The sequence below is a fragment of the Eleginops maclovinus genome, chromosome 23 (assembly GCF_036324505.1).
Source record: "Eleginops maclovinus isolate JMC-PN-2008 ecotype Puerto Natales chromosome 23, JC_Emac_rtc_rv5, whole genome shotgun sequence".
NCBI lineage: Eukaryota > Metazoa > Chordata > Actinopteri > Perciformes > Eleginopidae > Eleginops > Eleginops maclovinus.
Window position 1 is genome coordinate 18,249,147 of NC_086371.1, and position 119,717 is coordinate 18,368,863.

Below are 119,717 nucleotides of genomic sequence, written 5' to 3' on the forward strand. Positions count from 1 at the left end.
AATAAAATTAGCCTTGTTTGGAGACAAGCTGTTTTCATCTCCCAGTCTTGCATGAAGTGAACTGTCACGCTCATATAAGGCTCACACGTCCTGCTTGACCGCATATCGCTGGTCAACGCAAAATGGGTGACGTTAGCGAGCCGGCCTGCAACGTTCTGTCTGACTTCACTATACATTTGCGTCAGTGCTTCTCGTGCAAAATAGTTTCGACTGGGAAGCTCGTATCTCGGGTCCAGCTTTTTAATTAGCTCTTTGAACCCGACCTGTTCCACTGTTGCAACAGGGACCATGTCTTTGGCAATGTGAAAGGACACCGCCTTTGTTATTGCACGCCACTTGTCGCTTTTCTTCTCATACGGCACACAGCGGGAAAATGAAGCTTGCAGTGAGCTTTGTTTTGGGGCTGGAGCTTTGTCGGGTTGGGGACGGCTTGTGCCTGTGGCTTCTGCAGCGCGCAGTTTCACACACTCTTCATATTGCACTTTGTGCCACGTTTTTAAGTGATGAAAAATATTCGTAGTGCTTCCACCACTGGCTGCAATGTGCTTATGGCACTCCCTACATATAGCTTGGTTTTGTTGCTCGTCTGACAATTTGTATCCGAACCATCTCCAAATGATTGAGCTACTGCTTTTTCTTTTACCAACCAAGGGGCTCTCCACCGTACGCTCTGCAGACGTTGTTGCCTTCTCCATGTTTGTTGTAGAGTGCCGGAGTGTCCCTCCCCCTCCCCCCTCTGTGCATGAAAGAGGAGGGGCGGAGCCGGGCCGCGTGAAGCAGTGCAGAGAGTTCCGATCAACGGCTTGCCTGATATAAAAATATATCGATATATCTTAAATATCGATATATCGCCCAGCCCTAGCCTGGACATGTACTGGCTTAAGCAGGGGGACACGTCTGGAACTGCAGGATTTAAGTCCCTGGCGGCGTAGTGTGCTACTGATGGTAGCCTCTGTTACTTTGGTCCCAGCTCTCTGCAGGTCATTCACTAGGTCCCCCCGTGTGGTTCTGGGATTTTTGCTCACCGTTCTTGTGATCATTTTGACCCCACGGGGTGAGATCTTGCGTGGAGCCCCAGATCGAGGGAGATTAGCAGTGGTCTTGTATGTCTTCCATTTTCTAATAATTGCTCCCACAGTTGATTTCTTCACACCAAGCTGCTTACCTATTGCAGATTCAGTTTCCCCAGCCTGGTGCAGGTCTACAATTTTGTCTCTGGCCTCCTTTGACAGCTCTTTGGTCTTGGCCATAGTGGAGTTTGGAGTATGACTGTTTGAGGTTGTGGACAGGTGTCTTTTATACTGATAACGAGTTCAAAAAGGTGCCATTAATACAGGTAACGAGTGGAGGACAGAGGAGCCTCTTAAAGAAGAAGTTACAGGTCTGTGAGAGCCAGAAATCTTGCTTGTTTGTAGGTGACCAAATACTTATTTTACCGAGAAATTTACCAATTAATTCATTAAAAATCCTACAATGTGATTTCCTGGATTGTTTCCCCCATTCTGTCTCTCATAGTTGAAGTGTACCTATGATGAAAATGACAGGCATCTCTCATCTTTTTAAATGGGAGAACTTGCACAATTGGTGGGGGACTAAATACTTTTTTGCCCCACTGTAGTCTGAGCCACAGTTTTCTTTCAAAAAGTACCAGGGAGGGAAAACACTTTGTTCTGTTTTTGTGCAATATGACTTTTTTCTCAGATATTTTAATCGTGGCAGTGATGAATATACATACAGGGTGTGAGCATGTGAAAACTTTGGTTCTGATAGTTTAAATCCCCTGGCACTTTGGTGAATACAGTGACCAAGGCACCACAAGTTTGCAGTCCCCACGCTCCCAAGGGCCTCAGTAGCATGTGCGTGTGTGTCTGTGTGTATTCGATGTCTGCGTGCAAAGGCACATCTCAAAACATTACTTGTCCACATCTGAAAAACAAGCTCAACCTGACCTGAGGTTATGAAAGCAAATATGAGCTAAAAAAATGTGCTTCATTCTGTTTTTAAGGCCAAAGAAAATGCAATAGAACACAACTTCAAAATATTTAACTTCTCAAACCTCAGCTTCTACCAACATTTTTGCTACTAATGTCACTGAGTACATTCATTCTGTTAATGTCCTAATTTGTCAGAGTATCAAACCAAATGTGTCTTTCCTTTCTGCAACCATACAGTATGTAAGTTGGAAATACAAGATCAAATAATTTATTTGACAGTTGATTGATGCTGACTTGTGTAAGAGTCAAACCATGAAGACCGAGAGTCTGTATAGTGCAGTGTCAGCTACTTTTCCAGAGTCCCTTAACAAAATAATGGAGCTTTTGGCATTGAAATAGATCACACTTATGCAAAAAAAAAACTTTTCTTACAAGATGAAGTGCAAATCAATTGGCAAAAGGCCAAGCTGTCAAAAAGATGGATGCAACATTAATGATGTAAAGGCAATATAGGACGTAGGGGTCAAGGGTTAATTGCATAATGAATGATGCCTCAAAAGTGCTTTGGGAAAAACAAATGTAGTAGAAAAACAGCTGATGTGTTCTTCTTCTTGTTCTTGTTCTTGTTCTTGTTCTTCTTCTTCTTCTTCTTCTTCTTCTTCTTCTTGTTCTTGACACTGTCATCAAGAAGTCGAAAGGAAAATATTCCACGTCATTCTGACATAGAAGGTTAATGGGCTAGAAGTTTAATGATGCAGAGACAAGGCTGTTTAGCCAGGATCTCGCTAACGCTAAGGCTAGTCAATATCGACAGCTTTCTTAGCTTCTCTCGTTTTCCCCTGTACATCAATGAATTTCATAAAGAATTGTTAACGACAATATGTTCCAGAAATCTATTAAAAAAAAACACATGTCGACCATCTTGCTATTGGTCAATGACATTTTTTAAAGGAAAGCATTCTTTAAATGAAGTGGTTTCATTTCGTTTGCAACATTTAAAATGCTTGCTTGGTGCCTTGTATCTCTTGCATTTCCTCACCCTCTTAAAATAATTGCCTAAGTAATTTCATTACAAAAATGATTTTTTTTGCCTAAATCATCTCCTCATGATGCTGGCCACCTCTGGTAAAATTGCCTACATCCTCAGTTAAACAGATCATGCCCTTCTATCCCTTTAGTATAATTGCCTATGTCAAGAGTGTGACTTAGGCACAAGACAATGTGACTTAGGCAATTTTACAAGCTTTTCCAGATGGCGGCTGATACAAGAAGAAGACAATTCTACACAGATGCTGAAGTTATTTCCATGATTCAGGGCTCTTCCCATATTGGTAGGTGAAGATGTTTACTATAATATACACTAAGCTATAAATATTGCATAATATTTCATGTGTTTATTCAGTCTTTTTAGTTAAAATCAGTTAAGCTAGGAACTAGCTAAAAAGCTGGGAATCCAAGCAGAAACGTCTCAAAGGAATGTCATACAAGAGCAAAGGTGGCAAAGAAATAAGTGCAAAGGCTATGGGTCCTCCCTGCAACTGCAAGTTCTGTCGGCGAGTCTCAACTCGAGACTGCCATGTCCTTACAGAAGAGCAGCGGCAGTGGGTATTTGACAAGATTTGGGCAATAAACACCTGGGAAGAACGTCAGTTATACGTCACCACTTTGGTCACAAAGGTTAACATAGTTGCCGAGGCATCCCGACGCAATTCATCATTGTCCTACCAACTGAAGCTTGAAGATGGAACAAGTGTTAAAGTGTGCAAGGCACTTTTTTCCTCTACATTTGGTCTCCCTGAAAGAACCATTACAAAATGGCTGAACGACTCCATCGACTCTGAAAAGCAAGCAGCAGCGCCGTCTAAATCTGGACCTAAGAGTGGCAAGCAGACAAAGGTTGAACCTGATGTCAAGGATTTCACTAAGAACTGGTTGAGGGACCTGCCCAGTGTTGATTCACACTACTCCAGAAGCACAGCTACCTACAAAGACAAGAAGTTCCTTTACCCAGGCACAACCATCTCCCAACTACATCATGAATATCAACAGGCAGCTGCAACTGCTGGAGTGAGGGCTGTTGGAGTCCAATATTTCACAGCTGTGTTCCATGAGGAGAAATATTCCGTATTTATTCCAAGAAAAGATCAGTGTGATGTTTGTGTTTCATTCAAACATGGGAATATCAGTAAGGCTGAATATGACGCACATGTCACCAAGAAGGATGAAGCGAGGCAAGAGAAATCCTGCGACAAGGATTGTGCTAATGAAGAGAAGTCCGTTTGGACAATGGACTTGCAAGCTGTGCTACTGTGTCCAAAAACCCAAGCCAGCAGCCTGTATTACAGAACAAAACTGCAGGTCCATAACTTTACCCTTTTCAACTTGAGATCAAAGGAAGGCTACTGCTATGTTTGGGACGAATCAGAAGGTGACCTGTGTAGCGGGGTATTTGCACATCTTCAGTATCATCATTTTGAAGGTGTGATCAAAGGCCATCCAGAACTCAAGGAGATCATAGTGTGGAGCGACGGTTGTGGTTATCAGAATCGCAATGCATGTGTGGCGAATGCATACTCTGAGCTTGCAAGGAAATATGGGGTACTAATAACACAGAAATACCTTGTTGCAGGTCATACACAAATGGAGTGTGACAGCATGCATAGTACTATTGAACGCAAAATAGTTGCAGATATCTTCACCCCAAGAGACTATGTCATTATATTCCAGACTGCAAGAATCAGGCCTTCACCTTACCATGTGAAAGTGCTCAAGCACGATGAGTTCCTGAAACTGAATGGATCCTACTTCTGTAGCATCAGACCAGGCAAAAAAGCTGGAGACCCGACTGTGCATGACTTGCGGGCTCTTCAGTTTAGCAGTGAAGGCAAGGTCCATTTCAAACTGTCCTTCTCAGAAGCCTCTGTGTGGGAAGAACTGCCACAAAGGGTACAGGTGCCAAATGGGCCAATGGCATGGATATGATTGTTTCCATGTGCTCTGCCAATCAAGAAGAGAAAATTCCAGGACCTCCAGTCAATGAAACCCATCATGCCTGTCGAGTGTCATCACTTCTTTGACAATTTGCCACACTAATAGGCATCAGTCAAGAACCCAGCAAAGAAGAGCTGGAAGGAGAAGTGAAGAAATGCACATGCCTCCTCAGCATTATGTTTAGTTAGTTTGTTAGTTATGCTTTATTCCTGACAGAGTAGAAGGTTTAAAATTGCCTAAGTCACAAAGGTATGTTCGAAAATTTGCCTAAGTCATTTAATTCTGTCATGTTCCATGTTTGACTGACCTTGTTGTTTGTATGTCAATAGACATCTGTTGTTATAACTGTTTTGATTAAAATTGTTGGTAAATATCATATATTCAACAAATGGTTCAGTTTTTTGTGTTTCCTGAACAATCTGAAAATTGACTTAGGCGATTATTTTAAGAAGGTGACGATTTGTGATTTGCTGATTTCTCTTCTTCTCTCTTCCTTTTTTGTGTCTGCTGCTTTACTCTGTAAGTTAATATGTATAGGGTTTGTTTTTCTCACCGAGAACAATTGAGGATAATGCTGCCCAGTGCACATCTGAACAGATCTGCTCCTCTGAACCCACTGGCCACCATCTGAATAAATCTGTGTGTGGTTTCTATGATGAAAAATGCATTCTGGCTTTCGTTTAAACCGGGTCAAGAACATTTTCTAACTGGGTGGTCACACACAATAACTTAACCATTAGCAGGAAGTGTTGTACTACTTAATTTAAAAGTGTCAGATTCAACAAAAAATAACTTTTACTAATCTTTTTCTTCATCTTGCTGCTGATGGAATTTGACATTTGGTGTAAATCTGAATAAATAGACACATTGACACAGGCCAAGGAGCATGCAGTTTAAAATACCAATTGAAATATGCAATTATTTCTCCTAATGGCTCAAATATCTGACAAAATAACAGTCATAATTTGCTTCCAAGTAATCAATTTGCCTCTGAGGGACCTATAGTATATTATATTCTTAATGGTAAGCAAATACATTTGTTGATAACTTTGTTAAGTATCACCTTTAGCACCTTTCTAAAGCCATAGTGCCTCCTGCATGCTGTAGAATAGTTATTCTAGGTGTTAATGGATGAACATGAGAAGTGTTTTATGCTACAGTGTGTTCTCACTGGTCGATGTGCGTAAATGGGTGGTCTTCATTTCCGCTTGGAAGTTTCATTCAGGAAAAGTTCCTCTGGAAAAGTAACTGGAAACCTCACAGGTTTTAAATCATCTAGCAGAAACACAAACACAGGAAGGAATGATTGTCACATTATTGTAGCGTCCTAACAAGAGTGGACATTCCTTTTTTCGAGCTTTCGCAGCCAGGCTTGTCAGACCTCGTAACTGTGATTGCTTTTGATCCCTTTGACATCAGAACAATGTCCCCCATCGTACCCTGACATGCTCCCAGAATTGACTAAATGACAGACAAAGATGCTTGTCAGTGAGTAAACAGATGCCTAATAGGGTACTACGGATAATAACATGCCTGAGTACAAAGGAAACCATCAAGTGTGTCTAAGTGGGTGTGTGTTTGTGTGGTTTTATGGGTTTATGGTTATTGTCCAGTGGCAGAGGAGTTTACAAGACTAGACTTTGAATCAACAAAGGAGCACTGCATGAGAAATGAAAGCTTTAAAACCCATCTTAGGCCAATTGTAAATACCTAGGATGGGTTGTGTGTTTCATTAGATCTACTCTGTGTCATTTGTTGCTGCTTTGTCAAACTGAACTGTCAATTGTCCTAATATCAATGAAACATTTTTTTTAAAGTATTATATTGTCTGAACAACTCTGAATCTTGCAAGTCCCTATGTATTTAATGCGGTTTTAAAAAGGTTAAGTATGGTTAGCTGGGAAAGTCAATGTAACATGCACTGTATATGAAAGGAAAGGGACTAAATGTCATTGTGCAGATGACAAACCTTCAGACAAAGGAATCTATGTTCAACAAGTGCAACAAACTTCAAAGACCTGTTTTCATAACAATATATCATCCCAGGCTTTAACAACTTCATATTTAGGTCATGACCAGAGAAAAGAGACAGTTCCCGTCGACACGGACCTCCTCTAATGAAAATCTGTATGGACAGAAGTAATCATACAGGACAATCTTTCATTATGAACTGCTGTACTCACCTTGACCTTATTGGGGTTACAATAAGAAGACACTGACAGCATGGAGAATGTTTCAGTGTGTGTGCATGTGTGTGATAACCTATTCTTTTGCAAGCTTTTGAAACCTGGTATTTTTGGGTACCTGAGGATTAACGTTCACAAAATGATCTGTTTCTTAAGAAGATGTTAAACATAAAAATGGCAACCAAATCTATACAAGGTTTAAGAGTTTCTAAAATGTTAATTCACTTTCTTTTATGACAAATTCAGTCGATTTTTGTTCAGTCCTTTAAGACGCACAATGGATTAAATCTAAGTCTAACAAACCTTAACACTCAGTGAACATGACTTGGATGTAAGTGGGCCAAAGTGTGTTCTATGTCTATTGTTTCCGACTTTGAATTCGGTTTGGCTGTGTTACTAACTGTGTTCTCAAAAAAGAAATCCTGGACATGTTGACTGTGTGGTGAGAACATCTCTCTTATAGAAACAGGGCCAGGTCCGTAGAAGGGCAACATCTTGGTGGTCCTGAAGGCCTGGTAAGCATCAAGTGATCACTCTCTATTTGATATATTTTCTGGTCATGCAGAAATACCACAAAAATAATTCATAAATGGTTACTTTTCCAAGAGATTATAAATAAGTCCAAGAGTCTGACATGCACTTACCTCGGAGCAGCTCACCGACAGGGACATACAGTATGATTTATATGTATGTAATCATAGTATATGTCAAGATCTGTATGACTTTTCACTGTTTTATTTTGTAATGTCTAGAGCTGCCTTTAATTTCCTGTTTTATTTTGAAAAGTGTTCACCCCCTGTGTTACGTCTGTTGTTACTTCCTGTCTCTGTGTTTCCCTCCTGTTTGATTACCTTGATTGTGTTCCCCTGGTGCCCCTGTGTTTCATCTCTCCTCCCCAGCTGTATCTTGTCTTGTGATTAGTCTTGTGTCTATAGTCCTCTCTTCCCTTGTGTTTCTTTATCGGTTTGTCATCCCAATGATCCTGTCTGTTTTCCCTGTGATTCTACCTCGTGCTCCCCGGTTTGTACGTGTTTAGTTTTTTTTTCGTTTTTCTTATCAGCTTTTTGTAAACTGTCTGGGTTAAGACTTCTTAATATCTGGTTTTTACAGCTCTTGATTCCGCCTTCCTGCCTAACGTGACAGTATATTACTGTATTATAGGTTTTAAAAATGATTTTACCAAGAAGCAAACACTTAAAAGCCTACATGCTCCCTGTTGACTGATGTATACTGAACAGGAGACGAGAGGGGTTGTGTGCCACAGCAGCATAAACCGTATAGGTTATATATATATATATATATATATATATATATATATATATAACCTATACGGTTTATGCTGCTGTGGCATATATATATATATATATATATATATATATATATATATATATATATAGTAGTTTAAAGGGACAGTGTGTACTATTTTGCTGCATTTAGCATTGCAGATGAACCAACTGAATCACCCAACGTTCACCCTTCCCTGTTTCGTGGTTTCAGGTTTTTATACACTGAGTAAAATATACTTATCTGCTCAAATCTATCCCAACATACTACACACTGGCGCTTTAAATATTAAAACATATTCTTAGATGTTCTTGGGACTATAGGCACCCTTCAGCTTCCAGGTAGCGCTGTTTTTCCAAAGTTATATCCCTTAATCGGAGAATGTCCTCTAGGAAAAAGGTGCGTTGACACGACTCTTGTTTCAGAAGGAAGTCATTAGAGATGGTGATTCATGAAAGGAACAATTCAGTGTCCCTTGCCTCATGAGCTGTAATAATATTTTTAAACTACCTTTAAAAAACCCGGTAAAAACTGATTACTTATTTATTGTTTTAAAAGCTTCACTCTCTCATGTATGTCAAATCAAACTGTACAAAATGTATGTTCTATTGATTTAGGTTTAAAAACGACTTTAGTAGAACGTTTTTGGGTCACAAATAACAAATGTTATGTGCGCTGTTGGTATTAATCCACTTCTGTATGATCATTCAATGCAGTGAAGAGCAGAAAACGTGTTAGGCAAATGTCCTGAGAGATCATTTGAAAGTAACCATGGGAATGCTTAAAAAGGAAGAACAATTCAGTGCTTGTCTTGGCACAATGGGAAGTGTTTTGAACTTGGGCTAAACTCATGCCTGTGGGGGGAAGGAAGAAGCCCTGCAACTGTATTCAGCATGCAGGCCATGCATGCAAACATTCCTTCCGTTAGCTCGCTGCTTTACAACAACCTAATCCTTAGCTGTTTCTCTTTTCTGGCCTTGCCTAAACCCTCACTTCGCTTTCTTTATTTTGTCTGACATTTTCTATTGTGCCAGTCCCATCAAATCTAGGCTCATTAATATCCACTTACTGCAATTGGAAGAAAATAAGAATAGGCACGGCATCATTTCATCCAGTGTTCTTACCAGATCTAAATATATTAGTCTTTTTCTAAACATTTCTTCTAATCTTGTCAAATGTATTTTTAAAATAAATCCACACCGCTGTCGTCCAACTGGAACCTTTTTGCATATATTGACGTTGTGATTCCAAAAATTGACATCATAATTTTAGCTGGACTTAAGCCCAAAGTGTGACGCAGAGGACAATTTCCATTATGCTCAGTTTGGATTGCTCCCATTGTCAGCTAAACTACAGAATCTATCCCTCCTGTGTCTCACCTGTTGAAAGTGTTAGCAGCAGTTTTTGCAACAGTCTGCAGCTACTGTAGGAATTGTCTTTCACTGCCCACCTCTGGCCAAACTGAGGAAGAACAACTTCCCGGTGGCTTTTTACAGCAAAGCACAAAATCAACATGATAGCTCTCTCTTGTGGTGCTATTTTGACATGGCATTATTTTAAAAAATAATTAACAGCTGCTGCTCTGAATCATGGTCAAGTTGGTCAACATTAGTTGTGGCTCCAGTGGCACATTGCTGTTGATACAGTAGTGTAATTCTGTGTAATTTGTACTGGAAAATAATGTAGTACCTTCAGAATTTGTGTGATGTATGTGACAATTCAGTACTGTACTGACGCTGCAAACAGCTCCATTGTACGATGGCCGACAGGTGCAAACGCAATACAACGGCCCAAAACCTTTAAATGAGCAGAAACATGTTGCCGTTTAAAAAACAATGCAAAACCTCAAACTTTAAATTTTCGATAGATTTTTAAAAATATGCTTGGAAAAAGTAACAATTTTCTCAGTGGTGAAAAATAAATGTATACTGTGGAAGTATTTAAAGTTCCCCAGTTATAGAGTATGTCATTTTGTTTTCAAAGACTGTCGTTTTGGAATAGTTAACAAGTTCCTTAAATGAAAAAGCGACTAATTATTCAGAAACCTTTCAGTAAACAATTGTTTCCCCCACATACTGTGTAGAAAAGGTTTCCCCAAATCCCATTCCGTTTTTCTGAAGAGTATTTATTTTCTGTTCTGATTTATTAATGGGTTTTTCCTAATGTTGTTGAGCTTTGCCCCTCAAAACCACCACGTGTCTCCCATATTTGATTGAAAAAAAGCACAGATAAACACTCAACAAACAAAATAACACTCTTTATGTGTATCTTCCAGAGATACAAAATCATACATTTAGAAAACATATATTACAAGCACAATAATAACTACAGAATATATTTTACAAAAGGCACATGCTTTATAGTCACTGAATGTCTGAAAACTCACTAGTAATCACATCTTCTTTCCTACAATAAGTGCCATGTGATTGGAACGTTGAAGTCATGCTGGTTAACAGAAATGTGACCAGACGAAGGAAATATCAGTAAAGAACAGTGTGTAGACATCAGCTCAGTCAATGTCTGTCAGCAGACCCACACTTATCTCTCTGAGCAGTCGTACATGTTTACAGTTTTATCAGTACGCACTAAACAGTCTTTGTTGAGTCAGTATCACAGAGATTTTCCTCAACACTGACATCTTTTTCTGCATGCACATCTGTTTCCGTAGTGGTTGTGTTTAGTTCATCCTGAATATCAGAATCTGTGTTTTGTGCGTTGATGTGTTTTGTGACGTCACTTGTTGGAAGTTCAGGTGTTTGGCTAGGCATGTTGTGGTCAGTATCAAAGTCCTTCCCATCTGTTTGATTCTGGTTAGTTTGTAAAGTGTCAGTGGAGCTGCTGGAGTCTGAGATCTGCTCCTTTGCTGTATCAAAGGACTCTGTAAGAATACTGTCACTGTACGACTGACTGCCGATGGTTTCTGTCTCAGACCCGAAGGCGTTCATTAAAGGGCTTCCCAAATCAATGCTGTGTTCTATTTCCCATTAGTGTCTGGAAATCCTGCTGTGTCTTCTGGGATTGTACAAGTTCTTGGAAAGGAGTCATCTTCACATTTTTCCGGTGTAGACGTGATAATGCTGTTTCTCGTCACAGAATGTTCTGCATGTTCTTTATCAGCATCAGCGTCGTTTTCCTTCTGTTTACCAGACTGTGTTTCTGCATCCTCCATGTTTTTCTCTCCACCAGTAGCGCCATCCTCTCCTGCCAGAACACTCTTCAGACTCTGTGCTCTGTCTCTGTAAACCTGGCACAGCTGAGCATCAGGCATGTGGTTACAGTGGATCTCGGCCAGTTTCATGTACACCACATACAGAGCCTCAGGGTTAGCTTGTTCCTCCAGTGCCGCCGCCAGAGCCAAATGGAAGTAGCCCACCGCGTCAAAAGAGTCCTTGAGAGATGCACAGGTCAGAACAGGTTTCATCAAAATGTACATCTTCTGTTTAAGGCTTGTTTTAGTTAAGGTTAGTGAAAGTCTTATCAGAATTTGATTGTTGATCTGACCATTATAGATTATTTTGTCTGGAAAGTACACCAAACATTAACAAGTACAGGGAAAAAGTCTTAAAACATTTTGAAATGGTATGTATTTTTTATTGTTATTTATCCAATAAATAATACGATTTCAGACATTCAAAATTCAACGTGTTTGTTAATGGTGTCATATTAATGTTCTGGATCATTCAATAACTTTAACTTAAGTAAGTTTATTTTAGTTTTATTTTCAGTAGAAGAAAGGAAATAAGAAATAAGCATCTAAACATTTTTGTTAACTCCTCTTGCTATGCCTGTACTTTTTTGAGTAATGCAGATTTAAATTGTTCTGTTTGTATCTATAAATCTCAGCAGATTGTTTATTTCAGAAACATGATGTACATATTTGCCCAATGCAACACAAACACCATAATATACCAGTCTCCTGTACCTTCAGTTTGTGTAGAGTGAGATTGCCGAGTCTGCAGTAAATCTTGGTAAAGTAGCGAGCCTCCTTAGGCTCCTGCAGGACGGGCGGACAGAAGGACAGGGACTTGAGGTAGTAGTTTTCTGCCATCTCATACTGCTGCAGGCTGTAGAAGATTGTGGCCAGCCGGTGGTAGGCTGTCCTCTCATGCACAGGCACACCTGTGGAAAAACATATATACCTCTTTTAGGAAAGTAGTTCAAAAGCTACATCGTGTTTAATAAAGAAGGCTTTAGAATCTGTCCTTCCGACAATATTCATGAGGACAGGTTCTACTAGGCCATACTCTGTACCTGTTTTGCTGGCGACTTGAACCGCCAGCGTTGCGTACTGCAGAGCCTCCTCCTGCTCGCCCTGGTTCATTAACAGCTCTGTGAGTTTACTCAACAAACGGAACTCTGAGTGGATGTCCTTAATGCTGCGTGCAAAGGGCAGACTGCCATCCTGAAAGCAAACAATTTGTTAAATGAGATCAGTGGTGGCCAAGAGTTTAAATATAATTTAGTGGAATAGAAATAAACTAAAATGAATCACAGAAAGACTGCATTATGACATTGCAGTTTTTTTTTTGTTCCTACCCTGTAGAAAGGCAGTGAAGCCATTCGGTTCCTGATGCCTTTAAAGTAGACGTCTCCTGCCTCCTCGTAAATGCTCATGGCAAAGTGATGATCATTCATCCTCAGGGCTGTCTTCACTGCTGCCTATATATGAAGGTAGAAGGTGAAATTAAGCTGTGTGTATTGTAAAGATTGTTAAGGAAGTAAAAACATTTCTTTACAGAAGCCGTGATAAGCAAGTGGTAACAATAAATGTCTGGTGATGCATTTTCTAAGTCTGGATCTAAACTGTTTTCTCTTAATTTTTTCCAAATGCGTTACAACAACAAACACTTCCAAGATCATCCTGATAAAAAAAATTCAACAACTTAAATCAGACTTAGAAAATCACCAGAATTTTCTCATTTGCCTCTCAGATCTTTCATAAAGGGTAAAAATGATCTCCATCACATGTCACATTTCCTCCTCCTCACCTGCAGGTACATATCAGCAAGCTCGTCCTCGTGGATGAGATAATAGATCCGTCCCACCTGCAGCCAGGTCTCTGACTCTTCTTCTCTCTTGCCCAAATCGATAGAAATCCTCAGGCTCTGCTTGGTGTAGTCCAGGGATTTACGAGATGATCTGCCAACCAGAAATGAGACGGTTTTAGCCAAAAACCAAACATACTATGGGAAAGATGGATTTAGAAAAAGATTGTATGGTAAATGGAGGCACAAACTCACTTTTCAGTGTTGAGGGAGAGGTAGAGGCTGCTAAGGATCTCAAGATACTCCCCCTCTAGTCTCTTTTCCTTCAGCTCTCTGGAGACTGACACACAGTGCTCATAATAGACTATACTCTGGCCATACAGCAGCATGTCAGCGTACAGCCGACTCAGCACCTTGGCCACCACCATTTGACCTATGAGAGAAAACAACAAAAATGTTTCATGTTGCTCCTGACACTAAATGATACATTTGTGTGATACATGTGTGATATTGAATGAAAACGTGGTCATGTCTGATATGAATAGCCTACTTTCCTTATCCCAAAAATGTGCAATACGTTGTAGACAGTGTTGCCATTACATCATTTGTCCACCACGGGGACAGAAACGTTACGTTTCAATTGTAAAATGTCTTGCTCAGCACATACAACATTTCAAATGTGTTAATGTTAAAAAATATATAAGCTATATTCCTCTGTTTATCATCAGCCTCAGTAATACAGTATTGCTCATACTTTAACTTAATCAGATTAAAATGTGTAGAAATCTACAATACACATACATGTGCATACAGATTTCTCTCTATATACAGTATATACTGTATCTTTATGCACTTTCTTTTTTTAACCACGGTCACATTTAATAGCTCTGTCATGAACAATCAACTTCCTAACTTAGCTTTGAAATATTTCTTGAAACAAGGAAATAATAAATCATTGGGTTTTTGAGCTTCGAGAATGTCACCGTTCCCGTATTTGGAGTATTTAAATTAGGTGAAGTCACTGTAGGTGTAGATGAAAGTAAATATTACAGTCTCCTGTACAATCAGCTTGCAAAGGCAGGGCTGAGTGGAGGGGTATTCTGTTAGTTGCCATATGTAACCTCACCACTAGATGCCACTAAGTCCTCAAACTCTGCCTTTAGGTTTTTTTTATTTTGTTTGAAAATCCCAAATATAACATATACATTGATCTTTAGAGGGGCTGGTTAGCGGACATGCGAGTGGTTACATTTTCTTGTCCAACTTTTGTCAAGAATGCGCAATGAGGCCAAAATGTCATATTTCTTATGTGTTAACTTGTACTCACTGTGTAAGTTTCTTGCATGAAGTGCAATAAGTAGCCCCATTTCATAACATGCTCTGCTGTCCTGACTCTTCTTCCTATCTCTGTAGCTCCGTCCCAGCCAAAGGTAGGTCTGAACATGCTCCTCGTCTGTTGGGCTTTCCCAAAGCTCCAGAAAAAGACGCAGTGATCTGGAAATACAATCACCATAACAATAAATTACTTGAAAACTCTTTTCACTTTAGTTGAGTTCCCGGGGGAAATGATTAACAATGATATCTGACCTGACCAAGAAGCGTTCCGCAACCAAAGATGCCCCCACATCCAGTGCCAGGCAGCCCAGGTTGGCCAGTGCAAGCGCCTGGTTCCTCTGGTTTCCACTTTCTCTTGAAATGACCAACGCAGAGTGGAGATGCCAGCCGGCCTCTGGGATGCGATTCTGCTGCCTAAGACACAAAGCCAAGAGGTTGTGGATCACCCCTCGCTGCGTGGGACTGTCTGTACCCTGCAAAGATAATACAAAATGAAGAAGTTAAACCTTAATGCTTCTACAAAAGCTGATGCACATTAATCCATGTGAATAGTTTCCTGTACCTGGAGGGATGTGAGCAGTGGCTGTAGCACACTCTGGGCCCTCTCAGCCTGGCCTGTCAACACCAACAACCACCCAAGCATCACAGAGGCTTCAAAGCCCTCCTCCTCATTGATGTGACCTCCTGTCTCCACAGCTTGTTGAGCACAGCGCACCGCCTTTTCAAGAGCATCATACTGCTGGTAGACTGTGGCCAAGCCTTGACACAGGTCCCTCTGGGTCTTCAGGTCCTTCCCTTGCTCAGCAATGATCAGGGCCTGCTGAAGGTAAATCACAATCTGTGCAGGTAGAAGGGAGGTTCCCTCCTTCCAGCAAGGGTTCAGGCGAACAGAATTTCTTATAAACAACTCAATCTTCTGGAAAGCATCGCCGAGGGAGTGGTCTGGTCTTGAGTCCAGGCTCAGAGAAGCCAATGCTAGGTAAGGCATGTATTTACGATTATAGAGCCAGCTCAAGAGCCAGTTGAGGTCCAAAGGTGCAATAGGACGCCCCTCCGCAGCGGAGAGAGTCACAGAGAGAAACTGGAGTCGCTCTACGAAGGGAAGGGCATCTTCAGTCTTCCTGAGAAGGAGGAAGAGGCTGGAGACGAGGTAGCAAACGCGAGCCTCTAGTTGTTTGTCCCCCATAACCACTGATCTCCTCAGGAGCAGGTGCAGCAGCTCTGCTTCGTCCGTGGAGGTGAAGGTGTGACAGGGGAGACAGAGGAGCAGGGCACTGGCCTTCTCCAGAGTCTGGGGCAGTTTGTCAGTCATACGCTGCTTCAGGTAGACAGAGGTGAGGTTTGTGAAAAGTGCGATGAGGAGCGGTGTGTCAGAGAAGCTATCCACTCGAACACTGAGAGCCTCTTCGTAGTACACACGGGCCTGAAGAGAGGAGCAAACGTGTATGTAGGAGTTCATTAAAACAGATTAATTAAGGTTTGAGAAGGACTTTAAAATGTAGACTTTTAACCCTTCAGTAAAACTAGATCAAAGAACCAACCTGGGAGAACTTCAGCTTCCTTGCACAGAGTCTTCCCAGGAGGAAGCACGCCCGTCGATGTGCCCAGTGCAAGCCCATCCTCTTGGCACACTCCCTGACACTCTCTAGGTAAGCCGGTAGCTCATCCTCAGTTTTACCACTAAAAGTCACCCAAAGGAAGGAATACTGCAGGTCGTACAGAGGCAGGAAGTCCTCCTGCAAGAAATAAAAAACAAGGAATTTCTCTTGTCATGCCATATGTGTTTGGTAAATGAGTTAAAGGGAAAGACACAAATGACACAAGCAACTCATAGCATAAAATACTATAACAGATCAGCTGATTCTGGAGAAACGTTGCAATACCCAGCAGATCATGGTTTTTATTGTTAGAACAACTGCAAAGTCATTAGGTGCGCAGAATCAACAAGTGTCTCATAATGTCTCAAATCCAGATTCAACTAAAAGCTCAGACATGTTGGTTTCCATGAAATCAAGATTTCAAGAAAATGAGAGCCTCTGTTGGGATTGTGATTTTGAGATAACCAAAGCAGTAATTAAGTCAATGAGTGTATTTAGACTCTGCAAACCTGGAAGTGTTCGTGGTTGAGCAGGGTCAATGTTGGGTCACTGAACTCAGAGTCCTCCCCCTCCCAGCTGTTCTCCTCCATGAAGAGAGGCGGGTCTTCCCTGTACTCGTCCAGTTCTCTGAATGTGTCACCCAGAGTGAAAGATAGGCACTCCCCGTCTCTTGGCAGAGGATTGTGTGACTGATAAATGGACAGACGAGGGGATGAGTTTGAGAGAGAGGCGCGAGGAGAGGAATGGTGCGGGGGTGTCCCTCCACTTTTGTCTGACATTACGCTCAGATGCGCACTTGCAGAAACCTTATGATCTTTGAAGAACACAAGACAACAAATAAAGACGTTATTTGTAAGTGCATTAGGCTTTAAACCAGTCGTTTTCTCATCAGCACTTTAAGACATTACCATGTTTTGGTCGGTTCCTAATGTACGTGAAGTCTGTTTCATCCAGTCTGTCTGAAAACATACAAGGTAAATCAATTCAAGCATACATGTTTTACCCAGAATTAATCACTGACAGTTTTTCTTCAGAAAGGAAACAAGAGCTTCACATCAAACCAAACATGACCAATGGCAAATTCAGGTCTCTTACTTTAGTAGAAGTATAATACCTGACTGTAAAAATACTTACATACAAAACAAGTAAAAGTCCTGCATTGAAAATGTTACTTTATTACAAATAAGCTTGATTAGGAAAATGTAGGTAAAGAACTCAAATTAATATTACTTAGGCATTTGTATAAAACCATGGTGTTACCGTTGTAGTTGGTTGAGGTGGAGCTCATTATGAATTATTCATTCATTACCATTTTCATCATTAATCAGGTGAATGTGAAAACATTCCTAAAATTATGAGAAAGGAGATCACACCTACCAAGAAAGAAACCTTCAATATATTTTTGTTCTCCAAACAAAAGTTAAAACAATTTTTTCAGTAAAATTATATATTTTTTAAAGCAACAAATGCTTTTCATTAAATGTTTTCGCATGAAAAACAACACTTACTTATCATAAGCTTTTCAACAAGTTATAAATATTGATTTGTAAAGTAATTTAAGCTGTCGGATAAATGAAGTCGAGAAGTAGAATGGACATAACTTCAAATTTGAATTTTTGAGGTGCCAGACTTGAGTAACTCCACTATCTGACTTTTCTAAACGTAAGATGACTTTTATTTCAGCCGTGGCTCGGTGGAATAACGCCTCCCTTTACCCTCGTTGCTGCTTTACCTAGCCTGTACACAGAGCTGATGTCAGTGGAGAAGAGTCTTTCCAGCAGGCCGCTGTCCCCTGCCTCAGAGCTGCATGGCTTAACCTGAGCCAGACTGGCCCTCTCCTCCTCCGTCAGAAAGACCAGTTGTCTGTCTCTATGTGAGGGAAACAAAGGCAGCATTATCACTTAGCTGTCTCCTCCGCCGACTCACCCCATCCACCCCATCTGACTGCAGATACACTTAATAGGATTTCATAAAAGATCAGCACAAGGCTGTAAACAACAGGCAACTAATATGGAATGCAGATAACAGGGCTTTGAAGTTGTAACCACAACATCATCAGATTAATAAGGTCAAGCCATGCATTATACAACTACAAAATATCCTTACAGGGGTTTGGTGTCCAGAGGCTTGACATGGGCCTTGTGTACGAAACCGGTCTGACCTGTGGACGTGTGTGTCGCTATGAACACGGCCAGGCCTCGGACTAGCACACCCTGGATCTCCACAATGTCACCCTGACTCAGCTGTAGCTCTTCCATGCCATCCGGACTGTAGTCGAGTATTGCTACACAGGAGCCTGTCACTGAGGTATTTGATGAGGAGCAAAGGATAGCAGTTAATTATGAGAGTTTCAGGGTCAATATGTCAGAACATTGCAACATGACAATACAGTATGTCATTTGTAGTATTTTCTTTTTGGTTTTATATCCTGCTAAAGACTTGACGGGATATAAAACAATACATATGTAAAAATGCATACAGGTTGAAGCTACCGGTATGCACATAAGCATATTAATATTGATTCACTGTAACCGTGCACTCCCCTGTTTTCCAGTAAATAGAAAGTAAAATGTGATATTATCCTTCGTATTTGTATACAGTGCAATAGCTGACTTCCAAAACACAATAATTTTGAAAGGTTACATATTCCTTTCAGAGCAGTCACATAGTATTCCATTATACCACCATAATTCATGCAGACAATTAAAGGTGTCCATGAATGTGTCTGACTGTGGGTAAGTACTGTGATCCTTCAAATACAATCACTACTACAGCCCCCACTGGTCACTTGGGGACAAGTTGCGACCTTTACATTTCATTGTCTGGCCAAGTATGGCCAACATGATCCCAAATAGTTGTCTATTGACACAACCAGCAGACATTGAGCTACATCAGCATTCATTTAGAGTCATGATTCTATATGTTCATTTAATGTCAAATATTGATCCCTGTTCTGCTCTGATTTTGTCTCCAAAAACTACTGATGGAAAAACATATGTCCCCAAATGCTCCTCTATGTTCATCAGCTTGTCCCTATCTTTGTTTCTCTTGCTGTTTTGGTACTGAGAAAGTAGTATACTGCAAGTTTCAAAGAAAAAGCTACATCTAACATTATGAAAGTGTTTTTTAGCAAATTAATCTGAGCTTCCCGTGATCAGAAGAAGTGTTGATTTTAGCTATATGTGAGTATTGCACATTCTGTAGTCTGTGTGAACATTTCATAAGCTAAATATTTGTACCTATAGAATGTTCAAATAGTTCCTTTTCTGCTGGCGAGCATCCAGCGTTGCCAGGGTACTTCCTCAGGAACCACCTGACAAAACAGGAAGTATAGTTTAACAAAACTATGCCAACTCATGGGAACATATGCTCAACATCTTTTGCTGCTCTGTTCATTCAGCCCATATGGTATACAACAGAACGTGTTAAAGGAATACTTCACCCACAAAATGACCATTTGTAAGTTATTATTTTTGAATTATTGTTGAAAATCAAAGTCTCTTTTGTCAATGTAAGCTAACTACTTCCCTAACATATGCATTTATGCCAACATTTTACCATTTTAAACAAATGACTTACTCTACAACTGTTAAATGCGTGTTTTGTAGTTTTACTGTAGTTAACTGCATCTACTTTAATTTTATTTTCTTTGTTTGATTTTTGCCTTTGAGGAAAAAGAGAAGTATGTTTTATTCACAGGGTGAATAATTGATCTACAAATGGTCATTTTGTGGATGAAGTCACTCTTTTAATCACACAATTGCTTTCAGTGTAAATCAAGCAATTAGTAACTGACGGGGCACATTTCAGGAACGCAGAGAGACTCACTGATAGAAGGGGTAAGGCAGCGGTTGCATGGAGTTGACCGGCACCAGACCGTGGTTTCCTGTGGATAGCATGGTGCCCTCCCACATGTTGTCCTGCCCCGTGTCCCTCACCATCAGCAGGTCATTCTTTTTGAACGACAGCTGCTCTTCATCATCCTCATCCTGATCAGTTCTTGTAAAAAGCGCCTTTGCAAAGAAGGAACCTGCACAGAGTAGACTGAATCAGCCTCCCACATTAACATAGACAAATAGGCATGTGTGAATCATATCAAGTGTCAGTGTTTTTGATAGTAACCACAACACACTTAAGTGAAACATCAGCAAAATTGCTACAGCATGTGCACCCTCATTCAGTCACTGGCAAATGATGGATGTTTTATATACTCCTTCTATTAAGTTAATGTAATCCTCATCATTTTTTGCAAGCTCTGCAGTTTTATTCCATGAAGCTTTTTGCCCCGAGGAAATGTTCGGGAGAAAGCAGTGACATTGACAAGCCCGGAGGAAATCGATACACATTCTTAAAGGTAAGTATTAAAATGGTTATGCATTTGCAGAACACTTACTTTATAATTGCATAAGCAAATTGCCAAAATTCAATGAAGTTTTCATTTAATTAAGTTGTACAACACGATACATAAAATACAAGTATAATCAGTATCATTTTGACTGTATGAAACAGTGGCTTTTTTAATGAAAAAAGGCTGTCCATTGCCATAATTAGTCCAAAGTCATTTTTGACAGTATACTCCTGAATTGTTCGTGGTGTTAATTGCGGTCAGTGAAGATGGATTAAAAGCAATGGGATCAAATGGCAGATAGAATGAATCACTATATAATTACAGTGACAATAGTTGAGACACTTCAGAAAATGAGAGTTTTTAGATGGAAGATATCTATCTGGTATTTTAAATTGTTCTCTGATGTCGACAAAGAAGGTATATAACTTTGGTTGAACAGGCCCATTTATAACTCTATGATTTGGTCCTAGAATGAAACAAGCTGAATTGCCTTATTTGGGGGCTCATTTAAATAATTATGACGAGCTCTGCTCTGATTGGCTGGTTTACAAGAATCAATCCATCGCTGCCTCAGAGCACACAGAAGTAAGTGAAGTTCACGAAAGTGTGAGGAAACCGATGAATTTGAAGAACAGCCAGTTGGTCAAAGATTGGAGAGCAACGTTATGGAGTGGTAAGTGTTAGCGTTAGTGTTTCCAGCAGCTGGTGTATGCAAATGTTGGGGCTGGACTACCGTGTGCTACGTCAAACACAGGGATTGATGTAATTACCCCGTTTTACCGCTGTGATATGCATATTCATGATTTGCACGTGAATGGTGTTTGAGGTTCACGGTATGTCAGTTCAATGTACCAAACTCTCCTTATTCAACTATGCCAAGGTAAATACAGTCTTACATTCTATGGCACCTTTAAAAGCAAAACTTCTCAGAGCTTCCATAAAATGAAATAGCACAAGATGACTGACCCTCCTGGAGTAACAGTCCCAGGTAGAGTGTGGCCAGATGTTCCTCGTCCACAGTCACGTTGATCTGCAGGTCACTGAGCAGCTCTGGGTCCAGCCAGAAGGACTGATCACACAGGAAGTTCTCCAAGCAGCGAGCCACATAACCTAGGAGAGAGCCTGTGTAAATCAGATACAAACTAATAATCCCCTCACTGTATCCTCAACAACAAAAACGTATTTAAGGGTGATAACAAGATTAACAATGTGTAGGTGATGTTACATTCAATGAATCACTTGAAAACTGTGTAATTTCAAAGTTGTACGTTTTTTACCTAAGGCTAGGTATGTTGAAAACTTCCAGATTTCTTCCACAGTCTTGAATGTGAGTACGAAGCTATCCTTCTCAGCATGGACAGACACCAGCCGTGCAGACAAGTCCTGCAGGAACAGAGCCATCAATATCCATTGAAAGCACAATACATAAACATATCAAATTGCATGTTATGGGTTCTTATCATATCATAATGCACCTTTGTATCCATTATGATTTCAGGATTAAGTAGTACAGTAATGCCTGCATTGTCAGCTCAGACTCACTTTAAAGAGCTGGATTACATCCTGGCTGTTGCTCTCCACCACTCGGAGTCGGGTGCGAAGCGCCTCCTGTAGGGCACGGTCTGGATCCACGCTGGAGCGCCGCCGCCCAGTGAACAGCAGCTCAATTTCTAGGCCAAACACAAGAAGAGTCCTGTGATAAATCACTCTTACATTCAATTATTTTTTTCTACTTGAAACATACGGAATACAAACAAATCCAATGCAAATAGGCTGAGATGTAAAATTAGCTCAGCGGCAGGATTTATCATCCATTGTCCACCAGAAATAAACAGATAATGTGTGTGTAATCCTTTTTGCTAATTCATCCCTCAAGTCAGTTGTATTTCTATGTCTAGAGTCACTGAGTAAAAGGGAAATAGCTCTAGAGAGCGACAAAACTTACAGGACTTCATTAAAGATTTTATGCAAGTGCTCGTATTTCAGCAAGATGCTCAGTGAGCATGTTTATCCCTGGAGGAATAAAAAAGCTATTAGGCTTCATACTGGACTCTCAGTGTTGCCATTTAAATCCATTTGAGAGGAGGAACCAAGGGAAATGTGATGGATGGAGCCAAACTGCTGATGGGGAAAAACATTAGTATGGAGATGTGCCTTGTCTGTTTAATGCATGGGAAATGCTTCTGTGCATGTAAGATAATTACTTTAGTCTGGCTAATGTAAAAGCTAGGTTTTCAATACAAACACATAATGCAGGCTTTGGACTATGGTGAAATGCATCTATGAATTTACCTGAGGAGAATTTCTCTCCGAGTGACACAGTACTTCCTCTACAGAAGGCCTCTTTCTTCTTCCAGTAGCTGTCAGGCTCCCCCCCCCCTTCACCTGACTCCACCATTGGACCGTCTTCCTCTTCACCTGCGAAGGTAAAAACAAACAAAAAAATGCAAGGAGAAAAGCTTAGATTGCAATTATTTTTATTCAACCACCAAAGGAGAGAATCCATGACTCCAGTGTTGGTTAAGCCTGTGTATCCCAAACAGCACTTTGTATTTACGTATGTGGAATGTAGAAACAATTTTATCAAAAGGGTCATCAAAAGTGCTAGTCAAAGTAACGGCTTATACAATGCAATTCTTAGAATGTCATGGAGATTTAAATGGAAATATAACCTGGTGACACATGCAAGTATACTTAAGTAAGGTACAGAACATACTTCGCTGATGTACATAACAATAATGTTAATTTTAACCCAAACCATTTTATTAAATGCAAACAAACTGTTTTGTTTACCACTTCAACCTTTTTAAAACGTGCGTGTATGTGCAGTTTGCCCCATCGAAAGCATTATAATGGTAGTGATAATAACTGATAATGGCCAGTTAATGTTTAGTTTCTAAACAGGCAGCAGCCTGATAATCTGAGAAGCCTTTGAACTTTGGTCATACATTCAACTAATTAACAGATGATAAAGTACATACTACAGCAGAGGAGGGGGAAGTACTCAGGTTGTGTACTTAAGTAAAAGTACAGTAACAGAGTGTTGGAATACTCTGTTACAAGTAACAGACCTGCATTCAAAATGTTACTCAAGAAAAAGTACAAACACTTTTGCATCAAAATATACTTAAAGGACCAAAAGTAAAAGTAGTCATTCTGCAGATTGTCCCATTTCAGAATAATATATATGATATGTTTACTGATTATAATTATTGATGCATTAAAGTGTTATCAAAGCTGGTAAAGGTGCATCTATTTTTATTGACTTTGTATACTGCAGGGTAGTTTGTGAATTTACTCCAGGTGTAACCAAAGTCTTATTTGAGTGTTGATTATATTTTACATTATTAATCCAAATCTGCAAAGTAACTTAAGGTACAAAATAAATGCTGTGGAATAAAAGTACACGATTTAAGTCTGAGTTGTAGTGGGGTAGCAGTACGAAGTAGCCTAAAATGGGAATGCTTATAAATAAATGATATGTACTTACTTCCCACCTCTGTACTACAGTACCCAAAGTAGCAGAACTACACGTGCTTGTGAGTTCAACTGTTTATCTATTGGCTTCTTCAATCACTATCCACTCCTTTTTTCGCTGTATGTCTTAACATATCAACAGGATCTAATAGTTTTTAACCTATAAATATCAGCCAGATGGATGCGTATAATAGCTGGGCATTGCATATTAGTGCTGACGAGCTTCCCCTGGTTTGTTCCATTGTGCGGGAGGAAGTCCCAAACACTTCCTCAGTTTGTGACTGCAGACAGCAGCTTTAATGAACTTCATGCCAATAGTGGACTTTGTAGTAATAGTGTTTCAGATTTGATTGAGATGTTTGTTTTACAATAATTTACCTTGAGTCATGATGTCATTTCCTGAGAAGTGTACATGTGCTTCCCCAAGAGTATATGGTGGTTCCCTCCAAAGAGCATCCAGCTCAGCAGGAGAGATGTCTGTAAAAATGGAAACAAATCAGTACATGAACCTGTGGAAAAACACATTTAGTGCCCTCTACTTCCTTTTACCATCAAATACTTCAAAAGAGTTTAAATAATATATAAAGGCATCTTAAAGTAAGAGTTTGCAATTTTGTATAATAAACGTTTTCCCTTTCTGGCAAAAAAATAGATGACAAAATCAATATCGGTCTAAGTAACAGTACAAGTAGCTGGACTCAGCAGTTGGTTAGCTCAGCTTAGTTAAGCATAAATACTGAAACGAAAGGGATAGCTAACCAAGCTCTTTCCAGAAGCAGAACGTCTTCAGCTGACAACATGTTAAACTATGAATACAACATTTCCCTTTTTATCCAGGGGCATGTGCCAGACTATTTATTGTCTAGAAGCAACTTAGACTCCAAGAAAATAACTGCACCCCATAAATGAGCTGTAGATATGCTTGTATTGCTTATTTGTAAGTATTTTAAATCGAAAACTTCAAGATCAAGCCAGTGGTTAGTGTGAGGAGTTATCAGGGTTTTGGGGGATTGGGGTACAGCTGTACAGCTGTGTGCCATCACAGACACACAGCTGTACTTATATACAAAAAACCTCCAGGCTCAGTCGGCTGCACTGCTCCTGACTCCTCCAGCCATCACATGTTCTCAGACATACAGTCACACAGCATAGTAAGGAACATATTGTTAACCAAAGGGTAACAGGATAAATAATTATTTAGATTAAGATGACATTTGTCTCCATGCTTTGTCAGTGCACAAAACACAGCAGAACAGTGTTATATTGATACAAAGCATTCACAACTGGACAATGGGGTGTACAACTTAGCAACACAATGCAACATGACATTAAGTCCAAAGAGGACAACAGCCTATTCTTTACCATCCTACGACACAGAGCACAGTTAGCACCCACAGGACTGCTTGAGGCGACACAAGCACAGTCATGCTGCTACAGGACAGAAACACACACCATGCCCTTGTTACCTTCTTGGCTAGGTGTGTTACCCATGTTGTGTCTAAGAGCTATGCTCCTGGCTATCTGAATGTAGAAGTCATGACCGTACAGTGGTAGCGCAGACAGAGAGCGGGCTGGGACAGACCTGTGAAGGAGGAGAGGCAGACTTTGATGAAGGGTCCACAGCAAGAGGAGTGGAGCAGCGGTCTGCAGCAACAAGACGCCATCTGGCCCAGGAGCCGGCAGCAGTTCCCAGAGATCAATGCCATGCCATCAGTCCCCCCCAGTCTCTTTAACAACAACTCGCTCTCTTCCTCTCTGTTGGACAAGCCCCGTTTCCCTTCCTATTCCAGTATTTCCTTTCCTGTGCTGCTCACTCTGTCTTTCCACAAGTTTACTGGATGTCCCACTGCAACTCTTATCTCCTCTTCTTCTCTATCTGTCTGCTTTCTCTTTCTAATCCCTCTGTCTCTTGCTGTCTCCATCTCCCTCCTCCCACAGCCTCCCTCTCTCTCTCTCTCTTCAGTAGCTGCCCAGTCAGTCAGTGAATGCACAAAGCACTCTCTACGATTGGTATGAGTGTGTGTGTGGGGTGGTGGGGACAGGCCTTAGTGAGAGTTTGTTGTGTGTTCCCTATGTGAAAATATGCACAGAATGTGTTACACAAAGACAGTGTGTGTGGGAGAGTGTATCGCTGAGCCACTGTAAGGCAATGCCACACAGGGACAGGCAGCAAGGTCACAGCGAGGAGGAGGAGGGGTGAAAGTAGCCCGGTGGCATAGATCAAGGATCAGTTTATCCACAGTTCAACACAACTCAGCTCTCTGCCATCAGATGGGTAACATATGATATGACACCAGGGCAACCTACACTGTAAGGTCACCATGAGAAAGAGGATGGAGATTTATGATTGGATGGTGAGCGATTCCATGAAAGTTTAAAGTGTTCAATGCTTCATTATGATGTCAAAAACTACAAAATGTGGTGCCATGGGAAGTTCACAATAGTTGAATTCATGTTGCCTTTTACTATCGTAGAAGGAAATAGCCTATACTGCAGCAATGGTTCCCTTCAAAGTGTGAATTTCTTAAACTGATTAAATTCTCCAGGGCACACATTGTGTGGAAAGGGGCCTCCAGTTTGATGAAAGTAAACTGGCAGAATTGGTCAATAGTGCTCACCACAATGTGTTCACTAAGGCGGAAATTAAAAGCCCACAAAGTGCCAGATTTAAAAGCTCTTTTATGTGTTCTGTTCATGATCTGGACGCGTCAAAATGATATGTATAACAATCTGTAGCAGCCAACTGGAACACAATTGCCGTTTTTATTTGGAGAAGAACTCAAAGGGATGCAAAGAATGAGCTGAAATGTGCATTATATACAAGATGATAATATATCTATAACTTATGCCTTTCATGTAGAGCATTAATGTATTTGAAAACATAATACATTAATGTTCAAGAATTACGCTAATACAACACTAGCCTATCCTATAATGTCCCTAAATGTTGCCTTTGTCCCTATAGGTACAGTATCGGAATGTTATATGGATTGAAATTTTCAGCTGCAGGAAATAGTTTGAATTATGATTTTTTAATGGAATTTTCCTCTTTACTTATTGCACATCCCTGTTTGCTGCCCTGCAAACTCAATGTCAACCTTTATTGATTTATGTGGTAAAGGAAATGGAATTTGCATTCATAAGCCACTTAAGACACAACCTCATGTGTGTCTGAAAGCAGGGAGACTTTTTTATTAGTAAGAGGACTGAAGCTGTGTGCTCATCTAAATGTAAACTTAAAAGGTTCATGATGTATCTGTTTATCTATCATCTGACACTCTGATTTGAACAACCTGTTCCTGAGTATTGCAGGTCTACGAAATAATTCTTACAAGAATAGTCAAAAAAGAAGAACAAGAGGCCGAGATGTTCCTAATTCTAGCAACCATACCTCCAAAACCAAGGACACATTTCTCAGAATGCAACCTAGAATAGCATCTTTTGAGACAGCCTTACTGCCTCAACCCTTCCCACATCTTTCAAACATTCTAACAACTACTGCTGCCATTCTCAAACCGGAGGCCATGCAATAACTTTTTGGGAGACTGTTATTTATGAATGCAAACCCATGTATGAAAAACTAATAGGTCTTTAATGGAGTCTCTGGAAGATAACATTTCTCTTAAAATTGTTGAGTGTCGCTGTGGTGATGGTGTGTGTGTTTGTGTATCTTGTGAAGCAGAAAGCTGTAAACAGGCTAAAGGCGTGTCAGGGCATATCCTGAGACTCTTTAGACTCCCCTGCTTACTGTAGTGCAACAGATTCTGTCTAATCTAATGAACGCACACCGCTCAAGGCCGATATGTGCGGTCACATGCTCGGCCTTTGTTTGCACTAAATGCTGCACAAGGGGTAGCAGTTGTCCCCAGTGACATCCACTTTAAAAACATACAGAGATTGTGAGTAAAAAAAATGCAATGCTGGTGATGCTGTGTATACAACAAGTCTTAACTCCCTATTCACAGGACACCTGTTATTAATCCTGTCAGCTGGAAGGTCAAAATACTTCCTCTTCTGAATGATTTACACACCTAGGTGAAGTCTTAGCAAATCAAAAATCAATGATTGAAGTTTATCCACAAACACAGTATAGCCTGAAATAAAAAGCCCACTAATCACCAAATAAAAATCAAGGTTTCAATGGTAAAGCAAGTTAGAAGGAGGACTTTTTGACAGTTTTTAATTCAATTTGGAATTAATTTTAGGACAAAGTTTACACAATATTTCCCCCCCTTTTGTATGAATTCAAGAGACATTTTCTTTAAATAGATTTTAACAGTTATTTTTCAATTTCACTATTCACCATACAACATTTTTTATTCCTCTAATCTTATAATTCCTTAATATTCCCAGACATGTTAAACCAAGGATTGCCTCGTTGTTGTTTTTTCACATACAGTACAACGTCTCTTTTTTAAATTAATATTATTATCATTATTATTATTATTAGTAGTATTACAGTAATTATAGTTATTAACAGTATTATTTTATTGGTATTACCTGTCTTACTATAAGTTATCAACAAGACTTTTATTAAATATTATTGTATATTTTTTATGTATTTCATTTGATTTTGTGTTATTGTTGTATTATAATGCACACATTTTTTACATAATCATTTTCTACTAATGTTCTTGTTCCTCTTATTTCTGTATTTCTCTTGCAATTCTCTTTGGAGCAACTGTTACGTGACATATTAGCCCCTGGGAATCTGATCAGACTCCATAGTCTGAAACCACAGCAAAAACTTGGACTGCTATTGTGACACTCGGCAGTCCATGACAATAGCATTCAACCTAATAAGAAACACATGGTGCCAGCTGTGTCTGGCTGTGTCCAAAAAAAGCAAAGCAGGGGTTGTTTGAGGTGTTTGTGACTTTGGATGTGTACAATCGGGGTTTGTAGATTTAGGAAATGTGGTACATGAGTTAGCAGGGAGTAATATGAGACAGGAGTTCTGGTCTCTAAGTTTAGACTCAGGCATGTAAGCTCACTCACATGCCTGTGTGTCTAGGACAGAGATCCCTGCAGGGAGAGTCCCACACTGCTGTATAGCGATATTTGTACAGCACTGAAACAATCATTGTGGAAGTATAATGAAAAGAACAAGACTTCAGAGAGAATTCAAATTCATTATGAAGCAGCTTTTGGCAGCTCTACTGTCCATCATACACCCTGACTGACAACAACGTTATGGCTATGTGACTAAGTGCAAAGTACAGCAGTGTTAAAGCTGCTAAACAGAAGAAAGTGTATGACACAGTTAGCCTTAGAAAGCAGACACAAAAAACAAATCTTACCTCTGTGTTGCTGCCAGCTCTCCCCTCTCAATTCATTCCTCATGTGCGTTGCAGAATGTGTGTGGATCTCTCTGTATGTGTGTGTGTGTATGTGTGTGGTTTCACCATTTAACTGGTGAACTGCATCTCATGACAGCTGCCGAAAGGGCTGTCATTCTCCGCTGTCAGCCCAAAAACACATATGAGTAGAAGCAAAAAAAGATAGTAAGAGCGTGTGTGTGTGTAAGAGCGCTAGAGGCTATCCCAGACGGCATGTCACAGTGACTGAGGAAGTTTTGTTGGTAACTCCTCCCATGATTTCTTTGGGACAAGGGCACAGCCTCCCCTTTCTCTCTCTCTTTTTCTGACTAGACCCATTCCCCATACACCAAAACACACCCACACACATACACTACCCCTCTCTTAGTCAAAAAGCTTAAAAGAGACTTAACCAGGAAATATCGGTCAGGTTTTGGCTGTTTTTTAAATCTATTTTCAGAGCTTTATAACCTTTGGTTTAATGTGAAACTATACTTCCCATTAAGAATCAAAACATTTCCTCATTCTACAACACCCAGTTGCACCAGTTTTTTTGACGCACCCGCAGCCAGAAGTTGACAGGAGCAGATAAAACCAGCAAACAATCAGCTGGTTAATACCATTGTGGTGTCCATACCTGAGGAATCACTCATCTTCATTCCAGGGGTGCAGAGCTTTCACTGTCCTGCCCTAAGAGCCCTACCAGCATTCCACTGTAAAGCCTGAAAATGTGAAGTATTTCCCTTTATGTGCATAACAGCAACCTCTTCCTATCATTGACACTTTTCAACTTCTGGGTCAAGTCAATGTCTATCAGTGTTTTGGGAGATAATAATCCCCAGGCGGGCGTTTCTTGTGTTTTTTGTGCCTGCTTAGTTAAATATAAACTCTGGAACTGATTGTGTATCCCCCAGCCCCCAGCGCACCATGACAAAGTCACCCTGAACACAAACTATCAGCCCTGCTCTGAACATGTGATCGTGCAATTGGCTATGCAAGGCTGCAGGACACAGACCATTTATTCTGCTCTGTTTGCAAAAGAGTGTGTGTGGAAGAGTTTGTGTGTGTGTGTGTGTGTGTGTGTGTGTGTGTGTGTGTGTGTGTGTGTGTGTGTGAGGCAAGGAAACTGGGAATGGGGGTGTCTTGAAAAGCAACACATTGGAAATACTCAGAAATGGGTGGAGATATCAGTGTAGCATTACAGTGTGGATGGTATATTGTGCGTGTGTTTCAGTTTGTGTGTGTGTGTTTTACCCTGTTACTGTTGTTGGACAAAGGGCAAGGATTGAGAGGGTTAGTGACGAATGCATTTTGCTGATCAGTGCTACTGATAGTTGACACATGGCCAGAATGTGACAAACAAAAGACACATTACCTCCAATACAAAACCACTGAGTGGCTGATAATTAGCACTACAATGTGACAATACATTCGAACCCCAGTGCAACAACAACATGATCTCTGTCATGTGTTTAGCCGCTCACAAAAATCATAAATTGTGCTGTGTGTTGCTGTTTTGTACTGGAAACAGTTTCCAGCACTAGGCTCGGAGTGGCGTCACCAGCCTGCAGGTTTATTCCAGTAATAACGAGTACAAGGAGATGTTTGCCTTTACACTCGATCAGGGTGCACTGGCGCCTCTACAGACAGCGACAACACTGTGTTGACCTCACAGGACCTCCTGCCCCGCTGCCTACAGTGCACAGGAAGGCCAGCTTCCTGTTTTTCTGGCCCATCAGTTTACAGTTTTGAGGACAAAAGTACAATGAGGGACTGACACAGGGGCACAATCAGCACACGGCACACGTCAGGCATTCAAGGCACCCATCTACATGTTGTCACACCTACACCCACACACACGCACACACATACTCCACCCTGATAAAGATGGGCTATTTAAGTCAATCATTATCCACAGTGATCATAATCAGCTTTGACTTGAGCCAGATCAGTAAACATGGATCCAGGTCACTCATAATGTATAATATTTGAATTACTATCCAAACATCATGATCAAGATTTAAACACGAAATCTGATGCATGTAATGAATGGACGGACCATGATTTAAATTGAGGAAAATTATGGTAAATGTTCAATTATTTGTTTTGATGGCCAGCAGGACATCCTATAATGAAGGAATTGTATTTCTGTTTCCAAACTAAAGTTTTATAAAGCTCACTGCTTATCCTGAGAATCAGTGTGCGTGAGTGAGAAAAGCAGATTAAATCACAAAGAGAGAACATCTTGTAAAACCACTGAGCTCCAGAACCACAGAGGTAAGTGTGGTGTATGTGTGTGTGTGTGAGAGAGAGAGAGGCGCCACCACATCCACCCATTGTCCAGCTTCCTCCAGGATTGAGAACCATGGCTTCCTCAGGACACGGGACAAGGCAGTCAGTTGCTTTTATAAAGACCGACCCCACACACACACACACACACACACACACACACACACACACACACACACACACACACACACACACACACACACACACACACACACACCAGTTTTGTCTGTATGTGTTGAAGTTTTTAAATTTGTCGGGTCATTTACTTTTTTTGCATTTGAACAACTTCAATATATGTGATTGTTTTATATGTGGTTTTGATTTGACACATGACTAAGACTGTTTGGGAAACAGCAGATGGGCGTTTCACAATTTAGTGGAGATCTTTAAACAATGATACAACTAAACACTGAGTCAGAATACTATATATAGCCTATGGTCATACATTTGCTATGAATCATAAGAAGAAGAAGACATACTTTATTAATCCCTTACAGGGAAATTGCTTTCTCTACTCTGTTGTGTTTACACACATTAAACACACAGAGGATATACATGCACAAACACAGAGGAAATACATGCACACACAACCACATGCAGAGGAGAGGTGGCAGAGCAGAGAGGCAGCCAGGTACCCGGCGCCAAGGGAGCAGATAGAGGTTAGGTGCCTTGCTCAAGGGCACCTCAGCAGTGGCTTAGGAGGAGAACTGGCACCTCTCCAGCAACCAGCTCACTCCATATTATAAAAAGTTAAATTGTTCAGAACAACTGTTTTGTTTACAGGCCAGTAACTGTAATGTCATCGTCGTTATTCTACAGCCAAACACAGCATAGTAAACCAGTCAAAAGTTTTACTATGAACCTTCTCCCCTTAACAATAGCTCCACCTTCAATAATCCAATTAACTGATTTGCTTACGTTGGCTTTCCAGAAGAGGGCGGTGTCATGACAGTTTTAGCAACAAGCGGTGTAAGAACAACAACAAACAATTGTCAGTTTCACAAAGGCTCTCCGGAATATCCAATGCTGTTTTCTCAAGTATTTTTTGCATTTCTCTTTCAAAGTTACTAATGATCCGTAATGTTCTACCAAGTTTAAAATGCCACTGGCTTTAGTGGTTTTAAAAAAAATAAATGTTAGATGCTTCAGAAAATCTCGAACTCACCTCGTGTAAAAATGAAATCACATTGAGACTGATGACTTTTGAACAATTTGCTGGATGATGTAGGCTAAAGTGTCCCTAAAGAGTCCACAGCAGCCCTGAGTGACGTCGTTTAACACAGGATAATAAAGAGAGAGCAGAAAAGTCAGCAAAACACCGGAAATAAATCAGATTCACTTTCACAATAAAATCCTTTAAATGTGTTAACTGCCACTAGGTCTCAAGACACAACGTTATTAAATTGCATTACATGTCACTTGTTAGACGCTTTTACCGAAATTGACTTTATACATTCAATACCTTGGGCAATCATTATTAGGATGAACGATATAAAGAAGCCTTAAACTGTCTAATCATGCAATAAACACCTTCTGTGGATGTATTCCTCCACAATAATGTGGCCTTCTCCTGTCTTCCCATTCGGGTAAATGGATTGGATGCTTTTCTTAAGTTAGATTTTCTCAATACACTTCATGCACAGTAGGGCGCATGTGGGGATGGACTGCCGTGGGGGTTGAACCAGTACTTCCCTGACCCAAAGATCAGCACACTTAATGACTGAGCCAGCGCCTCCCAGTAAGTATGCTGCTTGTTGAAATGTTCATAAGGACTTCTTTAAAGAAGCAAATATATGTGCTATGTTTTCACAAAACAAAAATGCTAATGTATTTAATGAAGTTGGGGTGAGATTTATTGTATGGCTTTTTAAAAATTATTATTGAAGAACCCTTTAAATAGGCTACCTTAAAGACACCTTCACATTACGTTTGGAGTCTTAAATCTGTATCTAATTGTATGTTTAAAAAACTTCTTAACTATGAACTTAGCTCCATAACTCCTCAAACCGACCACTAAAAGATAAATGAAAACAAATTAAAATAATGTGTTAATAAGGATAGCTCATGTCCTACCCCTTTGCATCTATTCAAATAGTTACCATGGGCTCAAGTTTCATGTTTTAATTGGTTGTTTTCTAGATTTTCAGAATATCTCTGACAACAAAAATTACCAATGGAAAGATTAAGTTAATTTAATTGGACTAGCAGTTAGTAAAAACTAAACGAGTATACAGAAAAGTAGATTTTAATTCTGTCATTTTTTCTTCCGTCAGTCATGAAACTCACTCGATGTGTTTTATTTTGAAAGTGCAGATCGGAAACGGCCTTCTGTGTCTGTGTACAGAGTGAGGGCGCGCTGTGACAGCAGTGCAGCGCGGCAGAGCTGGAAACAGCCAGGAGCGAAAATGTGAAGGTGGAATCCGACTGAGCAGCATTGTGTTTTAACTAGCGTCTGTTTGTCTTCAAAAACAAAACACACTGGCGGCAAACACACAGCAACATCAGGAGCGTCATTTTTGGATTTTGTAAGCACTGGAAATATCCTCGCGTTATTTTTCTTTTCTTATTATCTATCTGTCCACCTTGTCAGAAATTGGACTGGAAGCTGTGTTGTGGAGAGTGAGAGAGCATCATCAATTACGTTCACTTTGATGTTCATTTTTAATTACACAATTTGTAAGGAGTGAACTGCTCCGAGAAGATTTCCTCTTGCTTTATGGGATTCTCATCGACGGAGACGCTTTGTTTGAGATAAGAACAACATTGGGCATCATGAGTTCCAGTGGTAAGTCCATTCCTGCGCGCTTCATCTCTCCACACTTAGCGCATGGACCAATGTGTGAAACCGAAATAACTAACATTGACAATAAAAGCCTATATTTCCTGCACGACTCTCAGTAAAGTAGCAATTTAAAATGTTAAAATCAATGTTTAACCCATTTAATTTGATTCCCCCTCAGTATACCATAATATTCGAATCAATGGCCATACTTAGTTGAGATTTGGCCTTAAGAATTATTTTTTAAATTGTAATAATAGGCCTACTAATAATACTAATAATAATATAAAATTGATGTAAATCATTTTTCTGTCTATAGTGTTTGTATCAAGTCCCATAATAACGACTCAGGCAGGTTTAGGGTGGATAGGGGAGCTAAATATATCTGGAGGTCAAAGTAGCATTTGCCCAGAGTTCATTCATAGAAGAGCATTTTTGGGATTCTTCATCTACATAACAGCTGTTGCTCGGGTCCCTCTGCTCCCCTCGTTTAATCTTCTTCCTCGTCTACTTCGCCACCATCAGTGGTACATTTGACCTCTCTAGTAGGGACCACCCAGTCTTCCAGCTGTCCCCTCTTCATAAAGGTCCACCTGTCTTCTAACACATTCGCTGCTCGAGCAGAAGAAACACTTAGATTCCTGGAGCTTTCTGATTTGGCCACTGTGGGTCTCATGGTTCACTGTGATTCAGCGCAAGCCAAATAAGCCTGACATCCTGTTATACTTATCCTAAACCGGCCCGGGGTCTGCCATGATGCTGACCTGACCTTGCATCAGCTGACTGTGACCCTTATCCTCTGTCTGCTGAATCAGGGCTTTCCCCTGTAGGCCTGGATGGTCAGCTGTGTGAGTATGTGCTTGTGTGCCTCCACTTTATTGTTTACAAGTCATCGTTGGAAGGCTTGTAAGACTTTTTAAAGAGTCCTGCTGTCAGTGAGGCCAGTTGTAGTTGAGGTGCACTCGGTGCTTGGTGAACTTCTTGTGTCATGTGCTTCATGTCCTCCCTCTCCTTTCCTCAGTGTCTTCAGAATGAGCTGGGTATCACTGCATCATTCATAATCTAGCCTGTCATTGTGTGCCACTCCATTATTTATCCAGTGCTCTTAACCCTGTGGTACAGAGTCTTGCCCTGACTGCCAGTCTTCGTGTCATGCGTCCCGGGAGTGATGAAGCAGCTCCTCGCTTACCCCCCTATAGGAAATGTGTAGAATTCTTTTGTTAAGCTTCAAAATGCTTTCTCTCAGCTGACACAGGAGGGGGAGGAGCACATCAGGTGGCATGTGGAGAGCTGTCACAAGTTCTCCTGATTCAAAAGCATGTGCCTAAACAGGAAATCCATGCAAACACACCAATCAGCAACATGCCAACCTGTATGTGCGTGTGTGGGAACCTGTGTATGTCTGCATTTAGCTTTGTGACAGTATCGTCACAGTAGGCAGAGGATGGTGTGACATGTTTCTGGCTTCAGGCATGAAAATACAGCAGGCGTCAGAGCCGAGGAAAGAGCATCTCCTTTCCTCTCCTCTCCTCTCCTCTCCTTGATCCCTCCAGTCAGTCAAACATATGCTCCACTCCTCTCAACACTGTGGAGTTTTCAGACGTGAACGGGCCTGTTAGGCTGTTCTGTGTGCTGCATTTTCCGCTGCATTGGGCGTGATAGCCCAGAGGCCATCGTAACACACGGAGTAATTACACACAGCACTGACTGTCTGTCTTCATCTTCATGGCCGTCTATCTCTATCATGGTCACTTGGTATTTTGTGATGTGTGTGTGTGTGTGTGTGTGTGTGTGTGTGTGTGTGTGTGTGTGTGTGTGTGTGTGTGTGTGTGTGTGTGTGTCCTATTTTCTGCCTGGCTGGCCGTCCAGGAAGGACTGTGGGTGTAGCAGGTCAGTTCCTAGTGGGAATGACCTTGGTTTTTTACACACAATAAGAAATGTTCCCACAGAGCAAGGACCCGTTTCTGAGATGCAGTGTATGTACAGTAGTGTGTTTCAGGGGAGCAATAAAACACATGTTGATCAATACAGTGATCATTGAGCTCAGGGACCTGAGGTGGTCTGCGGAGCCATACATCACAGACTGCACTGACACCTCTCTCCTTCCCTCTCTTCCTCTTTATACAGAGTTAAAAATACTTCCAAAAGGCATTCCATTTGGGTGTCTTGACTTCAAAAAGCGTGTCTGCGTTTCATGCAACCTAATGATTAAGACATATGGTTTGAATGCTTGATGAGTAGGGAAATCAACGGCTGATGGAATCTCCACGTAGTTTCATGTTTAGTCTTTTTAGCCACGCTAGCAGTCTCGCTCTTTGAATGGCAATGTTGGTTCCTCAGTCGATTAGTCATCACTTTGCCCTAGACAGAAAAATCCCAACAACAGGCTGATTAGATTGCCATGCAATTGCCTACAGATAAGCAATGCACCCAGAGGATACATCTCTAGGGCTTTGGTGACCTTTGACGCTTTATGTAGTTCATGATGAATGACTGTGCATCACTGAATTTTCATCTGGCGCTAACATGATTTTTCTATACTTGTAAATGACCAAATACCTCCAAAATAATGACATTCTTCCTTTTAGCCTTAACCACACTTTTGTTTATTAGGGATAGCTGGCATTCTAAAATTCCATGCTAGAATGTGAACTTCCCATTCTTTCAAAGGATTGCCTTTACTCGATGGTGGCTATAAAAAAAGTGGGTTGATCACCAATGGTGCCAGGATGCTTTCTCCCAAGTTGTGTGGCAAGTTTATTAAAATCGAGCATTTCCAGGTACCATTTCATGGATCAATGCGTTTGTCGTAAGGACATTTTATGATGCTGAAAGTTTAAATGTCAGAGCCCACAAAATCATGAGAAATTATCCACAGGGGTTGTGAACATGTACCAAATGGTCCAAATGGAAATAATGGTTAAATGACCCTCTGACAGACACTGCCTCGACTTAAAGAAGGTAAAAGATAAATACATGTAAAGATACACGGGACAGTATACTAGATTAAATGATGGATACTTCCTGTGCTTTTTCGATGTCAGTTTTTTTCTGTTTTATGGGAGTAGTGATTCAGAACAAGGGTAGACAGGAAGGGAGGTTGGGGGGTGGTATCATATATGATTCCTGCTCTTCTGCCTCATCTGGTGAGCAGTCCAAACCAGAGCCAAACACCATTTATCACTCCTCCTGCCAGACGCCTTAGTTCAATAACACAGAGAACAAAGGTGGGAGACAACGATGCGCAGATGCACACACAGATGCTGTGGCACACACATGAATATTCATAGCACACAGTCACGTACAACTGGTATTTACAAGTCCACATAAAATCAGGCACATGTTTTTCTTGATCATTTGCCTTGTCATTGTGGTAATTCACTGGTATTCAGTTGGATTTCAACAGTCAAAGCCCTTGCGGGATGGAGACTTTATGGAAACATTCAGAGTCTATTTAATCCGCAGGCCTTTAGCTGTTTCTAAAATGTCATTTAAATGAATGTAATAAAAGGAAGACTCATCCAGCTCAACCATCGTGGCTTTATTGTAAATGTCGTCCCTCAAGGTTGCTGTCTCCATGACCTTGGCCTCTGTTGGGATTGAGTGATCATTCAGGCTGTCAGCAGCATTCTGACCTTTCTCCCTCTCCACACAGTGACTGTATGTTTGTGGTACCACTGGACACCATCGTTGCTCTGATGAATACTGCTTACCAAGGTCCTGACAGAGATGAAAGGGGGTAAAGAGAGGAGAAGGGGAATGTCATGGAGACACCTGCTCATTGATTGAATTCAAGGCACAGTGCTGCTTTGTTTTCTGTTTGAATGTACAGAAAAACCTATTTTAGCTAGTGACACGTTCAACCAGACGGTGTCATTGCATTTAAACCTGTATAAAAACTACGGCAACTGAAGAGTGATTTCTTTTGCTGCCATCAGCTGTGGACGGTTTGATGACAACTAAAGTGTTGTTTGGTAGAATTGGTTTCCTTTTAAAATTACGAAAGAATTCATGTAGTTGACAACTTTTTAATGGTCCTATTCATTTTAAGTCTTGCAGCAGAATGCTATGCCTTGGAGGTAGATATTGAATTCTAAAACTGAAGCTGATTATTAGGGGGGTTTGTTCAATATAAATTACACGAGAAAAAGGAAACGACACATCTCCTCCTCATATGATTTATCCTGAATCTACTTCGACTTTGTTTGGCTTTCCTCTGATTATTCTCCCCAGTCTTCGCTCCGCTCACTAGTCATCACCACTGATCTCCCAGCATCCCTTGTGACTGAGCTCCCAGCATGTTCTTCCCTGGGGCTGTCAGGTCAGGGGCAGAAATAGCAGCAGCCTCTCTGTGTCCCTGGAGAGGCTGTCGACCTTACCGTCCCTGGCACTGTTTTTATCACCTGTCGACTGTTTCCCAGAGCAGTCGCCACTGATTTGAGATCAGTGGATTACACCTGTAGTCCGGTGACTATAATTAGAAGACTGACTCACAACACCTCAGCATGGGAGAGGATGGAAGGCTGTTTGAGAGCTGTGTATTGGGTTTAGAAAGAGAGCGTAGCTGTGTTCTATGAGAATGAACCACCCTGACACAATTAGACAATTATGTAATACTTTGGCTCCTGAGCTGATTGTGTACAGGAATTCTCTGCGTAGGTGTAGCCCTATGGCATGCACTTTAAACAAGTTCAACAAGTGATCTTCTTCATTAATGAATTGTTATAACTGTGAAGGAATCTTTGCTATTTGCCACAACTCCGTCTGTTTGATTTAGGTACTTTTCAATTACCTTGCTGAGCTGAGGAGGTTATGGTGTGTGTGTTTGTTTGTTTGTTTTGGCCAGATTTCAGAAGGTCAGCATTGTAAACAAATATCCTGTGTATTTCCAGTGGAGTTGGCACATGTACTCCCATTATCTCTCGTACACACCTGATGGGATCAGTGTTGCTCATTTGGTTTTACGGCAAAAAAAGACTGCCTCCCGTTTCCTGGCCACACACACACACATATACAAAAACCCACTTCCAAAGGAGTGTCATTATTTAAATCAGCGGCTCTGCACTTATCAGGCAGGGTTCTGTGTCCCAGTGGTGCGGCCAGCATTGTGGGGGAAACAATGAACTAACAGAGACTTGAGTGTGGGAGATTGGGAGTGGGAATTAAGCATGATTGCATATTTCCAGTGCCCACAATCCTGTCCCAAGCAGGAAAATAAACTTCAGTAATGCATTCACTCTGTCATGCACCCATGAATGTATGTATACCCTCACACTTAGTACACAAACTATGCATTCAGTGTTGTCAAACTTGGAGCTTGCAAGCAGCGCTCAGCCTTTGAAGCGTGGAAGGCTGTTAGACTTTTTAAGTGCTGCGAGTCCTTCAGGATTCATCCAGTGAAATGGAATCAGTGTGTCTGTCACGCCAGCCCATATGCTGATGCTGCTCTGACTGAAGCAGCAAAGTCCTTCAGGCAGCTACTCAGGTAGACAATAATGCCTGCTGGTTACCCTGCCATTATGCCCTTCCCACAAAGTGTAGGACCACTCAGATGCTCCTTAAGGAAGATAAAGCAAAATCAGAGGCTTTGAACACAGCTGCTCTGGTGCAAGCTTGGGAGTCTGGTTGTCTGTGCCTGTGAATGCAAGACAATCTGTTTATAAAGAGGGACCTTTAAATAGCCCCTGACAGCACAGGAAATCTTAGAAAAAGTATTTTTCCTCACTAATTTAAGATCAAATTATTGTTTGATTTTGACTTTTCTACTTGTGAGAGCGTTTGTTTAATTACTTAGCTAAGGCTGACTAAGTAAGACCCAGCTTTCCTGACAAAGTGAAATAGCTATCAGGCTTGCAGACGTCGGACATGTAAGCTGAGGCATAATGAGGTAACGGGATCCATCCACTTTCTAACCTGACAAAGCAGTGTGTGTGTGTGTTTGCACGGGTGTGAGTGCATGTAAGACAGTATGAGTATGTGAAAAATAAAGACAGTGGGAGAGAAAGCCTGGAGCTTACCCGGCTTACATAGATGTTAGACCTCACAGCTTTAGAACAAGTGTTGACAGAGCTACCCTGATATTATTGTGTGAACTGCACACAGTATAGTGTACTCAATCTCAGAGAAATTCTGGTGATGGATTACTGCATAAAGTGGAAAATTGGTGAATATGAAAATGCAGTTTTGTTGAGCTTACTGCTGAAATCCATAATGCTTTTGAACGAATACGCTGCCCACTTAATATCAATTAGAGTGGATGGATTAGTATCTGTTAAAGCTGACAGTACATTCGTGTGGCTGGAAACAGAAATGTTGATTACGGTTAGTTGGGGTTGTATCCACGGATTGACAATGCAGTATCTAATTTCATTACTAGGCAAGAAGCTTTATTGGTTTCAGGCTATTGGTTCATCCAATTATTTTGACATGGTTCACTTGTAACCTAACTTTGAGGTAAAGTTGTTGGTGCTTTTATTGTCCATTCATAACTTAGCAACCATACTGAACTGGGTGTAGTCCATGTTTCAAATTCTTTGCATGATGAGGCGTTGTGTACATGTGTCGCTAGTAAGTTAGTTAGCTGTACAATCAATCTGTAAATGTTTTGCTGCACCATCACCAAAAGAGAACAAAAGTGTGAAGAACTGATTAAACATGGTGTTTGTCTGCTGTATAAACTGCAAATATTAGCATGAATAGCTTCCAACAGTAGAAGGCTAAACCTAATACCTCTCCAATGAGGATGCTCACTTTTTTAACTGCGACCTGCAAGCTTGAGCTTGTGACAAAATATCATTCAGTTGTTGGCCTACTGTATGCCCCCATCAAATGCACATTTCAAGACCATTTTTTTTATTTTACTCAACTTCAAATCAACCTGTAGGTCTAACGTTAGTTTGATTAGCTAGCTGTACATTTTGTGGGCATTTGCCATTTCATCTAGCAAAATCAACTGTTGCCAGATGAAACTGAGAATTATGCTTTTGTCCACCACTATCAGAGAGTACCTTTGCGACTGTGGCTGCGAGGTAGTGCGGTTGTCTTTCAACCAGAAGGGTTGTGGGTTCGATCCCAGCCCTAGAAGTCAACATGTCGATGTATCCTTGGGCAAGATACCTAACCCCGATTTGCTCCCGATGGCATGGCCAGCGATGTATGAATGTGTGTGAAAGGTAGTTTCCAAGAGCCAATGGTTGTGAATGGGCTGAATGACATGTAGTATGTAAAGCGCTTTGAGGGGTCGAAGAGACTGGATAAAGCACTATATAAGTACAAGTCCATTTACCATAAAAGGGGTCGCAAAGCGTTACAGTTGACAACATTAATATAAAAATAAATGTGTGTCTTTCTTTCATCGGCAGCTTATCACCAAGGCTCTCCCGGTGGTGAACGAAGTTCTGGACCCATCCGGTGCCAGCGATGTCGGGAAGTATGCAAAGGAGAGGTGGTGCGAGTACAAGACACTCACTTTCACGTCAAGTGTTTCACCTGCACTGGTAAGAAAATGTAACATGATCCACATCAGCACAACACAGCAAGTGCAGACATAGTGATCACACAGACAGTTGCTGTCTTACTGTCTCCAGGAATTGGTGGTCCTGGTGATAATTGTTGTTAAAGTTACAGTAAAGTAGAGTTTCAGACACCAGAAGAGTAGTGAGAAATCAATCTGTCTTGATCACATCCTTACCTCCCGTACACACACCCAGACACACTCTGACTTCATCCACCTCCTAGTGTACATGCTGAGTGCTACTATTAGCCCACGGTGGGGATTGGAATGGATCAGAGGTGCCATGCAGGGGACTTAGTCTCCTGCTAAGTTAGCTTGTTAATGCACTGCCAACTTTGAGAGGATTTTCCTTCAGCACGCTGTGCTCTAATAAAAATGTGTCGATGAGCTTTGCACTGCTACAGGTGAGCACTGGTGACCTACAAAAGACACAATGGTGACATCCTCACATCCTTTTACAACTGGGAGAGTGAGATGTGTGCGTCTGTTTTTTTTATCTGTTTAAAGGAATAGTTTGACATTTGGGGAAAAACAAACCCAGGACTTTATATTTTTGTTTAAAAAAAAGATATAGACAATGAAATACTGCAGACTTCACTTAACACCCATGATGCTACAGGTAAAAATAACAATACAATGCCAACGTAATATTGTTCAAATTCCTATTATTCCCACATGTTTTCAACCGCACAGGCAAAATGTTTTTCTAGAGTTTCTTGCTGCTGGTTGGGATGACTGGAAATGTAAAATTTGGGAAGCTGTTAAATGGGGTGTTTTTTTCTTATTCTTTTTCTTTGCAATTTTGGAAAAACAACCTCTCTACATTTGTAGAGTGAGGTGGCAGTCTAAAAGGGGTTTATGGCAGTCAAGCATTTGTGCATGTTTCCAACTGAACTCACAACACCGAGGAATTGTAATTGTCACGCTGCTGTACAGCCCTGAGCTAGTGTACCTATTTTTATGTTAATAATGCTATTTCCAAAGAAAAGACAATCAGTCATGGTTAGTTTCAGTCAACTGGAAATGACTTTGAAAAGAGCAACTAGAAAGATTTAAAGTAAATGTGTATTTAGCTTTCATCTAATCACAGCCATTTTTGCATAATTATAGGATAATCTGGCATATTGGACACCTGACACAAATATCTCTCCACTTTGTTCACTAGCCATTATTATCCTCATGTGACATTATGTCACAGTGGCTTATTTGTATAAGGCTCTACAGAATGTTAAATAGACCAGTTGTGAGAAATGCAGTATACAACTGGCCCCTTTACATTTCTAAGAATAGACCAGATTTGGCATGGTTATCTGTAAATATCACAAAAGCAGAAACATATATTAAACAAGAAAGCTTCAATTGAGTATTTTGCATCATGTTGTCTTCACCAACTCAACATTTAGAGTCATTAAAAGGATTTCAGATTGTTTCATATTTACCTCAATAGGTTACATTTTAAAGTGTCTTGACTCATCACATATTTTAATGAATTTATTTACGATATATATTCTATATTTCATAGACGGTGCAATACTGTTATACGTATTTATACACAGACCTCAATAATTATTTGCCTTCCCTGTTTATTTACTTTATGAGCTCATAACATAGTAGATAAACCCATTGAAGGCTATTCATTGGAGGGCTGTTGTTACAAGTTCCTAGCCATCACACACACACACACACACACACACACACACACACACACACACACACACACACACACATCACATATGAAAACACATCCATACAGTGCACAAAAACACGCACATTAACACAGCCATACATGCATGCACGCTCGCTGTGGTTGTGAGAGGTTGCTGTGGTAACCGTGTGAAGGGGCACCCGGGCCCTGGTTGGTGCATATTCTCAGCATCTCTGTGGCGCTATTAACCAATCGGGAGACTCTATTCTGTGCCCCAGAGAAAAAGAGGGGTGATCACAGGAAGCGAGCAGAAAGAAGAAGAGGGGGGAGTGGGGGTGCTGTTTGGGTCGCCTAAACATTACATCATCTCTTGAGTGTAATACCCATCTGATTCCCACTTTCTCCTCTTCTTTTTCATTTCCCTCTCAACTTGCAGCAGCGGTACAGTAATGGAAAACTGTCATTGATGAGTATCATGTTAAATACACCCATCAGACAGCCCTCCACTCTCATGTTCCAGAGAGCTCTCCTCATCCCATGAGGCAATGGGGCATTGTTGTGCAGCCTGACTCTGCCACATCCCTGTATATAATATGCTCTTTTGTATAGGCCTCTGCAGAGCCAGCAGTTTCCTAAAGCTTTTATTGTTCAGCGTCTAAATCTCCCTTACAGACAAACATGTTGCATGTTCTTTTGAACTTCATATCTATTCTCTGCTATTCAATAGTTCCGTGTATATGTTCTGTGGCTGATTGCTTGTGAGTGTAGCAGAAGTATTTAAGATTTAATTTCTATATTCCCTATATTTATTTTTCTCTGTTTTTCCCTCTCTTCCTTTTTTTCCTCGCTTTCTCCCTTTCTTTCCTGATGACAGTCACCCAGGCATGAAATCAATTTCTCATCTTGGGACGGGATGACATTGGCATGCGGGGCGTACGATTTAGAGGCTAATGGCTAAACTGTATTATACCATTGCACCAGAGTGACAATCCACTGTAGGCTGTCAATTGCCATATCTGTCGGCCATGTTTATGAACTATGTGACTGGGGTGTGTTTTATCATTTGATTTCCTTCTTTGCTGGCCTTTTTGTTTCTCTCTAGAGAATCAGTACTCATAATATTGACCTTGACCAATGATATTGTGTGTGCTTCAGTCTATTCATTTACACTGGAAAACCGTGACATGAAATCTTTCCTCCTTTTTTCTTGCCTCCTTTCCCCACCAAAGGGCTGACTATGCCTTAAGTAGACTATGCGGAATAGATCACAACCACAAAGTCTTAAACAGGCAAAGACACTGATAGTTTACCAGCACAGGCATTCAATTTAAGAGACAGAAATTAATCAATCCATCCTGTCCATCATTTTACCCTCCACACACTTTATCAAGCCACATTACCTTCCTCCTGACACATTATCATAATGCCCCTCTCATGCATTAGTCAGAAGAAGAACAGATCACTCATCATGTGTGTTTAACCTCTCATTTGAACCCATTATACAGCAGCTGATTATATCACTAAGATGCAGCCACGCAATCAGCTCAAGAAAGGAGTCTGTGGAAAATGCTGGAGCCAGCCTACAGATTGATGCATCAACTCCAGACATAGAAGAGGCAGTGGGTGTGTGTGTATATGTCTATGGGTATTATGTGCATCCTGTAGCACTCCTCGGTTTAGCAGCGGGCTGTACTGTATGGATAATGTGGTGTTGTATTACCAGCAGACGGGCTGAATGGTGCATTCTGGCCTAATGACATAGTGACCACATTTATCCCGCCTCTGAAGCATAATTGGCACGTTTGGATTCCAATAGAAACAGCGGGGCCTGTCAGTGGCACGAGTGAAAATCGTACACACACATAAATCACACAGCAAGGCGAAATGAGCGTGCCAACTCACATGCTAACAGAAAACGCAGAGGCACAGAAACAAATATACAACAGCTGACAGAGACAGATGCAAACACAGACACTTTCGCACATTAACTGCCACACTGCTCCCTGTAGTTATTTATTCTCGGAAACAAAACATATTGTTCTCATAAAACAGCGCTAAAAGGAACAGCAGATTTACACAGACAGGTCACATAAATACTTGACTGCTCCGCTAATGCTCAATTTCTTTGCTGGTATTCTCACCAGGGCTCTCGTGAAATTGCAGCGTATTTGTCTTTTTCTCTGCAGACCTTTTTTCAGTCAGTTCAGCCTTCCTTTGGATGCCATTAGCCCCCATCACTCAACCTCTGTGGTAATAACATCGACCCACTGTACTGTACTTCTGTTCTCTGATGGCCAGGGACGGAATGAGATATAGAGAAAAAAACATAGCGGAGGGAGAGGAAAAGACAGACATCAAGAGGAATAAAGAGAAAGAAGAAAGAGAGGTTGTAGAAAAAGAGACACAGCACAGGAAAAAAGTGGGGGGTTACAGGGAAGGGGAGCTTCCTGTAGCTATAGCAACCGCTGGTACGCTGGTCCAATCACCACGCCAATGTGTGGTTGCTAGGGAGAGATTCCGGCGGAGAGGGAAGGGAACTCGGCAGGCACCGGCGCTTTTCCCCGACGACTCTCCAGGATCGGAGAGAGATGACAGGGATTATTCCTGGCTTGTCTCTCTAAAATGTTCAGCGTCCTGAGAGATGTCACACACTGAGGTCCTCCCTATTGTCTTTAAGTGTGTGTGTGTGTGTGTGTGTGTGTGTGTGTGTGTGTGTGTGTGTGTGTGTGTGTGTGTGTGTGTGTGTGTGTGTGTGTGTGTGTGTGTGTGTGTGTGTGTGTGTGTGTGTGTGTGTGTGTGTAACACAGTAAGGTGGAGTGTGCCAGTGAAGTAAAGGAGGGATTTCTGAATGATAAAGAGGATCATTTAGCAAGAAGCCCTTCTCCAAACTAAAACACACACACACACACACACACACACACACACACACACACACACACACACACACACACACACACACACACACACATACACATACACATACACACACACACACACACACACACACACACACACACACACACACACACACACACACACACACACACACACACACCAAAGCAGTGCATCTGTACATAGAGCAGGACCTGTAGAGCTTTTTTATTACTTGTCAATTTCCCCCAGTAGTTTGGTTATCTCTGTGTGTGTTAAGGTGTGTGTGAGATCTCATTCACACCTATTTTCTTCTCAGCTGAGTGTCTCACCAGCCCTCAGAGGGTTAAAAGCTGAAGGCCTCAGCAGCGAGGCTGGTCTGCTGGTATGAAGGGACTCCACTGGGCAACCATCTGTCTCCATCAACTACAGCCGCCAAATGCTAGGGGGAACTTTGTCACTCATGCATGATTTCTCACTGCTTTAGCCTAAAGCTGAGTCTCTTTTTATCTCCTTGCCCTTTTTTACAACCACATTTATGTCTGTTTCCTGTTACTGGTTTTCTTTTTTATTGCCGCACATGCAGAAGGCATGGCTATAAGGATGGCAATTTAGTCAGGGACCCTGCCACTATGGTCCAGATTGAAATATGTCAACAGATATTGGATGGATTGTTATTACTTTTTCATACGGATGGCAGTCTCCTAAGGATGAATCCTGCTGACTAAAAGATACTGTAGCTTCACTTTTCCCCTTGTTGAAATTTGGGTCATAAGTCAAACATTCTGAAAATAATGTTGGTAGACATGCAATGACGTACAGATAGGTCTCCAGAAGATGAACCGTGATGACTTTCCAGGTTCTGTCCTTAAGTGCCACAACCAGCAGCTAAAGGTTTTTACTAATTTAGTAAAATATATTATATATATAATTGATCAATTGAGACATTTTATACAGTAATAATAGTTTCCCAGATGATGAATCCTAATGACTTTCGTGATCCCTGCCTTTGCCTCTATAGAACCACTAGGAACTTTTAGTACAATGTTGTCATGATCCTTGTTTTCTGTCTGTTTCCTGTTTTATTTTGAAATGTTTTCCCTCTGTTGTGTCATGTGTAGTTTTACTTCCTGTCTTTTGGTTTTCCTTCCTTCCTTGATTGTTTCATTGTTGTCACCTCCCCAGCTGTGGCTTGTGTTGTGATTAGTGTCTTTGTATTTAGTCCTGCTTTCCCTTGTGTTCTCTGTCAGTTCGTTAGCGTCTTTCATGTGTTCAAGTCAAGCGTTTTTTCATGCCCTGGACTGTCGTCTTTCATGTATCAAGTCAAGCGTTTTTCATGTCTTGGATTTCCCTATCGTCTTCATGTGTTCAAGTCAAGTGTTTTTCATGTCCTGGATTTTTCCTAACTTCGTATTTTTGTAAAACAGCTTTTGGAATAAAGCTCGCCTTTCATTTGTACCCATACCTGCCTCCCTTTGTTGCTGCACTTGGGTCCTATTTCCCCAAACCCTGACAAATGTCTTAACCATTATTGGCTAGCTTGTCATTAAAGACATAATGTTTCCAAGGGGATCGCATTAGATTTAGTGAGTCTTACTTGGATAAAGACACGATTAATGCTAAACCCTCTAAACATTTATAATGTTAGCATGACTTTATCATTTAGCTGAAAGCACCATGCCGGAGTAGAGCCTCACAGAGCTGCTAGTGTGTTTTTTAGACTTTAGTTTCACTCCTCTTCCTGTCTCTCTGACCACCTCCTCTACCCCCCTGTGATTTGGCTCAACTTGAGAAAACACATTATTTACTCTCGAAGTGTTTCCTCCTGTCAGCAGGGGCTCAGATCCAGGGGGACGGGGGAGGGCGGAGGAGCCTTGGTTGGTAGCACAGATGTGGGGGTGAACAGGTGAGAGTCTCCCCTGCTGAAAGCTGTCACTGCCTCTCTGCTATCTGTGAGTGCCCCTATTATTTTGGAAGAAATTAGCATAGAATGTGCAGTGGGGCTACTTTATAGTAAAGCATGTTCATTAACTTAATAGCACATTATGAAGACCTAACAGTAAAATAATAAGGTCAGGGAGGACACATAGTATTAGAAGATTGGGGAGGAAAGGAGAGAAATTAGAGTTGCATAGAGGAGCAGTCCTGTGGTGAGAAAAGAGGGTGCAAATTGAGATAAAGTGGGGACCTTGTGCTCAGAACCACAAAGATTTGAAAGCAGTCTTGAAACGGAAAGACAGAGAAAGGGTAGGGAGAAAGGCGGGGTTGTCAGCACTATTTTGGGGTTCCGGCCTGGGCCGACTTTGAGAAGGGAATTTTAATTGCGTCTGTTGGCTGGAGATAAATACCCAATCACGCGGACCCCCTGTGGGTGCCTAATCAGTGCGGTTCTAATGACCACAGCTGCAGACAGCGGCCTACATGCTAACCTCTAATCACTAGACTTATCATCTCGATGCTAACTTCTAGCGTTGCCAAAAAGAGCAATATGAGAAAGAGAAGCAGAATCTTTTAGCTTTCCTCATTAGAGCGCCATTCAGGGAAAGATCATCAAATGTTCAAATAGATGGAGTCTTTGATGTAATTTTGTCTTGCAAAGTTCAGTATGTTTGGTTAGGAAGCAAATTGATAATTCATTTGACCAGGTCTTCAATAATAATCTATAGTTCCCATAGAAACAATAAAGGTAATTAACTTGGGAATTCTGCATTATTATGATTTCCCACTCCAAACTGTGTGTGTTTTCCCATGAGTAGCAACAGTATACATTTCCAAAGGCCATTCAGAGGACAATGTGACAGACCAGGCTGGTTGTACAGAATGTTGATTGTATTAGGCTGTTGTTTTTATGAGTGGGTGTCCACACCATGTGGTACTGGTTGTGCGGCTGTAACCGAAGCCTTTTATCTCAGATCCAAGCTAAGCCACGTCTCTGTGGCAGCAGAGACACCAAGCTCTGACCAAATTCCACCCACTGTGCTGGCAACTACAAAATGTTTAAGGAGACGTTTGAAACTTCTGCTTAATGGTTAGGGATAAAAAATAAAATAAATTGAGGACTTTATTGCAAATAGGCTGTAAAAATAGGAGTCTCTTATAGAGAGGTTTGAAGAATGGTAAAACGTCTAGAAGTTGCCTCCACTTTTCTGTCTATCAAGGTGTCTTTAAACTGGTGCAAATGCAAAAACATCACTTTTTGCACGGCGATGCATTTACTTCTTATCTAGGAGGATTTGGCCACATGAAACATTATTTGGGGGGGGGGGTCTGACCAGAATGCGTTAATCTCACAACAAAAAAAAAAAATCACTTTTGATCAGAACTAAAAAAAAATCTCCTTTGGCACCAATCCTCTGCCAAATAGTTACCTATAGAGAAAGACATTTGAGAGAAAATCTGTGTAATACAATTGTGAATTGTCAACATGTGGATTCTGATTATGTTTCATAAAACCAGCCTGGAGAACTTTAACTTGAATTATGCTTGTAACTTGTTAAATTAACAAATCATACCTTATTGGATGATTAGATTTTGTCACATTAAGTTGAACTTAAAATGTCAGTTCAATGTATTACAAACACAAAAGGTTTCAAACTGGTATAATGTCATCATCACCGATAACATTAATATTTAGAGCGACCAGTTCAACCAACAAAAACAAATGTGCTGCCACCATCACCACATCATTCAGGCTCAGGGACCTAGCTGTCTCTAGGGCAACTGTGGAAGGTTTACATCTCCTATGGCAACTGTAGAAGGGGGAGGTCCTTTGCAAAGCATCCAGCCAATCAACCAGTCAGAAGAAAACCAAATGATTAGCCAGAACAGGTGAACCATCCAGCCAGCCCATCCAATCAAGACTGAGCAGATCCAGTCTGTTGGCTGTGATTTGGTCAGGCGTCCATATGCTAATGAGGTGCATTAGGCTAATTGAGCAGATTCAAGTAATTTGAAAACCAATCTGGGTCGAGATAGAAAAGCAAATCATTTTCAATGAGAAAGAGAGGGAGAAAGAGGGGAAAAAGCAGTAAATGATGCTGGATGTTGCAATTTGGGGTTTGAAAATGTAAATAATCTTTTATCAAATTAATGCAATGGACCATTTGCAAGATACACTGATTTGTTTTCCATGTCAAAGCATTTCGTAAATGTGCAAATACTTACTCTCCCATTCCCCTTTTCCATGAAGGCATCACATAGCCTGTGATTTGGGTTTTGGTTCTGGAAATGTGGTTTGCAAACACACATACACACAGATCTTTTAAACAGGCTATTTCAAATCTTGCTGTAGTGTCCCATATGCTTCCCCTTTTCTTCATTCCTCCCTTCTTTTGCAGTCGCCTTGACGCCAATGACCTGTCATGATGATAAAGATCCATCATCATATCGCACCATACACACTGTCCCATTTCATCATCCTATCTGCAGACGCACAATGCCATCTCATCGGGGATGGATTTATGTGTTCCCGTCCTCCTGCGGGAGCCGAGATTGTTTTGTTTTTAAGTGAGGGCCCATTGATCTTTTATTACACCATTAAGTCAATACGCTCCACTCATAAACAGCTTGAGATTAAATGAGCCCCTTTGAAGGGTTTATGTCTTGTGTGTGCGTCTGTCTGTGTCTGTGTGTCTGTGAACCCTCAGCCTGCCAGCATACACTGAAACTGGTGGCTATAGGGAGCCGCATGTGAGCCTGTGTAGCAGCTCTATGTATAGTCTTTAAAGCATGGTCTGGCAAGTTGTTGATATTCAAGGTTCTCAACAATAACTATGATTTATTTTAAGTTTGAAGTGTTAACTTCTTTTTTTCCTGCACTACAACCTCCATTGACTGGCAGTGTGTTTCAATACCGTCAGATTGATTTGATATTCTAAACCTAATAAATAGCAGTTCTTTACCACGTACACTATATTTAATTTTTTCTCTGCTATATGAATGGTCAGTGGTTTGGCTCCTGTGTAGAAACAGTATATGTTTTCAAGGGTAATTCTTGATGGATGTGATTTCTCAAAAAAAGCCCTCTAAAGCCACATCAATTACCAGTCTTATGGAAGATGTTGAGTTGAGACGTCTTAGATAGAAGATGGAATCGGAGGATGAAACCCTCTTTATTGTCACACACATGCACACAGCAGAGCACACACAGTGAAATTGGTCCTCTGCATTTAACCCATCCTAGTACTAGGAGCAGTGGGCAGCTATCGTGCAGCGCCCGGGGAGCAATGGGGAGGGGGGATTGGAGGTTTCCGGTGCCTTGCTCAAGGGCACCACATCAAAAGCACACACAGAGTCTTTATTGCAGACTCAGCTTTGGACAAATAAATAGTTCTTTAAGTTGTCTGTGATTCGAGGTTCAGTAAGTGTGGGCTTCACTGCTGCCAATATTGAATGTACTTTGGGCTTTTTCCTAGTAGCTGTAATGAGGTTACTCGTCTCTCTGCTGTCTGGTTCTTGAGCATCTACTCGATCTTCCAGTAGCTGGTGGTTTAAGCCTCTGATCTTGTTTCCAATTCATGGCCCGTTTCACATGAGCTGCAGGCTTATCAGGAGGATCTGACGGTTTCTACAATTAACATATGCTGAGCATGTCTGAGAAAACCAAAAGTCCATTCATTGTTTTAAGGATGATTTAGGTGAGAGTCTCTGTGTTCAGTTTAAGACCACCATTTTTCGGGTGCTCCATTGCCGCTTTGGCTTTTTTTAATTGTATTTTTCTGAACAGTAAATTTGTAAATGAGGCTAGCAGCTAATTAACTAGGTTAATGCAAGTGGCTTGCAAGTGGAGGGCTTCTGCGAAGTGTGACTTTACCATGGAGACAGCGATAAATAAGGCTGATTTAGTGTTTGTACTGAAAGTTTAAATATAATTTATATAGGTCATACCGATGTTATTGGAAAAAGTATTTCCGGCCCAAAGGCATCACGTTAGAAGTCGTAAATCCACGGTTAGCCCATAAGAAGATCGTCTTCATTGCCCAGTTCTTTGGGTTGGTTTTTACCAGCTGAGCTACTGTATTGGATGAGGTTGCATAGGGTTACATGTTTACTCAGCTAGAGTGCGTAGTTTATCATGATGAATATTTATGTTTTCTTGATGCTAGTTTCACAAACATCTTAATAACTACATTTTATTTTAGAAAATGTTGATTTGTTTTATTTATAATTTGATCATTCCACAATCGGATTTTATCTAACACGTCACCTTTACCGGTCACTTGTGTCAGGCCATTGTACTTTTTCCAGCCTGAGGTTACACCAACTGTCAACTCTTCCTGTTGTAAACCGCACAGGCCGGGAGAAACCAGAGACCAGCAACACACCAGCCACTGATCTGTGAAAACGCTTTTTAGCTATACTGTTACACACACTGGGATGTACTCTCAGTTACAAGGCAAAGTGTTGTAGCATACATTTCCTGCTTAGGATACACAGCATAGAGACACACATTCACACCCACCTTGTGCATTCACAGCAAATGATTTTGGTGCCCACTCCATTAGCATTTAATGAGACTGCTGTCAATGTTCAGAGGATGCTGAGAACTTGCGGTCTGTTGTTTTGTCTCCGTCTTCACATTGTTTAGCACAAAATGACTATTCTGCTGATTATATCATTATATTCCCATCAGAGTAAATTGGCTCACCACTGACTGGAGCCGAATAACTTCCATCGCAGGCTTGTGTGAACAGAAACGTACACACAGCACACAAACAGTTAGAAAGGATAAAAAAACAAACTTTAACACTCAAGTGAACTGCAGCATAACCTAACATGGAAAAACAGACAAAAAGGACTTGCTAAATATTTGATTATTATTTTTATTTTTTTCATTTGATTTCACATGAAATCCACAAGTTAGTGCATGATAAGTATTTTGTCTGTCCCTACTCCTCACTTTCTCTCCCATACTGTCTCCACAGTGTGTAACTGTGATCTGGCGAGATCCGGTTTCTTCCAGAAGAAGGGCGAGTACATCTGCACAGCAGACTATCAGCGTCTGTACGGCACACGCTGCGACCGCTGCGACAGCTTCATCACGGGAGAGGTGGTCTCCGCTCTGGGACGCACGTACCACCCCAAGTGCTTTGTCTGCAGTGTTTGCAGGTAAACACACAAACAAAAACACACACAATGTCCTTCAGTAAATACACACCGTTACAACATTATATACAGTGCAGTAATAGTACAGCAATGTGTTTGTTTTTTCAACGTTAGATCTAGACTAAGAAAAGAGAAGTTGGGGGGGAAAAAGGAAAGCACAGTCACAATGCTTTGTGTGTTTTTACTCACCTTGGGGCTAATTTGTTTAAGAAGTTCCCTCAAGTGCTAGCTTAAGTTTTTCAACTTAAAATTGTTATTCCAATTTACCACTTTTTTTTAAAGAATCTTCCTTTTAACTTTAAATCTTTTGTTTCTTTGACTGTACTGCCTATTCGCTGAAAACCCAAAACATCTTTTGCAACACTGCTTTAATTCGTAAGTTGAAAGTGTAACTCAAGTACTTTTCTCTCTTTCTACTTTATACTCCACCACCATCTTTTGAGAGTTTCCGCCTTTACAAAATGTTGTACTGTATGTCAAATCAAACCAAAAGTGTATTTATATAGCCCAATATCACAAAACACGTTTGTCTCAGTGGGCTTTACAAATCAACACACATGAATTACAGTGCTAAAAGATATCATAAAATTACAAAAATATAATGAAATGTCAAGATAGAATGTAAAATACAGATAAAATAAAAATAAAAAAGGAATACCATAAACTGTAGAACTCAGGAGGACAGTCACAGGGTAATCAAAAAAACAGCTCTAACTATGGGCTCTATTGAAAAGGAAGGTCTTCTGCTACTCTTAAATGTTTGGAAAATGTCTACCCCCCTTATAGAAACAGGAAGTTGGTTCCAAAAAAAGTGAGGTAGCTGAACACTCTGACTCCTGATCTACTTTTGCGGACTCTAAGAACCACTAACAGACTTACTCTCTGGGTAATGCCCTAGCGGTGCAACAGAGCATTAATATATATTTTATGTATGAGGGTGCCTGACCATTAAGTCATTTGTACACATTACTTCTTCACATCTTGATTTGCACTGTTTTGTATCTGTTCTGTCTTGTGATGAAGCACAAAATTAATGAAAGTAGCCTGGAGAGGACGGAGCACAGGAGATGATTGTTTAGTAACTGGCTAAGAAACGCATGACTGTCTTTCTGCCTCAAGAAAAAATGCTAATCCAAACGATGCTCCACAAGCAGCATCTTCCAAAACTCGGGTGGCTAAATCGTTAAAGGGCGTTTAATATTGCAGTTCAGTCTTAAGTCAGCTCCTGGATGTCAATAAATGTCTGCTTGCAAAGCTCAAGCTGTCTTGTCATTTTGCTTAGTCGAGACATGATTCGGTAAAGAGAGCTGACCCGGTGTTTCATGCTGTTAGAGTTAGTAAAAGTAGGCCATCTCTCCTCTGACCTCCATCAGTTTTCCTGTTAAGCTCCTCCTGACTGAAGTAAGAGCATCCCTGCTGGCTCCGCTCCTCGTTATATGTCATCATTCCACTCTTTTTGTCTGTTTCTCTTTCATGCCATATTCTTAAAAGTCCCTTAATCCCACTGTTTGCTTTGCTCTATTTTTGCTCCCTCCCCATCTGTTTCGATGTATTATGAGGTTTACATAAGAGCGATCTTCCCCGACTTCCCTTACTGTTTGTCTGTTGTCTTGTGTCTGCTTGACATTGGCTGATAAACATGCAGTCATGCCCAGCAGCCGTGGGCAAAAAAAAAGTGACACCAACTGGCCCAAGACAGTCAGTTGAGCAGTCCTGGCAGGGATGTGTGTGTGTGTGTGTGTGTGTGTGTGTGTGTGTGTGTGTGTGTGTGTGTGTGTGTGTGTGTGTGTGTGTGTGTGTGTGTGTGTGTGTGTGTGTGTGTGTGTGTGTGTGTGTGTGTGTGTGTGTGTGTGTGTGTGTGTGTGTGTGTGTGTGTCAGTGTGGAGTCAACTGGAAGAGGCAGCAAGAAGCCAAGGGCCGAATCTCTTCTTTCCTGCTCGGTCTGCCATCTGTCTCATTGCCCACAATTCTTTTTTCTACCGCCTGCAACTTCTCCGCTATAGTCTCTTTATCTCCTCCTCATTATTTCCCCCCCTTTTTTTATCGTTCACATCCTCATCATCTTCCTTCATTGCCTCATCGTCATCCTTCGCTTTGTCATCAGCTCTAATGATGGAGTGGGAGATTGCAAAGTTCCTTTGCTGATGTTTTTTTTAGGAAAGCGGTGGGGATCAAAGCCAGAGAGTATGTCGCTAAACCCAGAAATAGCTTTATTTCTGTGGCCAGTTTAGGAAAAAAGAGGGGGAGAAAAAAAAAACATGCATTAAATATGAATACAGAGTAAATCTTTAAAGCGCAGAGAAAGGCTGACAAGGCAAGAATGTCTTGAGGGAGTGAGAGCAACATACAGGTAACGACAAGGTTAAAAGCAGACTTACTCACTCGTGCACTAATACAGCATTTCCTTAAGTTGGACTATATATAGGGTTTTTCTAGAAAAATATAGTATGAGGGCGCAAACGGAAATAATAGTTTCTTCATGCCTGAGTTATAAATTGCACCTCAAACAACAAATAAATCCAGAGCTACAGTTTCTTTACTTCCTCTAAAGAAAAAGGGCAGTAGAAGAAACAATCTATTTAAAAAATCACAGTTTCAGTGTAAGCCTGCTGCCTGCCAATCGTCCACCGGCAGACCGACCGGACATCGGACCAGACATCCCCTATTTATTCCGTAAAAACAAAGCTCTCTATGCCGTCTGATGGTCTATTTGACACGATTTTCATATTTCTGGAGTTATTATACGGTGTTTTGTCGAACAGAAATATTGTTTTCTGGCGTCACTTTAACCTTTTTACGCGAAAAATCTGCGTTTTGGTACCAGGGGGCATGCCCAAAGCAAGAGGGCGCAGCACCCATGTTACCTGGTTTAGACAAAACCCTGGACTGGTATCTCTTGGTTGGAGCTTGTCATGCTTGGAAGTGGATATACAACCCTTAAAAAACAAGCTTCATGTGTCAAATATAGACTCCTCTAGCTTTCTGTATTCAATTAAAAAAGATCTGAGTTTACAAACAGATGGTTCACCTTGGCATCAAATGCTTCTTAATCCTTTGTATGCATGCTGTCCTTCTTTGAATAATATAAAAGCACAAAGGAGCAAACTAGGAATAATGCATGTGCTGTCTCCCACTACACACACCCATATTTAGACGGTCACAATTGTAAAACAGCTTCCTCTAGAAACTCAGTTTCTAGGGCTCTGACCCCCGCATGTATACATTGCACCAGCCTTCAGACGTGCTTGCCTCTGTACATCTTTAAGTGCGTTCATGGATGCACTTACTGTGTGCTGACTGCAAGCTCTGCTGGAGACTCTAGCCTCCCTCTGGGCCTTGGCTCCGGTTCCAGGCCTCGGCGGGGGAGTAAAAGGATTATTGCCTTCTATGTCTTTTTAAACAGCCTTCCCTAAGCCTTTTAGCTCCCCATTCACTCATACATCCTCCCCAGTCATAAAGAAATCAATCTGTCTTTAAGGAAATGCTACAGAAGAGGAAGGGGAGCAAAAACCATGTGTCCTGACGTGGTTAATTTAATTGTATAGGCACTGTTTTGTTGTCATACTCTGCCTCTACTTCCTAATCTTAGTGTTAAAGCGGTAAGGGATCCGTGACCCGGTGACACCAGCTGTGTAGGCAGACTGAGAGAGAAGGAGGTTGTTAGGATCAGTATGCACTCCGCACATCCGCACTCTCCCTAATAACTTTTCATTGTCACTGACAGAGCTAGTTTCCTCTTCGAAGCCTGTGGCAGCGTCACATTATCGCCTCTTTAATCACAGAGCAGCCAGGTGCTCCAGCAACGATCAACGTCCCATTAACCCGTCGCCTCGACTGTTTGCAAATGTATTTTCAAGTTCATAGAGGGTGTCAGACTGTATTTGGCTCGTGTCAGCCGGATTATATCCTGTCTATCACCCAATCATGTTCCTGCCAGCACCCATTTGTTATTTCCCTGTGTTCACTTGGGTGTAATGTAAACACTGCAGGCCTTTTTGTATCTCACATTGTTTTTCTAATTCTCTCTTTCTTTCTTTTTTCCTTCCCTCCTCAGTAAACCCTTCCCCATTGGAGACAGAGTGACTTTCAGTGGAAAGGACTGCGTGTGCCAGCATTGCTCCCGCACACTTGGCAAGCCAAATGAACCGATCAAGATCCACGGGCCCAGCCGTAAGTCGTGCATCCGCCTCGCTCCGTCCGCTCTGTTTGGGTCCACCATGTGCTACAGTCTAATGCGATGTGTCCACAAGGCATATTTAGCTCATTTAGCTAATGAAGTGTCTGTCAAATCAGTGGTCCGACCTGTCGTGCTGAACTGCCAGCTGAGAGTCATGCAACATAAACAGACACATTATTCATTTATTGCTGTCAACACCAAAACAAGCAGGGACTAGAGGATTGTATGTAATCAGTGTACATCAGGTCACATGATCCTGAATTATAATGAGCAGAACATCCTGTATGAGCAGTTGTGGACAGTCACTTACCAAAGTACATTTACCATAGTATTGTTCTAAAGTACAATTTTGAGGTTCTTTACTTAAGATGTTCCTTTTTCTTCTTTTTTAAACTTCTACTTTACTACATTTGTGTGGGAAATATTTTGACTCTACTACATTTTCTGACAGTTAGTATATTTAAAGATTCAGATTGATAATAAAAAGTATAATCAACAACAAATGATAATTTATTATTTTAAGTATAGTTTAAGAGAATAAAAAGTGTACAAACTACCTGACAAGAGTGTAAAAATGCTCCTCCTTTACTGGTTGAAACATTAAAGTGATGAATACATTGATGAATCAATATTTATAATTCAATAATGTAGCATGTAGTATTTTAAATGTGCAGATTGAGTACTTCACTTCTTGAAATTTAAGTTAATGCTATTACTTTTCTTCGTAAACTTTAGTAAATTTTTGAATGCAGGACTTTTACATGTTGAAGAGTGTTTTACACAGTGGTATTAATACTTTAATTAAGTGAACAAACTAAATACTTCTTCTATCACTGTGTTTGAGACAGATTTATGTGGAAGAGCCCCAACCCTTTTAGAATAAAGCTGAAAATGACACAATTTGATATGTCAACAGAGCAACAGTGACTGATCGTGAATCATTTGTTAAGTGTGTCACACAGACAGCAGGCTGCCGCTCACTGGCTGTGCAGTAATAACAGGTGGTGAGAGGCAGTGAATAACTGTCCTCCCCAGATCGCTCCATTCAGGAGGATAAAATCAAAACGGCTCCCCAGGTACGTGTTCATCACTCTATCTTATGAGGAGGCAGTGTATAAGACGGGACACAGAGTGCAGACACTTAATGTAATGCGCTGGCTGTAACAGCCTGTTCCCTGTGTCATTTAGATTCTTTAAGTATCAAATATATGCTTCAAAGTCTGCAAAAGTCGCAGAAATCAATTTAGCTGGCACAAAATTATTATTTTTGAAGAAAATGGGACACAGAAACAAAATTAGTCCCCGTTTTTTGTTACCTTTCGAAAGATCGAGGCTAGCTTTTTATCCCCTGTTTTTCAATTAATTTTTTTATTGAAGTTTTGATTGTAATAGAAAAGTATATCTCTGGAGGGGAAGAAAGAGTGTATCGACAACTCTCATATTTTTCATTATAGATCAATACATTTTATCAATGTCGCAAATATCCCTCCCTAAGAATTTGACTTTAAAATTAACCAGGGAACCAGGGAGGGGAACCAAACTGCAGTTTTTCCATTTCAAATCAAATAAATGCACAAAAGAAGTACGACAGGTCCATTGGACAAAGCATAAATAAGATGCGGTTGGGGTTCATTTAGCCTTAAGACTGGGAGGGGGGAGAACCACCTCGGTCAAACAGTAAACAAGTTACAAGCTCAATAAATGAATGCATGATCAATCCACACAAACATCAAACGTTAAAACAACAGTAAGTAAGTTTTACAGAGCTTTATATGCTGGTCTAATTCCAAAACTCAAGATAAATCATGTTTACATAGCACCAGATCAGATACTGTTTTGGCGAGCTGTTTCCTGTCTTTATAAGCCAGGCTAACCTCCTGCTGGCTATGGCTTTTACATTGAACTGATAGATCAAACTCATTGATGGTTAAAATATTTAAACAGGTTGCACATGCCCCAATTGGTCATATTATTTTGACCTCACAGACTGCAACGTGCAGAAGCAGTTTTCTTTCCACCCTCATTACAGTAAGTAATTTCCAACAAATCTTTGTCACAGGCGCTGTTGCTTTTTTTGGACGTTTAAATAGCAGTTTCATTTGGTGGCTAAAAAACAAGCAGTAGCCTACCATGACTCCAAAGAAAAATCAGCCGTGCACAGTCACAGACTGGGGCTGGAATCTTCGCACTATACACTCAGCACTCACCACCAAATGACAGTTGAGATTTATCTGGACTGCAGAAACCCGACTCAATACACTGCAGTTTTTTTTACTGCAAAACACACTTTGTCTTGGCTGACCGGGTCGCGTGGAGTAGTCCCCTGTGACTGCAGGCTTCCCTTAAGGGGCAGTAGACTGGGTCAGATAAGGTTAAGCTAGGCCAAATGTCTTCCAAATGGAAACAAATGGAGCGCTGACCTTATTTCAGCATTTTGTCACTCTGCAGCAATGCATCATTTTGTCCTGCTGCTTTCCTGCCCTGTTAGTGATGGTCATTAACGCCTGCTGCGGGCATCCATGTGTGGGAATTGGAATTCTAAGTGGAATTCTACAGCTTGAATACAGCGTGTGTTTGTTTGAGGAACAGAGACAGAGAGGGATTCATACATGTCTCATGTGATGGGGTTCTTCAGCAACAGTTTACTCCCTGAGGCTGTCCCAGTGATTTTTGCTTCCTTCCTGCATTCAATCATGTTTAACGGTGCTCACAGTTGAGAGAACAAGCCTCACAGCTCTGCAATATCCGCATTAGTACGGCTATTGATTATGAAGGTGTCTGTGCCAAAGGGCTGGAAAACTACACTCATGAGCACAGTGGGTGTTTAAAGATGTGCAATTACACCTTGGCTCCCTTTGTCTCATCAACTCCTCTCCCTGTTTACCCTCTCCACTTCATTTCTCTTTTCTCTGTGTGAATCACTTCCTCTTCCTGTCTTCTGTTCTTCTTCTTTATTTTTCTTTCCCACGCTTTCTTACTCCAGACTGTGCTGGGTGTGGAGCCGAGATCAAGCAGGGTCAGTCTCTCCTGGCGCTGGAGAAGCAATGGCACGTCAGCTGCTTCAGATGTCGGACCTGCAACATGGTCCTCACAGGAGAGTACATCAGCAAGTGAGTGTGTGAAGACATTTCAAAGAATGTGATTCTTATGTCTCTCAATTGCTCTCTGGGTAGGCTAAACTGTGCATTTCACACCCTACAGTAGTGTTTTTTATTCTCTATGTTGCAGGGATGGAGTGCCATACTGTGAGGCAGATTACCACGCCCAGTATGGGGTTAAATGCGAGACCTGCAGCAGATACATCAGTGGAAGAGTTCTGGAGGTGAGAATGGGACCAGATTTCCAACATGACACAGTTTTAACACAACATTAAGTCACACAGAATTTGGCAGTAATTCAGAAAATCCAAATTGAGACTTGACTCTGGTGACTGAATGTAATAAGCGTTATCAAAATCGAGCAGTCGCATTTTATCCTCGCCTCTGTTAAAGCCCTGCTGTGCTTCAGGGAGAGAGCGACTTAAGATTGGCGGTTGATAAAAATGTTGTGCTGCTTTACTTAAACCAAAAGATATTCAGCTGCAGCGCGTTAGTGGCCAAGTATCGTTGCAAATCCACTTTTTACACCTTTTAGAAGTACAGAACACAGGCCTACCTGCACCAACAGGAAGCTCAAAACTCTTGAGAGGATTTGAGAGGAAACACGAGTTATAAAAAGATAAGAGGGTAAAGAGTGAAGGTAAAAGATGGAAGGAGGAGAGACGCAAAATAGCACATTCCGCAGTGACAGAAATGTTAGCTTAGAATGGTCTTACACACAAAAGAGGTGGAAAGAAGGAGTCAGGGGTGAAGAGAGGAGAGGAGAAGCTAAGGCGGACAGAGGGGAGGATGAAGACAAGGGAAAATAATGATGGGGAAGGTTTAAAAATAATGAAAGGGACATGCTGATTAAATGTTTCATAAGAGCCTCTGGAGAATAGTTATTTTCCGTTGGGACGCGAGGTTAAAATTTGTCGGACACACACACACACACACACACACACTGGGGGTCTCGTCCCTGTGCTCCTTCGCTTGTCAGAATGGCTGGTGTAAAGTGTTTTGTTCCTGACTGTCACTCTCACTGGGCTATTTATAGAAATGGCGACATGTCAGCCTTTGTCTGCGAGTCGTCCCCCCCGCCCCCTCTCTCTCTCTCTCTCTCTCTGTTTTCCCTCTATGTCTCGTCTATGTGTGTGCAAACATGACGCTCAATTCTTTCCTCCTGTCGAATTTTGATATCATTATGATCGCTCCTTTAACATGCTGCGTGCAACTGATGTAACTCACAGTAAGTCATGTGTCTGGAACACTAGCTCCAGATACATGCAGTATTCATTTAGGGTGAGAATAGCAGAAATTCCATATGGACGCTTTCACAGAAGCTGTTCATTTTGGCACATGATTTAAATGTTGTTTTAATCTTTAATATAATCAGCTTGAGTCAAATGTAAGTGATTTTAAGAGAGTCTATGGGTATTAGCACATGTATCGGAGCAAACGTTGTGACATGGTTGTCACATTAATAACAGCGAAAGCTTGTCTCCGAGTCGAACCGAAAGTAAATAGCCCAGTAATAGCCATGTTGGCTTACTGCAGGGCCTCTACTGTGCATATAGGGGAACTAGCCGGCTGACCTTACCACCCTGTGTATTCATACCTATTTACTAGTTTGTGTGTGCAGAAATTTCACTGCAGTTATACAAAATTATGAACTAAAAACCTTTCAACAGACACACACTAGTGATTGAATAAAACGTTAGCAAAACTTTATTTGTCAAAATCACATTTAGTTGATTTCTCCATTTGTCCGTCTTATTCTTTTATTTTTATTAGTGACCAAACTAAATAGTGCTTTTAATCATAGTTCAGCTTTAGTCCGCTTTTTATTCAAGAACTCAAGGATTTTCTGTCATTATCGTTTTGTTGACAAACATGACCTTGCTTAGAAGCCACTAATTCACCTATATATCTTTAGAATCATTTGCATGTCAGTATGCAGTTTTCCTTACTCATTTCTATTTTCTCAGACATTGAAAACCAGACTTATCCCTCTGTGTTTGTCCCTCTGTTGATGATTAGCCTTGTTCCAAAGAGCCTCGCATCCGTCCAACTTTCCAGACGCAGTGGTTGTTACTTTAATGAGTATAGTGTAGATGGAGACAGGGAGAAATATAGACAGGAAGCAGAAGGAAAGAGGAGCATAAAACCTCCTTTCTTTAGTTTCACTCCATTCCTCCTCCCTCCTTCCTCTGTGTCTTTAGTTTGCCAATAAATATATCAGCCTATTAATGCCACTGGAGAGAATGTAGGCCTCATTAGAAATGCTAACAGCAGCTGTTGAACTGATACCATATGACCACAGACTGTAAACGCTCAGTTGCTCGGAAAGCACGGGACGAAAATGCTGCATCCTCTTGTGTCTTTGCTTTCAGTGTAACCTGAGACAGATAAGGAGAGCAGGGATGGGTTAAAATGCATCTTAGAGACGATCAGTTTTATGGAAAGCAGGGGAAAGTTGATGTGGCAGAAAATGACACACATCGTAGGTGTGTTCGGATGAGACTGTCTCCCGGACACAGGCCCCTGCTTCTATAAATAGAAATCCTCTAATAGTGTGTCAGGGAGGCAGAGGTTGCGGGACGGGGCCACGCCTCAGCCGTCAGCTCCGCAGAGACACATGTGAGAAACATAAGGACCGTGAACCTGGGATTAATGGACGAAGCCGGGAGCAGTGACATCATACTGCATCATTTCATGTGTCCACCTCACCTGTTTGCATGTGTTCCCTCGAGGTGCTCTGAACGTCCAAGGACATGTATCGCACTCTTGTGTCCTTCATTTACATGGCCACCTACTTCCCTCTGCACACACACCCACCAACACTTTTCTTCATGTGACTGACCTACAGGGATCTTCGCTCTAATTATGTAGAGTGGGGGTTGGCTATCATGTGATGAACAACCACAGGCTATGCAATGAGTTCTCGGTACATTATGAGGCCATTGGTGGTCAGGTGATATACAGGGGAAAACATATGGAGATAATGACCTGCTCATTTGCAGATCAGCCGTCACCTTGATGAACCTCTTTATGATGATAGTTTATGCTCAGTCACACCTCTTCTCCTCTCCTGTCCTCCTCACAGGCGGGGGGGAAGCACTACCATCCAACATGCGCCCGATGCTCCCGCTGTAACCTGATGTTCAAAGAGGGAGAGGAAATGTACCTGACAGGTGAAAAGTGATGCCAATACAAAGTAGAGTGCTTGCCCGTGACATGTGGGAACACACCGTGCCAATTCTTCTCTTGCTCTTCTCCAGGTTGTGAGGTGTGGCACCCATTATGCAAGCAGGCAGCGAGGGCAGAGAGGAGACTCAGGGTGAGATTGAGTTTGAAATATAAACCTTAAAACAGATTGAAAACTGTAATTTCCTCACTGTGTGTGCTCTCCCCTCTCTTTCCACTCTTTGTCTGTTTGAACCTCACAGCATAGACGCCTGTCAGAGGCCTCCATCTCTCCACCGGGCTCCTCCATAGGCTCTCCCAGCAGGGTTATATGCGTGAGTATAGCTCCTCACTTTGAAGCTTTTAGTCACTTCAAGCTGCAATTGCTCCAAAGCTTATCCCTAAAAGAACAATGTATACATAAGAAACACTAGCACTACCCATAGGCTTGAATGTTTAAGCACCAAGCTGAGAGGCTGCTCACTCCTTTGGCCTGTTCACTCCTCTGTGCCCTCACACCTGTTTTCAGCGATGTGGCAGAGTACCTTCTTATCAAAATGGAAAAAAATATTAAAACATGCACACTCATAATCCAGTATTATTTCAAATATGAAATCCCAGTCAAATTTCAATATCCAGATCTATTATTTTTCATTTTCTGACTATATCTCAGAGACAGTACATTGTTCAGGTTTGAGTATAATTTTTTAGTATAATATATATAGTAATATAATAGTATAATAATGTATACGAAATATTTTGGTAAATTGGGGTTTTAACTGCAGTTTGTGACAAAATAACTTCTTGCAAACAACACCAAAGTCACACAACTTCACGTCACCTCCCCTAAGCTAAAGGCAAACTATTATTCATTGTTTGTGGCCGACAACCCCTGTAATCTCATTTAGCCACTTTGTGACTTTTTTAGACATCTTAAGGCAGGGTTGTCCATACTACGGCCTGGGGGCCAAATGCGGCATTTTGAATTGGAACTTCTTCAAATTCAAAAAGTATAATGGAATATGGCCCACAAATGAAACTTGAGCTGGTCTTATAATGTACTTCTTAAATATATATATATAAGCATATATTACACAGTATTCATGTGTTGATAAGACCACTTTTCAAATAAATTAATTCAAATAAAGTTTAAAACATGTTCTAACAATCTAAGTCGATAAGAAAAAAAAGGCAATAACTTATTTACACAACAAGCTTCAAATATACCTTTCATATTTCCTCTTATTATAAGCAATCCTAAGCTTCTGTTTTAAGGAATGAGCTGCCATCAAAATAAATGAAACCCTATGGAGAGCTTCGATGTAGGTCTTGTTTCTTAAAGCATATTCAAGTGTCAAGCATAATTCACCTATTTGATTGATTTTGCTAACTTATAACTTAACTTATGAGGCAATATACCTCACCTCTAGAGAGGGGCCCAGACCTTCATATATCTTTCTGTATGTGGCCCTCAGTGAAAAAAGTGTGGACGCCCCTGCCCTAAGGCTTCAAAAAGTCCCTAGATGGGTATTTCCTGACATATTTTATCACCGACAGGCATCTAACAAAAACCTCTTTAAAGAAATTGGCCTACAGACATGGGAACTCATCACAAGGTTTAAGGAGTCTTTCCTGTGGCTATAACACATTTGAAAAACTGGTTAAAAGACATCTAAAAACAAGGTCATGTTTTTTCCAAATGAATGATGTTTTCCAACATACAGTAGACACTTAACCATGGTGGATATGTGTAAATCATCAAACCAATACTTCCTATTTTTACATATACATAGAGATAGAAGCGAGTTGGGGAAAAACAGGTTTATGTGAAGGTTGTCACTCTGTGCATTTCAGAGTTGGACCCGTTCCATTTCAAACTGAGGCTTTGGCCAGATATGGAACAGAGTCCAACTGTGCTGCTTGGCAGTCCGCTGAGGGCTGCTGCATGTCGACGGTATTAGCATGTTGAGGGTTGTCTGCATGCAAGCAGGAGTCACCGCTCTGCACTCGGCTCAGCCCTGCTCTGCTCCCGTCTCATAATCAATGACCTTTCTGTTTAAGGTGATGGATGAGGGAGAAATGCAGTGTCAGCACAGTTGTCGTCCATACTGTCTCTCTCTCTCTCTCTCTCTCTCTCTCTCTCTCTCTCTCTCTCTCTCTCTCTCTCTCTCTCACACTCTCTCTCTCACTCTCTCACTGTCTTTGCTTCCTCTACTCTCTTTCTCACACGTGCTGAGCTGCTGAAGGTCAACAACTTACACTGCTGTCAGCTTCTGCAGCGTACATGTATGCTTTTGATGGGAGCACACATGTACGTGCATGTGCAACTTGTATGTGCTTCATCAGCATATTTCTTACCGGTGCATGTCCTGCTACCTGCCATTGGTGGAGTTACCATTCTACTTTGTTACTGTCCATTGTCCATGTGGTTGATGTGGGGTCTTGTTGCTGTTGTCTCTGTCTGTGGTGGGTGTCTGTGTGTGTCCTCTCTCCAGGCAAGAGTGAAGAATCAGTTCCTAGATTATAAGGATCTAGCTGCTCTGCCAAAGGTCAAAGCCATATACGAGGTCCAACAGCCAGACCTCATATCCTCCTCATACCAGCCCTACCACAGATACACCTCTGAGGACAGGCTAGAAACTTACGGCTATGGGGAGGTACTGCTGCTAACTTAGCACTGGTCTAAATGTTGGTCTGTTTGAAGGAGAATGATTTTTAGAAGGAGAAGTGGTGGTATATATTACAACTCAGTCATAGTATTGTAGGGGTCATTATTTTTATTTTTCACAAATCCCTCTATTAGATTATTTTGATTTAGTAAAGTTTGATTAAAAATGTGGCATTTATTATTGTTTTAAGACACTTACTTAGTCTAACAATTTAAATATTGTCAGTTTTTACTTTTCAAGAAAGCCAAGACACAAATATTTTAACCCAATTTAATTTAAAATCCTTGAAGTATTTTTATCCGAAATGTGATTTACAAAAATGATGACCCTGAAGTACTTGTTGTCATTTTTTAGCATTTTTTTTTAAAGTTACAGATTGAATAATTTTAGAACATACAGTACAAAAACATACAATTCAAATACATTCTTGGTAAATTATTTTACAAATGCTAAATTAAATAGTCAAACATTTTTGGAATTACACTTATTCTCTTTCTTGTAATTTTTTTCGCTTTTCTCATCACTTAATCATTGGCAAGAACAAGAATAAATGTATTCCCCAAAATGCCAAACTATTTATTTAACTCGTGTTTGAATCATCACTTTATCCTGTAAAACAACTCCATCAACTATCCATGTAGAATAACACAAAGCATACTGAATTTCAATAATCTTCTGATCCTGTACATACACAACACATTACACAATGTTTTTGTTTTCCGACTGTGCTCGACTATAAATGTTAACTCTTCTCTCTCCACTTATTCTCCAGTCACTTGGGACACTCTCCCCCTATTCTCAGGTAAGCATTCTTCCGATCAGAGCAATTAAAACGAGTTTAAACAAGAGAACCGTTGAATTTAGGCCTGTCACTTAGCTATTTGTATCCCAGTTGCCCCCTGCCCTTTTTTCACTCCTATGTCCTTTTTTTCCCTTGTCAGGACTACGACAGTCTGGATATAAAGCAGAGGCGGTGCTCCAGTCCAGGTTACATTGACTCGCCAACGTATAGTCGTCAAGGCATGTCACCCATCATGCCTCGCTCTCCGCACCACTATGCCTACCCTGGTGAGTCAGATGGTGTTCACTCGTAGTTGGCTGCTTAATGACAAGAGTTTATAACATGAATTTAATCATGCTGTACCTAATGTAAAATGCACTTGAAGCACAATGACGTTTCTGAGTATTTTTTAAGTTTTGGGAATGATTCTCCTGAAATTAAATAGTTTAAAAGAATAGACTGACATTTTTGGGGAATAAGATCAAAACCACATTCATTGGTGTCCATTCAGTGTGTAGTTACAGCCAGCAGTCAGGCTAAGCAGTCAGTTAGCTTAGCTTAGCTTAGCTTAGCATAAAGAGTGGAAAACAAGGAAAGCAGCTAGTCTGGCTTGGTCCGAAATTTAACATCTCCATCGACCTAACAGCAAAAAAAGACATACAACACATCATTTGTGAGCCTTAAAGGGTCAGGTACCAACTTCTAGACTTCTAGAAGTTTGCGGTTTCCCCCTTTTTCTAGTCTTTAAGCTTTGCTAAGCTATGCTAACTGACTTTTGGTTGGAGGTTAGTATTTATTGTACAGGCAATGATCAATATTCTAAATCTCAGCAAGGAAAGAGTTTCATCCAAACATGTAAAACAATACCATATTTTTGCTTTTTTCCATTCATTTTATATAGTAACCAATAAGCCACAAAGTAGTTTGGCTATCTCATATGTTGCTGCCGTTGCTGTTTGGCTGTCATTTCATTTAACTCTTACACATGTGCGTTGACAATACTGTCATAGGAAGGCAAGTCAATAACCTTTGTAATTGCACATGTGGAATAGTTATCCAATGTCATTTCTAATTTCTATAAATATATTTATGCTGTTTGATTTTCATCTGCATGGATGAGACTTATGCTGACACCTTCCTTCATGCTCATGTTTCCTTTGCTGTGATTGGCTGTGGCTGGCTGCAGGCTCTGAGAGTGGCAGGAGTTCACCTTATTACGGCCAAGAGGAGCGGTCAAGCACACCCACCACAAACCAGCCCCCTAAACATTTTCATGTACCAGGTAGGACTTGCCATCTCCTCATTTCACTACTCACAATATCATAGCTTTCTTTACTCTTTCACTTTGACCTCTGTGTGAAAATGTGACAAAGTCGTATTTTTATACTACACATTATTTCTCTGTCAGTTTCTCCTCCTCATACTTCATACTTACTATCCTTAAGACCCATCCCTCATACGTCCAGTCCACTTTGTCCCTTCCGGTCATCCTGCAAGAAACTCCCTCTCTCCTTCACGTTTCACCTCTCCATCTCCTTTTTCTCTCCTCAGCCACAGGGGACCCCAACATCTACAGGAAGCCTCCCATCTATTCGAGAACGGGTACAGTGTAGTTAGCCCCGCCTTAGCCTGCCTGTGCTCCTGTCAGTTTAGTCATGCTGTGTTTGAGTACTGGATGTAGATGTTTTACTGACCCATTGATGTTTTCCAACATCCCCATGTGATTAATCATTTATTAGAATTGATACGGTTATCACCGAAATCAAAGCCATCAGTATCAAAACCATATAAATGGAAAAGATTGTCCCTGTGCTTAAAATGCACAAAGTAAATAGTGTTCGACTTATACAACTCTTTTCAAAACCGAAGATAACGTGAATTAGTCCTATTGCATTGCTAAGGGGTCGAAATGCATAAGGGCAATGTTCAGTGTGCATGCCACAAGCACATGCTTGCCTCTCCGTGCAGCTCCCACAGCACGACAGGTTTTCTTGACGACAAATGGAGCTGGAATATTCCCTGAATGTGAAGTGAAGGTTGCTCAGGCATGACAAGTGTTGAGTACATGGGACTCTGAGGACACACAACTCACCAGAATAGAAAAGAACAATGGAAAAAAAGCACAGTGGAAAACTGTGTATTATAACGTTTATTTGCTGGGGCGGCTCTACCCTATTAAACCAGTGGTCAGTGTGTGATTTAATGTTATTGTAATTGTTTGAATACATTTTTTGGTTGAAAACGATGGGGGTTTGTCAGAGGAAAGACGGTTTCTTAATTGTATGGATTTATGTTGCCAAATAACACAGCAGGACGGTTCATAGAAGATGCAATGTTTTGCCTTTCTTTCAAGTCATTAAACTGAAATGCTGCGGTTTTCAGGCTTAAGTATAAGCTACCATAAGAAAGAGATCGCCCTTTCACATCACACTGCAAGGCTTTTCAGCTGAGAGTCATAAGACTTAAGACTTCTCGAAAGAAGATAGATTGTCTTTGTTGTTGTCCTGCATGTTCCTCTGTACTGTGGTTTGGTATTTGTGGGGTATTTATTAACTGCTTCTCTTATTTAATTAGTACATCATCGGCCATGATATCCCCATAACACACTGTTGAAAAACTAAAGATAAATGGCAAGTTCAATGACCTTTAAGCTTGCCTTGTTAGAATAAGGACATTCTGCATACACTTCAGTCCCATTGATCCTTATTGTCTTCCTAAACACTTATTGATTTTTGTTTTCCTTGTTTCAGCACTTAACAGGATTGACGTAAATCAGACACAGACACATGTGCGGATGTGCACAAGGCCAATAAAGTTCTCCAAAGAACAGCCTGTGTGCTGTCTTTGGCTGATCTGCCCCTTTTTTTATAGAAGAAAAAAATTAAATCTGCACAAAAGCACAAACGTATCCCTTAGTTGAAGACATGACAGGACATTTTTTTTTAAATAACCAGTATGCAGTTTTCGTGTTGTATTTCAATTTACTGTTAAAACTATAACAATTTACACATTTAAAATAAATTGTGGTTAATTTAATTAACCTTTTTTACAGCTTTAACATACATCAAGTCGCTAATATGTGAAATGCAAAATTCGGTGTGGCGGTTGCCTTTTTTCGGGCCATAGCAAATGGGACCTAAACTATTTCTGTGCACATTCCTGAACTCATGTGAAGTTGTGTTGCTGTGTGGCATGCAAGGCCTGTTGTGTACTACTCAGTTAACAAGTGAGCTACATGTTTAAATTTCCGATCCCTGTTTTTTGGCCTTGTCCTTGTTCTCTGTAAAAACTCCTATTGTCTCCCCAATTGCTCTCCATTAATGTTTTCCTTTTCTTTTCACCTCTTTTATCGCATCCATACACTTTTATTCACTTCCCTCCACATTCCTACCCGATGACCTTGCCTGTAAGTATTTCCCTCCTTGCTGTTTCACTCACTGCCGGTTAATGGATATTGCAAATCTGTCTGTCTGTGTTTTTGTGTTTGTATCTTTCATTGTTTGTCATCCAATGTCATGTACATCATGACTTCCTTTTAGAAAAGTTTAAATTTGTTGTCAAACTGCCACAACGTGTATTTGTGTGTGTGCCGGATCGCCCTGTTAGCAACGTAAAGGGTGTGTCCAAAAGATAAGAGTGTCTGCCATTGGTGTCATGCCTCATGGGTATAGGAATTCAATGGATTGGGGCTGGTATGGCTAATGGCTTACAGAATGAAGAGCGATCTATTTGACATTACCCTGCGTGTCACATCCATTGACTCCCATTGACTGTGCTTTAGTGCAGAGTGGCATCAATATCATCGCCTCACACCACTCATCAAATGACTAAGCAGTAACTGAACTCACTTTAAGGCTGATTATTTTCATTCTGTTGGCTAAAATATTGATTTGCTCTGACAGGGAATTGTGGATATGATAACTGTGGCAATGTAGAGTAAATGTACTGAATATGCATTTACACGTTCATTTTCCTCCTTTGAGTATAGTTTGACATTTCGGTAAATAGCTAATGCAAGTTCTTGTTGAGAGCTAGATAAGAACAAAATCTGGGTGGAGGAGCCAAGACACATTTTAGCTTAGCATAAATACTGAGGCATGGGGAAACAGCTAGCCTGGCTTGTGCACCAGCACAAGGTCCCTTATTAACACATTATAAGTTGTTGTGTAATTCATTGAAAAGAAAAACAATATTTGCTGATAGACTTCCAGGAGTTTTGTTGTCACTATGAGGTTGCCTGGTAGCGAGCAGAAGAACCAGATAGTCACTGTTCCCAGCCAAGAAATACTCTGGCACATATTCCCTTGTAAAAACATAAGTCGTTGTTGTACTCATCACAAATGACTTATAATATTTAATTCAAAGTGTTGTAGACATATATTTGTGTGGTTTTTTTTTATAGCATTTGGACAGCAACAGGCTAGCTGTTTCAATCTTCATGCTAAACTAAGCTAAAAGTCTATTTACGCAAGCTTTGTATTAAAGTGACAAATATGAAAGAGGTATCACCTTTCTTATCGTACTCTCTCCATTTTAAAATAGAAATAAACATTTTACCCAAATGTCAAGCAATGTATTTAAAATCATTTCTAGTAACCGTGGGTTTGTCAACTTTTGTTCTTTCCTCACTTGAACCTTCACAGACAATCATGTGGACGCAGCCACGAAAAGCAGGACAAGCGAGGATATTCTCCGATCCTCCAGACTGTCCACCTACTCTCCTGAGCCATACACCCAGTCAGAGGCTGACTACTACCCGTACACCAGCTCCCCCAGGGGTAGGAAACATTGTAATTTCCATAGTTTAAAATGGAAAGCCGCCTATTAAGCTGAATGTTGTCATTTTACGCTGGACCAAACACATAGTCAGTTCTTCTAACTGTGTTGTCATGTTTATTTACTCAGCCACTGCGCTCCACTCTGAACTCTTTATTCATACAAGGGAATCTCTTTTATCTGTTTTCTCTCTCAGCCTATCGTGTGCCAAGAAGACGCTTCTCGACAGGAGGAGATGAAGAGAGTTGGAGTCACAGTCTTCAAAGAGTAAGGCCTTCGTTATCTTCTTTCTGTCTTCAACATCTAGTAGATGAAGAAAGTCACCTCCAGAAACACACATAAATAATGCACTTCTTACGGTGTGGTGCCTCCTTTTCTTCATTTGCATCTTTCTCAATCTTGCATTCACTGTTCAGTACATAAAATTAACCCCTTACATCTCTTTATTTTTTCCACCCCCTTCCGTCTCAATTCCTCGCTATGTCTCAGATCGGGAGTGGCATCGGGAGGATGATCCTAAAGGAGGAGATGAAAGCAAGATCTGGTTCCTATGACAACGACCCCTGGGGCAGTGCGAGGAATTCTCGTTGTGGGAGCAAGGAAACACTCAACACTACAGGCTACGGCACCTCGACGTACAACAACACTGTCAACGGATGTAAGGATCCACCCTGCCCCCTATGCATCTTTCTCTTTGTCTCATCTTCTTCCTGTTTCTGCTAGTTCATGTCTGTGCCCTTCCATTTGTGATCACATATGCTGCCACAAGGGCTTTTTTTTACGAGCCTTAATATCGGCTGTCACTTCGTCCGCCAGGTTGCGCATGCAGGTCAGAAAGGGTCATGGCTGCTGCAAACAGGGCGGTTTATTAAGATAGAAAGCCAGCTGCTGCCAAACCTGTGGTAGGCCAGCAGCAGCGGCAGTCATTGTTTCAGGGATATCTGATCACAATGATTCAGAACATGTCAGGCTAATGAGAGAAAAAAGGCCCAATCCAGATGTGATAAACCTGAAGCGAGCTCAGTTGTTTCTTTTCTTAGGAACCATGTTTGAACTAGAACTGTTATTGTAGCACCAACATTAAGACACTAACCTGTCTCCATCACTATCCAATGGTCCCCTTCTTTTATTCGCTTCCTTTTTCTATTTGCATGGTTGTTTCTCCTCCTGTGCCTCCTGGTATCGCTCTCTAAATTCTACTCTGTTAACCAACTCTCCATCTCCATCCATCTATCTGAGTGTCTATCGCACTCTCCCGCTCTCACAGCTGGTGTCCCATATCCTGGTTTATTTATGAGCAGTAAGATCTCTCATTAATGCTGCTTCTCTGATGGGAGGGGACACAACTGAACGGGACTCTGTTGGCTGCAGTTGAAAGGCAACAAAGGCTTGTAACCGTACAAGCTGTGTTATGCAATTACATGATGGAGCATGCAGTTGGTCTTTAGCCCGTATTTTGTTTCCATATGATTTTATTTCACCCCTTGTTCTCCGTGCCATGCCACGTCTCTTTCTGCCTCAGTGCAGCTTTGATGTTTTATGTTCTTCCCAGGGCTAAATGGGTAACCAACTTGCTGCATCTCTGTTTATTTGTATATACAGTGTGTATGTACCTAGACAGATGGCTGTCAAATATCTAAAGCAATTTCCCCTGAATCCTTTTTGGTGGAATTTAATCAAATTCTAGAGCAGGGCAGATTAAAAACGCTGCTTTTTTTTGGGCAGTAAGTGAAATGTTATAAAGTTATATGATCTCTTCATTTTACAGCTCCCCGATCTCAGTACAGCGCTGATAGCGGTAAGTTCATTAATTGTATATCATAAATATTCTATGATTGAAGCATAAAAGAGGACAGTTTAGAGTTATGGTTAATTTAAATTGCAGCTGTTTCATATTCATTTTTATGATGTGTTTGATTCAATGACCTTACATTAACAAAGCTCCAGCTTTATGCCCAAACATCTGGAAATGTAGGATTTTTTGGTTAATCATGAGCACCATCTTCTGGCACAGACCTGGCACTGATCATAAGATTTCAAAGTGCTAAACCACATGGAAATCATTTTATATTTAAGAAGAAATTGAAGAGACTCTTGCTTTCTTTCTTTTAGATTTTGTTTGTAAGTCCTCCTCGCTACCAGGATACGGACGCAACGGGATCCAGAGGGTGAGACCACAGTGACTCAATCAACACTATGTGATTAGCTGTATCAGTTATAAGGGCTTAGAAGCTTCTTTTTTTATCTGGTTCTGACAGTTGCTTTTAACCTAGAGCAGTGACATTTGTATTATTGTTAGTTTTTTGTACCCCTAAATGAATAACAAATGCTAAGGTATCTTAGGCAGAAAATATATGCAAGTTTCTGTATATATACAAATTGTTCTTTTCATCCGCAGCCTCAGAGTGCAGATTGCTATCAGTACCAGTATGAAGGTGGCAGCGAAGTCAACTGGGGAGGCAAAGGTAATTTAATATGAATGTAAAACACCCACTAATTAGATTTAAGCAATTAATTCAACGTTTTTTTTTCTATTGTACTGACTTAATTTTCTTTCTTTCCTCCCAGCAGAATACACGGTAAGGTTTTACATTAATAATTGAATAATTCTCTCCATGTGTTAGCCTTTATGTTGAATAATCCCAGTGTTATCGTAGCTAAGTGTCAAGGCTTGTTAAAGTACGCTTTCCCGCCCTTCAGATTTACCCCTATGAGGCACTCATTGTCACCACTAGAGGGCGCAACAGGCTGCCCAAAGATGCAGACCGTGCCAGATTGGAGGTAAGTAATGAATGGGCAACTACGCCCTGTGCTGGGAATAAATGGTCCATGGTTCTATTTAAAACACGGCCGTAGCTAAGTTTTTGACAAATACAAACACTATATCTACAGTAACACCCCACCTTCCCATGAGACCCTGTCTTAAAGGAATGTAAAACGTATTTGGGTACTGTAAAACAAGAAAAACTAGTATAATATATGCTAACTGTCTGTCGTCTCTTTTCCTTTCGTTTCAGCGTCACCTGTCCCCAGAGGAGTTTCTCCAAGTGTTCGGTATGACTGTAGAGGATTTTGATCGGCTGGCTCTGTGGAAGAAAAATGATCTCAAGAAACAGGCCCGACTGTTCTAAGAACGTATGGACGTATGTTAAATACTGCCACAACGACAGCTGTAACAAGAGACTGTAGAAGAGGAAGAAAGAGATATTTAGTCTTCTGCTCAATCTCACTGCCATGGCTGAGAACCTGTTCTATATCTCGAACCAAATCCTGGTCACACCTCCATGGACTTCTGATGTGCCGAGGGAAGGCCACAGAGACATTATGCACAGATGGACTGCTAAACTGTTACTTGTGGCTGTTTGCTGGAGTGGTGTGTAAGCAATAGAGACTTTTAGTGATGTACTTTTCTTAAGCCTGAAGAATGGAGGAAGGTATGGCGGTGCCCCTATAAGGCCACAAATGGGGATGTCTGTGATCAGAGCCACAGTACTTTAAACATAAAGAGGAGAATTTTGGCTTTGCCTTATTTGTTATGCTCTCTTAGTTATGAGTGTGCAGCACCAGCAATCTGAATGAGTACAATGTAGATATAATTTACGACACTTTATCAGTGTGAATGATTAGATGAGGAGAATGAGTGAGCAAGCATACAGCAGCATCACTTTGCTTTGGTTTATAAGGATGCATTTTGTTTACAAGTTTCCCTGTTTTGGCTCTATCACCTGAAATACTGTGTCCCTTTTTGTTTACACTAATTGATATAGAATGATGAATTGAATAACAATCTGAGGTGTATTCAACTTTTTTAAATTGTAGGTGTGATCTGCATTAATTTGTGTGCAAATGAAAACCAAAGTGAGAATGCAATTATACATATTAGCCGATCACTTCCATGTAATGTCCTGGGTAAATAGTTCAAGGTCACTCATAGATACAGTTCACTGTGCAGCTGTATGGTAACCTTAAATAATGTGCAATCCAGTAGATGAAATAGATACAGAAAACACCAATGCAGTCCTCCTGCTCGATGTTCCCCAGCTCATTGCAATAGAACGATGACTAAATGTTTTAGATTGAGGATTGTAGTCATCTATACATTTACATTCAATATTATTTATATTATTTTAGAATGATAATCCAATAATTTTGTAGTTACAGAGAATATATTCACTCACTATGAAACACTCTGTAAGGTTTTAACACACTGAAAAGGATCCAGGGTTGTTGAAGACTTTACTTCCTTTGAATACTCTTTATTTTTGATTTTGTCACTAAAAATTAAACTTGAAACAAATCCAGTCTCCTTTTTTCGTTGTTTGGGGGGAAAATATTTCAAAAAAGATATGTATATTTGCATACATATACAGCTACTGTTATGCATATTATTGGGACATTTATATGGAAAGAGCAATCCGTCTTTATTCCTGGTAAATAAATAATTATGTATGTCTCAATAGAGAAAAGTCTTTTTAATGGTTTCTTATTTTTGACAGTGTAATTAATTGGAAAACGTATTCATTAGTGAGCCTAGGCTACTAAGTTTTTTTTTTATAGGTTTTCTTTTGTTTTTTTTCTTTTATTGACGGAAATGGGCTTCCATAAAATGCCTACAGGCTAGCAGCTTCCCCTTGTTTCTAGTATTTGTAATAGGCTAAGCAATCCGGCTGGTGGCTATTGCTTGCTAAGGTAGGCCTACATATTCGTTACTGACTTGAAAGTTATATTATGCTTCCAAGTAGCTCAGAAATAAAGTGAATGGAAACACTCCTAACTAGCGTTAGGAATATCTTCACCTGTGTATCTCTGGTCTGTATGGAAGCTCCCTGACCTAGCTGCCGCTAGGACCCAGCAGAACAGCAGGCTGCCTGAGACTCCAAGCAGCGGATTGTATTGTGTCGCCTGTGTGTCAGCGTAGCCTCTGCACGCCTTCCCTCACTAAACTCTCTCATGGGCCTGAATTACTATTAAACAACTATCTCATGGACACCATCAGCAACAGAATGGAAACAAACGGCACGAAATGTAAGTTTACTTTTCAACCTGAAACTCTGCTGCAAGAGTATTGTGAGTGGAAGTTGTGCTGCTATTTGTGCAGTCTGCAAAGGTAGATTTCTATGTGTGCAGGTTTGTTTAATGTGCTAATTGATAATTGTATGTGGCTGTCAAAACGGTGGGATAATAGTATCTCACATCCACTGTGTACATGTTTCCTTCTTCCCACATGTTCCCTTCTTCTGCAGCACCCTCACTGTGGCTCTCACAAACTGGTTTTACTGGAAACATATGGGATTTTTTAATGAGAAAAACAAACTTAAACACAGTTGTACATCTCTAAAGTTAGCCTTTAATTTAACTTAATTTTCTATCATTATATTTGATAGATTATTCACTTTGTGTAGAACCAGGAATCAATTGTCTAAGACACTTCCTTTTCCCTGTAATTCCCCCTCCTGCTGTTCATCTAAGACACAATGGTAGTGCGAATTAAACATATAAATAATGTTGCTTTGGTCTCCCCTCCAGCTGCGTGGAGAGGCAGGGAACCAAGAACTCATCTAAAGTTTGATTGTTGTTATAGAAAGGGAACCTCACTCATCCTGAGTCAAGTCAAATATCTGGATGTGGCGAAATATTTTGAATTTAGGGGTAATCATTGTTTGATATCGGCCACCACCAGCAGAGAATTATTTTACATGTATCTGGAGTGCTAGTGTTTTCTGCTGAAGTGGCAAGAAATACAAAAACCTTTTTTCTCCCCATGCGTTTTTCTCTAGGAGGGGTGCAGTTGGCCCCCTGCACAGTACAACATTGTTCCACATTGTAACTGAAAACAAATACACTTGGACAAGGCTAGAAGTGACAGCATACACAGGGTAAGGTGTGACCCAAACCAGCATTTCAGATATTTAAAGGGATTTAAGTTTGATGTGTTTCTACGATTCAGCTGATGTGGCTGTATTATGTTACTGCTTTAAAAGCTGAAGAAACTTGAGTGCTTTTCATAGACTTGTTGCCAGCGGCCAGGTAAACATGTGATAGTGATTCTAACATCCAACTTAATGGACATTGTTTTACCCAACTGACTAAAGGTAAAAGGAAATGGGAATCTAGTGCATACGAAGTACATACATTTTATTTCCAGCAGCTTTTAACAGCTTTTTTTACATTCAATAAAAATATCCAGGATATACTAATTTGCCATAATTTCTCACTTGGTCAGTGTATGTTGATGTGAGCAGTATAGTTGGTGTGTATGCAAAGAAGGAAGTCTTGTTGGGAGAAATCCTTTCCTGTCACTCCCATCTTTCTGAACACACACATACTGTATGAACACAGGAATTTAGCTTGACTGACTTTCAATCAGAGCTTTGTGTTTGTGTAAACATGGCAGGAGAAAACATAGGACTGTGGGTGGTGATCCCTGGGGAGCACCTTGCTATTTACACGGTCTTTAAATTCCCTGACAGGCTGCTGCTAAATCACTTTCTCCTTGATTTTTTTTTTAATCCATTCATTAATTTAGTCTACAAATGTCAGAAACTAACGACAAATGCCATTCACAACCAGACACATTTCAAAATGAGGTTTTTCAAAATTACATTCGGTTGGGAGAACTATTTGTTCAAACACTCTGCATACAAGCAACAACATAGGCATTTCTTTTCATTTCCTTGTTTCCACTTGATGAATGTAGGTCCATTTATCTTAAGCAGCTAAACATTCCACTATGTTCACCATCTAAATGCTAACTTTATGTTAAGTGGGTTTTCGGAGATTTTATTTCTGCTGCAGGAAGTCAAATTAAGTCAACCAAAGAGCAAAGTTGATGGCCATAATATCAAAACAATTTCCTAAAATGTTCTAAAAAGAAAGGTCCCAATTGTTGAGAGCTGGGAAGTTGGATAATAAGTTCATACGTTTTTCATTTTAAGTGACTGCTAACACATTCAAGGTTATAAGTCCTTGGGTCCATTATTAACGTAAAACAATGATTTGAGTGGAGGTTGAAATTGCTTAGCTAATTGTTCCAAAAGTTATCCGTGTTTCTTTTCTGTCCTTCAAAGCTTGCTATGTAGGTTTAAACAAGTTCAGCTATCAATCTTGACAAGGCTGATGAGAGGCAGGTATGAGCTTGTGTGTTAGGATTTTCTTAATATGCACTATCCAGGCCAGCTGGAGCGACAGTGTAATAAAAGATTTGTTTCCTCGATGGGAAGCAGAGCACCAGGTGGGTGTGAGAGGGGAGAGGCTGTCCCCATAGAGATGCATTGCAGTGGTGGGATTGTCTGTGCTTAAGCTCAGCAGATCTGATGAATCAATCATGGCTATTGTCAGGATGCTTTGGAGCATATGGAAGAACTTGTGGACATAACAGTGATCTGCTATATAGGCTCCACAATCATACATACATGTCACATTCTGCTCATGTAAGCACAAGTCTGTAGCATGTGCATTAAATCCCGACTCCATGCATGTCTTTCCTTTAATGAGATGGCTCCACATTCCTCTGCAATATCTATGAAAAGAGAACGTGTTTGTGCGTCTATGGGATTTTCCCCCTTTATATATGTTATTCATGTACACATCAACCATTGGGTATGAGAAACAATACATTTTTTCTGGATACAGATCAAGGCTTCAGGCTTGTGGGGAATGTGTTTGTGAATAGACAAGGATTCAAATTGTTAACATTTGATTCAGTCTGCTGTCGTCATCTAGCCAGTGGTCTCCGACCTAACTGATTGTGCATTTAGGCCATGCACCACTTTTCATTTAGTATGCAGTTATCTGAATTTACATATTGCAGAGAAGGAACTCTATACAATTTTGACAAAATGCTCCATTATTTCACAATCAGGGACTCAACTGTTGTAGCTTTGGCTAATGTAACTAAAATGTAACTCTGTCAAATCCTCAGTTGGAAGCTGCTTTTGAATGGATTCCAAAGGGGCTAAGGATACTTAAAGTGTGTCCTTTGGTTCAGTTTGTTGTTGTTGCTACTTTTAGCCACATATAGATTGTTTGGAAATCACTTCTTTTGATACCACTGTTAAAGAATTTGTTGTAAAGTTGTTTCCAGTGAAGAACTCCTGTCTATCCTCTCAGCCATGCTTGGTACCAAATGCCTTGTTATTCTAACTAATTGAAACACCAGCTATAAAAATAGGGAGATTCAAGGAAAGAAAATCTCGATCCCATATTTTAATTGTACGTGCAAGGTTCACAAGTTCCTTTGTTTTCTCTACCAGACTTTGTCAAGAGTTTTGAAGACATACAATCAATGTGTAGACTTGCTGACGCTCATACATACAGTACATTATATTACATATATAGATATATGCCCCATCATGCATGAGCTGTAAATCATGGATGATTGTGAACCAGCCCTATGGAATTCCCCTTTTGTAACCCTCCTGAGATGAGTAGATGACTATGATTCATGTCTGAGATATATGTTAAGGGTATGTGTGTGTAAGTGAACACATATATATTGTACTTTTGCAATAGTCAATGGTCATTCATTGCACAGCTGGTTATATGGGGGTTTCCATGGCAATTCACGGCACAACATTACAGCAGTTGCATGACACTTTGCAGAGGTTGAAAAGTGTCTCTGCCTGGGGTGTGCATCCATAAAGGTACAAGCCATATACTCCCAGGGCGATTTATTTGACTGACTTGGCAGAATATAAAACAGATTTGGATAGAGGACTTGCCTTACCTGTCATCACTAAGGTTTACTATATGTAGCTTGACAATAGCCATAATTTAGCACTAAAATATGATTGATGTTAATATGCAGGTATAAAATTGTACTTTTTTGCATTAGGGAAACATGCAAGTGAGCTGTTTAAACTGAGCAGTGTACAGAAAGTGCAGACAAAACGTGGTTCTGACATGCGCTCAGAGAAGAATGCTGGTAAAGCATTTACAATTGTTGTATCATTTGGTACAGTGTTAAAATGAAAATAAACAGGCCCAGTTCATGCTAAATTTAACCTTTAGCGACTACATTAGCAGCATTCATTAGTTATTTAGTAATGGTTATAAAGGTTAAAATATAAAGGGTACAGTGTAAATGTTATGTCTAATAAATATATGATATACTTATAAAAACTAAATAAACAAAAGTGTAGCATAATATAAGGAAACAGCAGTTCAGATCATCTACATAGGAAGTAATGCTCTCCATGATAGCTAGATCCAGACAACAGCAAGAAGTCACTGAGTGTGTGTCCTTGTTTTCTGGTGAACAACTGAACTGTGTGTGTACAGGCATGCATGTGTGTTCCGTGTATATTACCCTTGTCTGTGCACCATCAGTTAGGCAGTGCTTCCCCTTGCAGAATAGCATCTTTCTCAGTGTGTGAATCCTTTTCTGTGAGCGAGACATAGCATGGTGATGATCTCATGGACTCTGGGCAGATACGGGCTCTGAATAATACCCAGTGCACTGTAGGGCCTTTGTCTGGCAGCAGCAGGCTGAGTCAACCTCTGTGCCATCTCACAACTGAATAAATCAGAGTGCAGTGTGAAAAATGAGAAAAAAGAGGTTTAGCAGACAGACATCCTCTACATCATGGTCAGTTGGTGACCTTTGATCTTTGGCCTGTGGCCATATTGAGAAATGCCCAGATGCAACTGTTGTAACCGGGCCATGGCTACTATTACATGACATTTGCCCATCTGTCCACTATTTAAACCTTCTTTTTTCTGTCTAAAGTCACTGGGGGGGATCAGCCTTTCACACAATGCCTTGGAAAAAAGATAACGTTAAAGTGAAGGACTAAACCAAGGTTTATTTTGTCTTTATTGTTTAGGTTTTTTTTTACCAGAGAATTGACACCCTATCTGCTTATTTTTGTATTAGATGGAAACAAACATTAATTTGCAGTACTTACCTCACCTGTCTTTGGGCCGTTGACTCTCTCATTCTGGTGAATAAGCAGCCCTCTGCTGTGTGTGTGTGTGTGTGTGTGTGTGTGTGTGTGTGTGTGTGTGTGTGTGTGTGTGTGTGTGTGTGTGTGTGTGTGTGTGTGTGTGTGTGTGTGTGTGTGTGTGTGTGTGTGTGTGTGTGTGTGTGTGTGTGTGTGTGTGTGTGTGTGTGTGTGTGTGTGTGTGTGTGTGTGTGTGTGTGTGTGTGTGTGTGTGTGTGTGTGTGTGTGTGTGAACATCAAAAGCTTCTGTGCTGCATTGCTGCCCTTCAAAACCTGGTTAATGCTTAAACAGGTGAGTGGGAGCTTGCACAAACCCACAATTCTCCCACTTCATCACCATGGAGACATCCCAGTGGTTCAAGAGGCCTAATGACTTTGAGAAGATTTCTGTCACTGCATCAAACTCATTAGTGCGACCTAATTAGAAGGAGGGAAACGCAGCTAGAAACACACCCCAGTTAAATGATATCTACAAATATTTGCAAAGATATGCGGATTTAGCATAAACTGCTTCACTTAAGGGAGATTTAAACTAAGGTGCAAGGCGGGGAAGTAATTGTGCTGTGGAATGTGCTCTGCCATCTCTTAAGGCTTTGCCTACTTTAAGATTATGAAACAGTGTTTTCAAGCAATTACATGAAGTGTTGTTCTGTAAGTCAGTGCACCAGGGATTTATTACTGAAGTAAAAGAACTAGGACATAATCTTCCCTAATATAACAAATAGATTTAAAGCTTGTTTTTCCCTGCACTGTTTCCATCTACAGTGTATTTATTGTGTTTGTGTGTTCACTTGTGAGTATCGTGGGGTGAAGGATGTGATTGTATTTTATGATAACCTGAAGCATCTCCTTGGCCGTGTACAATAAAAACAGTGGGGTGAGGATGTTTTTCCCCCTTTCCCGTTAATTTGTATAACTATACGACTCCTCTAACCAAATAAGTTTTTCCACATGCTCCCCTCACCTGCTGCTAAACCTCAGCTTGTTTTGCATTGTGCGTTTAGTTTTACCAATGTCGAAAATGTCCACCCCCATGATAAATAAACATGTCAACGCCATGAGAAAGCACATCACTCTGTGAGACTACCTGCAGCAGCTAAATAAAGGCACATAATAATAGCACATTCAAAAGTTCCATTATATTGTCATCTCTTGAAATACGGTTCTAGAAGCAGGCATGTTTAGTTATATCTAGCCAAGGATCTAGACGGTGCACTGCGAATGGGGTCACTAGAGACACTACAGTAAAAGTGGGAGTGCGTCAGCTGAGAGGAAGAGGAAACAGAAGGCCGGAGGTGATAGGTGATGTCATCAGAAGAGGCAGGAAGCCCATCTCTATAGGGGGCATTTGGGGCATCCCCAAAAAGATGGTCAGCCCATTCACTAATGTGGGACAGGAAAAGTGCTTTGTTGGCAGCATGCAGAGTAAAATCTAATCCATCTTTTCAGTAGTTGGCTTAGAGAGAGAGTGTGTGTGAAAAACTGCTTTTATGATTTTAATTGTAATCTGATGCTTTGTCTGATAATCTGATGCAATGCTAGAAATGTGTCGCCAGCAAAACCTATGCTTTCCTATGTTACTAGAGTACTCGAATGATAATCCTCCAAAAGCAGAAAGAGCTAGATGTCAGCTTGAATCCATTTTTTAATGTTGATAATTTGAAGCCTCTTGATGTGTTTGGCGCCTTATTTGAACAAAGTGCCGTTCTCATAAATAAAGTAATAAGTAATTTCATCCGATTTGATTTACGATAAAAAAAGGAAACAAAAATGTGAAATACTCGCAAATACCTGGGTCTTTATTGTGAAAGGAAGTACATTTAGTGTGCATGAAAGCAAGTTTACAACAGAGTTTGTTTCTCGGTTGAAACCGTTTGGACTACGGAGAAGGCGATTGTTAGAATCCTAATCTACGCTGTACTTCTTGTTTTGAGTAGGCCCTATGTCCAATCCATCCAGCGTGATTGGTGGATGTCTTTTTGGTGGTGCAAACACTTTTTTGCTACATAAAATGTATGTGGTTTCAAGCAAATGTATTGACTTGTGAATTACTAACACACAAAAGAATGAATCATTCTCAAGAAATCTGAATACAAATTGCATATTTGAATCCTGCTTTGCTTATCCACCTCAAATCCTTAAATTATGACTACAGTGGCCAAACATTAGCAAGAAGACAGTTAGGTCACTGTTGCATTCATCTTACTCATCTCCCCATAATCTCTGGGGATATCAGTATGTGAATGTCCAGGCATGTTTAGAGGTTTGGAGGAGCAGAATCGTCAGACCTGGAAAATGTCTGGAATCTGAGGAGTAGAGTGGGAGGAGATTTCATCATGATAGGGCACAGACTGGTGAGAGATGCCATTGTTGGCACTGTTCTTAGTGTAATTAAAGACCTCCAGCACATCTGGTTATCTGGTTTACCTCACCTTTGTTGGCATGTGTTGGCTACACACAGCCCAGTGATGTATACAGGGCAAATAGGGGTGATAAGGTGGAAGTTTTTTAGAACTATATATGCGGCATCCATTTCTCCTTTGTCTTCTAAATGCTGTGATTCAGCTTTTTCTTTGACCCAGCTTTGATGACCGTGTTGGATGGTGGTATTTAGATAACCCTCACACAACATGAAGAGAAAATTTAAACCCAGCTGACTCCTTACTGAAAACCCTCTCATGTGACTCAGATAAGATTATGCTTTTTCACATACAAAGAAAATGTTTTTCATTCCCCTTCAAAAGTCGTGGGGCATATTGTGATGACACAACGTACTACACCCACACCTTGTGTGTGTGGACACCGCAAAGTCTTCAACCTGTAGCGCGCTTTCATGTCAGATCAGGTTTGGAAACTGCTGTATATTCAACATGTCCAAAGACAATAAGGAAGGGGAGACTTCCAATAAAAGCCCAGCAGTTTTCATTAGATACTGATCTCTTGTGGAGGTCGCAGATGGTCGTCTGAGATTATCTCAGCCACTTTTGGTTATAACTATGTTTTGTATAGTGAGTACTAACCCTTAATCTTAATCCATTTTTTAGCAGTCTGTAATCGCCAGTCCTGAACACTTTCGTTTACTTAAACTTACAAGAGTAATTGTACCCAATGTGAAGTTAAGTGGTGTCTTTTTACAACATTGCGTGCTTTCCTGTCCCTCCTCTCGCATCCACGGTCCATTGTGAGTTCACATCTTTACTGAGAAGGTCAGAGGTCACATTTATTCACAGTGAGGAGTGGTTTGTCAGCCCATAACCAAGTCTAGCAGGGTGTGTCTGTGGCATTTGTCACAGTGAGAGAGGATATTGGAAAAGTTGGGAAAGACTAGAAATGCCTCAGGGAATCTGGCCTGTGTGTCTAATTAGATGGTAGGAGAACTTCCTGTCTACATTATCAAGCATTTAATCATCCATTTTTCTGCACCAAAATTCTTGGAATTTATTTCATTTGAAACCTTTTTATATGCGCACAGTTTGACTTGTTTGTCTACCCTTTAATTGTGGAGTGGTATTTCGGCATTGTTTTTCACAAAGATCAACTTAAACTCTAGGTGTGTCTTCTGTTGTCTCTTTTTCTACAAGTCTTTGTGTTTATGAAGGTTTATTGGCATCTTGGGCATCTAGCCTCAATTAGTTTTGCCGCTGACAAAAAATTATAAGATGCCCTAAGTATCAACATTTTGCAGAACCAAATGGTGGAAATGAATGCCTTTTTATAATTTGAATCAAAAGTTAGTTAATTAAAAAAAGTTTAGCAGAAAAAAAAGATATTGTTTGCTATTACTAAGAGTAATTACTAACCTTTTGTGTCGTCGTACAGTAGGACCGATGCTGCTGTTTGTGTTTGCTTAAACAGCAGTGACAGTTATTTTAGCAATAAGACTAGCATCAAAACACATTGAATCTCTATCTTTGATTACTGTGGATTTGGTTAACATTGGAGAGAGCCAGGCTAGCTTTTTCTCACTGTTTCTATACTTTGTGCTAAGCTAAGCTAACATCTTCCTATTTGTTATACAGATATGCAATCTTAGATATATATTGTTTTATTTTCTGCAGGATGATAATCTTATTTCACAATGTGTTCCCCAACTGAAGTGCATTGAATAATTCATATCAAAAAGAGTTAAAATGGTCATACCAGAATACAAACTGGTGATCTTATATTTAGTAGGGATGCACCGAAATGAAAATTCTTGGCCGAAACCGAAAACCGAAAATGAGGAAACCAAGGCCGAAAACCGAAACACCGAAATAAATTATTATTCCAATTATTAGTACCATTGCATTTATGGCTATGACTGTGTGCTAACCTTACTAAAAATCAAGGCGTTGCAATTCAAAGAATAAATAAATCACGAAATTATGAAAATATTTATTTAGAACTGACATTATGCACAATATAAAATAAAATTAAATGTTTAACTTGACCACACATGTGTAGCCTACATGAAATAATAATGTACAGGCCTGTAAACTGACTGGCCTGCTGAAATATTGTAAAATTAAATATGCTCTCTCATAAAAAAACAAAGTGCATTTAAGTCAAGTGCATTCAGAACAAGTGCAACTGCTGAAAGATAACAATAGCCAATTTTCTCTGTAGGCCTACAACATAATAGTATATCAAAACAAAGATTGCCATAGCCCATATGTTAAACTTAGGCCTTTAACAACAACAACAAATGTAGAAGTGGAAAACAAATATTTAAACACTTGACACAAGCCCATTCTACTTCTTGAGGTAAAGTGGCAGGTTTTTCTTGATGAAGAGTAGCTTCTCTGCTTTATCACAGTGAAGTCTGTTCCTCTTCTCATCGAGAACATGAGCTGCAGCACTGAACAGTCTCTCGCTGTCAACGCTTGTGCACGGAGCAGACAAGTACTTGCGTGCCATCTTTGCCAGGTCAGGGAAGCGGCCTTGGTTATTTTTCCAGTGGGCAAGAGGGTTATCACTTCTGGGGATGGTGACTTCAGACAGATAACCATCTAACTGTTGAGCGGTTGAGCTTGTCATCTGCCTGACATTTGAGAAAGATAAATAGGGCCAGTGCATTAATAAACATTATTCTCAAATAGCAACAAAAAAATATCTAGCAGAAAAATAAAATCATCTGATAATCACATATATAGTAAGTATAAGTATATAAGAAAATAATACCCTACCTATTATTTGGGGCACTCTCTTGCAGGATCTCATTGAACATATCAGACAATGAGGGTGCATGCCTCTCATCTGGTGCAGAGAGACGAGTCCTTTTTTCTGCGCTCTGCTCTCCTTCTTCTGCGCTGTGCGCTTCTCCGTCTCCAAGCGGGTTCTCCGCATCCATCGCGGCTTGGATCATTTCTCGTGCGCGCTGCCTCGTTCCCACATCAAAGTAATGATCTTTATAACGCGGATCAAGTACAGTCGCGATGAAGTGCAGAGGATCCGAATAGATCTCAGTGAAACGTGTGCTGACAGACTCTAAGAGTGTACTTTTCATTGTTTTCACTCCGTGGTCCGTCTCAACCTCTTTGCTTAGAAGACGCTTTAGCGCTGCAATTAAAGGAATAACGTCTGCTGCAGATGCATCAGAGGAGCTGATCTCTTTAGTTAGCTGCTCAAAGGGGGCAAGAAGAGAGAGAATGTTCTCTATTAAGACCCACTGGTGTGAAGTGAATGTCGCGGGGAGCTCGTGATCTGCGCTGTATGCAGCCAAGACACGCTTTTGCGCAAAGAGGCTTTCGAGCATATAATATGTGCTGTTCCACAGTGTACTCACGTCTTGTTGGAACCATTTTTTTGTTGTTCCTAACTGATCTTTACTGGAGGAACCTCTGTCCCATTCAGGTTCGACCTATCACGTTACCTACTCGGTGTGGTGACAGAGCAGCTGACAGAGAGCTCTGCAACGGATGGTAAGGATCACATGAATGGTGGCCCGATCCCCATGCTGTGATCCGGGCTCACAGCATCATCATGGACCCCTCACTGCCTTCAACCACCCGTGCTTAAAGTCGAGAAAAAGCAGAGGAATATATATTTTCAAAATGGTGACATTGCACTCGAGGGAATCCACTGGAACAGCACTGCTCTGCTACACTGCTCTGTGGTAATCCTACCTGCTGCCTCACTGCTGCCTGAGGCCTGCTGCTGCACTGCTCTGCTACACTGCTCTGTGGTAATCCTACCTGCTGCCTCACTGCTGCCTGAGGCCTGCTGCTGCACTGCTCTGCTACACTGCTCTGTGGTAATCCTACCTGCTGCCTCACTGCTGCCTGAGGCCTGCTGCTGCACTGCTCTGCTACACTGCTCTGTGGTAATCCTACCTGCTGCCTCACTGTTGCCTGAGGCCTGCTGCTACACTGCTCTGTGGTAATTCTATCTGCTGCTTCACTGCTGCTTGCTGCCTATGGCGTGCTGCTACACTGCTCTGTGGAAACCCCATCTGCTGATTCATTGCTGTCCCATGCGTCATGTACTCCTCTTACCCTGCCTAGCCTGCTTGCTTGCTGGCCCTTTGGTTAATTAGCCTGCTTGCCTGCTATCCCTTTGATTAATTAGCCGCTAGCCCCTTGGTTAGCTATCCACATTCCCTGCCAGCTAATCTAGCCAGCCTCTGCCTGCTATCTGCTCACCAGTGCCTGCTAATGTTTCTGGTGGTTACTTGCTAACACTCATGTAGACTATGGACTAACAAGTCCGTGACTGTGGATATACAACTTGTGGGTGAGTGTGACCTAACTTATCCAGCTAACTGTGCTAACTGTTAGCAGCAACTTTTTTTCCTCGAACCTAGCATGGCCTGCCTCAAACTATTCAATGTCCTCCTTCTCCTTGCTTTCCTCCTTACTGTCTCGCCCCCCTCATCAGTTGCGCACATGGGGAAGTTGATATTCTTCGACCCCCCTCATTTGCCTGACCATCAAACTGACTCAGTCAACATCTATAATAGAGACTTGGCTTCCCTGCTGTTTACACTGTCTCTGGGGTCACCATCAATTGTAAACATTACTATTCCTCCTCTGTCTTCATGTTATGTTATGAGTCTTCTCAGCAATATGATTATTTTACCTTCTAATCTTCCTACACTTGACAAATGTAAACACAATGACTCATCCTCCCTTTGCCGTGCTCTGATTGTGTTACTACTCATAATCTCTGGTAATGTTCATGTCAACCCTGGTCCTTTTGATACTGTTCCCCCCCTCAATGGTTTTCAGTCACATGATCTCTGTTTCCATGATTTTTGTGTTAGAAACAATATGGGTTTTCTGCATGTAAATGTAAGAAGCTTGGTGCCAAAAATGGACCAACTTAAAGTCTGGGTGGAATCCTCCAATCCCCATGTCCTTGTCCTGACTGAGACATGGCTCCGTAATTCTGTCTCCTATCCTGATACCAACATTAATGGCTATAATCTATTCCGCCAAGACAGATCATCTAAAGGTGGAGGAGTAGCAATCTACTCTAAAGAACAACTACACTGCTCAGTGGTACTTGCCAAGTCTATTCCTAAACAGTTTGATCTCTTGATCATTCAGATAAGGCTATCGAATAATTTTTGTATTACAGTGGCCGGCTGTTATCGCCCCCCCTCAGCCCCTGCATGTACTCTTGAGGCTCTTAGTAGAGCACTGGCACCTTTCACTAAGTCTGAGCTTGTTCTGCTTGGTGATCTCAATTGGGACATGCTTAGGCCTCCTGAGAAAGTCATACAGCAGTTAGACTCCCTTAATCTCCAGCAAATTATCACCCAACCAACCAGGCTCAACTCCAACTGTCCGGAGAAAGCTACCTTGCTGGATGTAATTCTTACTAACACTCCCCATATGTATCAATCTGGTGTGTTCTGCAGCGACCTCAGTGACCACTGTTTTATAGCCTGCATTCGCAAAAACATCTCCACCAAACAGCCCATTACCATCAGCATTAAGCGCTGTCTAAAGCATTTTAACACCCAAGCTTTCCTCCATGACCTGGCCAATATTAACTGGCACAGAGTCAGCCTGGTTCCCTCTGTGAATGATGCGTGGTCTCTGTTCAAAGACCAGCTTAGTGCTGTGGTCAATAAGCATGCCCCCCTCAAGAAACAACGGTTGAAAAATCGTCACAGCCCCTGGTTCACACAAGAGCTCACATCTCTTCTCCATCAAAAGAATGCTGCATGGAGAAAAGCCCGTCTATCAAAGTCTCCCACAGACTTCCTCAAATTCCGGCAACTCCGCAATAAGGCTACACAAGCCGTACGCCAGGCCAAATCTGGTTACTTCAAGGCTCAATTCACACAATGTAGCTCCGATCCCAATGCTTTCTGGAAAACAGTAAGAAAACTTCAGAACAAGCCCTCAGCCATGCCTGTTTCACTCAAAGTCAATGATCTTGTCATCTCAGATAAGACTGCAATGGCAGATACTTTCAATAGTCACTTTGTAAAGTCTGGCTTTGTCTTTGAGAACACACTGTCCAAAGGCCCTACTATATCGCCTTCCACAGCCCATAGTCTTCTAAGCCCCCCACACCTGCACCCTCCCACACACAGCTTCTCCTTTCGGCCTCTTACAGAGGGGGAGGTTTTAAAGGAACTGTCTGCTCTAGACCCCAAAAAATCAGCTGGGTCTGACAACCTTCCCGCATTTTTTATTAAAACTGCAGCTCCCATCATTGCAGCACCCATAACCAAACTCTTCAATCACTCATTCCATACGGCTGAAATACCCTTTGACTGGAAAGAAGCCATCGTCCTGCCCTTGTTTAAAGGTGGTGAGCAGTCAGATCCAAATAGCTACAGACCCATCTCCATCCTGCCCTGTGTGTCCAAGGTATTTGAGAAGCTTGTGAACAATCAGCTCACTAACTATCTTAATACTTTTGGTATACTCTCTGACGCACAGTCTGGGTTCCGCGCTGGGTATGGGTGCACAACAGCCACTTTAAAGGTATTAAATGACATTACATCCACGCTAGACACCAAACAACATTGTGCTGCTATTTTCATTGACCTTGCAAAGGCCTTTGACACTGTTGACCATCCCACCCTCATCAGCAGGCTGAGTAGTATTGGGGTCATAGGTCACTCGCTGGCTTGGTTCTCTCACTATCTATCTCACCGGGTGCAACGCGTAAGGTTCGATAACTCACTCTCTCACTCCCTCTCTGTCACAAAGGGTGTTCCTCAAGGTTCTATACTTGGCCCATCACTGTTTTCCATCTATATCAATAACATTCCCCTAGCTGCTGGCAATTCACTCATTCACCTTTATGCCGATGACACCATCTTATATGCCTCTGGTCCTTCTCCCTCCTCTGTCCAATCCACGCTCCAGGATAGCTTTCTCCAGGTACAACATGCCTTTACACAACTGAAACTGTCACTCAACACAACTAAGACAAAAGCCATGTGGTTTCATCGGAAGGGTGTACCCTCTCCGTCTCCCTTAAACATCTCCACCTGTGAGGGGGCAATCTTGGAGCAAGTCTCCACCTACAAATACCTGGGTATCTGGTTAGACACTACAATATGTTTTTCACATCACATCTCCCAGTTACAGTCTAAGGTGCGGGCTAAACTTGGTTTCCTTTACCGCCACCGCCACTCTTTCACTTCCTCTTCTAAACTCACGCTTATAAAAATGACTATTCTTCCCACACTTGATTTCGGTGACACTATCTATAGAACTGCCTCTAAGGGCACTCTTGCTAAACTGGACACAATCTATCACTCTGCCATCCGTTTTGCTACAAACGCCCCCCTAAATACTCATCACTGCAGTCTTTACTCTCTGGTAAATTGGCCATCGCTTCATACTCGTCGTCATATTCATTGGCTCACTCTCATTTACAAGACCATCCTTCATCAGACACCCCCCTATTTGTCCCGCCTGCTGCATCGTCTACCTACCACATATAACACTCGGTCCTCTCTTCGCATCCTGCTAACAACCCCTCAAACTAGATCCTCACTCGGCCTTGCATCATTCCAGTCAGCTGCTGCCACAGACTGGAACGCACTACAAACACACCTCAAACTGGTCACTTTCATTTCCATTCCGGCCTTCAAACACTCCATCTCACACCATCTCACTGATCCCTGCAAGTGTTTCCCCTCCGTCTAATCCTTCAGCTCAGTCTCCCATTTGTGCACCTAGGCCCGCTGATTTAATGGTTTTAATGATTTTGTATAACCAATCCTTGTTTTATATGTCTTTGTATGTTTTTTAAGTGTCACCTATTTTTGTTTTATGTCAGGCCATCTTTGTAAATAAGAACTTGTTCTTAATGATCTGCCTGGTAAAATAAAGGTAAAATAAAAAAATAAATAAAAAAAATCTTGCATAGACTGCAAGCGGGAATAGGCCAGCTGAGAATGTTTAAAGTGGCCAACAATTCTTCTGCCTATAGCCAATACGTCTTTTACGCTCCGCTGAGACACAGTCCCTCATTCACAGCCAGATGTAGTGTGTGGGCCATGCACCATATTCCTTTCAGCTGACTTTCTTCTATCGCTTTTGTCATATTTCTTGCGTTGTCACTGACTATGGCATGCACTTTAGATCGGTCGATATGCCAGGTGTCGAACATATTGGCGAATGCATCAGAAATGGCTGCTGCTGTATGTGATCCTCGAAACTCTTGTGAATTAAGCAGAATCTTTTGCAGCTTGAAATCTGTGTCGATCCACTGTGCAGTTAGACTGAGCATACTCGTGATGCTGACGTCTGAGCTCCATATATCGGTCGTGAAACTGATTGCTGAAATATCAGATGCCATAAGCTCATGGACGTGAGTTGCAACAACATTGAACAGCTCAGGTAAACATACGTCTGAGAAATGTCGTCTGCTCGGTATGGCATAACGGGGCTCAATGTGCTCTATCAGCCTACGAAATCCCACGTCCTCTACAACAGAGAACGGCTGATCATCTAAGGCAATGAATTCCATCATTTTTTGTGTAATGCCCTTAGCCTTGGCACCATCACTGGGAAACTTTTTGGCCATTTCAAAAACGTCTGCCACAGACGGAGTCGGTGTGCTCGGAATGGCTTTCCTTTTCTGTGCCGCGTTTTTCTCAAATTCAGAATAGCGATCGGGATGTTTTGATTTAAGATGATGAATTAAACCCGACGTGGAAAAACTCTTTGCAGATATACCCCCTCTAGAAATTTCGGCTTTACACGTATTGCAAATTGCTATTCGTTGTTCTTTTTCAGACACAGTGAATTGCGTCCACACCGCAGACATGTTGGCCCGAGTGCTGTTCGCGGTTTTTTGCTTGTATGCTGTCCTCGTGCTGCGTTCTCTAGCTTGCAGAACTAGACAGCTAGCTAACAATTTGTCGTCTAATAAATATAGCTGATGAACTCAAGCGAGGCAAGAAGCGTTGGTTTTCTTCCGTTTACTTTGTTCACCAAGCAAGTATTTATAAAGGACATGGATATTCTTTTTTGTAAAACTGAAACAAACAGAAACAAAGGGATACATAAATCTCACGAAGATAATATTACAGTGCATAGCAGGTAGCATGATACCACGAAAGCTAGCATGGCTAAGTGACAAATTATCCTAGAGATGTAGAGACATAAATTCAACATAAACTCTTAATTGTCTACATGGCATTGAATGTGGTAACAAAGAATATGCACTTACAGACTAATAATGTCCAAAGCTCGCGCGTTAAAGGTAAGTCTTTGAAGAGGAATCCGGCAGAAACTGTATCCGTATGTTCTCCTAACTCAAGTCAACTCGACAATGAAAAAGAACTAAACCTGCGCGACTTTGTAAATAGTATTGTCCGCTAGGTGGCAGTATTTCCCCACATATAATACGCAAGCTACCAAATGCTTAAGGAGGGCAGAACAGCTTGCGTCATCATCACAACGTTCTGTTTCGGCCTTGTTGTTTCGGTGACAAAAGTGTTTCGGCCGAAAACAGAAAATGAACTTTTGGGCCATTTTCGGCCGAAAATTTTCGGTGGCCGAATTTTCGGTGCATCCCTAATATTTAGCATTTCTCACATAGAAGTAGCTTCACAGTGATTGTTGTTCAGTATGGGGCAGCCACCCGACAATGATTTCATTCAGCAACTGATACACTAAAAGTGTGTTGTTTCAGTGAGTGCCTGTGGGTTTGTTTGTGATGGAAGGTAGCGTGTCACATCATGTTGGGCCTCATGAGTCTGCCTCAAGGCAACAAGTCATCCACGTGTAACTCTAAAAGGTCTCAACTTGCCTCTCTTTCCACTCCACAGCCTTTACCCTAATCCCTTTACATTTTCGAAACATAGAGGTTGATGTATTAGCCTCATTGGTAAAATGTTACTTGTATTAGAAACAAGTAGCCCAGTTAAAGATGCTCTAATGTTATGTAGTACTACAATGCCTTACTGTATGTGGTATGTCAGTGGGTTTCCTGGCATCATATTTTATGTGCAACTAGTTAAAGGTTAATAACGCATTGAGGGGAAGACTGTGAAAGAATAAAGAATGTCAGTTAGCTATTAGTCGACATGTGTGTGTTTACACAGCTAGCCTTTCCCAGGTGCTATACGATCCCTAGGATTACAGCAGAGGGACTACACACACACACACACACACACACACACACACACACACACACACACACACACACACACACACACACACACACACACACACACACACACACACACACACACACACACACACACACACACACACACACACACACACACACAAAGAGCACCACCACCACCACAAACTCCCTACCCCCCTAAAAGAAAGAGAGGAGGGGAGACAGAGTGGGAGGGAAGGATAGAGAGATAACAGATCAGACGGAGGAAGGGAGGGAGAGGTGAGTGTGAATTCAGCAGCAGGCAGACTGCAGCTCACCTCCGCTGCAGACTTCACAGGACGTAACACACAGGGAGGCTTTGATTTTACAATATCTCCTAAAGTATCTGCTTGGGTCTGAATGAGCTGCTTTTCCTCCCTAACCTTGGAAAATGGTGGGACTTTCATCCACTGCTTCTGTTGAGGGTAAGTGTGGAAGCCTTTGCAGATTGTCAGGATGTTAGTGCAGCAGGTATCGGAAGCTAAAAGGATTTGTTAAAACATTCAGAACAATGGAAAGATACATAGGCTGGGGAGGAGTTATAAACACAAATTGGGTTATGGTTACTTTTTGCAAGCTTGCTGAAACAGTAACAAAGATGGAATTGTTGAGAAAGCAGCAACTTGAGTCAAATATTGAAACACTGTAAGTTTTAAAGCCACCAGAGACTCTTTGTGGGATGCAAATCCGTATTTGATTAGCTTGGAATGTCTGCCTGCAACAATATTGTGAAATTGTGTCGCTTTCTTCATACTGTGGAGCTATTTCTCTGTGTGAGTGTGTGATGTGTGGCAACATACTGTAAGTAAACTCAGCATGAAGAAAACCTTTGGAATGAAAAGGAGGGAGCAAAAAGAAATAACCTGTGCCCCCGATTCAGGTCACATTAATCTTCGTATCAAGGTTTGTTGGACATGTTAGCACAGGTGCTCCACTCGCTGACATTATTCAACCCCCCCCCCCCTTACCCCCTCCATCAGATTGTACAGACGTTCTGCTAACGCAAGCCTCTTTTAAAAGGTCTGAGTCTGCACTGTTTAACAACTTATCTCTACCGACGCACACAAACACACTTTGCAAAGTCTTGCACTATTAACAAGGTGAGGAATGTGTCCAGTGTTTAACAGCAATTGTCGGACAAGTGTGAGGAGGTAAATGTTTGAGCTTTGAATGGCTACACATTCCTGCATGGTACACTGGCTGCACCCACTTTTTGTGCTCTATTGATGTCTACTTGGATGCATTGAAAGGTTATCTGGATGTAGATTTATGTTTTCGGTTGTTCCTTAGACCGTATTTCTGTTTTTTTTAATTCCGAAGATTCTATTGAGGTTTCTTAAATTAACTTTGAATGTCTGTCGTTATTATTTATGATATTATCACCTTAAGAAAAAGGAAATTAAACAGGCCATACTATGCTTTATGGGAGTCTACCTTTCCTGTAGTGTGTTGTATAGGATTTTGTGCATGTAAATGGCCTGCAAATGCCCCCGGCCTGAAACGCCTCCATTGGAGTCCTTTGTTTACTTCCATAACATATGGACATCACTATGCAACACTGCTTCTGTTGGCTAGTGCTCCAACACATTGAACTTGATAGGCTAAGGGGCGGGATATCTTTTAAGCATTTGACCAATCACAACTAAACTGGCCAGCTAACCAATCAGAGCAGACTGGGCTCTGGTTTCAGACAGAGGGTGAAAAGAGAGCCTTTTTAGAACATTAAAGCATGTAAAGATATCACAGTCGAAGTGCAAAATACATACGTTGGCCCCTTTTTTAAAACAATGTCATGTTTCTTCAAAAACGTACTCCATCTTTTAGATTGTTCTTCTTTTTTTTTTATTCAAAAAATGTAATAATCATGCTTCAAAATGTTCAGTACAGCCCTAGTTTGTCCTTCTTGTAGCTTGCAATTTCACCCTGGGTCTGCCTCAAATCAAAGCACATCCAACCTGTTTTCATGCAGCTTTATCATCTTATGCAAGCTCATGTGCAGTTTCCCTCAGGTGTTCGGCTCACAATCTGTTTTATCTGGCTTTTAAAGACATCAAAGAGCCACATCGCCCTCACACAAACAATCACAAAATTGCAGCAGAGATTTAAAGGATCATGTGCTTTTTTAGAAGTTTGTGCTCATGAGAGTAGTGTGGTGTTGATTATAAAGGCATAGCTGGAGATTTAAGAGTGGTTTTAAGCGCTTCAAGTGCCAGAAACTACGTATTAACTCCTCTCTGCACATTTTGGCACAATAACAGTGTAATCGTCGAATCGGATAACGTGCTTTTTAGAACGCCGGTCCAAGTGAAATAGTGAAAAAAGCTTTATGACCCCCTTCACGCCAACTCCTCGAAAGCTACGCCTTATTTCTTAGTTATATTTGATTTAATGCTGACTGGTGTAAATTTCAGCCTCTCAGTGCTGTGAATGAGTCACGGTGGGGATACAGTTCTGCTGTGTGCTCAGGTTAGGGGAAGCCCGGTGGTGCGCTACATCCAGAATCTAAACAGCTGGGACCTCTGGCAGAGAGACAACGCTCACCAGGCCAAAACATCCCCCTCACATGAGTTTCCTCTCTCTCCCCTGACCCCCACGTCCTTATTTCCCTCGGGTGAATCGGATCTTAATGAGCAGACATTCCAGGTCCCGGCACCGATTAATTCCTCATGCCCTCTTCTCAGAGTGCGAGCGGGCTTTTATTACAATAGAAGGAAACCGCACTCGTAAAGAAGTGGTTGAACATACGCAGGCCAACACTCACTTACTGTAGGTCTTGACTGTAGCCTTGGCAGAGCATTGGGAAGCCCATAGGAAGACCCACCTCAGGAAAGTATGTCTGTCTTCAAGGAGTGGGAGCAGTTTGAAATGTAGAACAAATACCACATTCATCTCCCAGATTATCAAGGCTTTTTTCTCGACGGTGGTGATTACATACAAGATTGTCCTGTCAGAGTAAAATATCTAAGAGTCCAACTTTCTGCCTAAACCCATTTATATGCTCCTCAAACTGGCACAAGCACACAACAGGCAAATTGTTGACAGGTGCACCATAGTTTGCTTCAAACACACCCCACTAAATCCACAACACACAAGCATTCCTTCGTGTTTTAGTGCAGGTGTGCATGTTTTACGATTCTGGATAAATCGATATACTGAGAAAAAAAAAGAGATCGATAGGTTTGTTTTTTACTTGCAAAATACATAATTTTTAATGCATACCTTGATATTTGAAAGGGTATCAAATCTAATTTCTCACAATGGTACATTAGTAATACATACTGTAATTGCTCTTTTTTTCCCACTTTATTTCCTTTTGAATTTGTGACAATCTCAGTGGTTTCTTAATGTCTACTACCTCAAAAAGAATAATGTTTCAGGGATAGGGCTTAGGCTTAGGGTTTTTCCAAACTAGCTAAAAACGTTATACATTTTGTGATATTCACCTTTTAATTCAAAATGGAAAATGGTATGGAAAACAGTGGTACATCGACTTTGGTCAGGGTATTGTACGGAGGCATTTCGAGTATTGTGGAAACACGAGTTTTGTAGTTGTGTTTGTTTACCTGTCTCCATATGATTGCCTGCAGAATAAAGACTTTTCTGGCTGTCCTGCGGCTGACTCCAGCAAAATGCATGGTTCAGTAGGTTTAATGTGGATGGGCTGTAAAAATGTTTGCAGGGGAGAGTGGGGGGGGGGGGGGGAGAAAGGAGGGTGAGGCACAAAAGTGTGCCAGCAGTGACTCAGCCAGTTGTCAGGGTTTTTCTGGGGATTTTCAGGATTATAGAGGTAGATAAATGGATATTAGAACAGCATTTTTTTTTAACAATACAGAGTATAGAATACAATGAAATGAGCAGAAAGAAGCTTTGCTTGTGTCTGGCAGAAAATCAGATAAATGAGGAATCCAAACACAGAGGCAGGTTGCAGACCTGTTCTCAGGATGTCCAGCAGCTGGGGGAGGGACACGGTTTATTTAAGTTCTGCTCTGAAAACAGGGAGTGGACCAGATCAACATGATGTGTGGATCATATGTTCCTGTAAGCCGGGTCCTCAAAGTGTTCCAGAACATGGAAAGTCATGTGAAGAATGTGTGTTGCAGGAGGTCTGCCGTGTGAGCCAGACTTTAAAAACTCTCCACTGTGAGATAAGGATCAGGTGCTCGCTGCCTACATTTGGCTCGCTTAAGTTTCTGTAAAGTGGGGATTCAGTTATTCCTGTCAGAATTCTTTAGCATCTTTACAGTTTCTTGCAGAACAGTTAATCTACCTGATTTGCAGTGAGATCGACAACTGATTGAATTTTTGGATTGGTGCCCATCAGTCTGAGCCAGCAACATTTCAGAGCTGCTGCAGAAAGAACACTGATTTTTTTTCTTGTTTTTCTTGCAATGACTGTTCTCTGTAGGGCTGCAACTAATGAATGTTTTATTAGCGATTAATCTGCTGATTATTTTCCATATTAATTCAGAAATCATTTAGTCTATGTCCATGATGGTTTTGTCTAGTTCTAATGTGGTCTTTAAATGTCTTGTTTTGTTGGTCTGTAACTCTTAAGATATTCAGGGAGTGTTGCAATAAATCTCAATTATTTAAGAAGCTGAAAAAGCCGTTTCTGCCCATTTTTCATGAAGATTAAGCGATGAATGAATTATGAGGTAGTTGGTATTTATTTTCTCTGATTATTTGCCAATTGTTACAGCTGTAGTCCTGTTTTTGTGAGGTGGGATTTTTGAGGTTAATGAGCAATTAGCAAATCTGTTTCCTGTCACACCAGTTATATGTTGTTGTTTAGTCTGGCTAGTATCAGAGCGAGGAGGAGGCACCGTAAGATTGATGTTGACAAACTGTAAAGTAAAGTGTCAGAAAATGAAAGAAAGACACGGAAAGCAAAGCAGAAAGAGGCTTTTTGACACACAGCCCTTTGGTTTGTTTAGACCTGTCTGTCTGACCTTTGACCTCTGCTGATAAACTGAACCTGCGCCCCACTGAACTTTGCCCCCCCCCCCCTCCCCTCCCCTCTCTGTGCAGCAATGGAGGTGTTGGTGAGTGAGCTGGGCGTCCTGCTGAAGATGCTGGACCAGGAGAACCTCAGCTCCACCACGCAGGAGAAGAAGACCTCTGTGTGGAACCTCCTGCAGCAAATACAGCCATCAGGTCAGTAAGAGGAGGATAAAAGTTGTTTCATTTACTCTACACATACAAATGCACTCTACGAATCGTAATTTTAAAGTGTCTCTTTCCCTGCCTCCAGTTTCAGGAACAGACTACATCTACATGAACTCAGCAGTGTTCAGAAACGGCACCAGCTTCGTAGAGTCCCTCTTTGAGACTTTTGGTGAGTCTTTGTTGCTGTAAAATGTGCCCCTCTCAATATAAATAGGCTGCAGACATCATGTTCTCTTTGTATATAAGTCAGTTCAGTTTAGATATACATTGTTGTTGTCTTGCAGACTGCAAGCTTGGGGACCTAAAGGATGTGACGGATGATCTGAAAGAAGACAACAGCACACAAGCTGACTCTCTAAAACAGGCAAGTGGCAAATATATAGTTGATTTCTAACTGATACCTTTCCAGAGATCTAAATGACATGTGTGGGTTGCGTCGTTTCAGCACTCACCATCCAAATTCAACATTGGAGAGGACCATTACACCTCTAAATGACTTGTGGAGGGAAAGCGAAGAAAAACAGAGATTGTATTCCATGTTGCGGGGCTTTCCCATGCACACATGCTCATCACTCTGCAAGCTGTTGAAGGAGTTAAGATTAAGGGACCCGCCCAGAGCCCATGTGTCTAATTTATGGATATTTTTAAAGGGATTTTCTCTGTATTGCTTTGATGATATAGTTCTGAGGCTGTGAAATAAAAATGCTTTCTTGGTTATGAGGGAAATTTGAGAGTTGTGTTTGTGTGTTTCTCTTCGTAGGCCTGTGCAGACTCCCCTGCCCCGCACTCCACTGACTCCCCTCCCCCTCTGCCCACGACGCCTCCCCCCGAGGAGTATTACGAGGAGGCAGTGCCCCTCAGCCCTGGCACATTGCCCGAATACATCTTCACAAGAGGTCAGCATCTTCCCGTCTCTGTTGAACTCAGTGCCCTTAGTGTCATCTTGCTGTACAACCCTTTAGACAGTAATTACAAAGTACAAAAAATAAATCATGGAACATAAGGAGTAATTAGTGATTTTCTTATTCCATCTAAAGTCAGGCCTAGCCCTCCCAACTCTATCGAAGATGGTTATGAAGACGCCGAAAGCAACTACCCCACTACATGCATAAACACACACCGCAAAAACTCATGTAAGTTGGCAATAAAGTGAACATTAAAACACACACAAAAAAACGGTATTTCTCAACAAATAAAATGCTTTTCCTTCTCTGTCATTCCCCCATCAGACAACGACTCTGATGCTCTGAGCAGTTCCTACGAGTCCTACGAGGAGGATGAGGAGGAGAGGAGCCCCAGCGTCAGACTCACTCATCAGTGGCCCTCGGATGAGAGCTCCATGACTCCTGCCCGGGACTGTCGCATCTGTGCCTTCCTGCTGCGCAAGAAACGCTTTGGCCAATGGGCCAAACAGCTCACTGTCATACGCGAGAACAGACTACAGGTGAGAAGTTGTACAATGAAGTAAAACGCTTACACCAAACCGATTATCAGCCGTCGGTCAAGTTGGGGACATCGATTAACGTCTGACTGACAGACATCGCCAAATTAAAGAATTTCCCAAATTGGGATAAAAAAAGTATCTACTTATTTATCTTTTAGCTGGAGTGCTTTCAGTGGTGAATGTAAACTGAGTGAAGATGGCTGGTAAATGCTGTTTTGTTTAAATGTTTTTTTTCACAATAATAGCTTGCACATCCACAGTATACTACTGGATTTTTCGCTTTCCCTTTTGGAATGATGCTCATGCATACAGGGACGTATGTGATCATTGGCTGTTGTCTTTGGTGTGTGTTTCAGTGCTACTATTTGGCCAAGACACAGGCATCATGAGTGCAACAGTTGACTCTTACGCAACTACTTCTCTGATCTTTGCTTGGTGTGTCAGGGCTTTTAGTCTTCGCACACATTTCAGGAAACCATACACAACCTCTCATTCAACTTCCTTTTGCTATGTGTCCTCCTTTCTGCAGTGCTACAAGAGTTCTAAGGACACATCCCCTTATGTGGACCTGCTGCTGCCCCAGTGCACTGTGGTCTATGCACCCAAAGACAGCAAGAGGAAGCACCATGAACTCCGCTTCACTCTGCCCAACGGAGATGCGCTGGTGCTGGCGGTACAAAGCAAGGAGCAGGCTCACCGATGGCTTAGGGTGAGCTACACTTTGTGAATTACATACATGCATGGAATACACACCGCTAGTACGGCCATCAATCATGTCGACAATCACTGGAAGTTTGACGATGTGGAAAAACAAACCTCAAAAGGAAGCGTAGAGTCGAGAATGACACATGTGAAATATCTCCCCGCAGGTTGTTAGAGAGGTGAGCGGTCAGAGCACCGGGCGTGAGGAATCTGCGTCTCCCATCATTCCAAGAAAAACTGAACTTGACAAGGTAAGTGCATAGGAGAGGATGTTTGTGTCTGTTGCTTTTTCCCAAGACATCACTTATCTTTACAGCTGAGGTGAGGAAAAGTAGGTATCAAGCAGCAATTGTGTTGTCACCATCAATTTTCTTAAACAATTGTTTGGCTCAACGCAGTGTACAATGATACCTGTATTTGGCTCGCAGAACACAGAGTGGATATGTAGCGTAATTGGGTGTTAAGGCAGCAATGACAGGAGTGTTGGTGTTGGAACAGGCACATCCTCCTTACCTGTCAGAACACACAAAGCCGAAATCCCTTTCATGAAAGAAAGTACAGAATGAAAACAGAAAAAGAAAGATGATGAGTCTTAATATGTAATTATGTAAGATAATGAAAGAATACATTTAATCTTGTTAACACATTTTCTCAATTACAGTTATTTAGCTCTTAAGCTCTCTTATAATTTGTTCTTGGCAGGCAGACAGATCATGTGTTGGACTGATTTTGTAAGTCTAAACAAGTGTTGGTCTGCTTCTTCCTCAGAGGCTTTCTGCAGAGAGGAACACTTCAGACTCAGACAGTGTGGGTGTGTCGACTGGAGAGCACTGCAGAGAGAATGGTGAGACAGAGACACGCACAGCCTCAAATCAATACAGCAGACAGAAACATATTAACTCAAGGTCCTCTTACTAGATTTTCACAACTGCTTCTTTGCCCAATTGTTTTCACATAGTCCATAGTATAGTGAAATGTATATCGCCACATCTTATTTGTATATTTTGAATTACAGTTTCCAGACACCAAGATCAGCTGTTAAATCCTTTCGTTTCTGATGTAGGCAAGGTGAAACGGGGGGCTTTTGCTGCAGGCCGTAAAATCACTCGTATCATCAGCTTCTCCAAGAAGAAGCCCCCTCGGCCAGGTGACCCCCGGACCTCCTACAGTGACCCTCGGCAAGGTCAGACTTTACTTCACTTAACCTGTCTATATATCCTTAGATCTTTAGGCCTCTTAGATCTCCTCACGGTATTTGTATGCCTCTGCATCGGGAACAGTGGCATAGTGTTTTCCAGTTGGCTGTCCATCATATTCTTGTCAAAGGGATATACCAGTTATGCCTTGAGGAACATTACATTTGGTCTTAATATTTATCTAAAAAACATCCATTTGGACATTTTGTTAGTTATTTCAACTTCCTACATGTCCTTTTTCGGATAAAATGATGACATTTTAGACAGACATGGATGTAATGTTAATCTAGACTGTTTCAGAGGCATATTTTGACAAGGCGATTATTCGAGAGCTTCATCCATCATTGCTCTCCTTACCATGCAGGCTATGTATCGGTGCTGGTGCATCAGGTGTGGCGGGAACAGTGGTGCCGTGTGTGCAAAGGCTCCCTGCACTTTTACCATGACAAAGGAGACTCTCGGACGTCCCTGCCTTCACTTCCTCTCCACGGCTGCGAGGTGCTCCCGGGGCTGGGACCCAAACATCCCTTTGCCTTCCGAGTCTTGCGGAACTGCACAGAGGTGGCTGCTCTGGAGGTAAAATATCACGCGTGTGTTCCTTATTTTAAAGCTGCACTACACTAGTCAATACTTTATTAGTAAGTAAAAAATGTGTTAATATGGGTCCTTCCATTTGAAGAACACACAAAGACCTGATACCACACTTACACAGTATGCTGCGTTTTAGTGTCTTTCAGATATTTGTTTTGTGTTTGGGCAGCTTCCAAAGTGCAAGCTGATTTGTCCGGTCTCTTTTTAGGCTAGTAGCTCTGAGGAACTTGGACGGTGGCTTGGCGTCCTCTTGGCAGAGACAGGCTCTGCGACAGATCCAGAGTCACTGCATTACGACTATGTTGACGTGGAAACCATCGCTAACATCCGCGACGCTGCGCGACATTCCTTCCTGTGAGTGAGACAAAGAGGGGGTGAAGGAATTTTTAGACGAGGTCAAAGAAAGGCCAGAGACCAAAGCAAAGATGTTTAGACCCTATAAAGATTAACATCTCCTTTTCTCTAATCCTAGGTGGGCCACATCTTCCATCAGTACCTCTACAGACTGCAGAACATATGATGAGGTCCCTAATGAGGACATGCAGGTAGGATACTGGAGCTTACACGTTTTCCAAGTTTGGTAAGACATAGACTTTCGTAATTCTTTACTTTGATGTTGCAAGATTAGCGGCTGCATGTCTATGTGTTTGCAGCTGTTTGGGACTCTAACTGTCTGAATTTGACACTCCATATCAGTCACTCGAACAGACAGACGGTGCTCTGTTACCAGCTATCAATGACCGCTTTTTGTAAGCCAGAGAAAAAAGCAGTGTGTGGGCATGGGAGAGGGGAAAAAGAGAAGAAAAAGAAAAAGCGATCTAGCTGCTGACAGGAAGGCAAGAGGTCATGGAAGTTTTATGGCCTGTAAACTCCTTTCTTAACCTCACTGACATGCACCTAAACACATCACCACCTACAGCCGCAAACATACACACCTCAGTGGCCTCCAACCAATAAATCGGAAGATAAGTATATTGCTTCGCCTAATATATAAACTTTGTCGTGTTTTTTACCTCCGCCTCATCCTTCGTTCCGCATCCTCCTTCATCTGTCATGTTCCCCCCCACCCCCTCTCTACTCCACCCAGTCAGGGGAGAACCGCAGGCAGCAGTCTGGGGATCAAGGAAAGCGGCGCTCAAGTTTCTCAAGCAGTGATTCTGACAGAACCAAGCCTTTAGTCTCCCTCAAACGAACAGGCTCAAGTAAGTGTGTTTACCAAAATACCATATAACCCATATTAATGTATTGAAGATTATTTTTATGAATCAAGACTTTGTATAGTGTTTTCCGCCTAGGTATATATTGTGTTAAGAAAAGAGGACCTACAATTGATCCCTGCGGAATTCCTTTGTTAGAGTTGCACAGGGATCAAGCTGCACAAAACTTTTGCAACGTATCATGATGCGTACTGGCATTACAATATTATCAAATATAAATTAACAAAGCTGCATAGTATAATTTGTATCAAAGTATTCAAATTAACATTCACAACCAACCAAACAGCAGGACCAAGTACTTTTAGAAGCTTCCCTGTTTATCAGCTTTAAGCCCCTCTCTGCTTTCCATCTGTCTTTGCTTAAATTAAATAAATAAAAAATAGGAGCAGTCTGCTTCCCTTCAAGGGAACAAGAATAATACAGATGGCACCTCTTGATATACTATAGTTGTGTGTCTCACTTAGATTGCAAAGCTCTACTTTTGCTTGAGCATACTCTCTTCATACAATCCTTATAAAATTTGAGCTTTTATCAGGCCTTTTTCCTCTGTCCTCTTAATCATCGTCTCACTTTCCATCTATAATCGTTTCCCTCTTCCCTTACATCCACCATTTGTTTTCCCGTGTCAGTTGGCCTCTACCATACAGAAAGGAATTAAGCGTCCTGACTTTAGGAACGTGATATTGCCGTGCTTCTCTCAGTGTTGTTTCACAGGCCTTCACTGTGACGTTCTGACACATCAAAGAGCCAGCGCTCTCCATGGCTGAGAGCTTCCGGATGTAACATGAGATTTACTGGACACTCACATTAGATCCGCTGTCTTGCCTCCTGACCTCTCCCTCTGCAGGAGAGCTTGTGTGTGTTTACCTTTTATTCATGCATCGTATCTTTATTTCCTCCCCAAAATTCTTCTTTGAATTATGAAAGAGGTCAAATGTGTGTGCTTTTGTCTCATGTGGATGATGTGTCATACTCCTTGTGTGAAGAATGGGAAATTAATTTAGGACAGGCAGGAAAAAATTCGCTGTGAATGTTCCGTCTCCTTCCCATAACCCCTTCACATTTAACCCCTCACCTTTGCTGTCTTTTGAAATGTTCACATAGATGCCAACCAATATGGCAGGTATGGGAAAACACGAGCAGAAGAGGATGCCAAACATTACCTGAAAGAGAAGGAGGAGCTGGAAAGAGAGAGGGATGGGATACGAAATGCACTTGTGACCCTCCGTAAGGAGAAGAGAGAGCTGAAGGAAGAGCTGAAGACGGCTTCTGGTAAACAGACACAAAGCAAATCAGATATCAGTTGAATTTTTTCTCAGTCAATACTACTTCAATGCAGCTCTGCAGCCTTTCAGTGTCAAGACACTGACATTTGTTACAGTTGGCTTGTTACTGAAGGCATCTTAGCTATTATCTAATGTAAATACCTTGAGACAATTGAAGGCGCCAAGTCTCCAAAGCAAATTGTATGTAAGTTATATTTTACTAATATCTGCACTTTAATCAACAGGCTTGAATATTAAATAGACATTCTTTGTCCTGTCTCTGACCCCACAGTCTGACCTCCATTATTAGAGGGCCATGTGAATAGACAAATTCCCTACAGGGACGACTAAAACATGTAATTGGTTTTGATAATTAAACCAAAAACCATGGCTGTGAAATATTTTTGAATCAAATTCATTTCCTGTATTTCCACAAAGCATGTAATTGAAGAATTATTTAAACTAAAATCTGAAAAAAGTAGCACACTGGATTGTAAAAGAATAACATTTAAAGAAATAGTAGAAAAAGCAGAATTAGTTGTTAAGAAAAGAGTCATCATACCACTGTAAATAGTAGGTGATATATTATAGGATAAGGTTGTTGTTTTAATTTTTGACTGGTTAAATATTCTTCCAGTTTATTAACTCATTACATTTTTGTTTAAAATGTTTAATCTGAGATGTAACTATCTAGCTGTAGTGAAGTACGGAAGTAGATTATTTTCCAGGAGCAATGTCGCAAAGCAGAAGTATTAAGCAGCATAATGTGGAATAACTCAAGTCAAGTACATACTCCCAAAACTGTATTTACAACCAGTTATTTCTTGAGTGAATGTAGTTTGTTTGGTTGATTAAAATTGCTTTTCTGATCATTGTTTGTCTCATTGTGTTGCTGTGTTGATATGTTTCAGAGAGGAGGATGTCTTCCCTGAACAAGCGTGTTTCGCAGCTGGATGAGGTCTGTCGAATCAAAGAGGCGGAGAGGGTGGATCTGGAGCTGCGGCTGACTCAGGTGAAAGAGAACCTGAAGAAGAGCCTTGCGGGTGGAGCTCTTGGTGCTCCGGTTGAGGCTAAACCCCCTGTAAAGGTATATATCTTGCTTCATGTGAAAAGAAGCACAAAGACATGTTAAACGTGATATATTTATTTATTTGCCTTTACTTTCTGTGCAGTCCTCCAGCAAAATGAAACAGAACATCTACAGTGATGCTTTACCAGTAAACTGTGCCTCAGAGATGCGTCGGAGACCTCCGTCTGTTTACGCTTCTTCTGGAACTGTCATGCAGAAGGCAAAGGTAACTGCTCAGTAACTCTCACTGCTGCTTCCTGAACAATTCCCAAGTCTGTCATTTTGGACATCTTTCTTTCTTTCTTAGGCTTACAGGGAGTAAATAGGGTCACAGCAGCACGTGTCATCGTCTAATTGGTTTTCATGGTTCACACATATATACTTTGGATATTCACGTTTAAGTGTCGGCATAGTATTTGAAAGGATTATGTTAGCAAATGATTCTATGGCCACACACAGGTGTTTCACATCTTTTTCTCTAGCTGCTGCTGCTTTTCTCAGGGTGACTGTGGCTGCGAGGTAGTGCGGTTGTCTTTCAACCAGAAGGTTGTGGGTTCGATCCCAGCCATAGCAGTCAACATGTTGATGTGTCCTTGAGCAAGATCCCTAACCCCAATAAGTCCATTTATCATTCAAAATGCAATTTCATTTTCTTTTTCCAGAATTGTGAAGCCATTTCCAAAAGGCTAACAAGTTTAAAGATATTAAGTTTTTTAAATATTGTTTACCTAATCTATTTGTTGTGTATTACCTTTTTTTGTTGGTTTTTGCAATCCTTTATTAGTAGACCATCAAAACTAAAGTTGCCTAACAAGGTGCTATTTATTTTTGCTGTTCCTTTGTTTACGGGTACGTTTCACCTGCACCTGCTTTTGTGTTGTGACTGAATTGTCTACATGTTTTTACCTTTACAGGAATGGGAGTCAAAGAAAGCAACCTAAGGGCAGCATTATGGAGAGGACTGGAAAAGAGAGTGAATGGAGGTCAGGATGTTGTTATTGTGACTTTCTAAGGATATCCCTCCATCTACAGCTCAAAGCAAAGACTTTTCAGAGGAAAAAAACTGTAATGAAAGAAATTGCCAGCAGGTGGAGGTACATCTCTCTGAATATTTACTCTTCTATTTTTCTTAAAGATTTTTTCTAAATTGGAGATTCCAAGGACGACTCAGAGCTCTGTGTCCAAGTGATTTCATTGTAATTGGTGAAAATGTGGAAAGAAAGAAAGAGGGTTTATGGCAGAAAGACTCAAGAAAAGTGTATTGCTTTTTAAAAGGAAGGGCAACACAGGATTATGTTCTAATGCTGGTGTTAAATGTGGAGAAAATGTAAGTTTGGTGTGAGAAATGTGATGTGTTTTGACAATGGAGGCGCTTAAAGCCACAATATGCCTTCTTAAAAAATGTACTTGTTTTATGTGCCTGTACAGAGTGAGCCATGACTACTGTTTTGTTTGTTTTAATACTTTTGTTTATAGATTGTTCAAGGATTTATTTCTTTTTATCATCATCATCATCATTATCATCATCATCATCATCATCATCATCATCATCATCATCATCACTGCCTTAAAGAGGTATCATGTGTGTGAATTATATATTTTCTTAAACTGCATTTATAAGCCTCTTCTCTTGAGTTGAAACTATGCTAAACATCAAAACCATCTGTTGAACTATCCTACACATTCCCTTTTTTGGCAGATAAATACTCCACAATTTAGTGACTAACAAAATGGTCATTTCTGAGTGGGAAATCCCCACTTTTATGTCATTTTAACAACTTCTTTGTTAAACCTGTGGTTGACTTTTGCACTTTACTGTTCTCCTACCTGGATAAGGGAATAATAAATGTGTGTCTTATTCTCAAACATGTCATCTTAATTAATTTGTTACATCACAGACTTACAGTAGAACGAGTCTCTCTTTTATTATTTTAATTTTACATGGTATGAAGTAATAGTACAGTATACAGTTTCATACAAACAATGTATGAAAGCCAAAATAAAAACACTAATACATCATCAGTCATTTAATAAAGGCAATTCAATGCAACACAGTATAGTGTGATGCAGCCTATTGTTTATAACTAGTTTACTCATCCTCATTTCTTTCCTCATTTGTCAGGAAATAGAAAGAGACAGGCTTTATTTGTATGTTAAGATGTTAGTAGCCATCCATTTAAAAATGATTAATAAAAGCTTTCAATAGGGTAAAATGCAAAGAAGAATTTCTGATAGTGAATAGTTTCTAATTCATCATTTTGTAGCCGTTTGAACAACAAAAAGTTAATAAATATGCGATACAAAAAAGCATGGATGATCAGTTTAGATCCAGTGGCAAATGGTATTGGGTCTCAAATGAGGAGACAGAGTAGCTTCAAGGATGGTGAAATAGACAATGCAGCAGCTCAGAGAAACAAATAGTAAAGCCAATAGAGGATATTGACACAAAGAAATGCCATGGGGAAAGCTGTGCGAGCGTGGCGATCGATGTCATGTGGATTTTCCACCGTGAAGGCGGCTGCGGCTCTGCGTGAAGCATTCCTCACTGAGGACAGGCCACAGCCCTGTCCTGACAGCTTCTCTTTGGCCCCAGCACGGTTCCTCGTGTCGCAGTTCGCTGCCTGCTCCATGGGCTCCTCTGCAGTGGAGCTCATCCCCACAGCTTGTTTTGGCCGGGTGGAGCTCACTATGGGGAAGGAGCCGTTTCCGTTGGATTCATTGAAATCCCTAAGAAGCTCCTGATGGAGAGACAGTTACAGCGTTGTCGTTATCTGACATGCTTTAAGGGGATACATTAAGGTGAGTAGGGTTCATTTTGACACAAAGCAATCACTTTGAAACTTACCGTGTTGTAATTAAAATAAGAAAAGTATGTTTTGTAAACAAGTTTCCTTTATGTACTGTTAAAAATGACAAAAAAGGCATTATTTTATTACATTTGCATTTGCAGACATTTCCATATCATGGATCTGAACATTGGATAAAGCCAGCTTAAAAATTATTGATTCATTTTGTTGACAAGTTGGAATCAAAGGTATAGATTTGACAAGATATCTTTTTGTCACTAAATATGAAAATATTATTTTTATATATATATATATATATATATATATGCCATGTTTATAGGAATTAAATGTAATATTTATAGGAATTAAATGTAATATAAATCTTGCTTTTAATGATTTATGATCAAACCCTTCGAGCTGCTGAAGTGGAAATTTCTGTCTCAGAAAAGTATTTTGAGACAACAGCCTTAAGGATATTTGTTATTCAATAAATGTAAGCTAATATTTCTTACCATTAATGTTCCCCAGTTGATTAGTGTGACATGTTATGTGTAAATATGCTAATGAGGTATTATCTTAAGCTTGCTTTCTTGGAAATCTAAAAACGCAACGAGACACACTTTAGTATAATAAACACCTAAAGGTTTTTTCTTTATGTTCTCTTTCTACTATAGTTTTCACCACATATTTAAGTTTGAACATTTCCTCACCCTGTGTAAATCCTCTACTGTCTGGTTCTGCATGGTATAGAAGTGTGCACAGGCGTACTCCACCAGAGCACCAAAAATGAAGGTGAAGCAGATCCCCAGGTACACATCGATGGCCTTGATGAAGCAGTTGGCATTGGGCAGGGAAGTGCGGGCGCCCATCATCAGTGTGGTCATGGTCAGGACTGTTGTCACTCCTGGGAATAACATCACAGTGTTGTTTCCATAATATTAGGTAGTGGATGAAACTCTAATTTGTGTCATTTCAGTTTTTTGGAATTGCTTTTTCTTAGCTCTTTTATATCTAATTGGGTACTGGTTTCAGTCATTCATTTAGCTGGTGCCACAGTGATGATGATATATTTATTCATCCTTATGAATGCAAGACAGTTATAATGCTTTAAAGAAATTGGTGCAATCCACTGCATCTATTTTTCTATAAGTTGGAACACCATGTAAACCCAACATATTGTGTTTTCGATGCTATTTTTATCCGCATAAAAACTGTTAAAGATGAATAAAGTTGTGTTAAATTAACATAATTGTACTAGTATGTACTGATAGTCCTATCATCTAAAATATTTTAAATTTTGCCCACAATGAAGTGTGTTTTAAACTATTGATATACACAGGGTGCGATTTGACAAAAAAACAGAGGGGGGGATGTTTTTTTTAATTTATTCATAGACAAGAACATTGGACTTTTAACTTGCATAACTAGGGAGAAAAAAACGCAAAAAGTAGACAGGCCCTTTTTTCGGGTCCGTGGATTAGTCCCCATCACAACATGGCAAAACTTTTAATAACCCATACATGGATTTCTATTCAACGTCACAAAAACATGCGTACGCACTAACAGGCAGAAAGCACCATAGAACAGCATCAATGCTCTCCATGAAAAGACCCTCCAATTAACTTAAATCAAACACTCAAAATAATTCACTAAATAGCACAACGTGCTGTCAACACTCAGGGACAGGTCTGGAAAACTAGACAAAGTAAACAGTCGGCTCTGGTGACAAATTTGTGGTGGCTTTTTCGTTTTTCCTATCGGGGCATTGTCTGCAGCATTTCGGCCCTCTTCTATCCACAATTCTGCAAATGGGTCCTGTAAAGTAAGACGATATGCTGCTCTGAACGCGTTTCATGTTTGGTTCAGCGCTGTTTTTCCTGCGAAGTTCCCGCACAAAAATGTTACAATGTTTTTGTGTTCGATGACGTTCAGAAATATGCACCGTCTGCCAGAAGGCTGCTGAATAGCCTACTCTGATGTAAAGACACTGAAGATCGTTAGATTTCAAGAGTTTAAGTAGGCTAGCAGTTAAGTTGCATTCATCGCTATCAAGGGGGGGAAATCCTTGTCCCCACCGGAGATAAAAATAATTTAGCAGAGGTAGGGATAGGAAAACCAGAGGGGGGGAAATCCTCACCACCCCCCCCTACAAATCGCACCCTGGATATACATATATATATTTAAATTAATGTAGGATGGCTGTCCAATTTAGGTAAGGGGATCACCGATGAAAACTAAGCTTTCAGCTAACTTGTGTACATTTCATTCTATTTTTTAATATTTTAAATTAAGCCACTACTAAAAAGTGACTATATAGTGTTATATTGTTTCTCTGCTTTGGTCGTATCGGTCTGACCATAAAGTCTGTAACAGTGTATCAATATATACAATGAAGAATCAATGCACTAGGCTTTTAACTTAGATACTTTGATCTTTAGCGTGAAACCTAGTTAGATATCCAGTACTGACCGATGCACGTCCTGGCTGGGACAGAGGACTGGCTAATCCAGAAAGAGACCCAGGAGAGCACCACCAGCAGGATGGAGGGAACGTACGTCTCCAGGATGAAGAACAGTACGTTTCTACGGAGTGCAAAATGTAACACCAGCTTGGGGTATTGTCCTGTGAAAAGAGCAAAAAGCAAGGTACAGTTTTTAATGATAATGTATTAATTGTGCTAACATATAGAACCACATGTTAGAAGGGGCTTCTTTGAGTTAAAGTATCCTACCTGTCTCATACACAGCCTCGGACACTGAGGTATAGTAGCTCTCTACGCTGTACTGAGCCAGTCGCAATATGTCGAGACCCTTCACCGAATCATTCCCTCTGGTCCAGTAGAACACCACGTCCTGCAGGTTGTAGCCCCCTGGAAATACACACACACACACACACACACACACACACACACACACACACACACACACACACACACACACACACACACACACACACACACACACACTTCAGTGGTGCAGAAATGAGTGGTAAACCTGGAAATTAGTAGTAACGTCATAGCGCCAAACATTAGCCACCGTTAGCGTAGCGGAGTCATGGAACCGTAATATAGTTTGTTTAGCTATTTACCTCTGGCTATTTTATTTACGCTGCAAGTTGCTGCGTACCTGGACTCACATTCAGGTTCAGGTTCACACAAGATATGGGTTCAGGTCCGGACTTATAAGTCCGGACCTGAACCCATGGCTTGTGTGAGTAACTAAAATGAATAAAAAGGATAATATACGTAAGTACTAGTTTTTTTTTCGAGTCTAAGTAGTGTTGAAAGCCATTGGAAAAATCCCATTGCTTTTTGTCTTTGTAGCCTATGTGATGCTAGCTTCCGGGTCAGCCATAAAAGTATCACTGCACAACTCTACAGTTTTAATGATATGCTAAAAGTAACATTTCAGTGTGGTACTCACTACACAGATGTTGTTGTTGGATGATGATGAAGAGGATGATGATGATGATGATGATGGAGATGATGATGATGATGGTTTCTCAGATACTCACAGCTCTCCAGCTGCAGGGTGCACACCTGTCTGTCCATGGGGTACTTGGTCAGGTCCATGTTGCAGGCGATGGTAGCCGTGATGCTGTTGTTTATTCATACAGTGGGAAGATCATGAGAACAACTCCCCTGAAACACTGGTACTCCTTTGATGTACGACAGGGAAGTTTATAACTAGTGACAACAAAGAACTCTCCCCTTTATCCTTCGTTCAAAAGAACAAAGACTTGGATCTGAAGTGTCAGATTATTATGTATGCCATGCATTAATATTTATAAATGGCAGTCTTAATAGAATTTAAAAATCTTCAGTTGATATATTGCTGACTTAGAGATATTAGTGTTCTGAGTCTGTGTATTATATGTACAGCAACATTTACTGATTGGGTATGAAAACATTGTAGATTTTTAATTGGTGAACATGGACACGGACAATATTGACAAGTACAAAGCAATCATGCTTAATCAGCTTCAAAAAACAGTTGAGTCAAAATGTGTTCTTGTATTCAAAAAGAGTATTATAAGGAATGTCCTGCATTGTACTGCCATTGCTGTCCTCAGTAAAGCTGTATGAATTCTCTATCAGTCTGATAAGATGTCCGGATGTGTTTTGACTTAGGCTAAAGGGGAGTCTTCCCTAAATCAATTTGATTAGTTTGAAGAGCTCTAAAAATACAGAAATTCAGGGGCATTGATCTTAAGTTATATGACTTATAAGTGATGATACATTCACGGTTGGAAAAAAGAATATGCGTAGATTTTGCCTTCCTTTCCTTTGATTTCCTTGGACCTTTCAGTTAGTGTCCCCCTTTCATTTTTCCCTCAGGTCCTGAATACTCATACTTGCTCTCCAGAATGTGAATTGTGTGACACATGCAGGAGTAAAAAATGTCACTAAATGTCAAATCAATGAACATAAACCTGTACCGTAGCGCGTAGAGAACAGTCCCATTGCTGAAGATGCGGATGAGGCGGTTTTCCACTGTGACGTCATGAAGAAAGGAACGCTTCGAGTCTGGGATGAAGGTGTCAGGGATCCAAAGCAGGGACACGAGGCGCCCATCCACGCTTACACTCTCATTCCCAGGGAACACCAGGCGGGAGTCACGCCAGCGCTGACGGAGGAAGATGGTTGCAGTGTAGTCCTAAACAAATATGTAAGGAAGACTTCTATTATATCTTCATTCACCTATAATGGAAAAAATAAGTAAGGATAGTGGTGTACCATGTTGATTTCAGAGATGGCATCAATGCTGGCGATGTCTAGACTCATTCCAATTTCCACAGGCCCTCTATCAGAGACAGACAGAGGTTTTCTTCGGGGATACACAAGCACCCAAATTGAATCAATCATCAATCTCAACTAAATCAAACAATCACGCTCATCCCTACCATTGAAATTAGGCCTAAGGTAACGGTTGTATCCTTTCATCAGCTTCTGAATTGTTGGCTGCAGCTGAGAGTCGTTCCATTCGCCCCAGTGATTGCCAGAGTACGTACAACCACTGACAGCAATCAAGAGAGAAATGAGACAAGATATGGACCATAAAATTGAGGACTAAGCTAAGGAATTGCATTTTCAATCCATACAAATATTAATGACAGCACGTGTTCTTAACCCTACACATGGGTGTTTGGCCTTTGGACTCTCACCCCTGTGTGAAGGTCAGGCAGAGGGTCAGTAGCATGTGCAGCCGGGCAGACATTTTGGATCGACAGGTACAGAAGTTAGCGGCTGTTCACGGAGAGATGTGACAAACAAAAACACAACAAACTCACAAATCATTCTTCTGCAAGTCATGGAATAGCATTGTTTCACCATAGGATGGCAGCACATGACCAGATCTGATCCCAAAGCTAAGGGAAAATGTTTAAAACAACAGCCATCCTCAGGCTTTGATGTTATAAAACTGTACCCTATTACTTAAAAAAATAAGGTGGAAACTTCCTGGTCATTGAGTTCATTAGTTGCTGCTTGAAAATAAAGAACGATGAAGCCCTTCCTACTTATTTACATGTTCGTTTGTATGCCTTTCTTGCAGGTAAATGTAGCCTGTCACCTGCTGATTAATGTGGCTGCAACCTCATGGTTTATTCAACACTTCTCTTACAACTAATCCTGTCTCTAACTCTTCAAAGCCTCCCCATTGTCTAGTTTTCACTCGCCACTCTCCTCTCCAGGCAGATAAATCTAACTGGCAGTAATAGACTTCAGCCCTCCTTAAGTCCTACTTTTGTACACACTATATAAAACCATCATTCATGTGTTTGTGTTTCCTTTTCTTCCATTGTAATATCACCTCAGCATAGCATTAAATATTTAGTGTTTCAGTCACACAGCCCTGCCATTATAAATCATGATGCATGTGAACACGACTTTTCTTTTCTAATAATGGTTTTAAGCAGGTTTTTTCTTCACATATGCCAGTTAACGATTAATTCATGCCACAATATTTTTCATTCATTTTCTTGTTTATTGTTTGTAGCTTATGAGCTTAAATCTTTTTTCTCTAAATTCTCTAAAAGACTATTTATGTTGGATTATTCATGCACTTGCTTTTCAATTTCCTTAAGCCCGCACTTCCTATTATCTATTTCCCTCCAGCCATGTATCGACTTACTACAGAATAATCTATATACATTATATATATATAATGTATATATATATATACGTTATATATATATATATATATATATATATATAATGTATATATATATATAATGTATATATATACATTATATATATATACATTATATATATATACACATTATATATATATATAATGTATATATATATATAATGTATATATATATATATACGTTATATATATATATATATATATATATATGTATATATATATATATATATATATATATACAAACAGACTTCTCATTTCCAGGTTATCATGTCTCCATCTTTTTCTTACCTGTTTCAGTCTTCTGGTGTCCTTTTTCCACCTCAGGTCACTCCTCTTCTCTTTCCACTCTCTCTTTGTTTCCTCCCCCACTTTTCTCTCTTCCTCCGTCCCAAATGTTGTGCGAGTCTGAGATTTTCCTCCTTCCTTAATGAAGATATCTTTGCATCTCTTCCATCTAAATACAAACCCCAGTTTCTCCTATCATTTGGTCCTGATGCGTGGTCTGTTGTTGGTTGTTTTGTTGTTTGTGCATCTCCCCGTCTCTCTGCACAGCTGTATTCATCTCCCCCAGAGCCTCTGTGCACCCACCTCCCTCCCTCTCTCTCTCTCCCTCTCTGTTTATGCCACTCACCCTCTCATTTACACTGCATCTCTCCCCTGTTTCTTTCACAGCCCCCACACATAAGATTTTTTTTTTTACTGACATCCAGTTTGATCCAACATATTTTCTCCCCCTAATTCTCCTCCTACATGTTGTTTTTCTCTTGGCCCTAAATCTCTATCGTCTACCCTTCCCTTCCAATTTACACTGACACCGCACCTCCTTCTGGGCTTTTAAGCACTCCTTTGTCTCATTCCTTTATGCCGTCTCCTCACCTCAAACTCTGCTACCTTGCATCGGTGTCATCACCCAAATAACTTTCATCCTTATCTTAATTTTCATAAAATACCTGTGTCGCTCCCATAACATATGTGAGACTACTCGTTTCTATTCACCACTCCTTAAACTCCCCTCCTGCAGCCTCCAACCCTGTCTACAAAAATCTCCTGCTCTCCACATTTTGCTCACTGATTATGGTAAACCCTAATGATGGTAGTGATGGTGATGATGACTTATCCACACACAGCAGACCAAAGCACTTTTTGTGCTGAATGGTCAATCTGTTACCTCCATCCTCACTGTGATCAATTTAAATTTGATCTCAGTGATACAACTCTAATTATATATACTGACCTCCGAGGGCCCGTTGGTAGGAGTTCCAGCATGTGTGAGAAAGCCTTGAGCGAAGCCTAATAACACTTTATGAGATTTCAGCGCATACGATCGACCTGCTACAGCCTATTCCTTTCCCAGCCTGCTCCCCCCAGTACTGACTATTGATGTCAACTGGTTGCTAACAGGCATACATGTCCCTGCCCTGGACTACTTTGTGTATCAGTAACTCACTGCAGACGTAAAGCTTTCTTATTCCTAATTTCATGCTCCGGTGGTGTCTTATTCTTGGATAAACAGCCTTTTTTGTGCATTACATGATAATGAGTGGATTGTAGTTGAATGAACAGGAGGTGATCTAATTTGCATTTACTATGTGAATCAAAGTGCACACACCGCTAGCACTTGCTGACATTGAATGAGACAAATGGAGACGTTTGTGAAGCACCTGAGGGGGGTTATGTCAGATGTGTGTGTTAGTGGGCTAATAAATAATTCAAGCCACCCAGCGATGTCAGAGTTGAAGAAAACTCAGTGTAAGTCAGCGTCCACCTGGCGGCCTCTGTCTATACCTGCCTGTCTGTGTGTGACTGTTTTCCTTTGTAGTTCACAATTTACATGACCCCTGTTTATCCATATTTGTCCACCTGTCCATTTCTCTCATGCTTTTATTATCTTTCCCAATGTTCATATTTCTTTGCATCCCCCAAGATTTATCGGCCACTTTAATGTTCCTGTATAGCTGCCTCTCTTGGTAGATTCAACATTAATGTCTTCACAGTTGTGTCTTACACTCAAATTTCCATTACATTTTATGTGAAAGTTTATAGGGGATAGCACACCAATGCGCTCTTTCTCCTGGGCATGCATTCTTTCCATGTTTTGTTCACACCATTTATTTTTCTAATTTTGTTCCACGACACTGTGTGGTTACCTTAGTGAATAGATGTAGATGTGTCAGTCAACACGTGATTTTCTTATGTTCCCCGTCCTCATACTTAATATGTGTATTCACTTGCTTAACCATGTCCCATATACTGTATATTAGGTCCTGAAAATTGCCTTTTCATATATGGTTCATTGCGAACATATTTTCTCCTGAAATAATGAACCAGCTTCAGACACATAGTAACGCTGTAAATTGAAGTAAAATCAATAAAAGCAAAAAATGAAGTGCAATGTTATGTCAGGTAGGTAAACCTACTGAAGCTCTAATGATCCAATGTTGACTTTTGTTTTCATATAGGTCAGAAAGAAAAGGCACAGAAGGAAATGAGGGACAAAGGCCTCTTACACCTCACAAAACAATTATTTTGCACTTAAATTAAGCCAATAATTGACATTAGAAAACCACAACAACTAACATTCAGAAAGAACTGCCACATTCAGATGACACCCATGAGTACTGTAAAAGCAAACCTGGTCGGTGACAGATTAATCAAATCAAACCGCTTTATTTTGCACCATTAATATATTATAAACTAGACCGTTATTCTGAGAGCGCAGACCTCTGGCAAGGCTGTTTACGTTGGTGTAAAATGATGTGTACATCAGATCAGCTGAACAATTAAATGGGTTTTCCCATGGCACACCTTCCCACGGTCACCTGGGTGAAGGTTCTGTGTCTGTTTGACTCATCCATCTACTCCAATATTCCCCTCCATTCAGATTCACACGTTCAATGATTAGTAACATATTTGTGCTAAGTCAAAAACAAACTTGGGGGAGAATATACAACATAATTGATACTGTATGTACACCTAGTATTATACGAACAGAAAAGCAGGAATGCTCCATATTTGAAAAGCTGAAAACTGCTTTTCACCTATCTGTGCGTAAAAAATAATTTGAAGGATCAATCAATTTATTTTTGTTGATCAGCTAATTCATTGGTTGACGAATCCTTGCCTCTGTATAATGGTACAATCTGATCCGCAGCACTACATGTGTGTTTATGTATTTACTGTGTGTTAAGTTCTACTCTGCTGGGCAATAGCCTTGAGTCACAGCCTCATTCATTCAATAACTGGTCCCTTTTGACCAACCCCTTGTTCATTTTTCATTTAAAACGCAATCAGTTATCCT

General features: G+C 40.9%; 4 protein-coding genes across 8 annotated transcripts; 2 read left to right on the forward strand and 2 right to left on the reverse strand.

Annotated features, from left to right (window-relative positions):
* Positions 1–10,637: 10,637 nt before the first annotated feature.
* On the reverse strand, positions 10,638–29,695 carry sh3tc2 (SH3 domain and tetratricopeptide repeats 2). Its single transcript, XM_063876559.1, is given in 24 exon segments — positions 10,638–11,372; positions 11,375–11,783; positions 12,318–12,514; positions 12,647–12,797; positions 12,932–13,054; positions 13,384–13,534; positions 13,636–13,813; positions 14,708–14,874; positions 14,968–15,188; positions 15,278–16,138; positions 16,257–16,451; positions 16,823–17,127; positions 17,222–17,272; positions 18,046–18,182; positions 18,420–18,615; positions 19,553–19,626; positions 20,142–20,343; positions 21,628–21,771; positions 21,939–22,044; positions 22,204–22,331; positions 22,954–23,079; positions 24,517–24,615; positions 25,605–25,720; positions 29,439–29,695. Coding segments are annotated over 23 exon segments (4,638 nt in total). The 5' UTR covers positions 25,630–25,720; positions 29,439–29,695; the 3' UTR covers positions 10,638–10,980.
* Positions 29,696–34,126: 4,431 nt separating this feature from the next.
* ablim3 (actin binding LIM protein family, member 3) lies at positions 34,127–76,620 on the forward strand. Of its 3 annotated transcripts, XM_063876747.1 has the most exons (23): positions 34,127–34,530; positions 41,886–42,020; positions 53,477–53,660; positions 57,712–57,827; positions 60,818–60,944; positions 61,063–61,156; positions 64,018–64,105; positions 64,193–64,251; positions 64,361–64,432; positions 66,593–66,754; positions 67,539–67,568; positions 67,708–67,834; positions 68,734–68,829; positions 69,099–69,149; positions 72,209–72,325; positions 72,520–72,590; positions 72,813–72,981; positions 74,092–74,121; positions 74,436–74,491; positions 74,722–74,788; positions 74,892–74,902; positions 75,024–75,104; positions 75,341–76,620. In XM_063876747.1, exons 1-23 carry the CDS (start codon positions 34,518–34,520, stop codon positions 75,452–75,454), a joined length of 2,070 nt encoding a protein of 689 aa, XP_063732817.1. In that variant the 5' UTR covers positions 34,127–34,517; the 3' UTR covers positions 75,455–76,620. The 3 variants fall into 3 exon arrangements, with proteins under 3 accessions (XP_063732817.1, XP_063732818.1, XP_063732819.1); XM_063876748.1 differs by lacking the exon at positions 69,099–69,149 and having other exon boundaries at positions 72,191–72,325; XM_063876749.1 differs by lacking the exon at positions 66,593–66,754.
* A 606-nt stretch (positions 76,621–77,226) lies between these two features.
* afap1l1a (actin filament associated protein 1-like 1a) lies at positions 77,227–109,350 on the forward strand. Of its 2 annotated transcripts, none has more exons than XM_063876803.1 (19): positions 77,227–77,348; positions 99,863–99,988; positions 100,086–100,169; positions 100,285–100,364; positions 100,761–100,896; positions 101,038–101,133; positions 101,230–101,444; positions 101,974–102,153; positions 102,314–102,397; positions 102,915–102,990; positions 103,210–103,329; positions 103,707–103,918; positions 104,142–104,287; positions 104,406–104,478; positions 105,021–105,135; positions 106,255–106,422; positions 107,327–107,502; positions 107,588–107,710; positions 108,399–109,350. In XM_063876803.1, exons 1-19 carry the CDS (start codon positions 77,306–77,308, stop codon positions 108,423–108,425), a joined length of 2,280 nt encoding a protein of 759 aa, XP_063732873.1. In that variant the 5' UTR covers positions 77,227–77,305; the 3' UTR covers positions 108,426–109,350. The 2 variants fall into 2 exon arrangements, with proteins under 2 accessions (XP_063732873.1, XP_063732874.1); XM_063876804.1 differs by lacking the exon at positions 77,227–77,348 and adding an exon at positions 95,064–95,259.
* Positions 109,001–117,285, reverse strand: gabrp (gamma-aminobutyric acid type A receptor subunit pi). Of its 2 annotated transcripts, XM_063876806.1 has the most exons (10): positions 116,708–117,285; positions 115,434–115,515; positions 115,173–115,285; positions 115,006–115,070; positions 114,708–114,925; positions 113,784–113,866; positions 113,002–113,139; positions 112,740–112,892; positions 110,981–111,174; positions 109,001–110,222 (listed from the first exon to the last, which is right to left on the reverse strand). In XM_063876806.1, the coding sequence occupies exons 2-10, from the start codon at positions 115,484–115,486 to the stop codon at positions 109,890–109,892; spliced, it is 1,350 nt and encodes a 449-aa protein (XP_063732876.1). In that variant the 5' UTR covers positions 115,487–115,515; positions 116,708–117,285; the 3' UTR covers positions 109,001–109,889. The 2 variants fall into 2 exon arrangements, with proteins under 2 accessions (XP_063732876.1, XP_063732875.1); XM_063876805.1 differs by lacking the exons at positions 115,434–115,515; positions 116,708–117,285 and having other exon boundaries at positions 115,006–115,096; positions 115,173–115,269.
* Positions 117,286–119,717: the final 2,432 nt, after the last annotated feature.

What these genes read in the sequence shown, in the direction of transcription:
- ablim3 (XM_063876747.1), top strand. An exon ending in CAAGATCCACGGGCCCAGCC is followed by an intron (nt 57,828 to 60,817) that starts GTAAGTCGTGCA and finishes TTCTTACTCCAG; the next exon opens with ACTGTGCTGGGTGTGGAGCC. An exon ending in TCAGTACAGCGCTGATAGCG is followed by an intron (nt 74,122 to 74,435) that starts GTAAGTTCATTA and finishes TCTTTCTTTTAG; the next exon opens with ATTTTGTTTGTAAGTCCTCC.
- gabrp (XM_063876806.1), bottom strand. Translation starts at nt 115,486, where the DNA reads ATGTCTGCCCGGCTGCACATGCTACTGACCCTCTGCCTGACCTTCACA. An exon ending in TGCCTGACCTTCACACAGGG is followed by an intron (nt 115,286 to 115,433) that starts GTGAGAGTCCAA and finishes GATTGCTGTCAG; the next exon opens with TGGTTGTACGTACTCTGGCA. An exon ending in CACCCTGCAGCTGGAGAGCT is followed by an intron (nt 113,140 to 113,783) that starts GTGAGTATCTGA and finishes GTGTATTTCCAG; the next exon opens with GGGGCTACAACCTGCAGGAC.
- afap1l1a (XM_063876803.1), top strand. Translation starts at nt 77,306, where the DNA reads ATGGACACCATCAGCAACAGAATGGAAACAAACGGCACGAAAT. An exon ending in AAGCTGACTCTCTAAAACAG is followed by an intron (nt 100,365 to 100,760) that starts GCAAGTGGCAAA and finishes TTCTCTTCGTAG; the next exon opens with GCCTGTGCAGACTCCCCTGC. An exon ending in CAGAGGTGGCTGCTCTGGAG is followed by an intron (nt 103,919 to 104,141) that starts GTAAAATATCAC and finishes GTCTCTTTTTAG; the next exon opens with GCTAGTAGCTCTGAGGAACT.